This window comes from Eriocheir sinensis, chromosome 51 (genome assembly GCF_024679095.1).
Source record: "Eriocheir sinensis breed Jianghai 21 chromosome 51, ASM2467909v1, whole genome shotgun sequence".
NCBI lineage: Eukaryota > Metazoa > Arthropoda > Malacostraca > Decapoda > Varunidae > Eriocheir > Eriocheir sinensis.
In genome coordinates, this window is record NC_066559.1 from 12,680,451 (window position 1) to 12,824,629 (window position 144,179).

Below are 144,179 nucleotides of genomic sequence, written 5' to 3' on the forward strand. Positions count from 1 at the left end.
TTTGCATCATGGGAGATCAAACAATAAAAACTTTTGTGTCGCTGAGGGGTTAATACCAAAGCTGTAGGGCCTATGCATATTTTAGATGATAAACGAAGAAGAGCGTCAAGTCAGCAACTGATGTAACAGAAAAAACCTGACAACTTGCAGATAATACATAGGGTGTAACCCTTTCGTTGCTAAACACTCGCAGTGAGCTCCAGTCGTACTCAAATTTCCCACATATGAGAGTGTTCCAACACTATTCCTCACCCCACAGCTTTGCTAATTCAGTGGGTTTTCCACTAAATTTGGTGGAATTTGACATCAACCTAGCGCGGGAAATCTTTGGACGAGTAACTGGTGGATGTTGTTGACCAATATAGTGGCATTTTTGCATAGCTTCACCGATCACATGACTGATATTTTGACCAAATACAGGTAACTCTCGATTTACACGAGTTAGTTTTACGCGTTTTTTAAATAACGCGGGGTCCAAAATCCAAATAAATGTTTGATTTAAATGTTTTTTCCACTTCTACACGATATTTTATGGAGTGGCCACCATATGTCTCACGCAACTGGACTCACACGGTGCCGCGGCCACACAGCTGAGCTCAGTTCTTCCTGCGCGCCACTTGAACAACAATACAGTACCCACGCTGCCACGCTACTCAACGATAGGGGTGGGCAGGTAATGGTACCAGTACCGGTACTAACGGTACCAGCTATACGGTACGGTACCAGTACCAGACTGCTCGGTACCGGTACCAATACTAGCCAGGCGCTCATGCTGTCCCTCATTTCTTTCTCAGACGAGTAAGGCTGAGACTGAGTGCCTGAGTGGATATCTCGGTGATATGGATATTCTCTCTCTCTCTCTCTCTCTCTCTCTCTCTCTCTCTCTCTCTCTCTCTCTCCACTGAATGTATAGCGCGCACCTTTTTCACATAAAAAATGCCTGAAAGTTTAGCCCTGCGCGTTATATGCCGAATGTACAAATTTTTAATGATTTTTTTCTTCTTTGGAGTGTTTTAAGGGTCTGTGTTTCGTCTTATCCAATAACAACTGCAAACTTACCTTTATTATTGTTAATGATCCTTCATAGTCCATAGCTGTCTTATAATATGTTACCATAGAATGCAGGGTGATCAAATAACTACTATACAAAAATTAAATCGGTGAAGGATCGCCCATGCCCTGCTGTTATACCGTTTTCCCGTCGGGCGCCATTTGTATGATCTTGATCTTGATGTCACAGCTGGCTTAGGATTGTATGACTAAGGAGCAGTACAAGGTACATAAAAGAATCATTTTGGAAAAAAATATCCATGTGTTCATTATTAATCATTAATAATAGTGAGAATAATGGGGTAAATATATCAGAAACTGTACATCATGAGTCTTGTACGAGGAGTTATTTCACGCCCGGCCGCCATTTACATTGTTTACAAACCACACAACCACACCCACACAACAAACAGCTGCATGCCGCGTGTCACCAGAACCGTGTGAATTGTGTCTTGCCTAGTTGTCTGTCATAACCTACGAGTGATGGTGAGAATAATATGCATTATGATATCAGAAGCTGTGCATCATCAGTATGCTTACGGGGATGTATTTCTCACAACATCAGCCCGGCCGCCATTTTCATTGCTTTACTCAAGGACACTTGTCAATTCAAGCAGTAAAGATTACACAAAAATATATGAATTTCGGGAAACTGTACATTGTCAATGTTCTTTAACCCGTACATATTTCTGAGCATTTTAAGAACTTTTTTTTTTTCAAAATTGTTGTCTTAAAGTTTGGGGTGTGCGTTATACACCGCAAAATACGGTATTTATTTTTCGACAGAAACCTACCTCTTGTTTGATTTACATTGTTTTTGATTTACGCGACCTCTTCAAGGACGCAATACTCGCGTAAATCGAGAGTTACCTGTATTTGTATATTTTTCAGTTGGCAATACTGCCCTGCAAGCACTCCATCAAGATTCAAGAGATCTACTCAGTAGTTGCCTTACGGCTGACCATCGTGCACGTATAAATGTACGTCTTCACAGGCAACACCCCCTGAACGGGCCTACACATTCGCAGGAGAGGTTTACATAACCGAATCTTATAGATCTTGGCCTCCTCTTTCCAATGGTGTTTCTTTTTTAGCTGTTACGAATAGTTTTTGAGATACAGAGGTCAAAAGAGCGAGTACCATCACTTGCTGGTGGTGCTAAAAGCTCGCTGCGAGCGCCAGTCGCACTCACAGCAAAAAACATCCCCAGAAAGTGCCTGTACGTACACAGGAGAGGCTTATATAACCGAATCTTATAGATCTTTGTCTCTTCTTTCCAATGGTGTTTTTGTTTGTAGCTGCGATGAATAGTTTTCGAGACACAGCCTCACCCCACTGGGCTGCCCGAGCGTGCCTGGGGGAGATCGTCTTGTTGCAAGCGCTTAGCAATGAAAGGGTTAAAAAGCTACTCAAGAATTGACAAACATGTGAGAGAATCGGAGCATTTTCCCGGCCTGAAGGAGCAGTACATACTACCCTGGCAACACTATAATAGCCTAGCAATAGTGCACACATCATCCCTCACCCCAGCTCCCGTCGGCGCACACGAGGGATGAGGTGAAATGTTTTTTATACAGTTCCATGCTTCACTTATTTGGCGTTTTAAGAAAAATCTGTCTACACCAACGTGTTCAGGAGGCTTTTCTCTATAAGATGGAATTGTTTATTTTAGTACTCATTTCATAGGCGCTGCAAATGGTAGTTATATGCAAAATGTGTTATAAACATTAGAGTGATTATTTAACTTCAACTCATCACTATTTATTTAGTTTTTGTTTTATTGAGTTTTTACAAACATATTCGAGTTCTGTAATCACTGCTGCATTTAATGGTGTTAACTAAAATGCCCTATCTTGTGTATGAGGTGAGTTACAGCAAATAATATAGAAGCATGTGTGTGATGTCACTCCTTTTGACTGAGTGATCTCGCGCGATAAAAGTTAATCGTCAACTCTTCTCGCTTTCTCGCCTACCAGCTCGCTTTCTCCCCATTACCTGCTCGCTGCCAGTGTAGCCACCTCCATTTCTTATAATGTATTAAAGTTTCACGCTCTCGCTCTCGTTCACTTTCTCGCTCCCTGTGTGGCCGCGGCCTTACACTGGTAAACTCTGGAACAGCCTTCCTTCGACTGCATTTCCTCCTGCCTATGACTTGACCTCTTTCAAGAAGAGTATATCAAGACACCTCTCCACCCGAAATTGACCTCTCTTTACCTTTGTCTGTTGTGGTAGCGGTGAGTAGCGTTTTTTTTTCTACACTCTTTTTGTTGCCCTTGAGCCGTCTTTGTTGTAAATAAAAAAAAAAAAAAAAAAACGTAAAGATCAGAGATTCCTGGCATTGTTTTGCCTCCTGTATGTTTTCCATCCATTATGTAATCCAGCAAAAATAGGCAGAAACACAAGGATGTAGGTGAAATTTCAGGCTAAATTGTTCAAGGCCATACAAACTGTCAACCTTCACGGGAGAGAGGGAGACCCTCCTTCCCTAACACCAGTGAGTGGAAAAAAAGATGTACGTCACTGCTGAACACACGATTAATGCCTCTTGCAATTTGATGATTGTATGGGAGGCAAATATGAAGTTGCACGGCAAATCTCGATGTGCAGACTCTGGCGCAAGAATCATCTGCACAAACTGTAAACATAAACAAACCGGCCTTGTCAGTTGTTGGGCTGGGCAGGTACTGGTACCAATACTAGTATTAACAGTACAGGCTATAAAGCATGATAATGGTACCAGGCTGATTAATATCGGTACAAATGGGTATTGCCAGTGAAATATGCAGTATTCTTGATCCTGAGCAGTCTGGTACTGTTACAATGTCATATAGCCAGTGCTGTTAATACCATTACCATTACTGGTAGCCCTACTGTCAACAGGGCCACTCAGGCCAGTTTGTTTATGTTTATCAACTGAACAGCTGCCTGCTGTTATTATCCAGTGTTTATACCATTTCATACTTTTATCACTTGATTGTTATAGAGAGAAGCATTCTTTAGTAAATATTTTGCAGGATATGATATGCTGAAGCACCTGAATCTGAAAAAAATAAATGGTGGAGACCGTGGTGAGGACCTAACAGTTAAGTGAGATTTCAATGACTTAAGTATTTGCAAGAAGTTACACGTGAATTACAGTGCTGTTTACAGCACATACAGCTAGTGAATAATTTTACTATGATATTTTATCCTAATCTCAGGTAATGGAAATGCTTTGTTCAGTACGTTTGTTGTAAAATTGCTCCCAGTATTTTTTTGGGGGGGTTCTAGTGGCTTTTTTGGGGGAGCGAGCCAAACATTCGCACAAATACCCTATTCACAGAGGTTCATGTTTTTAACCCTTGTGAATAAGGGGGGACAGATGTACATTATTCCCTATTCATGTAATTTAGCAAATAAAACTTTTCAGACATATCTCCACCAAATACATAGTGTACCCAACTTATCATGAAATTGATTATTCAAAGTTTCATAATACATATCATCAAAACTGACATCTTGATTCATCAAGCAATGTGATTCTGAATTAAAAGCCAAGACCCTTGTAATAAGGACCTGAATAAGACTTAAGGTCATGGTGCACAAGTCCTTATCCATGGTTCTGAAATTGAGTTATTCAAAGTTTCATAATACATCTCAAGTCAAAACTGACATCTTGATTCATCAAGTAATGTGATTCTAAATAAAGAACCAAGACCCTTGTAAAAGGACCTGAAGAAGATTTAAGGTCATGGTGCTCCACAGTTCTGAAGTCTGGACAAAGCAGTTTCAGTATAACAACGTGGCTATCATACTCAATCATAGCCATGTGGATATGTCACGATAAATTAATTCACATTATTAACCATTTTGTGGCTCTTGTGCCAACACTGCATATAACTGAGGTTCAGCTATGTGCAGTTACTGTACATGTACTTGAATAAAGCTAGCCTGGTTACTGCTTCTCCTGATGATAAAATTAATATTGACAAGCTAACATCCTTGAAAAATTTAACACACAGACTAAAAAACTTGTGGACCTGAGTTCATCACACCTGAGGTACAACCAACTTTACTGAGTAACCAGAGCTATGCACATCATATTCTGATGTAAAATGTCAATGATGCCTTTTAATTGCCAATTAACAATGCATCACTGATGATATATAATGATTATCACATCATTATTTAATCTGATGCAAGGGTAGCCAAAGTTTACAATCTTTAGTGGAAAGAAGGGGATTATGAAAGGGACTCATGACTGACTATTAAATTGGGTCTGAAAACAAAATGTTAAAATATAAAGGAAGATACCTGGATTGACCCCCAAACCTGGAGGGTCTTCTCTCCAGCCGATGGGAGCTGTCATGCAGCATAGAGAAATGGGGAGGGAGAATTAGAGAGAGGGGATTTCAAGCTCAGTACAGGGATGGTTTCTGTTGGAGGGAATGGAACAAAAATTTATCTAGGTACTTGCTCTGGTAATCATTATTAGGAAAAATAGGAGTAGGGCAATGAGAATTATTTTTTGTATGGGGTGGCAGATCAACTATGAAGAGGCATAATATAATAAATATGCCATTTGCACTAAACAACAGTTTCTTTTAATCATTATTAGGAAAATAGGAGTAAGGAAGTGAAAACTATTTTTTGTATGGGGTGGCAGATCAACTATGAAGAGGCATAATATAATAAATATACCATTTGCACTAAAGTTTCTTTTAACTGGCCCAAATTACAGCATCCCATGTATGAAACTGGACAATATATGTATGCAACTTTGAGCTTTATTTGTTTCCCTATGAATAAAGAACACTTGCCATGACAGGACAGAGTGATGTTGGAGGTCAGGGAGGATATCATACCCTGCAGGAAATGGCTTGATGGCTGTTTACACAAGATAGCATCCTGACACAATATCATAAGTCTCCTGTATATCTCTGTCTGCCTATCTGCCTAATCACTTGCAAAAACAAGAAAAAGACAATTCATGGGTCGTGAAAGAAATATCTGACCAAACTTAACTACCAATGAGCTGGCTGGGTTAGGAGAGCATCGGGTGAGATATTAACCTCTTAGTTCAGATGGCATCACAATTTTGGTAGTTTCATTTGTTCCCCAAAAGTTTGACACTAGGGGCTGCTTTCACAGTTGTTTTGTTTGTTTTGATCGTTACTAAAGGCGGCGATCGTCGCTATAGAATTTCCACTTAAAATTGGCTGATGGGGTAGTGGCGGCTGCGGGGTTAGCCTAGCCCCACACCTTACCACACACTCTCGACACCTCTCGCTTCCTCTGCAGCCGCCACTACCCCATAGGCCAGTTTCACATGGAAAACTATAGCGTCGATCGGCATCATTGGTAACGATCAAAACAAACAAAACGACTGTGAAAGCGGCCCTAAAACTCACACAGATAGAAGCTTATAACAGCTACATGTATCAAATGCACGTGACAACTGAGCTCATGAAGCAAACCACAAGTCATTGTGTTGCATTATATAAAAGTCTTGTGTTGCCAAGTATAAAACATTTTGTCACTTATGAATACATCCAAATTCACTGGAGAGTAGAAAAAAAATGTCTACCCTATTGTTATCTACTAAATCATAATTTTTCAGGAAGAATCTTAATGTATTAATTGCATTATTTTACATATAACTAAGAAACATAAAGTCAATAGAAAAACAAAAATTACATGTAAAGAAACTGCGTGGATGCATAAAAAAAAAAAAAAAAAAAAAAAAAAAAAAAAGACAATTGGGTTGATGATTGGTAGAGGAAGGAAAGGAATAGGATTATGCAAAGAATGGTAGAGAGAGAGAGAGAGAGAGAGAGAGAGAGAGAGAGAGAGAGAGAGAGAGAGAGAGAGAGAGAGAGAGAGAGAGAGAGAGAGAAATTTACATAGATTTTCAGTCAGACCACAGAGACCCTATAGTCCAGACCAGGCAGGGGCCTTGAGTAGGGTTCCGCTCACCCTGAGGTGAAGCTGAGCGGTTCGGAGCAAAAGCAGTCACTGCCCACCCAATCAAAGAAAATTGTTAGGGGGGGGGAGAGAGAGAGAGAGAGAGAGAGAGAGAGAGAGAGAGAGAGAGAGAGAGAGAGAGAGAGAGAGAGAGAGAGAGAGAGAGAGAGAGAGAGAGAGAGAGAGAGAGAGAGAGAGAGAGAGAGAGAGAGCAACTGACAATATTCAGTTCTGTAACCCTGAACTTAACCACCCTTTGGCCACCACATTTAAAAATCCCATCTAAGAGATAAACCAAACTAAGTTATTTGAAAACTTGCATCAGCAACATTCACAAATTGTTTGCTTGATTGGACAACACTCTCTGATATAGAAGCCGAGTCATATAGAATGCTTGAATATTTAACCCTTACATGGCTAAACGCTCGCAGTGAGTGTTAGGCGTATTTGCTGGTGGTGCTAAACGCTCGCTGCGAGCTCCAACCGCACTCAAATCTCCCACGTATGAGAGTGTTCCAACAATATTTCTCACAACACAGGATTGCCAATTGAGTGGGTTCTCCACTGAATTTGGTGGAAAATCATGTCAACCCAGTGCGGAAAATCTACGGACAAGCAGCTGGTGGATATTGTTGTCCAATATAGTGACATTTTTGCATAGCTTCACCTATCACATGACTGATATTTTGACCAAATAGTTGTAAATTTTGCAGTTGGCAATACTGCCCTGCCAGCACCCCATCATCAAGAGATCTACAGTAGTTGCCTTACGGCTGACCGTCGCGCATGTATAAATGTACGTCTTCACAGGCAACACCCCCTGAACGTGCCTGTACCTTTGCAGGAGAGGCTTACATCAACGAATTGTATAGATCTTGGCCTCCTCTTTCCAATGGTGTTTTTGTTTTTTAGCTGTGATGAATAGTTTTTGAGATACAGAGGTTAAAAGAGCAAGCACTAGCGTCACTTGCTGGTGGTGCTAAAAGCTCGCTGCGAGCGCCAGTCGCACTCACAGCAAAAAACACCCCCTGAACATGCCTATACGTTCACAGGAGAGGCTTATGTGACCGAAACTTATAGATCTTGGCCTCCTCTTTCCAATGGTGTTTTTGTTTTGTAGCTGTGATGAATAGTTTTTGAGATATAGCAGTTAAAAGAGATCCCCTTTCCCCGCTGGGGTGACCAAGCGAGCGAGCGCTTAGCAATGAAAGGGTTAAAGGTTAATTGCCTAAAAAAACAGTTACTGAACCAACTTGACTAAATAATACATTGGACCCTGTTATAGTAGCCCGAGATATTCAAGAGTCCAACCAAATTGTCAAGTCCGTTTGGGCGGAGGCTCCCGCGGGTCCATTTCTCCCCTTTGCTCTGCCACACAGTCCCACCACCTATTTTTTCCTCTCATATGGAAAACATGGAAAACATGGACTAGCAGGCAGCAGAAAGCCTGTTGGCTCATTACTAGACTGCCTGCGTTCAGTGATTTAATCAATCCGTTTGCCACAGGAGTGGCTTGCAGGGAAGGATTAAAGCACTTGTGTACCTACTCTTGGGAACGTTCAGTTCACTCCCATTGCAGCAAAGTGGCGATCAATGCGTTTCTTGAAGGAGTTGATGGTCTCTGCGCTAACCACTTCTGCAGGAAGGCTGTTCCAGTGGCAAACAACTCTATTCGAGAAATAACTCCTGCCGATGTCGGTATTGCATCGCTTTGCTTGAATTGTTTTTCCGTTGTTTCTTGTTCTCAGGTTAGTTTGTAGCGTGAAGAGTTTGGAGTGATCAACGTTGCTGAGCTTGTTCAGGTACTTAAAGACTTGTATCATGTCTCCTCGCAGTCGTCTCTTTTCCAACGTGAAGAGGTTGAGTCGCTCGAGTCGTTCTTCATAGGGTTTCGTCCTCAGTGATGGTATCATCTTCGTGGCGAGGCGCTGTACTCTCTCAAGTAATTCAATGTCTTTCCTGTAATTAGGAGACCAGAATTGCACGGCGTATTCCAGGTGGGGCCTTACCAGCGAATTATACAAGGATAACATAACTCCCGGCGTTTTGTATTCGAAGTTCCTCGATATGAACCCAAGCATTGTATTGGCTTTCTTACAGGCGGACTTGCAGTGTTTTGTTTGTTTCAAGTCACTGCTGATGGTGACCCCGAGGTCTCTTTCCTCTTGCACAACATGTAGTGGTTCGCCACCCATGTGGTATATGTGGTTGCTGTTTCTGGATCCGATATGCATTACTTTACATTTGGTAGTGTTGAAGGACATCTGCCATTTTTCTGACCAACGAGTGATCTGGTCCAGGTCTCTCTGGATAATTTCGCAGTCTGCCGTCGTGAGGGCCTTCCCACCCACCTTTGTGTCGTCGGCAAATTTTGAAAGATTGGATTTTTAATCCTAGTTCTAGGTCGTTGATATATATGATGAAAAGTATGGGTCCCAGCACTGACCCCTGTGGCACTCCACTTGTGACCGGGAGCCACTCGGAGGCCTGTCCGTTGAGTACAACTCGTTGTTTTCTTTCAGTGAGCCAGTCTTTGATCCACGCTGTCAGATCGCCGCCTAATCCCGCCGACTTAAGTTTCTTGAGGAGTCTTTCATGTGGCACTTTGTCAAAGGCTTTCTGAAAGTCTAGATATATAACATCACTGGGGATATGATTATCCCAGTTTTCATAGATACCTTGGAAGAAGTCCAATAAATTGGTTAAGCATGAGCGCTTGTTCCTGAAACCGTGCTGAGCATCGGAAATGATGTTGTTGTCTTCAAGGAACCTAACGAGTTTGTCTCTGATGATCTTCTCGAGGATTTTCCCGCCACTGAGGTCAAGCTGATTGGTCTGTAGTTTAGGGCCACACTTTTGTCTCCCTTTTGTAGATCGGTGTTACGGTCGCTTGTTTCCAGTCTTTCGGGACTTTGTTTTGTTGTAGTGACAGATTGTAGATGGCGGTGAGTGGCTTGAGGATTTGCTGCTTGAGTTCCTTGAGCAGCCTGGGTGACAAGTCGTCGGGTCCGGTAGACTTGTTTGTCTCAAGTTTGTCTGGGTACTTTTTCACATCCCGTTCGTCGATTGTACCAATTTCTAGGGGTGATTCCCATCAGTGGGAAGGGCTCTCGGCACGGACTGGGTATTCTCGACCGAACACAGACGCGAAGTTCCTGTTTAGGATTTCGACCATTTGTCTACTGTCCTGTGTTAGTACGTCACTTTCATCTTTTAGGGGACCGATATTGCTCTTTGTCTTCTTTTTGGTCCTTATATACGTGAAGAACTTTTTCGGGTTGGACTTGGCTTCGTGTGCAATTTGCTTTTCATAGTCGCGTTTACTCTGGCGAATGAGTGTTCTGCAAGCTCTGAGGCTTTGATGGTACTGTTCGCGTGCCTCGTCAGTGCTGTTTTCCTTTAGCAAGTTGTATTTTCTCTTCTTCAAATTAATTGCCCGTCGAACTTGGGTAGTCATCCATGGTGTGCTTGTGGCATTATTTGTTCTCCTTGTCTTCATGGGAACAGTCGTTCTCTCTACCTCCAGGAGTTTGTTCTTAAAGCCGTTCCACGCGCCGTCCACCGGAGTGAGGTTCATGGGTTCCCAAGTTGTCTGGGTTAGCAGCTCACTAGCGAAGTTAAAATTGGCTTTTTTGTAGTCTGGAATCTTGGACATGTTTTCGGTGAGTTCATGGTCTGTTCTGATTTTTAAGCGAATTAGGTGATGGTCGCAACCATCCAGTTTTTCGCCGACTTGACATTCACGTGTGAGATCTGAATCACTCACGAGTACTAGGTCTAATAAGTTATTTTCCCTCGTCGGTTGGGTAACAATCTGAGTAAGAAAATTGTCCTCTAACATTTCGAGCAATCTGTTACCCTCCCGATCTCCAATCATCGTGGTCCAGTCAATGTTGGCACAGTTAAAGTCTCCGATAATGACTGACTGTTTGTTTTGTGTTGTGGTGTGAATTTCCTCAAACAGCGCTTCGTCGTCCGCTGCTTGTTGCTTTGGAGGTCTGTAAACGGTTCCAATCGTTATTTTTTTGTGCTTGCTAGTCTCCAGTTCAACATATACAGTGTCATATTTCTCTGAGTCTTCTTTGGTTATTTCCACGGCAGGGTATTTGTTCTTGACGTAACAGATAACACCTCCTCCTTTCTTGTGAAGTCTGTTTTTGTAGAAGCTCTCGTATCCCGGAATTGAGAATTCGGTCATTAGGTGGTCAGAGGTGGCCCACGTTTCGGTGATGGCAATCACGTCCGGACTTTCTACGTCAACATAGGCAAGTAACTCATCCCGTTTGGGTATTAAGCTCCATGCGTTGGTGTATAGGACAGAAATGTCCTTGACTTCAACGCTTCGCGGCACAGTAGTCTGGTGTCTGCTTGTGTTCACTGTTGGGGGCCTTTTACCTTTAGCTTACATATGAGAGGAAGAGATAGGTTTTGGGACTGTGTGGCAGAGCAGAGGGGAGAAATGGACCCGCGGGAGCCTCTGCCCAAACGGACTCGACAATTTGGTTGGACTATAGTCAGTAATATTACAGTAAGAGAACATCTCGGTTCTTGCAATCACAAATTTGTGAGCGTCGACATTAATGCTCAAACAACAGTGATTGAAAAGAAAACAATGGTGCCAAATTTCAGAAGGGCAAATTTCGCAAAAAATCCAACGTAAATTGACAGAAATGCAACTGTCAGATGATTCCAATGTAGAAGAAGCGTGGCTAAACTTTAAAAATCAATTACTCACTCAGCAGAATACACATGTTCTGTTTTGCGAGAAGCAACTTAACACTAAAAAAAAAGTCAACCATGTTATAACAACGAACTCAAACATTCTATTAAGAGAAATTTCCTCTATGGGTTGAAGAAAGTGCAAAACACACGACGAGTGAAAGGATTAACAAGTCAAGCAAAGTGCAGGAATAATGAAAACATTTCTGCCACTGTAAAACTAATCTGAAGTCTTTCTTCAATTATATATAACAACAAGAGGTCAATCAGAAGTGGGATAGAACCCTTAATTGACAGTGATGATAAATTACTAACTGAGAGCCAGTGCATTGCAAACTTACTGAATGATTATTTTCCTCCGTATTCAATAATAATAATCAATACTATCAGTCTTACCACCAATATCAGCGATGACAAGAGTATTATCGACAATTCCAAGCAGACCTTGCCCAACTTTGTAATAACTACCGATGAAGTCCTAAATGCTCTCCAATCTCTTAAAAGCAAATAAGAGTCCAGAACCTGACAATGTATATCCTATTTTACTTAACCCCTAATGGGCAGGTGACGGATTTTTTAGGTTGCCAGATAATGTGCAGGTGACGGATTTTTTAGGTTGCCAGATAATGTGCAGGTGACGGATTTTTTAGGTTGCCAGATAATGTGCAGGTGACGGGTTTTCCGGTCTGCCTTTTTCCACAATTTTGCAGTTTGCGTGGGGATTTATGGGCCAGTGTGACTCCTAGGCAGCCACACAACACCTCTGTGCCATTTTCAGTGTTTCTGTGACTATAACAGTGACAGGAGAGTTATTTGGATCTTCCTCATCTGATTCCATAGGACAAACTGCAAGTCAAATCCAAGAAGTTCAGGTCTCTACAAAGGTTGGTCTAGGGGCCGTACTGCAAGTCCATTCTGAGAAGTTTCGGGTCCCTACAGAGATTGGGATGAATAACTCTGTAGGGACCTGAAACTTCTTGGGTTTGACTTGTAATACGACCCCATGTCCGAGTATCCACAACCAGTGACCGACTCCATAAGTCTTCTCTTGCTCCCAAAAGAGCTCTCAATGTAAGCGCACTTGGGGCAGAACTGAAAGTGACTCTCAATCCTTGAAAGTGGTGTTAGTGGTGAAGACAGTGACAGCAGAAGCGTTGAACTCCAACTCCTTGTAAGAGGATTAATCCTCTTCTAAACATTTCAATCCTCCTCTAAATTCCTCTTAATCCTCTTCCATTTCCTCTTAAGAGGTTTAAAAGAGGATTAAGAGGAAATGGAAGAGGATTAAAAGGTTTAGAAGAGGACTAACCCTTTCGATACGGTGACGCTGTCAGACACCGATGTCGGCGTCGCCGGAGTGAAGGGGTTAAGCTGGACACTGCAGAGCATGTAACCTCAGATTTAGCTATTATTTCTGAATGGGGCAGGAAGAACTTGAATTGTTTTATGCTCATGAGATGACTCCCTTGCTAATAAAAAAATAAAAAATAAAAAACCTAAAGAGATGCCTAAATTGCAGAATAAATAATTGCAAAAAACGAGTTATATTCTTTTTTGAAGAAATAAAAAATGCGATATATCTTTGTTAAGCAAGAGACAGTTTTGATGAAAAAAATACCAAATAAACTTTGTACAATTCTCAAAAGATTGTCAGACAGATTTATAAACTTCCTTTATAGTTTAGCGTATTGTGGTTTTTATTTATGTTCTAGTTCAAAATATATTGCTAATTTATGTAGATACGATGTCTTGACTGAAGAAATCTTCCTTATAAAAAATAAATAAATAAATAAATAAATAAATAAAATCATTTATCCCTCTTTCAAATGCAAAAAATTACATCAATATCGGTGAAATGGTCAAGGGGACCGTCTGCTGGAAAAAAAAAAGACAAAACATTCCAAAATATTCTCACATGTTCATTTATTTTTCAACCTCCTTGTAATGAAGTTTTACTGCAAAACTTGCAAAAATACAAAACTTAGGGCACTTTCCCCTCCCTCCTCCCCTATCCAGTGACCTATCATGCTTTGCGTTGGCATACGCTCACACATTGGATTTTGTTTTCGCGAAAAAAACACTGAAATATTCCCTCATATGGTATTCACTGTCATACAGAAACATCTGGTAACCCTGCTGTCGTGCACATAAGGCCACTGAGTGACTCGGCGGAGAGCAGTCAACGTATGTTTGGAACAGATTCAGACATCATACAGTCCATGGAGGTAGGATTTTTTTTTTTTTTTTACACTTTAGCCTGTGGCACCGGTAGGCTTCCATAGTAAAACCTGATGGTTGGCCCCAGCCCATTGTGGCGCAGAAGGAAATGGAGCAAGTTGTTTACAAAAGAAGAAAACCTAGAAGAAACTAAAGTTCAGCAAGGAGGCGGTGGCTGAGTGGTAGCATGCTGGGCCTACATTCACCGCGTGATGGACGATGTGGGTTCGAATCCCCATGCTACCACCTCGCATTTTTTAGTCACTGACGAGTGGCTTAAAACTACCCACATGCTGTCCTGAAGACCACCCATCAACCCGGACTCTAGAAGAAACCGTCCAAGTGAATCAAGAAAGAGTTCTGGGTGGCAGCATGAGCCAAGAGAAGATGGCGCCACTAGAAACACTTGCCTGCGCCATGACGGGCTGGGGCCGAACACCATCCAGGTCCCTCAAGCAAGCCTACCGGCGCAATAGGCATAGACGTAAAAAAAAAAAAAAAAAAAAAAAAAAGTATGAGCCAGGAGGACATTAGCAAACCTGGTGACAGTGAGTGTCTCCTGGCTGCCTTGCCTTTCAGCAAATAATACCTTGCAAAACAGGGACCAGGTACAAGCTAAATCTCTAAAATGCCATGTGAATACCATATATTACTCCACAATGACTCCAAGGATGATATAGACATTCACTAGAGCCCCATTTAGCGCGAGAATTAGGTGGATGAACGCGGTCGCACTAACTGAATTCGCGCTAATTGAATAAAGTAACCAATATGAAAAAAATTACTTGGTGCACACATGGGTCTGACATTTGGGTTTGATAATTACTCAAAATAATCACTCGCATTAAAAAAAAAAAAAAAAAAAAAAAAAATATTGGCTGAGCTCTGAAAACACGCTTGTGATTCACTGGGAGTCCGATGACGTCATCGCCGGTGCTCACCCGGTCAGCGGCCTCGCTGCCTTAAGGCAGTATCACACTGGCCATTTTCTTCTAACTGTTGTGGCTACTGGCAATGCCTGTGCGCCCATCGCGAGTTGTCGGTTCGCCGTAACCTGGTGTCACACTGAGCCCTTTTCTTCCCATCGCGTTGGCGGCAGCTTGGACAACCAGCAAATCCAAATTTTCCAGGTGTGCGTCACACATGGCCAAGGTTAGTTGCCCGAATCCACATCCACAACGTAAACAAAACACTTGCCCTGTATCAACATGGCATCATCTGCTAAAGTAAGGGCTCTCATGGCTTGTGCCGCGCATTATGGCGGCTTGGCGTAATTTTCAAAATTCAGTCGTGGTGGCTGCTCGCGCTAACTGAGGCTTTCACGCTAATTAATTTTTTTCTTGGTAGATGGTGGCTCGTGCTAATTGCGGTTCGTGCAAATTGATCTCGCGCTAAGTGGAGCTCTACTGTACATGATTGAAGCAAAATGCTCGCTGGAGTGGAAGGGGAAGTAGTCATCTGTTTTCTTGCCAATATCTTGGTTCTGCCTCTTTTGTTATTCTTTTTTATATAACTGTGTAATCATTTAACCCTTTCCATCCATGACACAGACGTCGGCATCACAGTATGGAAAGGGTCAAGAGGAAATGGAAGAGGATTAATCCTCTTCTCAACTTCTCAATCCTCCTCTAAATTCCTCTTAATCCTCTTCCATTTCCTCTTAAGAGGTTTAGAAGAGGATTAAGAGGAAATGGAAGAGGATTAAGAGGTTTAGAAGAGGACTAACCCTTTCCATACAGTGATGCCGTCGGACGCCGATGTCGGCGTCGCCGGAGTGAAGGGGTCAACTGATTCTGATGGAGTTTTTGCATTTGAATGAGGGATAAATATGATTTTTTTGGTTATGAAAATTTTAAATCAAGAGAACATATCTTCATAAATTAGCAATATATTTCAAACAACAAAAACAAAACAAAAAAACACTAAACTATAAAGAAAATTTATAAATCTGTCGTGCAAAATTAAAAGGATGAACCAAGATATTGGCAAGAAAACACAGACGACTATTTCCCTTTCGCTCCAGTAAGTTTTTAGTTCACCTGAGAGAGACTTGGAGCGGAGCTTCTTCAAGGCTTGGTATGCAGGTAAAAGGTCATTTGCATTTACATGTCCCTCGACTTCCGCAGTGAGACCACCTGACATACCTAAGGACAGCTCTAGTCCTACGTGACAGAGGCCTGTATTGGTCCCAATTCCCAGCAAGCCTGGCAGCACGATTCTCCTCAATATTCTCCAGTCTCTCCGTCAAGGCAACTCCACTCCTAGATCTCGGGCACTCTCCAATGCACTCCCGGCAGTTCGAAGAATCTGACGTTTGAAGGTATCTCACAGTTCTAAAGGGTCCTCAAGGGTACTGTGCACATAGAGCCAATTTGAGACTGTCATTGCATACTCCTGAGCACATGCCAGTTCTTTCAGCCTCTTGAGATGGATTACAGTATTGTTGCATCTCGAGATTCTTCTTGACCTGATATGAAGTCTGAGTGTTGCAACAACAAGCCTATGATCATTTCCAAAAAACTCAGCACTCCGAAAAACCCTGTGGTTCTGAAGAATCCTCCAACGAGTACTTACGAGGATGTGGTCAATCTCCTTAGCTACCCGTGGCATTCCTATACCAAGTTTAGCAGTGCAGCTCTGGTCTCTGGTACCAGGAACCAAAAATTCTCAACCTCCTGGATCTTGCAAAATTCAGGAGAGCGAGCGAGCTGTTAATGTTCCTGGTACCAGAACCACAGGGACCAACAAATAGCTCGTAGCCAGCCCCATTAGTGACAGTAATATTTGAAGTCATCAAGGAAAATGAGTGTGTCCCAGGGAGGGGACAGGTCTAATATGCTGTCGAGTTTGGTGTTGAACATCTCTTCAGTTTCACACATATCAGTAGGAGCGTACACTGCAACAAGACACATGAAGCCCAGTGTGAGCTTCAGCCACACTTGCATTATACGCTCATCAACCGGAGCAACCTCAACCACAAATGGTTGCAGCTGGCTGGAGATGCCCATAGATACCCCAAGAAAGATGATGCCACTATAAACACTTGTCTATGTCATTAACAGACTAGGGATGATCATCATGCCCCACCAAGAAAGCCTACCGGCACCACAGGAAGAATGTAAAAATAAATATATAAATAAATAAATAAATAAATAAATAAAATAAAAATAATGAAGTTTATTCACGATATTAGCTAAAAGGTGAGGCACGGGAGTACAAGAGTGGAGGTGTTTACAGTCGGGCAGACAAAGACAGACTGGCTAGATGTGCACTGCCTTGTAACTTTGTTTCCACCGCCACCAACCGACGTGTGTGAACATGTTCAGTCAGCCCACACCAAACTGAACCCCACTCTTACCAAACTTGTTTGGTAACTCCCCGCATATACCAGACTGGCCAAAAGAGTTCGTCAAGTTGATATTTGTTATATCAAGGTCTGTAAAAGCAAGGGTTTACTGAACTGTATTATTTAAGAATGCCAAGTCACAGTGCACCTGCTTAACAGCACAAGACAACAATGAACAAATATGTCCAGAGCATATGCAGTCACCTTGCAGGTGTTGCAAACACCCTTGACTTTACTGGCCATGTATGTTTGGCAATTGCTGGACCACAGATTTTTTGGCCTGAACTTCGATTTCAGCTCCCGGACTTGTCTGGGCATATGTCTGTCAATTGCTGGACCCCAGATTTAGTCTGGGGAGTCCAATATCTGGGGAACTGAAGGTGAAATGTGTAACAGGCTTCAGCATTAATAGGGAAGTTGTTCACAACAATTTCCTGATGATGGCAAACCACAGAAAACAGCTACAAGCCTGTATACTTTTATGGTAGACTAATTATAGTACAACATATAGATATGTTACCAGATTGAAGAGGTTAATAAGTAACATCACAAATTGTGTTGGTTTGTCTTGTCTTCCACCCTGTCAGCTGGGTGAGACAGATCGCTTTGCAAAGTCATACGTGGAAGATCCAGGAGTCTTGGTCTATCTTGCACTCAAAAACACACATTAGCTACTAGCAGCACTAGTTGGTGGTTACAACCCACACATAACATTCCCGAGATGGCAATAATGAATTTGATTTCATCCAAACTAGACACGATATATGAGGCGTGCCGTGCCAGAACCTCGTAACCCTGAAATTTGAGAAATTGAGATAATGGCTGCCCCAGAGAGCAGAGAGGTGGAATTGTCATATACCGTGGTCGGACAGAGGAAATCCGACCTTCCAGCCACCTAAAACAGGGTGCTAAGACAGTTAGTCTGGTCTCGACACGCAAAAAAAAGTCGCGACTAACTCCCTGAGGCGTAATAAAACCACGTAACCAAGACGCACGTGTAGGATGAGCCAGCTATCATCATGAAATCTTCACATATTCCATTTTACAACACGTACTTAATAATTTTGAACATAGGAGGAAGTCAATGTAATGGATAGGAGTATTAAAGTTCCGGTACGGATTAAAAAAAAAATTTCGCTCGGTAAAAAAATCATAACATTTTCATTTTCACAGCTATCATCATGAAACCTTCACATATTCCTAATAAAAACAAGTACTTTTATAATAAAATTGTAAAAAAATTCCAGCAAATTTTTTTTTTCCGCCACTGAGTAGGGGTTTCATTAATTTATTTCAATAAACCAAAAATTTTCTGATTTCCTATCAGAACCTAATTAACAAAACAGAACTCTTCAAAACCTTTCATTTGATGTATAGTTATTACATATTCTGATCATTCTTAGGTGCATTGTCAGTGTTTAACTTTATGCGCGATTTTCTCAAAACTACGATTTTTCGGTTACGAGGTTCTGGCGCGGCACGCCTCATATGTAACACACCAGTTAAGACGGTGACAAAGTGACACTTAGAATGGTTTAGCCCAATACTGTCTTATGATTATTTATTGCCTAAAACATACATAAGACATTTACATTGTCATTTAAATTTACATTATCAGCAAGAGGTGATTTAAAGTAAACAGGATGATTATGTAGATTATCTGCAAATACAATGCCCTGTATGGTCAATCGATCATTTGAAAATACCTTGTGTTTTTTTTTTTGTTTGTTTTGGGGAAGAAAAAATGATGAAAAAGAAGACAAAGAAGAAGAGGAAAAAGAAGAGGAAGAAGATGAAGAAAAAAGAAGATGAAAAAGGAGGAAGAGGAGGAGGAGGAAGAAGAGGAAGAGGAGGAAGAGGAGGAAAAGGAATAGGAGGAAGAGGAAGAAGACAAAGGGCCGTATTACAAGTCGAATCCAAGAAGTTTCTGGTCCCTACAAAGGTCGTTCTAAGGGCTGTATTACAAGTACAATCCAAGAAGTTTCTGGTCCCTACAAAGGTCGTTCTAAGGGCTGTATTACAAGTACAATCCAAGAAGTTTCTGGTCCCTACAAAGGTCGTTCTAAGGGCTGTATTACAAGTACAATCCAAGAAGTTTCGGGTCCCTACAAAGGTCGTTCTAAGGGCTGTATTACAAGTACAATCCAAGAAGTTTCTGGTCCCTACAAAGGTCGTTCTAAGGGCTGTATTACAAGTACAATCCAAGAAGTTTCGGGTCCCTACAAAGGTCGTTCTAAGGGCTGTATTACAAGTACAATCCAAGAAGTTTCGGGTCCCTACAAAGGTCGTTCTAAGGGCCATATTACAAGTACAATCCAAGAAGTTTCGGGTCCCTACAAAGGTCGTTCTAAGGGCCATATTACAAGTACAATCCAAGAAGTTTCTGGTCCCTACAAAGGTCGTTCTAAGGGCCATATTACAAGTACAATCCAAGAAGTTTCTGGTCCCTACAAAGGTCGTTCTAAGGGCTGTATTACAAGTACAATCCAAGTTTCGGTCCCTACAAAGGTCGTTCTAAGGGCAGTATTACAAGTACAATCCAAGAAGTTTGGTCCCTACAAAGGTCGTTCTAATGGCCATATTACAAGTACAATCCAAGAAGTTTCTGGTCCCTACAAAGGTCGTTCTAAGGGCCATATTACAAGTACAATCCAAGAAGTTTCTGGTCCCTACAAAGGTCGTTCTAAGGGCTGTATTACAAGTACAATCCAAGAAGTTTCTGGTCCCTACAAAGGTCGTTCTAAGGGCCATATTACAAGTACAATCCGAGAAGTTTCTGGTCCCTACAAAGGTCATTCTAAGGGCCATATTACAAGTACAATCCAAGAAGTTTCTGGTCCCTACAAAGGTCGTTCTAAGGGCTGTATTACAAGTACAATCCAAGAAGTTTCTGGTCCCTACAAAGGTCATTCTAAGGGCTGTATTACAAGTACAATCCAAGAAGTTTCTGGTCCCTACAAAGGTCGTTCTAAGGGCTGTATTACAAGTACAATCCAAGAAGTTTCGGGTCCCTACAAAGGTCGTTCTAAGGGCTGTATTACAAGTACAATCCAAGAAGTTTCTGGTCCCTACAAAGGTCGTTCTAAGGGCTGTATTACAAGTACAATCCAAGAAGTTTCGGGTCCCTACAAAGGTCGTTCTAAGGGCCATATTACAAGTCCAATACAAGGAGTTTCTGGTCCCTACAGAGTTATTCATCCCGAACTCTGTAGGGACCCGAAAATTCTCGGACTGGACTTGTAGTACGGCCCCTAAACCGACCTTCATAGGGATCCGAAGCTTCTCGGGTTTGACTTGTAATACGGCCCAAAGAAGAGGAAGAAGAGGAGGAGGAGGAAATGAAGAAGGAAAAGGTGGAAAGAAAAGTCGGAAACTTTCGTTTAGTCGGCGCAACATCTGTGGTCATATGCCGGAGAGAGACAAAAGGGGAAGGAATTATAGAAGGGAACAGATCCCAGGAGACAGGACACAACCCCCGATTAATACCTGGTACCCATTCACTGCTGGGTAGACAGGGGCGTAGGGTATCGGAAAAGCCGCCAAATTTTTCCACTCCGCCCAGGAATCGAACCCAGGCTCTCTCGGTTGTGAGCCGAGTGTGCTAACCACTGCACCACGAAGCCCCCAGGAAAAGGAGGAGGAGGAGGAGGAGGAAAAGGAGCAGGAAGAGGAGGAAAAACTCACTTAAAATAGCATAAACTGGCATATGCATCCAATGTGGCATTAACCCCTTCAACACGAGGACGCGTATACTGCGTCCTTGCGTGCCCCGTACCATATCCGAGGACGCGCATACTGCGTCCTGGCTCGCTTTAGCCAATATACGAGTTATTTTATCTCTATATTTATGAATACATCTCAAAATTATCAATTAATTCATGTTTCTTAAAGTGCACCATTTAATTCTGCATGTTTTTATATATAATACATGATGATTGTGTTGAGTTTGTGGCTGAAAACTTATTATATTCAATAGTGACATTTGAAATTTGGCGCACCTGGTGATCCCGGATACAGAGTGGGGCGCTGTTTGGGCCCGGCCGTAGTGAAGGGGTTAATAAGTGTACAGAGCAAAACAAATGTATTCAAGGAGGGAGAATAACCAACCTGGAACGGGGCTTATCAGAAGCAGGAGTGCTAGCTGAAGAGGAGGCTGAAGGGGTGGTGGAGCCTTCCTCTTCAGTGTCATCTCCCCCACTCAGCACCACCAGCTGACTTGTCCGTACAAAGATGCCACATCCATCATCACACTGTCAAGAAACATACTGTTACCTCTCCCTCCTAATTTTTATAACATCTTCCAGCTTGTTTCACATTACACTGTTCCCATTTATTTGTAAATTTTATCCTAAGATTAGATTATTCATGAGTTATTCTAGAAAAAATATATGAGTGAAACATTCTTTAACCCGGTAGCAGCGACAAGCCAAATTTGTGGCTTTACCGTGTAACAGCGACAGACCAAATTTTTTGCCACGATTTAAACCGCCCAAAATAGATGATACATAAACTGATCACAAATGCTGCGATATATATTATGAAATGGTTTGTGTGAGTGATGATTTTTTCTCATTTTTCTCGCTTAGAGGGACCATTAAGAAACATGATCCCTGCTGCTACCAGGTTAATGTTATGGATAAACTTTAAATTTCAGACACATGTATGGCAACAATGTGAACTAACAATGTAAACACTTATAATATTTGAGCAAAAAGTTAGTCTGGGGACATACATGAAGTGATCTACTGCCTCTCACTTCCAAGCTGACCCTGCTCCACCAAAATCATGTGCAAACAAAGCTATTGTCACTCTTGCAACTTGCTTTTCTTGGTTAACCCGGTAGCAGCAGGGATCATGTTTCTTAATGGTCCCTCCAAGCGAGAAAAATGAGAAAAAATCACCCCTCACACAAACCATTTCATAATATATATAAAAGCATTTCTGATTAGATTATGTATCATCTATTTTGGGGGGTTTATGTCATGGCACAAATTTGGCCCATCGCTGCTACACGGTAAAGCCACAAATTTGGCCCGTCGCTGCTACATGGTAAAGCCAAAAATTTGGCCCGTTGCTGCTACACGGTAAAGCCACAAATTTGGCCCGTCGCTGCTACATGGTAAAGCCAAAAATTTGGCCCGTTGCTGCTACACGGTAAAGCCACAAATTTGGCCCGTCGCTGGTACCGGGTTAAAGATGTATGAAGACTTAGGTGACATTCTTAGGAAATAGGCTTTTGTCAACATTGTATAATGGCTGCCAAATGTTATGGGTGATTGTGGTGGATTGTTATATATCAGGCCACAATACTATAGCCCATATATACAGTAGAGCCCCACTTAGCGCGAACCGCAATTTGCGTGAGCCCCATCTACCAAGAAAATAATTAATTAGCACGAAAGCCTCAGTTAATGCGAGCAGCCACCACGACTGAATTTTGAAAATTGCACCAAGATGCGCGGCACAAGCCGCCATGATGCACGGCACAAGCCGCCATGATGCACAGCACAAGCCGCCATGATGCGCAGCACAAGCCGCCATGATGCGCAGCACAAGCCGCCATGATGCACGGCACAAGCCGCCATGATGCACGGCACAAGCCGCCATGATGCGCAGCACAAGCCGCCATGATGCGCAGCACAAGCTGCCATGATGCACGGCACAAGCCGCCATGATGCACGGCACAAGCCGCCATGATGCACGGCACAAGCCGCCATGATGCGCTGCACAAGCCGCCATGATGCACGGCACAAGCCGCCATGATGCACGGCACAAGCCGCCATGATGCACAGCACAAGCCGCCATGATGCACGGCACAAGCCGCCATGATGCACGGCACAAGCCGCCATGATGCACAGCACAAGCCGCCATGATGCACGGCACAAGCCGCCATGATGCACGGCACAAGCCGCCATGATGCACGGCACAAGCCGCCATGATGTGCAGCACAAGCCGCCATGATGCACGGCACAAGCCGCCATGATGCACGGCACAAGCCGCCATGATGCACGGCACAAGCCGCCATGATGCACGGCACAAGCCGCCATGATGCACGGCACAAGCCGCCATGATGCACGGCACAAGCCGCCATGATGCACGGCACAAGCCGCCATGATGCACGGCACAAGCCGCCATGATGCACGGCACAAGCCGCAATGATGCACGGCACAAGCCGCCATGATGCACGGCACAAGCCGCCATGATGCACGGCACAAGCCGCCATGATGCACGGCACAAGCCGCCATGATGCACGGCACAAGCCGCCATGATGCACGGCACAAGCCGCCATGATGCACGGCACAAGCCGCCATGATGCACGGCACAAGCCGCCATGATGCACGGCACAAGCCGCAATGATGCACGGCACAAGCCGCAATGATGCACGGCACAAGCCGCCATGATGCACGGCACAAGCCGCCATGATACACGGCACAAGCCGCCATGATGCGCAGCACAAGCCGCCATGATGCACGGCACAAGCCGCCATGATGCACGGTACAAGCCGCCATGATGCACGGAACAAGCCCTTACTTTAGCAGACAACGCCATGTTGATACAGGGAAAGTGCTTTGTTTACGTTGTGGATGTGGATACGAACAACTGACCTTGGCCGTGTGTGACACACACCTGGAAAATTTGAAGTTGCTGGTTGTTCAAGTGTGATACTGCCTTAAGGCAGCGAGGCCACTGACCTGATGAGTGCCAGCGATGACGTCATCGGACTCCCAGCGAATCACAAGCGTGTTTTCAGAGCTCAGCCAACCGTAGGTTTTTGTTTTTTTTAATGCGAGTGATTATCAAACCCAAAAGTCTGACCCACGTGTGCACCAAATAATTTTTTTTCATATTGGTTACTTTATTCAATTAGCGCGAATTCAGTTAGCGCGACCACGTTCATCCACCTAATTCTCGCGCTAAATGGGGCTCAAGTGTACTCTGTACATATAGCTGGTTTTGGTGCAATGGCATGCCTCTCCTTGATTCTCCTCAGAAGGCTCTAGTCCTACTTAACCCGTGGGCTTCGGCTATGGGAAAGCCGAGAAGTGGCCGAGAAACGACAAAATTACACTGCATTTTGAGACTAAGAAAAGAGCAAGGAACGTACATCAGAGTACTCCTCTTATAACCATAAAGCCGTTGAAAATATTTACTTTTACTCAAACTCCATTCTTTTTGGGTGGTGTTTGTTACAAAATAAACAGTCTCGTGACGCGTGGCATCTAGCCGAGAGTCGCTTGTTGTCTACAATAGAGAATTTGACATGTGGATAGCTAATTCAGTATGCCATGACCTTACAGCACCACCTATGACAAAAAAAGCCCACCTCAAGATCACTCACCCACCAAAATGACCTAGGGCATTCATGGTGTGTTGCGCTATGCCACCACCGCCTACAATTAGCTCGAATTAGGTGTTTTATGGCGAGCCCTTTTTGGGTCCACCGTACCACAGCCATGACTCGTGAAAGCCATGAAAAGGGTCTGCCGACATTCTCAGGTTAAGGACAGGAGTTTGGGGAAAAAAAAAAAAAAAAAAAAAAAAACTTTTCAAAATCCTGATAGAAGTCTTCTTTAACCATTAGAAATCCAGTAACACACTGCAAATGCCTCCCCCCAAAAATATAAGGGCTGGTGATGACACTAAAGTTCCATAGCAGGCTCACGGTCCACTCCTGTAAAGTAAACTCTGTTACGCTTTTGCTATGGGTTATTATCATGCGTTTTCGTCTCTGCTTTCATTTGAAATACACAGAGCATGCATATGGCAACACTCAGAGAGAGAGAGAGAGAGAGAGAGAGAGAGAGAGAAAAGAGATAGCCAAGCGGGGGAGGGAAAGGCAGACAGTTACTCAGCGGAGTCGGCGAGGGATTGTCATATGGGAAAGGGAAGGCACCCACTGCTGGTAAAGCAAAACCCCTTTCCAATGAAATGGCATTCCTGATGACCCCCAGCAGTGAGGTGTACTTAAACACAATGGCAAAGGTGCAAGGGTGTGGACCTAAGTCAAAGTGGTTGCGCACATCAGGAGGGTATTTATTATTTATATATTTTTTTTTTGCAGGTTGGTCAACCATTTTTGCTGTACATTATCACATTGAGGACAATGGCCTCCACAAAAATCATGGATCTGAGACCAAGAATACGGGAGATATGATTGCGCAAAACTTTGAATGTCCGTATCTCAAAACTATGTTTTTCCTAACAAAATATTGCCAAGAAGCTTCCATTACTCATTTTATCTTGAAATCTTGGCAACATGTTGGTGATATGGAGGTGAATGGAATTCCCAGTTTGTGAAGAACAAAAGAAATATGAAGGCAAAAAGTGCAGGAAGCGGGCGAAATTCTGGCGCCGTGACAACAAGATGAAAAGACAGAACAACATTACTTAACGAAAAGGCGGTTTGGAAAAACTGAGGGTGATCGTCAATTTATATATCTTCAAACTATTTACAACCCATTATTGAAATGGCTCAAGCTAATAATGTAGCCGTTACAAGCCTTAGAGTAATGGTAACAATGAATGATGTCATACATCATGACGTCATGATGCAGAACGTTCGTGGTCATACGAAATAAGGAGAAAGTTACTAGGTATGTAACTGTAGCGTTTCAGCCTAAAATTCGCGATACTTTATTTTTATAATTTTTTTTCCTTTTTACCGGAGTATCACCTTAAGCCCCAAATACACTGCCGAATTTTGCCTCACGAATGTGCGCGAAAATGCAAGTCATCCTGTGTCACGAACAAGTTCGGCATCTTTCTTGCCTGTTCTTGGCCGTTCTGGGACATGTCTGCGTCCACCACGCGACTTTTGACAGTTGGTCACGACCGCCACGAAAGTTTCATGTTGCATGAAAAATTTCCGGCCGTTCGCCGAATGTGCACAAATGCAAAATTGTCGCCGTAATGTCGCAGACAATACAGTGTTAGTGCCAGATTTCAGAAGAGCAAATTACGAGGGGCTTCGAAGACATCTTGAAGGGCTAAGCTGGGATAATTTAGGGATTCATGAGGACCAGAACTGCGGATTGGAGAGCCAGGAGAACCAGGTAGAAATGTCTTACAATAATTTAGTTAGAGTAATAGTAGAGGGGCAAGGACAGCATATACCACACTGAACATTTAGAAAAGAAAACAATGATCCTAAGTGGATGACTCGTGGACTAAAACACGAGATTGGGTTAAAGAAGGGAATTTATCAGAAAATAAAGAATGGTGAAACACATCTCAGGGGCTGGTACGTCGAACTATCTAGATTAGTTAAGAAAAACACCAGGATAGCAAAAAGGAACTATGAGATCAAAGTAGCAAATGAGGCAAAAAGTAATCCTAAGGGCTTCTTTCAGATGTATAGAACAAAAACACGGGAGAAAATTGGACCGCTGAAAACAAACACAGGGGAGCTAGTAGAAAATTACGAAAATATGAGCACATTGTTGAATGACTACTTCCTTTCAGTATTCACACAGGAGGATCGAACGACTATACCGGAAAGAGTTCAGGTGTACGAGGGCGGGGATGGCGATAAATTGAGGGATATAATCATTACCAGGCAAGTAGTTCAGGATGAGATAGATAAGCTTAAGAAGAACAAGTCGCCAGGTCCTGACGGGATATTTCCGAGGGTATTAAAGGAATTAGGTAATGTACTCAGTGACCCACTAACCGACATCTTTAAGATGTCGGTAAATACTGGCTATGTGCCGAGCCTATGGAAAGTAGCTAATGTGACGCCGATTTTTAAAAAGGGGGACAGGTCGGTTGCTTCAAACTATCGCCCAATTAGCTTAACATCGGTTATAGGCAAGATGCTGGAGTCCATAATAGCCAGGAACATTCGGGAGCATTTAGAGAAACATAGCTTAATTCACGACTCGCAGCATGGGTTCACAAAAGGTAGGTCATGCCTCACCAATCTCTTGTCCTTCCACAATAAAGTATTTGAGGCTGTTGACAGAGATGAAAATTATGATGTAATCTATCTTGATTTTAGTAAAGCGTTTGACAAAGTTCCTCACCAACGACTGTTGCTTAAATTACAGGCTCACGGAGTAGAGTGTAAAGTTTTGAACTGGGTCAAGGCGTGGCTTAGCAATAGGAAGCAAAGAGTGCAAATCAATGGTAAAAGATCTGACTGGGGATGTGTTACGAGTGGGGTCCCACAAGGTTCGGTATTAGGTCCACTTTTGTTTATTATTTATATCAATGACTTAGATACAGGAATTAGTAGTGATGTTAGTAAATTTGCAGATGATACCAAGATCGGTAGAGTAATTGAGTCGGATCAGGACGCTAGTATTCTCCAAGGTGAACTCAACAGATTGTATGACTGGGCGGATAAATGGCAGATGGAGTTCAATGTAGGGAAGTGCGGTATTCTGAGTGTAGGTAGGAACAACCCCTCACATAACTATTGCTTAAATGACACTCTCATAAGCAGGTCTGGGTGCGAGAGGGATTTAGGGTTCTTAGTGAGCTCTGATCTCCGTCCAAGGGCACAATGCATTCAAGCTAGAAATCGAGCTAATAGGGTACTGGGATTTATTTCAAGGAGCGTAAGCAACAGAAGCCCCGAAGTCTTTCTCAAACTATATTTAGCATTAGTTAGACCTCATCTTGACTATGCAGTTCAGTTCTGGTCACCTTACTATAGAATGGATATCAAAATGTTAGAATCGGTGCAGAGGAGGATGACTAAGATGATTCAGGAGTTGAGAAACTTGCCATACGAGGAAAGACTCAAACAGTTAAACTTGCATTCTCAAGAAAGGCGAAGGGTGCATGGAGACATGATCGAGGTTTATAAATGGATGAAGGGCTTTAATAAGGGAGACATTCATAAGGTTTTGTTGGTAAGAGAACCGGGTTGGACACGTAGTAATGGGTTTAAACTGGATAAATTCAGATTCAACAGGGACATAGGCAAAAATTGGTTTACTAACAGGGTGGTGGATGAGTGGAATAGGTTTAGCAGTCATGTGGTGAGTGCCAATACAATTGTCACATTCAAAAATAGACTAGATAAATTCATGGACAGCGATATTAGGTGGGGTTAGATACACGGGAGCTTAGGGTCAAAGGAGCTGCCTCGTACAGGCCTACCGGCCTCTTGTAGACTCCTGCGTGCTTATGTTCTTATGACAATTCGGAGTCCGATTAGCAGTGTTCGGCGAATTGTCGATGAATTTTGACCGTTGAAATTTAAATTTTATTGGCAAATTTGTCGCCGACATGTCGCTGACTATTCGGGGACATGTCTCCGACATGTCGCCGAATGGCCAAGACTATTCGGGGACATGTCCCCGAATATTCGGCAAATTAATCACGACACGGCAAACGGGTACCGGTGGGAGGTGTACACGGGGGTCTGTCTATCTATCTATCTATCTATTTATGTATTATCTTTCTATCTATCTATCTATCTATCTATCTCTCTCTATCTATCTATCTATCTATCTATCTATCTATCTATCTATCTCTATCTATCTATCTATCTATCTATCTATCTATCTATATATATATCTATATATATATCTATATCTATATATATATATATATATATATATATACACACGGAATAAAATAATACTATAATAATAAATAGTAAACAAGAAAATATGAAAAACAAGAAGAATCATGAATATATAAAATAGGTATGGAACTAACATTTTCATTTATTTCATAATTAATTTACTATTTATTACTTTACTTATTTCTTAATATCATTATTCTGCCATTATTTAACCTTTGTTTCATTTTCAGTTATTTAGATTTATTTCTTCTTTCAGTTACTGGTTTATTTACTGATATTACGTAAACATTCATTCATTCTAAAATATTTGTAGGAGCAAAACAAAAACAAGTCATATTTATACATTTTATTACACATACTATCATACATATACTAACCACACATATTACCACACATGGTATTTACTCGCCCACAGTTCTGTCCTGCCAGGCCACTGCTCCCTGGGTGTTGTAGTAGTCCATGAGGTAGGCGCGGATTCCCGTGCTTTTATATGCCACATGGGCATCAGATGATCAGCTGTCAGAAATCTTCGCACAGTCAGAGAATTGTCCCCGACATGTCGCCGACACTTCGGGGACATGCGAAGACAATTCGGAGACTTGTTGCCAGTTATTCCGCGACAAAAAAAAAAAAAATGTTAAAATTTCAGATTTTGAGCTTGGCGACATGGACGCCAAATAGTCGGTGACATGTCTCCGAACTGTCCCCGAATTGTTTTGAGCATTCGCCAACATGTCGCCGAATGGTCACGAACTGTAAGAATCTTGGTCATGTCGGTGAACCGGTCGCCGAATTTTTTCACGAACTGATTCGGCATCAAGTTTGTGGCCAAAATTCGGCAGTGTATTTGGGGCTTTAACCCCCAAAGGACCAGGGGTGTCTGTATTTTCGGTACCGCTGGGACCAGCCTTCACGAGCTAAACCCTGAAAATTGCCTGTATTCACAAACACTCTATGCTTAACCTACATTGCATGAGTGAATAAGAGATTTCGTACTAACCAGCAAGTCTTCCTCTTTCTAATGACGCCATCCAGAAGTCTCTACGTGCCATGGTTACGGAAAAACAGCGAGTTGAATAGGAGAGACTTTTGGGGTGAGCGCGCCATGTGTCCGATTTGCCTCCCTGGCTATGTCTAGTGAGTAAATAAAACAGGTGCCCTGCGCTCTCTTTACGCAAGATATACCATAATATACGCTCCTTCCACGCTATACAGCCCTTCTTGTGTGTGGCTAGCAGATCTTTCCATCTTGTTTATGCCATAGTGAAGTGTGAGAGCCATTATAGCCTAGTTTGTGCAGTAGATATGGTAAAAATAATAATCACAATTATTACAATCTACAGTACTCTCTCGAGTTTCACGTTCGCTTCGTTCCGAAGGTATAGCGCTAAACTCGGGGATCGCGAAACTTGAGGTAATGAAAACACTGAAAAAGTGCTTGTTTGTTCCGACCCGTGGAGATTTTTATTTTTTTTATTTTTTTTACATGTGGCCTACGGCACTGGTAGACTATCCATCTGGGCCTGATCAAACATTATTTTCTCTCCTCTATATGTCCGTTATTTTTCAAAAATTTTCAAAAGTTCTCACATACAAATATCGACCATTGTTTGTACTCCTTACTGATGCAAAACAATAGACAATCAGATTTATAGTAAAGTCTGTGAGGCTTTTCAAAACCGGAAGGTATACTTTTCGAGAAAACGGCTCTCAAAGAATTTTTTCCATGTCCTTTGTGTTTTGCCACTTGTTTTTGTTTGATTGGCATGAAATCTTCACATATCATTGCCTATACCTTCTACTTTGTAGAGAATTGGAATAGGCATCTGCTCCCCCCTTCAAAAAGGTAGTCACTCAATGGTGAGGGTGTCAGAAGGCGCCACCTTCCTCACTGTTGCCAGATTTATTCCTAGAACTCTCCTGCTTGATATTCTTGGTCCATCTTCTTAGTTTTCCTTTTCTTGGCCTTTGGTGTTATATGCCGGCTTCTCTCTAGGTCTTTCCATTAATGATACTTCTTCAAAGTTGCATTAGAACCTGTAATATGTTCTATAATGTTTGTTCATTTGTAGCCTTCGTTGTGTTCTAAGGCTGTGTGCCTGACCAGGAACGTGACCCTGAAGAGACCATAAAACCTTATTTTAGGGCACTTATTCCACACCTTTGAGTGCAAAGACTCATTAGGGGAAGCAGTGGTAGTTGTGTTAGTGGGGGTGATATTCGGGCCCCAGTAGGTTGATCTTCACCTTCATGTGAAGCTTGCTGGCTCCATCTCTTCATACAAGCCTTCTTCAGGAAGCCCGTTCTCGCTTTCTGTATGCGTCTCTTGCAAGTCATCGTAAGAAGTTGCTTGCGAAAGAAGTCAGGAGGCCTGCAGCGCGACAGTACTCACCCTTTGACGCTTGGTGAGGCACTGGCGAGTGGCCACCGCCCCGCACCCAGCTCACTCCTCACAACACACAGCAGAGAGAGGAGGAATGACAAGTGGCAAAATTCGGAAAAAGAAAATAATTTATAACATGATTTATGCGAAAAATACCTGGGTCACCATCATACCACGCAGCGAGCCACGTGTGAGGCAGTGACGCAACACCACGGGACATTGCTGGTTTTTAAATTTTGCGGGAAAAAATGTCTCCGCCTGATATTTCACACCCTTCCCCAAACAATGACAGCGAAAAGTAATTTTCGTGTATTTAAAAACATTCGTCAAAAAATACACCCGGCCACGCCCCTCAAGGAGAGTGTAGGAGCTGCAGAAACACCACTCTTTCTGTGGCAGGACATTTGAAAAATATATTTTATTTGATTTCTTTATATCAATAAAACCAACCTGTTGCTCCCTAACCCCATTGTAACTTAAGGACTACTACTTGCATTATGAACCACCTATGTCTCAGACAATGATATATTACATGGTAAACTTTTGATATTTAGTTACAAACTCACCTGAAAGTAAGTCTTTCCCTGCACTGAGCCATTGTTCTTGCCTTTCTTCTCATCCAAAACAACGCCAACCCACTTGCCTTGTGAGAAGTGTGTTGTGCCGACAAAGGCTACAGTCCCCTGGGTGTCTGTTAATATAGGATTGGGCATTACCAACATTGCTTAATATTTGATGCATCAGATCTCTTGATTTTTGCATCAGGTAATAATCCTACATGACAACCAGGAATAAAAATTAATGTAAAGATAAAAATAACTAAGTGATATGGAGGAAGGAAGGATTATTACATTCACAAAACAGAAGAACTATAATACAATTGTAAGCATAATCATATTAAACTAGTAACAAGCTGCCACTTAGGGGACATTTATATGGTAAACAAGCAGGGATCTTTATTCTTATTTTTTAAGTTTTCAGGAAATAATTTATACATTTTTGGGGGGCTAGGGCACACTCAACCCTTCATGCAATGAAGAAAAATGCACAACATAGTTATTTTATTGCAGCTACTTTTCTCTTTCCAACTTTTGTCCCCCAAAATAATCAAAAGAAAAGCATTACACTGCATGGTAAAAAGGAAAACTGTGCCAAACTCTACTGCCACTATCAACACCACCACTCCAGTTATGAGTCCTTACCTTTGCCAATGACCTCCACCCGCTGACCAACACGTACAGGTTTTTCTGACATGCTGGGTTACACCAACAAATTCTGTAGAAAATTTTAGGATTCATTAAATGAGCTAGCATCAAAGTTGTCTCTTACTACACACGGGGTCCTAACTCCTAATTCTCATTTCAATGAGTGACTGACAAAATTCTTTGAATTTTATCTACTGTACATATGTCTAGTAATAAGAACTGAGCATAAATGATGACAGGATCAGATAGGGCAAACTTTGAATGTCCTATAGTCACACCGAGCTTGAGTGGCAAGAGGGGGCTCCCTCACTCCCCCAGAACGCATGGGATTGGCTATGGGTGGGTGCGACCTCGCCAATGGGAAAGCATGAGAAAGAAAGTCATTTTTCCTACTCTGGCTTTTGTTTATAATTCCTATTCCTGCTGGTATTGTGGTTTCTTTGCTCATCCCTGTTACTCTGATCTCTCTCTCTCTCTCTCTCTCTCTCTCTTGCTGGCTGGCTGTCTGGCTGTCTCTCTCTCTCTCTCTCTCTCTCTCTCTCTCTCTCTCTCTCTCTCTCTCTCTCATACACACACACACACACACACGGTCCGGTAGCTCAGAGGATAGAGCATCTGGCTCACAACCAGAAGGACCGGGGTTCGATTCCCTGGCTGGGTGAAGATAAGTTGGGTTTATCTTCTTTCACGTGTAGCCCCTGTTCACCTAGCAGTGAGTAGGTACGCGACGTCAGGCAAGGAGTTGTGACCTCGTTGTCGCGGTGTGTTCTGTGTGAGTGGTCTCAGTCCTACCCAAAGATCGGTACTATGAGCTCTGTGCTTCTCCATAGGGGAACGGCTGGCTGTCTCGAGAGAGACCCGCAGCAGACCAAGAGGTGAATTACACAAACACACACGTACATGCACACGGCTCGAAAATTGTCATGAAGAGAAGCTAAATTATGTAAAGGTTGAGAAAGGGGAACTGTTGCAGCTGATGTAAACTTTAAATGGAAGGAAAGCTATGGGACCGGATGAAATCTCCGGTCAAGTGCTAAAAGTGTAGAAATGAATTATTGGAACCACTTTATGACATAATAACATGCTCTATAAATACAGGAAAAATGTCCTTAGAGTGGAAGAGAGCAAACATTGTGCCAATTTATAAAAGTGGACATAAAACGAACCATAAAATTATAGGCCAGTCTCTTTAACAAGTGTAATGTGCAAGATCTGTGAAAGTATAATAAAAAATAATGGGCTGAACATTTAGAAAAAGGAAACATGATAAATGAAGGACAGTTTGGATTTAGAAAAGGGAAATCGTGTGTCACCAACTTTCTATGTTTCTACTCAAGAGCAATAGACATGGTGCAAGAAAGAGAAGGATGGGCTGATTGTGTATATCTTGATCTGAAAAATGCTTTTGACAAGGTTCCGCACAAGAGGTTAATCTGGAAACTACAGAAATGGAGAGGAATGGGCGGAAAGGTCATCGAGTGGATGAAGGATTACTTAACGGGAAGAGAAATGAGAGCAGTGATTAGAGAAGAGAAATCAAATTGGAGGAGAGTAGAGATTGGAGTTCCTCAAGGCTTAGTTCTGGCACCAATAATGTTCATAATATATATAAATGATATGCCGATGGGTATAAAAAGTTATATGAGTCTTTTTGCAGATGATGCAAAGTTAATAAGAAAAGTGAAGACGGAGGAAGACTGTGAAGAACTGCAAAAGACCTGGATAGTGTATAGATGGAGCCGGTTATGGGAGATGGAATTTAATGCAAACAAATGTCATGTTATGGAAATGGGGAAAAGTAAAAAAAAGACTGAAGAAAACATACAGGATGGGAGAAGAAAACTTAAAGGTGGTACATGAAGAAAAAGATTTGGGAGTAACGAAGCAAGACACACTACCCCAGAGAAGCATATAAACAAGTTATTTGGAGAAACCTACAGGATGATGCAAAATATAAGGGTATCATTCCATTATATGGACAAGGAAATGATGAAGAAAATTATAACAACACTGATAAGACCAAAGCTTGAATATGCTGCAGTTGTGTGGTCGCCTCACAAAAAGAAGAATATCAGAAAGTTGGAAAAAATACAGAGAATTGCAACTAAAATGGTCCCAGAACTCTCGAATATGACATATGAAGACAGATTGAAGGAGATGGACTTGATGACACTGGAACAAAGAAGGGAGAGAGGAGATCTGATCACATTGTACAAGTTGGTAAATAAGTTTGATGAGGTGGATAGAGATGATCTCTTCTCTACTGCGAGAATGCAGGGGCTGAGAGGACATGGAAAGAAACTTAATAAAGGAACCTGTTGGAGTGACTTAAAAAAGTAGAGTTTTCCACATAGAAGTGTTGACACATGGAACAGCTTGTGAGAAGTGGTGGAGGAGAGCAGTGTCCACCAAATGAAGGAAAGGTTGATGCTTACATTAGCAAGTCAACAAGATGCCACCAAGGGGCCATCCTTGGCTGTTAGGCCACAAAACATTGCACTGCATGAAACTGCCAACATGGCATTCATTGTTTACATGATGTTCATTGCTCAGATAGGACGGACATAGCAGTTGGCTTAGCTCAATGGATACTTTGCATTGTTTCCAGGAGCCTATAGTGAAACCAAATTGTCAAGTCCGTTTGGGCATTGGCTCCCGCGGATCCTTTCCTCCCCTCTGCTCTGCCACAGTCCCAACACCTATCTCTTCCTCTTATATGTAAGGTATAGGTAACACATGAGAGGAAAAAATAGGTGTTGGGACTGTGTGGCAGAGCAAAGGGGGAAAATGGACCCGTGGGAGCCAACACCCAAACGGACTCGACAATTTGGTTTCACTATAGTGTAGTACAAGGAGGATTGAGCTGATGATAAGGAAAAGTAATAAAGTAATAATAGTGGGAAATTTTAACTGTAAAGTGAACTGGGAGATATTTGAGTGAGAAGGAAATGAAAATACTTGGGGCAATAGATTATTCAAGAGATCCTAAATAACAATTAGATGATGCAATAGTTGAAGGATACATGACAAAGCATGAAGACTAGACCTTGTCTTCACCAAGGAATGGATTTGAATAGATTAATAAGACACTTCTGTTTGATTCAGGGACTTAGGAACATACTGTATAGAGAAAGACTAAAGCAACTCAATTTGCATTCCTGGGAGAGATGTAGGCTGCTTGGGGATTTAAATGAGGTGTTCAAATAGGTTAAGGGGGAAATGCAAGGGTGATCTAAATGAAGTGATTATACAAAGAAATTATGTGAGAACACAAAGTAATAGATATAGGTTGGATAAATTCAAGTTCAGGAAAAAAATGAGCAAAAACTGGTTCATGAACAGAGTGGTAGATGAGAGGAACAAACTGAGTAGGTATGAAGTTGAGGCAAACAGCAATTTGAACCTTTAAACAGAGACTAGATGCATTTATGGATGGGAAGGGAAGTAGGTGAGCAACCCCTCCTCGGGAACTGCCTTGTGTAGGACATCTGGCCTTTCGTATTCTCCTTATATCCATATGTCCTCATGTCCTTGTCCCTTAACACGTTAACAGCACTTGGCAACTCAGCGCACTCGCATGCCCAGTGGTACCTTCTCTTTACCACACTGACAGTGTCCACTGGACTATTGTAGAGAGAAGAGGTATGGTTCACTCTTAGAGGGTTGCCTGTCGTATAGAAGGGTAAAATCCATGGAACAAATATATACCAAGACCAGCCAAAACAATAACATCGGCACACCCGTCACCCAATGCCACAAGGCCTAAAGGTTGTTTGTAGTAACTGTATCTCCAACAAAACACACACACACACACACACACACCAGAAGGACTGGGGTTCAATTCCCCGGCCGGGTGAAGATAAGTTGGGTTTATCTTCTTTCACGTGTAGCCCCTGTTCACCTAGCAGTGAGTAGGTACGCGACGTCAGGCAAGGAGTTGTGACCTCATTGTCGCGGTGTGTTCTGTGTGAGTGCTCTCAGCCCTACCCAAAGATCGGTACTACGAGCTCTGTGCTCTTCCGTAGGGGAACGGCTGGCTGTCTCGAGAGAGACCCGCAACAGACCAAGAGGTGAATTTACACACACGCACACACACAATTTCACTCTGATTTTGTTCAATAATGCGCACGACACCAGTACAAAACACTTAAATATGTGAAAAAGTGTTTAATTTACGCAAAATTTAAGGGATGCAAACTTACTTTCGAGACTAGGGAATTTTCCCTAATTTAGGGATTTTTCTAGGGAAATTTTGGAAGCCCATTTTTCAGTGATTTTGCCTTCCCCCCAAAACCCTGGTTCCCCACAGGTCCCCAGGCTTGTGTTAGGGGGTGGGGGCTGGGGGGGGGGAGGGGGTGAAGTGGTAATTCTGAAGATTTAGCTACCCTGAAATAAAACAGTTCACATCATGTTGCTGAGGTATAATTATTCATACCATTTTTAGTTTGATAAAAGTAAAATATTACCTTTGATTTACCATAACGTTCAAAGCAAATTACTTGTATTAGGCTATGAGTGGCGGCAATGTATATGCGTGTTATGCACCTATACAGGTGCCCTGCGCATAATACTTCAAGATCAAGATCAAGAATGACTGGGGAGAACTGTCAACTCGGGACAAAGTTGGTGAAAGACTGAAGTTTCTGGTGTAAATCTGGATGTTTTTAGCTATTATATGATACCGTTTACCGTTGAGGTTTCAGGCCCTGCTCCGCCGCTGATGCAGTGCTCTTGAGAGCTGTCAACAATTACAACATTAGCCTCAATAATAGTCTTCGATGCACTTATTCTCAAACATCGTAGTGAGTGAGTATCTAAATTTCTTTCACGAATAATATCACATATAACCATTACTTCAGTTTTCATGTCTAATATTTTCATAATAATCACAATTAATTATCCAACGGCTATTTCCCACACACTGAACATCCATCACACACAATTTATCGTTGAGTACAGACACTAATTAATAGCCATGATCGGTCATGTTACGAATTCTCTAAATTTCAGTCTGGAGAATTACACAACACTGGTCATTCGCTGAGTGGTTGATTTCAGGCTTCTTGTACCTCACACAGTTTATGCATTTCTTCTCAGCCATGGTGCACTCCTGTGATTTATGATTGGCAGTGAATTTGAAACAATTTGGGGCATCTCCATTGGTCTTGGCAGTACAGTTGGCCTCAAGATGGCTGTATCTCTGACAATGATAGCATATAATTGCATGGTATTTGTCTCTCACTGTGCATATTCCCCATTCTAATTTTAACTTGTTGTGATTCTTGTGAATCAGCTCTCTTACAGTTGGATTACACCTCAGAATGTAGTGCATCGTGCCACCAGCCGAAGACTAACTAAAAACCAGCTCAATCTTATCCTCAACACCCTCAATTGCGTGTAAGAACTCGTTGCGGTCCAAGACGGTCTCCTTTATCTTTTCCTTGGTCTCCTCTTTATGCACATTGCATATCATGATCTTTGGTTTCATCTTTCCAATACGTACTCTTGGTACTAATTTGATCAACAGACTTCAATTTTTTAGCAGCCTCAGCCCTTGTGTTCTCATTATCAAAGTTCACGACAATATTACCTCCATTACAGAATCTTGAATCAGTTTTTTGAATGCCATTCAATGCCAATCCTTCATTTACCTGATGATAAATCTTAAGAATAATGGCTCCTAGCGGGTACGCACTTAGGGCACGGTGTGGTGGTAATCACAACATTTCTAGCACGTATGACGGGGTTTCGACAAGTGGACAGGCGTGTTTATGTCACAAGGGGTCAATTTTTCCACGCTGGCCTCACGATTTCTTCTAAGTCGATGGGCAATGAGACTGCAAGCCGAAGAAAGGGAAGTGCCCGCGTGGACAAATACACCCCTTGTGACATAAACACGCCTGTCTTGTCAAAAGAGCCGCTATTCTCAAGATTTACCAACCTGACTTCACAGAATATAGTAGCATTAAGGGATTATTAACGAAAGGGTAGCCTACTAATTTTGAGATGCCGACTGCTTATTTCCGGGCAAAATATGATGCTGTTTATTAAGATATTTTTTTCCAGAAATCACTAAATGACCTCTTCAGTGCCTGTTGTGCACCTGCCACCACCCGCTCAAACCCATTACCACTGGCCTACGTAGTGGACCACCCCCAGCTGCCACCTTGTCCCGCCCCACACTGCACATATCCATCACCCCACACCGAGTGCCAAATAAATTTAAACAAACCTAACGTAACCTACGTGACAGGGGAGCTTCGCCCCCCTTGACCCCTTTAATGGGGGAAGGGGCTTTGCCTCCCTCGACCCCCTTCTAATTTCCACAAGTCATTTGTTACCGCACTGGGTTAAGATTCGTTTTAGTACCGTGCCAGTATTTCATTGCCTACCTTATGAAACATCACTAGCTCTTCATATATCTTTTCTACAAACATTCAACAATCATAGAAACACTTTCAAAATCCTATTCAAGGACTATTTATTGTTGAAAATAGGGGATAATATTCATGAACGCGCAGCCGCCTTTGGCAACGGCTGCGGCAGCGGTGCAGCCAGTGTTGCGAGAAATACTTCCTCGCAGAAATAAGGCATATAGCTACATGTAGGGGGGGTCAAGGGGGGCAAAGCCCCCCGTTAGCAGGTCGTTAAGTTTGAATGGAGTAGTTTAAATATGCTCCCCCTCCCTAAACCCTCTGCGAGCTATTTTGCGGCTGCGATGGCTGCACCATCGCCGCGGCCGCTGCCAAAGGAGGCTGCGCTTTCATGAATATTATCCCCTATTTTCAACAATAAATACTCCTTGAATTGAATTTTGAAAGCGTTTCCATGATTGTTGGATGTTTGTAGAAAAGATATATGAAGAGCTAGTGATGTTTCATAAGGTAGGTAATGAAAGGTAAAATTCTAGTGTTTGCCCATACTCCCCCCTCCCCCCAATACAAGCCTGGGGACCTGGTGGGAACACGGGGTTTCGGGTGGGGGACACGAAATCCGTCACAATCGCATATTTTTTTTAGTGTGTGTGGGGGGGGGGGGGGATAAAAACTCCCTAGATCTAGGGAAATACCCCCCCCCCCCTGGAGCCCCCCTCCTCTTAACCCTTTCTTGGTTACCTATGTTACAAAGTGTGTACTCCCCTTGGTCACGAAAAAAAAAAAAATAAATAAATAATAAATAAAAAATGGCCTAAAGAACCCAAAAATATCTCCACATAAAGAAAATAACATGGAAATTTCCTCCTTACCTTTTTTTAACTGCCCCGCCGGCATTTAACTGGCACCTGTGGCGCGGCACTGCCAGACGTATTCTCACAACTGAGATATTATTTTCAACTCTTCCTCTAACAATTGTTTTTCTTTTGCACAACACTACATTCTTATGATACTGTATCACTATAAGAACACAATTAGTCTCAAAATAGTAATTATGAACGGGAAACATAAAAGGAAAAGTGGCATAACAATTGTTTCCTTTTGTACAACACTACATTCTTATGATAGTGTATGACTAAGCTATAAGAACACAATTTGTCTAAAAATAGGCTAGTAATTCTGAACAGGAAACATAAATGTGGCATAACACGTGAGCTACAGGATCGGCGGGAAGCCATCTGTCTGGCTGGAGTGAGACCACGGGCAGGTGGGGGAGTCACTCTTGGACGAGACGCATTGCTTTCATCTTCGCTTGATGAACTCCGACGTCTTGCCATCTTCGTTCTGCCACCACGTGGTGGATATAAACACCTAGAGGTGGAAGGAGGTGAAGATAGTTGAGTAGGTGATGGTCCAGAGCATGTGTTTGAGGAGTAGTCAGCTGCTGCTGTGTCTGCTTGATAGTATTCAGATCCACTTGCTGATTGGCTTTCTTCACTTTTTTGAAAAACATAATCTTCATCTTTATCACTATCATCTATTGTAGATTCACTGTCAGTATCACGCTCCTCTTCACTGAAATGAAGCTGAATATGCTCATCAGTGAGAGCGCCGAGTGGATGTCTACGTGCCACATATACTGTATAAGCATGCTCTGAACCAATAAAACTGCCTCGCATAAAGTCATCACTTGAGAAAATATGCCTGACACTTCAATAAACGTAATTAAAACTGCTAGAGGCATTTCATTCACGTGGGAAAAAAAAATAATAAAACGTCATATGACGTGGTTGACCAGAGGGAGTAACAACATTAACACGTCAGCTGACGTGGTTGACCACGAACGGGTTAAAGTACCCCAACCGAACTTTAAGACCTAACAGCTAACTGAGGGACATTGCACACAAGTAACCTGCGTTTGAACCTGCTTCACGCGTTCATACGTGATGCCAAACCTGCTTCACGCGTTCGTACGTGCTACCAGTAAGTGAATACATAGTCGTATATGACAGTTGCAAGATTCCTATGACAAATTACTTACCGTTTAGATGCTTCATTATGACCTTAATTCCGTAACGGGGGGCTTCAACCACCTCGAACCCCCCTTTGGTATGGAGAGTGAGTGAAATTGCGTGGTTTCCGTACATTGTAAAAAAAAACAGAATGTATGAAATTTCCCTACATCTAAGTAATTGTAAGGAATTTCCCTACATCTAGGGTATTTTTCAACCCCCCATAACTCAAAAACTATGCTTTTGCGACACATTTCATGTTTACCATCGCATTCCCCAAAGTCTCAATGGCCCCCTAGCCAATTTTGGTTGCGAGGGGTGTGTATGGGCAAACACTAGAATAATACCAAATGAAATACTGGCACAGTACTAAAACGAATCTTTACCCCGCACTGCATTCAGGGACTAAAAAGGAATCCCTATTGTAAATATTAACTTTGCAAGAGGTGGCTACCCTCTCGTTAATATTATCCTTGCAGCATTATCCCACTATGAGTGAAGGAACCTCATCAAATGGCAGAACCAAACTCTGCCAAATTCCCTAATACAAATTGGCTTGATCGAAAAATCGAATAGCTTATTCTAACTGAAAATATACTACGGTAGGTGAGCACTACCGAAACACATCAGCAGTTTTTTGGCCCACCCAACTTTATGCTAAATTTCCTTGCAGTGCTATAAATACTGGCTTGACTAACCAGATGAGTGAACCAGTTGAGTAATGTAAGCACTATGAACTAACAAAATACGTTCCAACATACTGGAAGGCTCCACCCTGTATTGTCAACACATACAACGATTACTATATCCCTGTAAGGAACAATCTATCGTCTGCACAGTCCTCAGACACCTTCACATCGTTCTGTAATAATGACATCTAAGTGGAAAATATATCTTGCCTTATATTATGGAAGATCGATGCAGGACCGATCGCAGCCACAACAGTGATCCTCCCAGCGGCGGCTGTTGCTCCTCCCTGACAGGTGTTGACTCAGACAGTAGATCGTTTCACGCCAGTGTTGCCAGCTGGAATTTACGAAATTTCAGTAGATTCAAACAATTATTTCGGTACCTATTTTTAGTAGCATTCGGTAATTTCTCATTTTAGGGAAAATTTCGGTAGATGTCGGCATATTCTATGAATAAATCAGCATTTCTTGAGGTTTTCCAAATTTTCCGTAGATCTACCGATATTTTGTCATATCTGGCACCACTGTTTCACAGTTCTGCCAGGTATCGCGGAACCACACCAAGACTCTCGTACGCCTTTGCCAGTTTTCACCTACGTAGGTGGGGCTTCGGCGGCAGCCTAAATAAAATAGACTGTAGGACTTTGGATGAACTGGCCACACTCATGGCCGCCGATCCAGTTCCAGCGGCGACAGGCGCGACCTCGGCCGAGATTCGAACCTAAGCCCGCAGATTCTGGGTTGCTAACCACTTCACCGCGGGGGATATTGTTATGTCGGACGTGTTACTTGGGTTCCGTGTCGCCGTCAGGAGACTCCGTGGGAGGGAGATATGTAAACACTTTGCACAGCTTCTGTAGTTTAATTAATATTCTTCCTTAGTAGTACACTTCACTCTGACTCTTCACTTACCACTAGCTTACTATGACTGGGGCTGGGCCTCTCTCGCCCTCTTCTCATATATATATATATATATATATATATATATATATATATATATATATATATATATATATATATATATATATATATATATATATATATATATATATATATATATATATATATATATATATATATATATATATATATATATATATATATATATATATATATATATATGTATATATATATATATATATATATATATATATATATATATCCAGAACAGTACAGTCTAGAATGTTACAGTATATTTTAGATCATACAAGAACATGTAGCAAAAATATATGCGAGTTGGCACCACTTCCCGCCTGGCGCCTGGCCGCGAGCCCCGCGGGGCGCGGGGCTCCTCGCCCCCTTGCTCGCTCCTCCCGGAGCTTTCTAGAGGCCTAAGGACGCCGGGGGAAGCTTCCAGCACAACAATATAATATGTCTTTATAACTACATTTACATCATACATTTTGACAAGACCTTCCAGGCCGCCAAAATTTCATACAAATCATACAAAAATAGGAAAATTATTGCACACAAGTGCAAAATTTTCGAACAATATGTAGGACAGGATGTCGTATTTTTCTTATTTGTTTGATAATTGCCATACTACGTATCGGTAGCTGTTGAGTCGAATATAATTTATACTACCACCATCTCGATCAACCGTGACACCAACAGAACATTCCATACAGCTAGAACGATAAAGTAGCAAAATATACTGATAATTTTAAAATTTACTGTTGTACATAAAATTATATTATTTATTTGTTGATATGAAAGGGGCGGACGGAGAAAGGCGTGAACGACCGTGACGTCACAGGAGCGGTGACGTGCTGGTCGCACCACACGTAAACATATTGGCTCCGCTGTAGCCTGTGTATGTGAGCTAACTAGCCCCATAAAACATCCACGAAGAAGAAGAAGTCTCCTAGTGCGAGCCCCATAGATATTTGTGGCTGCCTTCGTGTTATCATGAATGCGTACCTGAAAACCTTCTTAGTGGCATCAATAGGTGTCGCCCTCGTGAGTGTGGCAATACAAGTGGTCACCATCCAATACAGTTCAGAGATATCGAAAGTTTTACACGCGTATCCCAGTCTGAATATGACTTCAGAGACTTTGAAGAGCGCTTTTCCCATACAGAAGCTATTGCTGTCCCTTAACAAGTACTTTCCGTCTATCCGTAATCTGCCATTCCTTCAGCCTGTGCCCGAGTCTTCTGCATCCACTAAGTCAAAAAAGGTGAAGGAAAAGCTCTTTACTTCGGAGCAACTGAAGAAGTTTGACGGGAAGGATGAGAGCAAGGGGCCCTATCTCTCCATCCTGGGTCGTGTTTATAATGTGAGGAAGGGCAAGAAGCACTACGGCCCTGGTGGAGGATACGAATTCTTCTCAGGTGTGTCTTATGTTTGTATGGTAGTGTTATTGTTAAAAGTACGACATCTTAATGACTATCTGTACGGTTGACACATTACTCTGTTGGTTTACTTACCTGGTTGGCTACCCTTGGTTTCAACAGCCAGGGTTCTGCTACTAGGGTTTGCATGCAGCACTTAAAACACATAAACTGAGAAACAACTGTACACATGTAGTAGGCAGAGATGTATGCCATATGTGGGTATTGGTTAAAATTGGCTCTATCAATGCTGTCTGGACAAAAAAAAATTCGGTAATACTTTATAAGAAGTCCGCCTCCCCCTTCACCACTCCAGCCCCCCCTACCCCCCAAGACAAGCCTGGGGAACTGTGGGGAACCAGGATTTGGGGGGGAAGCCAAAATCACTGAAAAATGGGCTTCCAAAATTTCCCTACAAAAATCCCTAAATGAAGGAAAATTCCCTAGGCTAAAGTAAGGAAAGTCCCAACTTTATAACCTAACAGCCCCCCTCGTCCCCCTGCTAACCAAGTGGGGCACGGCCCCCCCCCTTATATATGATGCGCTGGAAAATAGTTTTTTTTTTTTCTTACTTTCGGTGGGTGAGCATATTTAAACTACTCCAACCGAACTTTACAACCTGCTAACGAGGAGGCTTCGACCCCCTCGACCCCCCTCCTAACCAAGGGGGGCTGTGCCCCCCCTGGACCCCCCCTGCTTCCAAAATTTCCCTAGAAAAATCCCTAAATTAAGGAAAACTCCCTACATGGGGGGGTCCAGGGGGGCACAGCCCCCCTTGGTTAGGAGGGGGGTTAGCAGGGGGGCGAGGGGGGCTGTTAGATTATAAAGTTGGGACTTTCCTTACTTTTGACTAGGGAATTTTCCTTCATTTAGGGATTTTTCTAGTGAAATTTTGGAAGCCCATTTTTCAGTGATTTTGGCTTCCCCCTCAAACCCCGGTTCCCCACAGTTCCCCAGGCTTGTCTTGGGGGGTAGGGGGGGGCTGGAGTGGCGAAGGGGGAGGCGGACTTCTTATAAAGTATTACCGAATTGGTTAGCAGGTCATAAAGTTTGGTTGGAGTAGTTTAAATATGCTCCCCACTCAAAAAAAAAAAAAAAAAAAAAATATTTTCCGGCGCATCATGCATGTGGGGGGGGTCCAGAGGGGGGCGCAGCCCCACTTGGTTAGCAGGGGGGCGAGGGGAGCTGTTAGGTTATAAAGTTAGTACTTTCCTTACTTTTGAGACGAGGGAATTTTCCTTCATTTAGGTATTTTTCTAAGGAAAGTTTGGAAGCCCATTTTTCAGTGATTTTGGCTTCCCCCCCAAACCCCGGTTCCCCGCATTTCCCCAGGCTTGTCTTGGGGGGTAGGGGGGGCTGGAGTGGCGGAGGGGGAGGTGGACTTCTTAGAAAGTTTTACCAAAAATTCTGACAGTTTTTTATGTGTTTTAAATGAGTGACATTTTATTCCCTGGAAATCACTAGTTTTTAGTTCCCCCTCCCACAGATGTTTGCAGTTTGAGAAAAACAGATGTCAGTTTAATCTAAAACACATCAAAAACTATTGGCAAAAATTGTTTTGTCTACTGTAATAACAATGATATACATATCTGTCCCACCTTATTTGCAGGGGTTAGGGGACATGGATCCCTGCAAATAGTAAATTTCTGTTAACCACTTAACCCCTGGCATATTTCAGCAGTCTTGTGCTGCAGCCTGGAATAATTGGGCAAAAGTTGCCCTTGGGAAAATATTCGCCAAAAAAAAAAAATAAATAACCTAGATCAATAAATCAAACGGCATATGAAAGTACATTCCTTGGACTTCAAGATGGCGGTCTTGTTTGACCAGTACGCAGACAATGAAGAAGACTGGGGTGGGGGGTGGGGGGCAAACAAGGGTAGTTTGCCCCCAATTTATTGGCACTTCCAAGCACGTCAGAATGTACCACACACTCACAAAGCTGTTTCTATAACACTGGGCTCATATATATGCAGTATCACTTTATTTACATAAGGAATTTTGGTTGTTTGCACCAACAAGTGGGGCACGTATTTTTTTTTTTTTTTTTTTTTTACATCAAATGATGCGGCTCAAGGGCAACAAAAAGAGTACAAAAAAAAAAGCCTGCTACTCGCCGCTCCCACAAAAGTAAAAAGTAAAGAGTAGCCAAAAGACAGGTCAATTTTGTGTGGAGAGGTGTCTTGATACACTTTTCTTGAAAGAGGTCAAGTCATAGGCAGGAGGAAATACAGACAGTAAAACAGTGAAACCTCACCATTTGTGCCCTCTCCATTTGCACGACCTTAATTTGCGGCCATCGTCCCACCATTTGCGCAGGTGGTCTTGCCATTTGCGCACCTCGCCCCCCCACCACTGACTAAGGGTCGGTTCCCCCTAGTGCCGTCTCCCGCGTTAATTTAAATTTCTAAGTAGTATTGGTAAACGTGTCCATGGTGGTGATGAAGGTGGTGGTGGTGACGAAGGTGTTGGTGGTGATAAAGGTGGTGGTAGTGGAGATGAAGGTGATGGCAGTGATAAAGGTGGTGGGGGTTATGAATGTGGTGGTGGTGATGAAGGTGATGGTGGTGGTGATGAAGGTTGTGGTGGTGATGAAAGAAGTGTTGGTGGTTGTTATAGTAGGATATCAATGTATTATTATTATTATTATTATTTAATATCACCATGAATTAGGCATACAATTGTCAATGGAAAAAACCCACGACAGATAGATCATGCCACCTTTAGAAATGTCGTCCATCAGTGTTTACCATCTCAGTTTGTATACAAAGCATTTCATCGTGCGTGGAGGTCACCTTGACATACGTGACCAATTGTAACTTCATTATTTTCCAATCTGTAACTCGTCACTCCTTTATGAGAGTCCGACTGACACACAACGGCAGTCGCTCTCGCTCCGACGCTCCTTGTACATTGTATAGGCTAAGAATATATTCGCCTTAAGGAAGCTGAAGTCTTAATCAGCGCCTTTAAACGCCCCCAGTACACCGTTACATGGTGAAGGTGATGGTTGTGGCCACAACAGCCCTCCGTGCCACAAACTAGCACCCCCCCCCCCACACACACACAAATAACACAAATACACATCAAATAACACATACAAATATACCCCCTGGCGTAACAACTACCCCACATTCTTCACCACCACTTCTTCCATCACCACCACTTCTTCCATCACCACCACAAGTTTCATCACTACCCCACATTCATCACCACCACAACTTTCATCACTACTCCACATTCATCATCACCACAACTTTCATCACTACCCCACATTCATCACCACCACTTCTGTCATCACCACCACAACTTTCATCACTACCTCACATTCATCATCACCACCACAACTTTCATCACTACCCCACATTCATCACCACCACTTCTGTCATCACCACCACAACTTTCATCACTACCCCACATTCATCATCACCACCACAACTTTCATCACTACCCCACATTCATCACCACCACAACTTTCATCACTACCCCACATTCATCACCACCACAACTTTCATCACTACCCCACATTCATCACCACCACAACTTTCATCACTACCCCACATTCATCATCATCACCACAACTTTCATCACTACCCCGCATTCATCACCACCACTTCTTTCATCACCACCACAACTTTCATCACTACCCCACATTCATCATCACCACTTCTTTCATCACCACCCAACTTTCATCACTACCCCACATTCATCATCACTACCACAACTTCCATCACTACCCCACATTCATCACTACCACAACTTTCATCACTACCCCACATTCATCATCATCACCACAACTTTCATCACTACCCCACATTCATCATCACCACAACTTCCATCACTACCCCACATTCATCATCATCACCACAACTTTCATCACTACCCCACATTCATCATCACCACAACTTTCATCACTACCCCACATTCATCACCACCACAACTTTCATCACTACCCCACATTCATCACTACCACAACTTTCATCACTACCCCACATTCATCATCATCACCACAACTTTCATCACTACCCCACATTCATCATCACTACCACAACTTCCATCACTACCCCACATTCATCACTACCACAACTTTCATCACTACCCCACATTCATCATCATCACCACAACTTTCATCACTACCCCACATTCATCACTACCACAACTTTCATCACTACCCCACATTCATCATCATCACCACAACTTTCATCACTACCCCACATTCATCATCACCACCACAACTTTCATCACTACCCCACATTCATCACCACCACCACAACTTTCATCACTACCCCACATTCATCACCACCACTTCTGTCATCACCACCACAACTTTCATCACCACCCCACCCATATATGTGCGCAAATGGTGAGGTTTTACTGTACATGTTTTTCGAAAAATATTCGCACTCGGAAAGGCAACACTCACACCATGTACGTATCTGGTGGCTGCCATTGATTTGATTTTTAGACACAAACACACTCTCTCTCTCTCTCTCTCTCTCTCTCTCTCTCTCTCTCTCTCTGTGTGTGAGTGCTCTCAGCCATACCCAAAGATCGGTACTACGAGCTCTGTGCTCTTCTGTAGGGGAACGGCTGGCTGTCTTGAGAGAGACCCGCAGCAGACCAAGAGGTGAATTACTCACACGCACACACACATGCCCACACATTCTCCACCCACTCAAAAACAATTATTCAAAACCAGTCACACGGGAAAGGGCTTTTTCATCACTGTATAAATTCTTGAAGCTAAAATATGACATATTGTTTTCCTCTCAACACAGTAATGATGTTATGCATGTCCCCAACTCATTGCTCGAAGTGTGAGAAAAAGAGGAAGTGAAAAATCCATATACATAAGGTTTCACTAAGCTGCTAACTTTAGCGCGGAATATCTTGTGCCCTATAATAACCACTTCCAGTCAGTTCTGGGTGCAATGACATTCGTTTCCATTCCTTTCACGTCATTTAAGACTGGTTTCGCCAAGAAAAAAAATCCAAGGTGTGGCCAGCACTGGCGAAATCACAAGGTGTCATATCTGCTGACATTTTACGGGTTAACTTGTACAGCCCCGCTGACGTCTATAGCCATCACCGCATTTGTACGCCAAGGGCCCGCTGCTGTCTATAGCTGACACCAAGCTCCTCACTTTTCCATGGCCAAACCATTCACTCTGTGAACTTTGGGTCTTTTGCATATTCAAGAGGAGGGATTGGTGAGTCTATTGCTGTAAAGTTCTACCTGATGGGTGCATGTATAGCTGCACAATTAGGAAGTAAAAATGAACAATTTTGGGCAAAAATGAGAAGTTGGAATTCATACACTCTTCCCAGGTGCCGCAGTGACACAGAACCTTGTCCATAGTCAAGACTGTTTATGTCATATCTGACTGCCACCGCTCCACTCTTTCCGCCCAAGAGGCTCTGAATATGCTTCTGGACTCTGATTGTGAGTTCAATGAGTCTGAGTCATCTGGGGATGAGTACGAGCCAACTCAGGATGAACTGGCTGAGGTTGAAACCCCCATCATACCATCATGATGAGGGCAGTCACACATGGTGACTTTTTTTTATTTATTTATTTATTTTATTTTTTTCATGTCGTGGCCTATTGCACCGGTAGTCTTCTTCCTGGTGGGGCCTGATGGTTGGCCCAAGGCTTCTTCCCGGTGGGACCTGATGGTCGGCCCAGCCCATTCTGGCGCAGGCGTGTGTTTATAGTGGCGCCATCTTGTGTTGGCTCATGCTGCCCCCCGGAACTCATCTTTGAGCCTCTCTTTGGAGAGGTTATCTAGAGCTCAGGTTGATGGGTGGTCTTCAGGCCAGCATGTGGGTAGTCTTAGGCCACTCGGCGGTGACTGAAAAACCTCAGCTGTGCGGCGGCCAGGATTCGAACCCGCGTCCCTCCTGGAGCTCCTGAAGGCGGGGCCGTCACGCTAACCACTCAGCCACTGCCTCCCCAAACCAGTGGCTTTGTGGAATTACCGTCATCCTGCCACGCTACAGAGGAGGGTACGGTGTCTACTGACGATGAGTCAATGGAGGAGGAAATAGCCAAAATGCGACCTGTCCTGTGTAGCCCCTTGTTTTGAAATGTACCACACCCAAGTGCAGTTCTAAATGAGCGAAAAAAAGGACGCTAACTAGGCTATATCAAAAACATTTTGTGTTTCTTACATAGCATTACCAAGACCAAAATGAGTGACAGAAAGATCAACAGACACAACAATAAAGGTGAATGTATGGTATAATTTGACCCACAGAAATAGTATATATTTAGTTATCACTAAATTTTACACATCTGTGCATGTACGTAGTTAAAGAGACAATCATACTGCTTACAAACATCACTAAAGCAAGAACTATACAGCGTCAGAGTAGAGCAAGATGAGGGAGGTTGGCGGCCGGACAGGAGGACGCACCGAAACGCACTCAATAACCATCCCGCAGAGCAAAAAATAATCTGATATGAGTGTTATTATACCTTTTCCTCTTAATTTTAGATCACTTCCAATTGATTTATGCAATAAAAAATAAAATTCGATAGTGGCTCGGGACTGAGGTGAAAAAAAGCTCAAAATAGTGCAGGTTAAGGAGGTTCTGAATCTTTTTTATTTATTTTTTATTTTTTTACAACAAAGGAGACAGCTCAAGGACACAAAAAAGGAAATGATAATAAAAAAAAAAGCCCGCTACTCGCTGCTCCTACAAAAAAAAATCAAAAGAGGTGGCCAAAAGAGAGGTCAATTTCAGGAGGAGAGGTGTCTATATGTAGGAAGAAAATGTCTTCACCTGTTTGTAATTTCAAACTGAGATCGGGAACAACCTGAGCAGGCTGTGGTGCATGAAGATCTTGAAATGATCAACTGTCATTGGCTGAAGACAATCATGTGACAAGTGAGATATTAATTTCATCGGGTAGTGTGCTTTTGCTTGCATAATTTGCCACGGGTAGTGAGCATTGTCACCTAGGCGGCCAAATGGGGAGATTCACTTGATAGCTATGGTGGTGAGCAGACAGAGAATATCATATTTTAGTCTATTTTTTACTAATCTACTCAGTGCAGCATTTCCATCAGAGTACACCAGGTATTCGTTATATGCGAGGGTTACGTTCTGCAAAAAGCTCGCATGGTGTGAATTCGCATATATTGAACCTATCATCCCATTAATTATAGGGGGCTATGTTCCACGACACGTTTTCAAACCCTCTAAATATTTATTCCGGCACCGTTTCACAATAATAAAGCAATAATAAAGCACATTGCTTGCTTCTGGGGAGACACACCCAAAGTCTACAATTTAAGTTGATAATTAGCTACCTGACGATTAACTTTAGGATCAGAGGGAGGAAAAGGTTAATTATAGGCGAGGAAAGTGCAGGGAAACATTTGCACCCGCCGCCCTCTAGTGTGAATCGGCCACCATACCTCACCAACCAGTCGCACCAGTGCCGCTGCTCGCATAATAGCGAATTTTTCTCGCATAAAACGAATACTTGGCACATTTAGGTTAGTCTCATATGAGCGAATTAGCATATTTTGAACTCGCATATATCGAATAGTACCCGGTGTAATCACTTTCTAAGAGGTTTGAAGGCATTTACGGCATTGAAGAGTATTTCATAAGGTGGGACACAAGATATGGACTCATTGATGAAACCAATCTATCTTAACTGTGGAAAATATTCCAGTTTGTAAAAAACTATGTATTATTATTATCATTAATCTGGTAATGTTCAATCATTATTAACAAGGGAAATGGTAGTGGTAATTCAGTACCACAGACTTTGGGTTAGAAGCGCAGTGAATAGGGTTTCGATCATCTGTCGAATCTCGATGATGTCAAATCATGTATTAAAGATTTTAGAGTAACCCTTAATTGTACTTTAAGGGCATAGCTAATATTACTTCTCATGTCAAGAGATAGAAGAGTGTTTAATGAGTATCTGTAAACATCTGCAGAGGTCTAACCCTAAAATGTTACCCTCCAGAAAGAAATCACAGACAATTATTAAATATGACAAGCCAGTGTCTAACCAAAATCAAAGGGGGTCTACACTAAAGGTCCTGAGAAATAGGAGATAGGCACATACACTGTCTCAAAATCCTCCCACAGTAAGCCCATTAATTCAGTTAGGCCAAGACGAGCTGATCCTCCAATAAAATCTCGTAATGCAGGTGCAAAGCTCCTTAATAGAAACAGTAATCAGCCATCATGACTGCATCCCAGTATCCCTAATACCTGGTCTCCATCTCTTTCATATCCTGATGGAATCTTTCCCCTTGCTCGTTGCTCATTGATCCCAGATTCTCAGGAAACCGGTCCACATGTGAGAATAAGTAATGCATTTTGATGCTCATGTTGCATCTTGTTGCCAATAAAGTTCTTAACGACAAGAACAAAACCCTTCCACACTTCCAGTTCCACTTTATTCATTGAGTTTTCAAACTCTGGATCTGTGATGATCTGATGGAGTTGAGGACCGTCAAAGATGCCAGCTTTCAACTTCTCCATGGTTAGTCCTGGAAAAGCGTGGCACAAGTAAGTGAAGCAGCCGCCATCCTTGTCCAGAGCTTTGGTGAACTGTTTGATCAAGCCGAGCTTGATGTGCAGCGGTGGGAAGAGTCTCCTGTCTCTGTCCACCAGAGGGTTGTTTATGACGTTCCTTGCTCTGCAAGGCACCAGTTCCTCCCGTACAGGCCAGTCCTTCTTCGTGTAATGCTGAGCTTTGTCCCTACTATCCAACATGCACACCTGGTGAACCCAGACGGTTGTCCCAACAAAAAGTTCAACATAAAAAATTGGCGCATGTAAACTCTTCAGAATTCGTTTATTTAAAGAAATAAGAAAGAATTTTGCCTCATATGAATAGAAAATACCCGTACGTGTAAAAAAAACATAAAAAACATCATGTGGCGATTGATAAAAAAAAGTTGACCTGATTGAGCAAAATCAATGTGATTTTTTGATTCAGCACATCAAAATTGTCCTACATCAGCTCAAAAAAAATTTAACAATAAATTTGTTGTTGGCCAGTGTTATTGTTCCTGTAACTTAATTTTGGCACACTTTTACTTCTTCAACTGGGTCTTTTACTTAATGCTCTTTCATCTAAATATGTATCTCCTATTACTGTCTCTAGTTTTTAGCATTTTTATTTATTACCATATATTGAAGATGAATAACATCGACACTATATTTGTGAAACCTGCAGTTACGTTTATATTAGTTTTGCGATTACTTTTTCAATATTTTGGACTGCAGTTCATATAATCTTTCACTGTCATTAATTCACCTGAAAGTTTCAGGTTAGGTGTTTTATCTTTAGCATTACTTCATGGAGCTACATGAAGTGCAGCCAGTTTTTTCTACTTCTTATACATAGCTTATACTGAAAATTCATTTTATATTTCAGGTCGGGATGCAAGTCGATCGTTTGTTAGTGGGGACTTCTCTGAGGCTGGCCTTGTTGATGATGTCTCAGGGCTATCTGGAAGTGACTACATTGGTCTGGATGAGTGGGTGAAGTTCTATGACTCAGACTACAAGTATATTGGTAAGTATGCATGAAGAATGAAAAACTGCTGTTGATAACTTGGCGTACACCTAACAATCACCAAATGGGGAGGTACAAACTTGGCGGAGGGACTTTTTTGGCAGCCATAGCCGGTAACAGGCTAAAGAGTAGCCTATCCAGACATTCAGTTTTAATTTATTAATGATCCACGAGACATCCTAGAGTTAAATCAAAGTATGTGTTTATCTTTGTATTCATTCATACACACACTGGTAGTATTTCTGTGGTGTCTGATTCACTTGTTTGAGTGAAATTCTGTTGTGATAAACAGGCACCAATTCGGATCATGAGTAAAAATGAAACGGGTAATATAAGTTTTGCCTCCATGAAATATACACAAATAGATAAATATGAAAGTTCATGAAGTCACAATAAGTGACATCACCTGCTCTGCGCAGTAAAAATATGCTATTTCAGGTATCTGACACCCGTAAAAAGGCGTGGGCGCTGCCCCTGGGCTCAGAGCTACAGCCTAAACGTTGCCAGATTGTCGTACTCAGCCGATTATATTCCCCAACTTCCTACCCCCAAACTGTCTTCTGGGCTCCAATAACGAAACTAATTTATTGTTATCATTAAAAGAGTTAGATTCTGATGTTTCTTGGGAATAGTTAGTCGTCAGAAACAGGTAAATACTATGGTCTGAGTACAGGTAACTCTCGATTTACGTGAGTTTTATGTCCTTGAGGAGGTCACGTAAATCAAAAACAATGTAAATCAAATAAGAGGTAGGTTTGTATCGAAAAATAAATATTCACTTCATTCAGTGGAAAGAGAGAGAGAGAGAGAGAGAGAGAGAGAGAATATCCATATCACCGAGATATCCACTCAGGCACTCAGTCTCAGCCTCACTCGGTACCGGTACCGAGCAGTCTGGTAACGGTACCGTACCGTATAGCTAGTACCGGTACTGGTACTGGTACCTGCCCACCCCTATTGTTCAGTAGCATGGCAGCGTGGGTACTGTATTGTTGTTCAAGTGGTGCACGGGAAGAACTGAGCTCAGCTTTGTGGCCGCGGCGCCGTGTGAGTCCAGTTGCGTGAGACATCTGGTGGCCACTCCATAAAATATCGCGTATAAGTGAAAAAACGTGTAAATTAAACCAAACGCGCGTAAATCGAGAGTTACCTGTACGACGATCTGGCAACGGTGCTATATGTGTTTTCATATTATTGTTCTGTTGTTTATGCAATGTTGTGTTCAAGAAAAAGAATACTCATAATTTTAGTTAGTTTTTGGTTATAAGGATTCTTTTTCGAAATACAATTATAACACTACCTCCTCTACCTTAGCAAATGTCCTGAATCCTGGATCGGCTATGGTGATGATAGGTGCGCCTATTCGAGCAGTACAAGCTACATAAAAAATCATATTGGAAAAATAATATTCATGTGTTCATTATTATTTTTTAATATTAGTTATAATAATGGGGTAAATATGATATCAGAAACTGTTCATCATCAGTATGTACGAGGAGATATTTCGCGCAACACCGGCCCGGCCGCCATTTGCATTGTTTGAAAACCACACAATCACCCACACAACAAACAGCTGCATGCCGCGTGTCACCAGAACCGTGTGAATTGTGTCTTGCCAAGTTGTCTGTCATAACCTACGAGTGTTGGTGAGAATAATATGCTAATGATGATATCAGAAGCTGTGCATCATCAGTTTGTATGGGGATGTATTTCTCACAACATCAGCCCGGCTGCCATTTTCATTGCTTTACTCAAGGACACTTGTCAATTCAAGCAGTACAGATTACTCCAAAAATATATAAATTTCGGGAAACTGTACATCGTCAATGTTCTTTAACCCTTTCTTTGCGCGTGGTGCGAGATGCGACTATCCCCTCAGGTGCAGTCAGGCAGGCCAATGGGGGTCTCTTTTAACCTCTGTATCTCAAAAACTATTCATCACAACTAAAAACCAAAAACACCATTGGAAAGAGGAGGTCCAGATCTATAGGAGTCAGTTATGTATGCCTCTCTTGCGAACGTACATGTCTCCCTCGACCCCCCCACTGCTAAGGAGACAAGGGAATTTTCCCTATCTTTGGGAAATTTTTTGGGAAATTTTGGAGGTCCATTTTTCAGTCAGTTTCAGTCCCCCCCCAAAAAAAACCGATTTCATACAGGTCCCCAGGCTAGTCTGGGGGGGTAGGGAGATACAAGTGAGCATGCGCCATACCATGCTGGAAACCAACATATGAGCACACGCACTACTGATTGCGCCAGTGGGGCGTTCAGAGAGAGAAAATTGAGGTAGGTTTTTAAAATTCATTGCGAGTTGTTTATTATTTGTGCCACATGGTGTAACCATTAGAAATGCTCCAAATTATTTGATCTACAACTTGAGTGTGATCTTAAGTACCTTGGGTGTATTGTGACAAACTGCAATAGAACCAAGAGTAAAGGTAAAGGTAAAATTGGGTGCTGAGTGGTAGCGTGCTGGGCCCACATTCACCACGTGATGGACGACGCGAGTTCGAATCCCCACGCTACCACCTCGGATTTTTAAGTCACTGCCGAGTGGCTTAAAACTACCCACATGCTGTCCTGAAGACCACCCATCAACCTGGACTTTAGAGGAAACCGTCCAAGTGAATCAAGAACGAATTCCGGGGGGCAGCATGAGCCAAGAGAAGATGGCACCACTATAAACACTTGCCTGCGCCATGACGGGCTGGGGCTGAACACCATCCAGGCCCCTCAAGCAAGCCTACTGGCGCTATAGGCGTAGACATTAAAAAAAAAAAAAAAAAAAATGCTATAGCTGAGCGTGGCTGCAGTGCTCATTTCCGTACCATTGGCCCTTTGAGCCTGTGGCAAGGTAAGACATTACCTCAGGACATTGGTCAATGTGGGTTCAGAATTGCCACAGTTTACCTTCCCTGGGTTTCCCCAAGTAAATACCTAGTTATTCGACCGATCTGAAAGGGAGGATGAACAGCTGGGTGGGTTGCACATCTATTGCCCGGGCCAGGAGTTGAACCAGGGCCTGCGGATTTGTGACCAGGCACACCAACCACTACTTCATGGAGGTTCACCATATTATAGATGTAAAGGTGACTGAGAAGGAACTGGCCACCTTACTCCATATGCTGATAGTCCTGCACATGTGTGATGCAGCTCACCAATGTTATACATTCCTCCAAGAAGTATGGGACCCCTTTACTTACTCTATCGTCTTCATAGGGGAGATTTGACTGTGCATAGTAAGGATGTAGCTTTCATAACCCTGAATCTTTACATTATTCATGTAGTGGGCGAAGTGGTGGCTTAGGGCCGCTTTCACAGTCATTTTGTTTGTTTTGATTGTTACTAATGGTGGCGATCGATGCTATAGTTTTCCACGTGAAACTGGCCTATGGGGTAGTGGTGGCTGCAGAGGAAGCGAGAGGTGTTGAGAGTGTGTGTCAAGGTGCGGGGCTAGGCTAACCCTGCAGCGGCCAGCCAGCCAGTTTTACGTGGAAATACTATAGTGGCGATCGCCGCCATTGGTAACGATCAAAACAAACAAAGTGACTGTGAAAGTGGCCCTTAGTGGTCAGTGTGCGGGTGTGGTGTCATGGAGGACTAGGGTTCAAGTCCTTGCCTGCCGCTACATGATGACAGTATTCAATAATTGCCGAGTGGCCAAAGACTATCCACGTGCAACCTGGCTCTAGCAAAACTCTAAAGAGGATTAACCCGGTAGCAGTGACGTGCCAAATTTGTGGCTTTACCGTGTAGCGGCGACGGGCCACATTTGTGGCTTTACTGTGTAGCAGCGATGGGCCAAATTTGTTCCATGAGATAAACCCCCCAAAATAGATGATACATAATCTGATCACAAATGCTTTGATATATATTATTGTGTGAGGGGTGATTTTTTCTCATTTTTCTCACTTGGAGGGACCATTAAGAAACATGATCCCCACTGCTACAGGGTTAAGTGAAGCTTCAGGGGACAGCATGAGCCAAGCAGGATGGTGTCTATAAAAACACACTTGCCTGCACCACTAATGCACAATGGATGACCAGCAGGTCCCATCAAGACAGCCTACTGGTGGTATGGCCCAAAACATAATGAAGAGAAACACAAAGGTAATTATGTTTTATCCAGCCTATATTAGTAATTTTTTCCATTGTTTAGCTGGTTGTTTAGATTGTTTAGACGGTTTCATGTGTGATCCCTTTCCTTAACCCGGTAGCAGCGGGGATCATGTTCCTTAATGGTCCCTCCAAGCAAGAAAAATGAAAAAAATCACTCCTCACACAAACCATTTCATAATATATATCAAAGCATTTGTGATCAGATTTATGTATCATCTATTTTGGGGGGTTTATATCATGGCGCAAATTTGGCCCGTTGCTGCTACTCGGTAAAGCCACAAATTTGGCCCGTCGCTGCTACACGGTAAAGCCACAAATTTGGCCCGTTGCTGCTACTCGGTAAAGCCACAAATTTGGCCCGTCTCTGCTACCGGGTTAACTACTGTATGCACAAGCCAAGTACAAGGCTCACTTCATTTCTCTTGACTGGGATGCACTATCTCACCGTGTGCAGGTTTTTACAGTGCAATATTAGGCTCTAACTGTGACATATAGCAAATTATGGCACTAATTTCCATGTTATTTATTCTTCATCATCATCATCATCGTTTAACGTCCATTTATTCCCGATGGTGGGGTTGGACGGGATATGAGCCTCCTCCACTGTTGCTGGTCCATAGCCATTTCTTCTGTGATGTTCAGCCTCCTCATATCTTCCTCCACCACCTTTCTCCACATCTACCTTGGCCTTCCTGGTGGTCTTCTGCCCTCTACCTCAAAGTTCAGTGCACATCTTAGGATGTGTTCTTCTCCTCTTCTCCTCACATGTCCAAACCACCTTAATCTCTATATTAATTACTCTTGCACTCTATTTCAGGAAAGTTGATAGGCCGGTATTATGATAAAAATGGTGAACCAACACCCTTTTATTATGAGACACAGAAGTGGATCTCAGAAGCCTATGCCAAAAAGGAGAAGGATAACGTGGAAAAGAAAATTTTTCCTCCTTGCAACTCAGAATGGAATCCTGAATCCGGATCAAGACTTTGGTGCACAAAACGAAGGTGAGGCCAAAATAGAAAAAATAGATTTAGTATTAGCTGCCAAAACTACATAGTTAATAAAGTTATTTTCATGCTGACTGCTCTTCTTAACTTGCTAACTGCATGTCTCCCCCCTCCTGCGGCCTCGCCTCACACGACTTTCTGATCAAGCTCATCCCTATACTGTCCAAACCCCTTATGCAAGAGTTAACCAGCATCTTCACTCTTTCGTCCCTCACGCTGGTAAACTCTGGAACAATCTTCCCTCATCTGTATTTCCTCCTGCCTACGACTTGAACTCTTTCAAGAGGAGGGCATCAGGACACCTCTTGATTTCTCTTTTTGGCCACTCTACTCTATTTAGGAGCAGTAAGTACCGGGCTTTTTTTTTTTCATATTGTTTTCTTTTCTTTTCTTTTTTACGCCCTTGCACTGTCTGTGCTGTAAAAAAAAAAAAAAAAGCTTCATATTTTTCATGTAGTATTTATACATTTACTATTTTCTTATATTTTTATTCTAGTTTTTGTTACCAACCTTTTCCCTGTCCTTGACTTACTTTTAGTACTAGAAACTGTTTGTCTATATGTTCTTCAAATTTATTAAAGATGTTTCCTCAAAATCATTGCAAAAGAAGTAAAAAAAATGAAAAAAATGTACTGCTTATATATTGTGCTCAGATGTTAGGTTTAACCCAGTAGCAGCGGGGATCATGTTTCTTAATGGTCCCTCCAAGCGAGAAAAATGAGAAAAAATCACCCCTCACACAAACCATTCCATAATATATATCAAAGCATTTGTGATCAGATTATGTATCATCTATTTTGGGGAGTTTATATCATGGCACAAATTTGGCCCATCGCTGCTACACGGTAAAGCCACAAATTTGGCCCGTCGCTGCTACCGGGTTAAGAGAACGTTAGGACATTGATTTAGCATAAGATACATACCGGTGAAACTCATGCTAAATCAATTTTGTGGTCTACTGAAGTATTATTTCAGTGGAGTTTATTAGTTTAGTACCAGAGATAGGGAGCAGGTTGGTATCATTAATTTTAGAGTATGCATCTTGTATGTGGGAGGGGTTTCACACACACCTCCATTAGACAGAATAGAATCAAAGGCCTTTAGTCTCATCACCTCCCCGCATCTTTCTGACATTCTCCTACCTCTTAAATTCTGTTGTAATGTATCCTCTTTTTTAAAAATCTTCTATCACTGTTTCAAGCTGAGTGCTCTTTTGGAGCTGTATTAATAAAGACTTCTAGAACACCCCCACCCCCTCCCCCTATAAAAAAAAGCCTTGACCCTGATCTGGTCTTGCTGGGGGGCCCTAGCGTGCGGCAGGCTTCCCCAATGCATCAGCACCCTGGGAGCCTGCCATCAGTGATGGGTGCAGGGCAAAGCCTACAGGACCCCTGCACCTTGAAGGAAGAAGGGCCCCCTAGCCCCTTTTTTTGTGTTCGGGGTGGCTGGGGTACGTCCGCAGAACCAAACCCGGGGTTAACCTTCGGAGGGCTCCGTGTGTGGGCTCCTGGAACGTCCGGAGCCTCTCGAAGGATGATTGACTGTCCTTCCTATCAGATGAGCTCAAAAGGCTGAGGTGGACATAATGGGACTCTCTCAGATGATGAGGCTTGGCAGTGGTTATATCACCTACTACAGTCTGCGTCAATTGACTTTTCGTACCGCTTTTTTCACATGTAAATATGCATTCATTGTATGCAAATCTTGTTATAACAGTAAATTAAACAAACATTTTATTTTTCACAAAAATACTCACCAATTATGTAACCAATAGTTGGTTGGATTGCCCTTCCTCTTGAGAACTTCCTCTAGGCGTTAGGGAAGAGATTCTGCGAGGCTCTTCAGATTGTCGGAGTCAAGCAGCTCCCAGGCACTGCGCAGCTCAGCCTCCAGCTTGGGCGAAGATGACGTGTCTTTTTCTCTCAACCTGGCTTTGATTATGGCCCAAAGGTTTTCGATGGGTGAAAGATCAGGAGAGATCGCTGGCCAGTCCGTGATATAATTAATACCACAGTCAGATAGCCAGGCTTTTATCAGTTTTGCCGTGTGTGGTGGTGCGCCGTCCTGCTGGAAAATGTCTGTGTCACTCTTCTCAATAGACGTCTCCAAGTGCTCATTCAGAATTATATATATATATATATATATATATATATATATATATATATATATATATATATATATATATATATATATATATATATATATATATATATACAGTAAAACCCCAATTATCCGAAATGGAAGGGGGGAAGCCTCTTTCAGATAAGCCGATTTTTCGGATAATCCGGATTTATGGCCGCCATTTTGATTTTTGAAAGAAGTGAGGTTGAAGCACAGGTAGAACGCGATGCGACTGCCCAGTGTGAAGTGTGTGACGCGACTGCCGCCGACTGACGATGTAAACAATGAAACCAAACAAACACACGCTACACTAAACAAAGTAGTACGCTTAAAACATGTGATGTAAATGTTTTATTGTATGTTTGTCTGTGTGTCTCCTTGTCTGGACCAGTGTATGTTGATACTTATGAGCGTTGCAGATCTGAATTGTGAATGTTGCAGAGTGCGATTGTGAATGGTTGTGCAAGCTTGCAAGTGTGACCTTGATGCATCGTGCAGGTGGAGACACAGTATGATGACTCATATTATCGCGAACTCGTATGTTGGAAGGGAATGTGGCATGGAGTGGAGAGGGAGTCGTGTTTGTGTCGTTGTCTTGAGAGTACGGTGTGAGTAGTCGTGCAGTAGTTTGTTCGTTTCGCCGCACCTACGCCCTTGCTGGGGCGCAGGTGCGGACGTGGTGTTGTTGAGCGTTTGTTTAATGTTTTTGGTCGAATACATTGATCTATTCGTTACAAGCTATTTCGCAATACGTATTAGAAAGCATATTCATTTTAACTGTTCTTATCAATTTTAAATGTGTTAATATAGTACATATGTAGTTACTTTTATTTATTTTGATGTTTTATAACATTTTAGTATAGAAAAAAAATTTAATTGAAATATCCAGATCAATGTCGGATACTCCTGTTTTTCGGATAATCCGCTTTCAGATACTCGGGGTTTTTCTGTATATATATATATATCTATATATAGATATATATATTTATATATATATATATATATATATATATATATATATATATATATATTTTTTACGTCTCCGCCTATTGCGCCAGTAGGCTTGCTTGAGGGGCTGGATGGTATTCGGCCCCAGCCCGTCATGGCGCAGGCAAATGTTTATAGTGGCGCCATCTTCTCTTGGCTCATGCTGCCCCCCGGAACTCGTTCTTGATTCTTGGACGGTTTCCTCTAGAGTCCGGGTTGATGGGTGGTCTTTATGACAGCATGTGGGTAGTTTTAAGCCACTTGGCGGTGACTGAAAAATCCGAGGTGGTGGCGTGGGGATTTGAGCTCGTGTTGTCCATCACGTGGTGAATGTGGGCCCAGCATGCTACCACTTCAGCCACTGCCTACCCTAAGTAATAATAGGATTCTTTAGTCACAGTCTCATTTTGCGGTAATATCACTGTCACCCAAGCCACCATACCCAAAGCTGCTCCACACCATTAAATGCTGAGGGTGTTTTACAGCAGCAGCGGCGCGATTCTTTGCAAAGGGGTTCAAGTCACGCGTCCACCACACTGTCTGTCCTGATGTGGCTTCAACAGACCACAGCACCCTCTTCCATCTCTCTAAGTTTCAGTCTTTATGTTCCTTGGCGAACAAAACCTTCCTTTTCCTCTGTACGTCACTAATCAGGGGCTTTCTCCACGCCCTCACTTTTCTGTATTCAAGGTCATTGTGCAGCACACGCCACCGAGGAGGTTTGGATGTTGCTCCTTAAGTTTTCTTGCCGTAAGAGTCGGGTTACATTCAAACTCCCTCTTTATCAGTTTCAAAGTCCGAGGGGCAGTGCTGCGGGGCCTGCCTCCTCCGTGTCCATGTGCCGGCGCCTTCACGCCTCTGCGATCCTTGAATCTCCTCACAATGTTCTGGACGGTCCTCGGCAGCACACCAGTATTCCGACTGATTTCACATGTTTTCAAGCCTAATTTATGGCACTGCCTGGAGGAGTTGCTGAGTAAGACCAGATTAACACTTAAAGCGCGGGCTAGATTTTGCTGTGACTGGCCTGCCACGCGGGCATATTCACTCAAAAACACACCTCACTTCAACCTCAAGTATCTTCTCTCTTACTGAGCTAACGTTGCTGAATGAGGTATCATTGTAAAGTCCTTTTCCTTAGCTGTCCTTTGATGTTAATTTGAACACCATATAAGCATTGGTAGAACGAATACAGAGTTATGAAGTAGGAACTATGAAAACATATTATTATAGACAGATACCCACCTCTATTGTTCTTATTTTCTATTTAGCAAGCTTCTGTGTACCATACCCATATAAAGCTCAATAACGGCATGTTTACTGTACTTGACAACACACTAATTAAATCTGGCGGTGCGTTCATTAAAAAAATTCCATGTCCACTATTGTGGACACCCGCGCTTTAAGGGCCCTTAAAGTGCGGGTGTCCACAATAGTGGACAGCCGGAGCGTGGGCTCGTAGTGCGGGTGTCCACAATAGTGGACATGGCATTTTTTTAATGAACGCACCGCCAGATTTAATTAGTTTGTCGTCAAGTACAGTAAACATGCCGTTTTTTAGCTTTATATGGGTATGGTACACAGAAGCTGTAAAAAAGTGATGCTTTTTATTGCTAAATAATAGTTTGGACATGTGAGAAGAGGAGAAGAACGCATCCTGAGACATGCACTGAACTTTGAGGTAGAGGGCAGAAGACCACCAGGAAGGCCAAGGAAGACATGGAGAAAGGTGGTGGAGGAAGATATGAGGAAGCTGAACATCACAGAAGAAATGGCTATGGACCAGCAACAGTGGAGGCGGCTCATATCCCGTCCAACCCCACCATAGGGAATAAATGGACGTTAAACGATGATGATGATGATGATTAATTTATGGCAGTATCACACACATGATATTGTTATGAGACATGTACTTTCTAGACATAATGATAAGGAAACAATGAACACAAAATGTCTCACGAGTACAAGCGAAAAAATAACAAAGCCCGCGGTGAAAGAAAACATTGACAGCACCTAAAAAACGTTACATAAGTGACTGACGTCTCCAAGTGCTCGTTCAGAATTATATACAGTCGTCCCTCAAATAGTACGGTTTCAGTTTTATACGGATTGTCATGGAAATTTTTTTTTAGGATTTTTAAATTTCCCGCTTGTCACACCAAGTAGCCATGGCATGAGTGGCAATGCTGTTCTACCAAAACACCTGCTGAAAGCTCCCCATATGATGGAAGCACTGACATGAGTTGCCAGCTCATCGATTTCTCTCAGCCTATTTTTCGTGGTTGTGTTGGAGGGTTTCTCCGATTCGCTCCAATCGAGTTTCGTACTTGCAGACACGAAAAGTCAATTGACGCAGACTGTACAGTAGAGCCTCGTTTATCCGGCATCCAAAACTATGGCACCCTCAAAACAATGGCACGGATCTGATCTGCCATTATGAACCCTCTCGCGCACTGTAAGTTTCCATTAAGTTTCTGTTCCACTCATCTTAAATTTCTCAGGCCCGACCGGCCTTTTTTTGCCGCTGCAGTACTCTACATTCCCGGATGTATTTTACCCTCACAGATATATTGTACCCCAATAAATTTGGTATCAATGGCTTCATAAAGACTTGTACTAGAACATGCACAAATAAAAATAGAGGAAAATATATATATAAACAATACAAACTTGTTTCAAGTCTCTATTGAGTATTGCAAACAATAAATCCAAAGTACTAACTCTTCCCCACTCGCTAGCTTGAAATTTTGTGGGCCAACTTTTTTAGCTGAATATATGTTTCGACGCGGAATTTAGTGAGGATTCTTATGGCATCCTCAAATTCCTCATACGCCTATCAGTTCCTGAGTTACACCGAGAAAACTGTACTTTTTCCCTCTCCCGTCAGAGTAGGCTAACATAAAAATCGCTCAAAGCTCCTCATCTACGCTCCTTAGAAAGGTTGCCATATGTTACCATTAAGAAACTTATCCCAACAAATGACGCTTCCAAATTTGACGCACTTTCACTGAAAACTTAATTTTTAATAAATTTTTTAAAGTTTTATGACGCGTTTCGCGTCATCGTGCACCAGGACCTTTTACCCTTGATGATGTGAAACGCGTCATCGTGCGCGAGAGGGTTAACAGTGTTGCTATAGAAAAATTGCAAAAAAAGCAACAGAAACAACACAACACAGCGTCTAAGGAACCCAAACGGCGTACCAGCGGAATGTAAACAACGTGCCAGCCTCAGTGCAATGCTTGGTGACGAAGTATTCTTCTGCCACGTGAAGTTTGTATTTATGACGCAAATGTCAAAAGTCAAAACAAGAATTATTTAATCATTTATGGGGACCACGTCGTAGGTCGAGACCGTCGTAACACGAGGATTGCCTGTACTGGTACTGACAGAGTTGGGTATGAGCCCTGTGTTGGTCCCCATGGTTCTGGTACCAGGAAAATCAGCTCTCCTGAATTTTGCAAGATCCAGGAGGTTGAGAATTGCGGGTTCTTGATACCAGAGACCAGAGCTGCACCGCTGGACTTGGTATAGCAATGCTGGAAGGGTAGCTAAGGAGATTGACCACATCCTCATAAGTAGGTACTTGTTGGAGGATCCTTCAGAACTGCGGGGTTTTCTGGAGTGCTGTGTTCTTTGCAACTGACCATAGGCTTGTTGTTGCAACACTCAAGCTTCATGTCAGGTCAAGAAGAATCTCAAGATGCAACAATACTGTTTTCCTCATCAAGAGGCTGAAGGACCTGGCATGTTTTAGGAGTATTCAATGAAAGTCTCAAATTTATTCAATATGCTCAGCACCTTTGAGGACCCTGTTGAACTGGGAGATACCTTCAAACGTGAGACTTTTCGAGCCGCCAAGGAGTGCACTAGAGAGCGCCCGAGATCTAGGAGTGGATTTGCCTTGGCAGAGACGCTGGAGAATATTGAGAGTCACACTGCTAGACTTGCTGGGAATTGGGACCAGTATAGGGCTCAGTCAAGTAGGACTAGAGCTCTCCTGAGGAGAGACAAGGAGAGGTATGTCAGGAGTCTTGTTGAGGAAGTTGAGGGACATTTAAATGCAAATGACCTCCGACATGCTTACTGAGCTGTGAAAAAGCTCCGCTCCAAGCCTCCCTCTCAGGTGAGCGCTATCCGAACAGCTGATGGCTGTCTCGTGTTAGACATGGATGGGCAGAGGGCTTTTTGGGCTGAGTACTTTGAGCAGTTGTACACAGCAGAACCTCCAAGTGGGCAGCTTCCAGTTGCTGGGTTGTGGGTGGCGGATGCTGATCCACCCATCAGTGAAAGCCCACCCTCTCTTGACGAGGTCATAGAGGCTGTGGCAAAAGTTGAGGTGGGGGTGGAAAAGCACCTGGTATCTAACATCAATGCAGAGCTGCTCAAAGCTGGAGGTGAGGCCATGATCTGCAGGCTGTATGTGGTCTTGCATGCCATATAGCAGTCTGGTACCATTCCTCCTGACTGGAAGAGGGGGTTGATTGTCCCTGTCTGGAAAGGGAAAGAAGAATGACAGAACTACTGAGGTATTATGCTGCTCAGTGTGCCAGGCAAGGTGCTTACCCGTCCATTACTTTTATAGTACACTTTGAGAACTTGAATCTTCACTAGCCACAGGAACGAATTTATCCCCAGTGTCAGGTACTTCTGTACCGCGAGATCATAAACATAGTTATAGTCCCCTCCTTAGTGACATATACGTTTATACCCTATGCTTTGATCGGTTTGTTATAAAAAGTACTAGTGCACCTGATAAGGACGCACAGGCAGAGAGGCGCGTGTCAAGCATGGGAGAGGCGTCATCCTCATCAAGTTCCTCTTTTGAGCTGCCTGCCAAGAAGAAAGATAACTCATGGACAAGGCAGTACAGTGATGAATTTCTGAAGAATTGCTTTGTCAGGAGTGAACAGGAGAAAGGAGAACCAAAGCCACAGTGTTTGCAGTGAATTCTTGCAAATGAAAGTTTGAAGCCATCAAAATTGAAGAGACATCTTGAGACAAAGCTTGCTAGCCTCACTGGAAATGTGTACCTCGCAGTGATATACAACAGTGTCACAGCAGATAAGTGATAATACAAAAATATTAGAATTTCAGCTGAATTTCTAAATTTTCCATGATTCTCTCTCTCTCTCTCTCTCTCTCTCTCTCTTTAGCTTTATCTAGATATATATTCACTTTTTCACAGTTTCTGGTATGTCACTTTTTTCTGTTTTATTTTCTCTCTATTTTCCTTTGGTTTTCGTGTTTTTACTTTAGTCTTTCCTCGAAGTTGTGTCCGGCTTAGTGGGGAGGCCTTCTAAGGGGGCTCTTTAGGGGGAGATCTGTTTGAAAAAGTATAGTTTGGGGTGCTCTCTCTCTCTCTCTCTCTCATATTTATGATGTGAATTATGCTCAGCAAATGACTCACTAAGACCAGGAATGAACCATGACCTACATCAGACAATGTTTACTCTCAAAGACCAAAATGAAAGACCACTTTTTTATTTTTTTATTTATTTCTTTTTCTTTTTCTTTTTTTTCTTTTACGTGTACGCCTATAGCGCCGTAAGCTCTCTTGAGGGGCCTGGACAGTAGTCGGCCCCAGCCCATCATGGCGCAGGCAAGTGTTTATAGTGGCGCCATCTTCTCTTGGCTCATGGTGCCTCCCTTCTTGATTCACTTGGACGGTTTCTTCTAGAGTCCGGGTTGATGGGTGGTCTTCAGGACAGCATGTGGGTAGTTTTAAGCCACTCGGCGGTGACTGAAAAATCCGAGGTGGTAGCGTGGGGATTCAAACCCACGTCGTCCATCATGCTGTGAATGTGGGCCCATCACGCTACCACTCAGCCACCGCCTACCCTACATTTAAGACAAAAGTTTGGTTTCACAGATTACACTACTGACACTGCACAAATTTTACATACATACAGTTTACATACATACATTTACTAACTGACCTTTTAACCTCTTCTTCACTTGCTAACAAGTGTCATTTGTTTTCAGTGGTGGCATTGAGAGGGATTGGGTTGGGGTGCCCAGGAAACTCTTCATACCAGGCCAGAGCAATTCAAGGTGTGCTTGTGTCAAGAATTTTGGGCCTCCCTCCCATGATCCAAAAAGGGTCACCCACAATGACAGAGGTGACCTAGACCACCCCAACTTACAGGAATATGCAAATTGTGCCCCTCACCAGCCAGAGTGTTTTGTGAAGACTGACTAAATGTTATAGAACAATGGATCTATGTGCTTATACCATCTGTTCACTCTAGCATACATTGAAAATCATGTATTTGTAGGTTATTCATTCCAGTTCCACATGGTAAAGTTTGTTTTTATTAATGCACCCATATCTTGTTTCCTACCTTATGAACTATTCTGCTTTTTCCAAGTATGCTGTTTTACTATCATTGAAACATCTTTGAAAACTGTAGGAAGTGGCTGAGGGACCAAAAAAACAGAGTGTTTATTGAAGGAGTTAGACATGGGTACGGTGAATTCCTGATAAAAAAGAATAACATACAAAAGTGATGGACATCAAAGTAAAATGATGAATTCCTGAAAACAATAAACAAAAGTGCTGGAAAGGATAATTCACAACACAACAATTTTTTACTTTTTTTCTGCTGACCTAAGTTTGAGACCTGTTGGGTAATTTGGGGTCACTGAGTTTAAAAATGACAATAGTCTTTTTTCTATCATGTCAAGTTTTTTTTACCTATGGGCTGCATATTGGCCCCACCTATAGCTATAAGAGATATCATAGGTAATCTTATATGTTGATATTTATTTTATCTATGTATTTTGACAGTTATTTATCTATCTAGGCACACACAAATATATAAATATATATCTGTTAAAAGCGATGGGTGCTCTAAAGTATGATCCTCATGAATGGAGACTTTTTAATGAGTTAAAAAGTCTAAAATGTGTATTACTCCTATTGGTCACTCTGTGCATTTAACCCCTTCAACACGAGGACGCTTATACTGCGTCCTTGCGTGCCACGTACCATATCCGAGGATGTGCATACTGCGTCCTAGCTTGCTTTAGCCAGCTATACGAGTTATTTTATCTCTTTATTTATGCTTACATCTCAACATTATCAATTAATTTATGTTTCTTTATGTACACCATTTAATCCTGCATGTTTTCATTTATAATACATAATGATTATGTTGAGTTTATGGCTGAAAACTTGTTATATTCAATAGCGACATTTGAAATTTGGTGCGCGCGGTGATCTCAGATACGGCACGGGGCACTGTTTTGGCCCGGCCGTAGTGAAGGGGTTAAAAGAGAATCATGAAGACATTAAAACTGTATTAGATTTACTCAAGTATGATGAACACAAAAGGGTCATATGTGTGAATCTGAAAATGGTCAACTTTTTACTTAGCCAACAAGGAGGGTATACAAAATATCCGTGTTTCCTGCGTTTATAGGATTGCCGAGCTTTTTTTTTTATTTATTTATTTATTTTTTTTTTTTTTTTACGTCGCAGCCTATTGCGCCGGTAGGCTCCCCGGTGGGGCCTGATGGTTGGCCCAAGGCATCTTCCCGGTTGGGCCTGATGGTCGGCCCAGCCTGTTCTGGTGCAGGCGAGTGTTTATATTGGTGCCATTTTGTGTTGGTTCATGCTGCCCCCCGGAACTCATCCTTGAGCCTCTCTTTGGAGCGGTTATCTAGAGCCCGGGTTGATGGGTGGTCTTCAGGCCAGCATGTGGGTAGTCTTAGGCCACTCGGTGGTGACTGAAAAACCTCAGCTATGCGGTGGCCAGGATTCGAACCCGCTAAAGACAAACATTGGGAACAGAAACTCTGGCCAGTTAAAGAAAGTTTAACTGTTGGGGGAGAAGAACATCATGCACCAACCCCTAGTTGAAAGAGAAAAAAATTATCTTCCCACCACTTCATAATAAACTAGGACTAATGAAGTAGTATGTCAAAGCTCTTAAGGGGAGCGTCCGGTTTTGAACGGGGTTGCCATATCTCTGGTAATTATGCATGAATCACTCTGATTTTTATGCTGTGAAGTATTGACAACCTGTACATCAATTTTAGACATTCAGTCCCATTCTAGTCTCCAGCCCCGCCAGCCCCCAACAGCCCCTTCTGAAATTTACGAGTGCTATTCTGGCGTTATTATTGGCCCCACAGCCTTTATTTTTTTGTGGCTAAGACACGTTATTATATAGTGTGTTTCTACACTTTTAGATTTTTAAATTTTGCTTTTGTTTGTTTTATGAATTTTTTCATGTTTTTCTTTTTTTTTTTACTTTTTTTGCCAAAAAAATATTAATATAAAATGACAGCTCACTTATATATAAAAAAAACGAAGCGTACTTTTGATTAAGAAACATTCCTCTGCCATTTAGTTTTTGTTTCATTGAAATCAAGCTAAAACTGGCCCCAAAATAGATTTTAGAAGGGTAATAACTTATGTTTTGAGATACGGGCCGATAAAGTTTATTCATTGATCTCACACCTGTCATTACATACTAGGAAGATTTTCAGGTACGATATGTTTTATTATGATTATATGCAAGCTAATAGTACAATCAGGTGTGTTTTTAAGCGTATCAGGCTCCTTCTCCCACCCCTGCCCTTCCTAAAGGCAAGGTGTTATCTTGTCAAGCGCGGGGTACCAATGTTGCCCATACTCCTCATGGTTGTTCAGCTTGATGTTTTCAGTTAGAAGCCACCAGATACATAGTCTGCTGATGCTTCTTCTTTCTTCTCTGGCTTTGGCTTCCGCTGGGCTTGGCTGTGCCTCCTCCTGTCTTTATCTTGTGCTGTGAGGGATCTTCTTAGTGCCTTCGACTTGATATTGAAGGCTGTCAGCAAACATGCCTTCTGGTACCCGAAGTTGTGGTCTAACATTCCTAGGGCACCCATCATTCTTCTCATGCCTGCAAATCCAACATCATCTATCACAGACAGGTATGTCAATGATATGTTGGTCCTCAAGATCTTGGATGTCTTACGTCCAGCTATCACTGCTTCCGGTTTCGAAGTGTTCTTGAAGTTACAGCTTGTGCAGTGCATGTCTATGGTGTTTTCGTATGCATCAGGCTTGAAACTATAATCATAGGCAGGATCTGGGCATGAACAACGAGAGGAAAGTAGGCTTTTCAGCCTCCTTTTCGTCAGCATGACAATCTCGTCGTCACTTTCCACATCTTCATCTCTAGTCTCCATGTCTAGAAGATTTTCTCTAGCAGAGAGTAACAAGGTATCTTCTGTGTCCTTTCCTTGACTCTCCTTTGCGTGGGATGTGCTGGGCTGTGATGTGCTTGCTGTGGGAGTGACGAGTGTGGCGGAGAGTGGTGGTGGCGAGTGCTTGGGCGGCACGGGTTCATCTGACGCGGTGGTGGTGTCAGGTTCAGCATGCTGTATTTTTCTCTGTTTCACATCGATGCTCTTCATCCAGGCATGCTTACTCTGCTTCTTCCTCTTAGATACCCGTCCCATGGCTGTGAGCAGGCAAAAAGCAGGAAACAGCGGGAAAATAAGCAGCGATCTTGAGTCTACGCGAGGACAGATGGCGTGCGCCTTCTCTCCTTCACAGCTTGGCAGGCACAAGCATCTCGGGCTTCTCGGCTGACAGTCCTAGATCCCACACACACTAGCTTTTAGTGTTCCCATATCATGTTCACCAAAAAATATAAAGATTTTGCCGTTCTTTCCACAGTTTTGGGGGAAAGAACCCGACACTATCGATGTAAACAAACAAACGTGGTTGAGTACCGGACCTTTAAATGAGATTTAAACCAAAAGTATCGCGTGTTTTACCATAAATCTTTGTGAAATGACAGCCAATGTGTAACCCAACCACATATTTTTTTTTCACAAAAAGTAATATTTTTCATATTTTTTCGGTCTTCAAACCGGACGCTCCCCTTAATGTGGAAGGTGACTGTTTCAAATTCATATGTACAACATTTCCTGGCTTAAGTTATGATAAAATAAAGGCTGATGTGTTTTTATGGGACACAAAATTTTGGAAAATTTTGTTTAGTTGGTGCAACATCTGTGGTCATATGCCGGAGAGAGACAGAAGGGGAAGGAATTATAGAAGGGAACAGATCCCAGGAGACGGGACACAACCCCCAATTAATACCTGGTACCCATTCACTGCTGGGTGGACAGGGGCGTAGGGTATCGGAAAAGCCGCCCAAATTTTTCCACTCTGCCCGGGAATCGAACCCGGGCTCTCTCGGTTGCGTGTCGAGTGTTTATGGGACTCAAATCAATAAGTTAATGAAATGCCAAAACTTTTTGAGCTCGAAGACTAACAGAAAAAAGAGCATGGGATTTATTTGTGGCTGTTGTGAAAGGATTTTTTGGGGAGCAAAAAGGCAGCAAATTACAATGATTTGGTGAAGACATTGCTTGATAGCTGTCATCTTTTAGGCTGCAACATGAGCATAAAGATTCATTTCCTCAAGAGCCACCTCAATGAATTTCCTGCTACTCTTGGAGACGTGGGTGATGACCATGGCGAGCGCTTTCATCAAGATATCAAGGTAGATGGGACACACACATGATGGCAGACTACTGTTGTAGTATTCAAAGAAACTGTATAAACATGAAACACTCATGGTGCTCCTACACTTCACTGTGTTCCCTGCTCTAACTCTGTACAGCTTTGCAAAATGAATGATCTGCTGCTCTCTCACCCTCTCAAATACCATAACCTTATTCTTTCCAACATTCACTCTCAGCTTTCACCTCTTACACAGGAATTCACCATTTAACTTTGCTTTTCAGCACTTTTGTATGTATCTTTTTTTTATCAGGAATTCACCATTTAACTATCCTTTCCAGCACTTTTGTAAGTATTTTTTATCAGAAATTCACCAATAATTTATCCTTTCCATCACCTTTTTAATCTGGAATTCTCCATTTAATTACACTGGTCAACACACTTTTAGCTGACAGGTTTTGTGGTTGTTTTTAGCTAATTTTGAGGTGCTGATATCAATATATGGCATCCATTTTTTGCTAACACATCAGGTTTTCATTCTATAGTACATCCCTATTTTATAATGTACTGTATGAATAATTTATTTGGTCAGGTGAGTTTACTAAGTCTCATATCTTAAATCCATAAGTTATAATGTCAACAGAATCTGAAATAATCAGTAAAATACAAGATAACATCACCTTTTATTGAATACATCTGGTTAATTCTCAAATATAATGGATAAGGCACAAACAATTGTACAAAAACCAACATATTCGTGGAAGGCATAAACAATTGTACAAAAAACAACATATTCGTGGAACTAATTTACGCATTTGATACAATTTAAAAATCTGCTATAAGTGAATCACGATATGGCAAGGGATTACTGTATCCCTGAAAAGTAAACAGTGGGTGAATATTATATTCAAAAGGATTAAGTTAAAATGTTCAAAAGTATATTAAAAAATTATTAACCCATAAAGTACCGTTGATGCGGCTCACACGTTAAAAGCGATTTACAATTATATACAGTAGAGCCCCACTTAGCGCGAGATCAATTAGCATGAACCGCAATTAGCGCGAGCCGCCATCTACCAAGAAAAAAATTAATTAGCGCGAAAGCCTCAGTAGCACCACAACTGAATTTTTAAAATTGCGCCAAGCCGCCATGATGCGTGGCACAAGCCGCGAGAGCCCTTACTTTAGCAGACAACGCCATGTTGATACAGGGCAAGTGCTTTGTTTACGTTGTGGATGTGGATACGGGCAACTGACCTTGGCCGTGTGTGACGCACACCTGGAAAATTTGGATTTGCCGGTTGTCCAAGCTGCCGCCAACGCGGTGGGAAGAAAAGGGCCCAGTGTGATACCAGGTTACGGTGAACCGACAACTTGCTCCCGGATGGATGCACGGGCGTTGCCAGTAGCCACAACGGTTAGAAGAAAACGGCCAGTGTGATACTGCCTTAAGGCAGCGAGGCCGCTGACTGGGTGAGCGCCGGCAATGACGTCATCGGACTCCCAGCGAATCACAAGCGTGTTTTCAGAGCTCAGCCAATCGTAGTTTTTTTTTTTTTATGCGAGTGATTATTTTGAGTAATTATCAAACCCAAATATGTGCACCAAATATTTTTTTTCATAATGGTTATTTTATTCAATTAGCGCGAATTCAGTTAGCGCGACCACGTTCATCCACCTAATTCTCACGCTAAATGGGGCTCTACTGTACCACTGATGCGTCTCCAAGAACGTAACCCTTGCGTTAATCGAGAGGTGACTGTAATTGATGGTATGTATTTGTTATTGCTGCCAGCATATTATTGATACTGACAACTGTTCACTATGCACAGGCTAGCACATAGTATCCACGAAATAGGACAAGCCGTGTGGCTGCAGGTTGCCTGTGCATGATCTTGCTCACTTCAGACTTGGCTGAACCAACTATAGGAATCACTTATTACAGAAACCTTCTGGAACATTTCTTACATAGGAAATGAGACTTAGTTACACACTGGGTGTGAAACTTATCCCTGCAAAGTAAGCAATGGTTGAATGCCAGATTATCACAGGGCATACAGCACAGACAAAACAATGATACTTTCTTTGTTCTGTTACATGCAGGTTTTCCTGAAAAGGTGGAGGGAAACATGGTTATATTCCCTTCCTTAAAGCATTTTACCAAGTGGCTTCACAACTGCTCTTGAGGAAAGTTATACGAACCTGGGTTATACCCATGATATAATACAGTTGCAAATGCAATTGCATACACTCCACAGTCTGCTCCTCCAGTCTGCTTTGTACACGCCTTCCAGTTGATTACCATCTCTGGCTCCTCAGTGTGAAGCATCCTTGCTAACTCACTGAGGAGATGTGGGGCTGTAACACCTATAAAAAGGGAATCAAAAAGATTCACTACCCCAGGATCACAGCCCACAGTGCTGGCACACAGCCATTGGTTGTCATTCAAATTCAAAATCTGAACCCAACCACCAGCTGGAGCAGCAACACGTGGAACATGAAGAGGCCTGAACAGCATTCGATTCTGTAAACCAGGCATCTCGGGGAACTTGTGCAAAAGGAGACCTTGTGCATGATCAATGGCATTGTCTGCCAACCATGCACCACTCTGTATGGTTTGCATTGCACATGCAATTTGAGTCCAGGTCTGGAGAGGTTGGGATTGCCTGGTGACAGGGAGTGGCTCGGGAGATCTTTTTGGTGCGGGGGTACATCCCGTAATCATAACTTCCTCACATCTGGAGGTTTTGCAGGGTGGTAGTTCATCAGAAGCAGCTTCATACTACTTCCACTTCCCCAAACCAGACTGCTTCTGCCATAATACAGGAATGGGTGTAGTGGTGGTGTGTGCTGCCTTGCCCTCAGTGTCAGGAGCTTCAACAGAAAGGGGAGCAGTAACAGGCCCTAATATCTCTTCCTGCAGAGCCTGACTTGAAGGATCCAAGGCTGTCGCATCATCCTTACGCTTGATGTATGGCTTGAGTTGATCATAAGGACACCACTCCTGCAGAGGCTTCATTTTTCCAATAGGCTGCAAAAGCACTCGCTGGCTGTCATCAATCGCAGCGATACTGAAAAAAGAGGATTATTAACTTTCTTTCAAATGATTTAACTATTCTAAACCCCTTTTCAAAAGTCGACAGCATCATACTCCTGTCTCTCAAATACCAAATAACTTTGTGGTTTTCCCTTCATCTTCTTTCCTTCCTACATCCTGACTTTGACACTACTCTTTGCTGGTCCTCCTCAATCACTGTCTGTCAATAATATGACGTGAGCAGCATACAAACATCTTAAAACATTCCAACTTTCTCCATTCAACATCTTTTATTACTCTTGTTCTCACATCTCTAATTACTCCATCCATTTACACACTGAACAAGCAGGGGGATATTTACAACTTTACCTCACTCCTACCTCCATTTTCAAACTATCACATTCATACCCTTCAACCTTAACCACTGCTGTTGCACCACTGTAAATAAGACTTCATTGCACTGAACAGTTTATGATCTCCCACCCTAGTATATACTTTTGTCATCTCCCACAAATCCTCCCACTCATCTAGATCATAAACCATTTCCAGATCCATAAAGGTAGCATATACTATAGTTACTACGTATCTTTTTCCTAGGTAGTATTTTCTACCAAAAACATCAATGTTTCTATCTGGTTCAAACATCCTCTCCTTTTTCTAAAAGCTCTCTGTTCCTCTTCAATTCTTAGTTTTTTTTTTACAGTTAATGAAGCTGTTCAAGGGCAACAAAAAGAAAGTTTAGAAAAAAAGCCTGTTAATTGCTGCTCCCACAAAAGAAAAAAGTGAAGAGTGGCCAAAATAGAGGCCAATTTTGGGTGGAGGCATCTTGATACACTCCTCCAGAAAGAGGACAAGTCATAGGCAGGAGGAAATACAGATGAAGGAAGGCTGTTCCAAAGTATACCATGGGATGGATGAGTGAAGATGCTGGTTAACTCTTGCATAAGGAATTTGGACAGTACGGGGATAAGCAAGGGTAGAAAGTCATGTGCAGTGGCCATGGGAGGGGGGGAGGTATGCAGTTAGCAAGTTGAGAAGAGCAGTCAGTGTGAAAATATCGAGAGGACAGAAAGAGAGGCAACATGGCAGCAGAATTTAAGAGGTAGAAGACTGTCAGTAAGAGGAGAGCTGATGAGATGAGGAGCCTTGGACTCTGGTCTGTCCAAGAGAGCTCTTTGCTTTCTAAACTGCACTCTTTCGGATTCTATCCCTCTCTCTGTTCCTTTATCTCCAGTATCCTTTGCGTCAATTCTGTCTCTGCTGTGGTAGACGGCCATTATCGTGTGTTGGCAACCTGTTGCCCCAGGTGTATCCAAGTGTGTGGATAATATATCAGCCTACGCATAGTAATTAGTCATCAGTGTCAATAATATGCAGGCAACAGTAACTAATACTGTCAATTATAGCCAATTTTGAGTAAAAATTATTAGTATTCTCCCAAACACCTGTTGCTGATTATAATTCTTAACCCGGTAGCAGCGGGGATCATGTTTCTTAATGGTCCCTCTTAGCGAGAAAAATGAGAAAAAATCACCCCTCACACAAACCATTTCATAATATATATCCAAGCATTTGTGATCAGTTTATGTATCATCTATTTTTTGGGGGTTTAAATCATGGCACAAATTTGCCCCGTCGCTGCTACACGGTAAAGCCACAAATTTGGCCCGTCGCTGCTACACGGTAAAGCCACAAATTTGGCCCGTCGCTGCTACCAGGTTAAACAACCTTGGCGCTGTCCACCACCGAGAAAATTAGCAAGATTTATATTAACCCGGTAGCAGCGATGGGCCAAATTTGTGGCTTTACCATGTAGCAGCGACGGGTCAAATATGTGCCATGATATAAACCCCCAAAAAATAGATGATACATAATCTGATCACAAATGCTTTGATATGTATTATGAAATGGTTTGTGTGAGGGATGATTTTTTCTCATTTTTCTCGCTTAGAGGGACCATTAAGAAACATGATCCCTGCTGCTACCAGGTTAACAAAACAGGTGTTTGGGACATTATGAATAACTTTTAACTCAAAATCAAATATAACTGATGGTATTTGTTATATTGACTGCATATTATTGACACTGACGACTGTTTGCTATGTGTAGGATATGATATATTATCCACACAATCAAACACACCATGGGCAACAGGTTGCCAGCGCATGATGATGCTCACTTCAGACTTGGCCGAACCCACTGTAGTTTTATTCTTGCCCCCCCCACCGTCCTTTATAAACTTATGCTTTGCAAGGAAAAAGAAGTAACAGATTAATACAAAACACATCAAAACTTATCAGAAAAAGTAGTTTCATCCTTGTAAATGAAGGAGTCACAAAAATGAAGAGACTTTAGGAGGTGGGGGGGTGGGGGGGTGGGGGGGGGGACCGACCCACTCCCTATCCTGCTGAAAATGTGTAGCCACTGTACGTCCGAAAATAAAATTTTCACCTCCATATTATAGTTAATGGACTAAATAAATGTCCCTCAACTATAATATGCAGCAGCAAATTTCTTAAAATTATCTAACCCCACATTAATCTCTAAACCTTATCTCTTGGACTTATACAGTCCTTCCCTTAAAAGAAAACAGTGAATCCCATTTGTGCATTTAGCACTTTTGCTACTAATCCCTCTGAACCCTTCCTGATACTCTTTACGGCAATAAAACCAAAAAAATCAGTACTCACGTAACGACAGACATCATCTTTCATGCCATGCCAGATATGTGTCACAGCCACCTATTCCAGTGTGGCATTAATACCAGCATGTGCCGCAAGATTTGCAGTGTGACAGTGCCACAACAGCAACCGGCAGCTTCCTATTCTGTTTTTTGTTGTCTTGACCCACATGGGTATTGTAGTGCAAATTTTCTCCTGTAAAAGACACTCACACATACAGTGATAATGCATAAATCTTCTTACCAATGAATACATCATTTATATCTGCTGACATTGGGCAAAGCTGTGCTGTAGCTACAAGTAAGGATATATTCATATTGTACTTACCCTGTGGTTCATATTGTCCCTTTTGGAGGCACTTTCTGATGATTTGTTTCTGATTTTTGGTGTATTCAGGAGGATAGGTTCTAAATTTTAAGTAAGTTTTGATTACCTCCATTTGCTGTTCATCTGATGATGTGATCACATCAACTCCAGAGGCATCCATATCCATTTCCTAGCTATTTGGAGTAAGCAACAGGAGAAAAGAAATTAGCAAAAAACTATAGACCCTTTTCATTAACACCTGTTATTGTGAAGATCATGAAAAAATTGTGAGACATTCTATAAGGGTAGGCGGTGGCTGAGTGGTTAGCGTGCTGGGCTCACATTCACCACGCCATGGACAATGTCGGTTCGAATCCCCCACGCTACCACCTGGGATTTTTCAGTCACCGTCGAGTGGCCTAAGACTACCCACATGCTGTCCAGAAGACCACCCATCAACCCGGACTCTAGAAGAAACCGTCCAGTGAATCAAGAATGAGTTCTGGGGGGCAGCATGAGCCAAGCATAACTGCCGCCACTATAAAAAAAATTGCCTAAGAGGCCTACGACTGCCCACATGATGTCCTGAAGACCACCCATCAACCCGGACTGTAGAGGAAACCATCCAAGTGAATCAAGAACCAGCTCCAGGGGGCAGCATGAACCAAGAAAAGATGGCGCCACTATAAAACACTAAAACACTTGTCTGCGCCATGACAGGCTGGGGCCAACTACCATCCAGGCCCCTCAAGAAAGCCTACAGGCACTATAAACTGAAACATGAAAAATAAAAAAATAAATCAAATAAGAACAAATTGATAACTTCATGCCAGCATAGATTTGTAAGTGGAAGGTTATACTTATGCACATAAAGTTTATAATAACTAGTTAACATTCTGCAAGGTTAGTTTACTTACAAAAGTTAGAGTTAAAAAGGTATAAAGAATGTAAGTGCTCAGGGTAAAAAGAATTCTTTCAGCAATGAAAGGACTTGCGAACAATGTTACCAGCACTGGGTCTGGGTGTTGGGCCTGGCGGGTTACTGTGTCAGGTGTAGCTTATATACTTTCTTGCTAAAAATATTGACTTAATTCAAAGGTTATGACCTAAAGTATTAATAATGCTGTACCACTTAAAGAATGATCACTGCACACAACGATAGGTTTCCTTCATACCTCGGACAAGTCACTCGACAGGTTGGTTAGCCACTGCCCTCAGTGTTTTTGTGTATATACTCTCCTTACAGTTCCTGTATCTTGTCCAGTGATGGTAGTATCACTAGTATGTAGAATTGTTATGCCGTTCATGGGCACGCATTAATATTTGTCATTATAACTCAAATTCAAATAAATTCTTGATCAGTTGAACCAGAGATTAAAAATAGTGGTTTATTCACTAAGTTTTATAAGGCACTGTTATCACACCCATTATTAGGGAAAAATAATATGGGTAGTGTGACTTAAAGAACATTTCTTGAGGTAAATATATATGTTATAGAGATTCTGATGGTGAACCAAGGGTCAAGGGACAGGGTCCAACCATTTGAGATTAAATTTCATCACTTATCACTTAGAGCTTAGTTTAACTATGTACTTGTAAAGTACTTTAATCATAGATTATCAGACATGATGAAAATAATTAGCACCAATATATCCCTATGGTCCTCCTAGTTGTGAAAGCTTCTACCCAGGAAAAGAAGACAACTGTTATGAAGGATGAAGTCTCCAAGGCATTGAATGGCATACAGATAACTGATTCAAGATTCACAAATGGAGGCAAAATTGTTATGAACTTTGACAATGAGAACAGAAGGAATGAGGCTGCTCAAAAACTGGAGTCTGTTGAGCAAATTATTGCCAAGTGTTGGAAAGATTAAACCAAAGATAACAATGTTCAATGTACATAGAAAGGAAACCAAGGAAAAAATAAGGGAGACCATCTTGGACCGCAATGAGTTCTTATGCACAATTCAAGTTGTTAATAATAAAATTGAGCTGATTGATGTACAGTAGGGCCCCACTTAGCGCGAGATCAATTAGCACGAACCGCAATTAGCGCGAGCCACCATCTACCAAGAAAAAAATTAATTAGCACGAAAGCCTCAGTTAGCGCGAGCAGCCACCACGACTGAATTTTTAAAATTGCGCCAAGCCACCATGATGCACGGCACAAGCCGCGAGAGCCCTTACTTTAGCAGACAACGCCATGTTGATACAGGGCAAGTGCTTTGTTTACGTTGTGGATATGGCTACGGGCAACTGACCTTGGATGTGTGTGACGCACACCCGGAAAATTTGGATTTGATGGTTGTCCAAGCTGCTGCCAACGCGGTGGGAAGAAAAGGGCTCAGTGTGACACCAGGTTACAGTGAACCGACAACTCGCTCCCGGATGGGCGCACAGGCGTTGCCAGTAGCCACAACGGTTAGAAGAAAACGGCCAGTGTGATACTGCCTTGAGGCAGCAAGGCCGCTGACCGGGTGAGCGCCGGCGATGACGTCATCAGACTCCCAGCGAATCACAAGCGTGTTTTCAGAGCTCAGCCAATCGTAGGGTTGTTTTTTTAATGTGAGTGATTATTTTGAGTAATTATCAAACCCAAGTCAGACCCACGTGTGCACCAAATAATTTTATTCATATTGGTTACTTTATTCAATTAGCGCGAATTCAGTTAGCGCGACCACCTAATTCTCGCGCTAAATAGGGCTCTACTGTAGAAGGCGGTACGATGAACTATATTTTGAGGTGCAACCCAACTGTGAGAGAGCTGATTTATAAGAATCATGAGAAGTTAAAATAAGAATGGGGAATATAGACAGTGAGACAGGTACCATGCAATTGTATGCTGTCATTGCCAGAGATATAGCCATCTTGAGGCCAACTGTACTGCCAAGAATAATAGAGAAGCCCAAAAATGTTACAAGTGTGCTGGTGATCATAAATCAAAGGAGTGCGCCATGGCTGAGTAGAAAGACACAAATTGTGTGAGGTACAAGAAGCCTGAAATCAACCACTCATCAAATAACCAGAATTGTGTTGGTCTTCAGACTGAAATTGAGAGAATTCATAACATAACCAATCATGGCTATTAATTGGTGTATGAGACTCGAAGATAGATTGTGTGGTAATGTAACACCCTGAATTTCCTCTTTCCTATGCTCCAACACGACCACAGCATGTAACGAAACACACGAGAAATTAATCCAAAGGAAAGGTTTGCTGGCGCTGGGGATTGAACCCGTGACCAGCAGGAAGGGAGAGCCAATCCTTAATCAGTCTGCCAAAGAGGTACCCCCCTTGCAGTGAGTTATGGGAGGCTTGCCCATCAGGCAAGTCAGCTGCACTACAGTAAATGTTCAGCGAGTTAGAAATAACCATTGGATATTGAATTTTGATACTTTAAAAAGATCAGACATATGAAAAATGAAACAAACTCTTTCATCCCTCACGCTGGTAAACTCTGGAACAATCTTCCTCCATTTGTATTTCCTCCTGCCTACGACTTGAACTCTTTCAAGAGGAGGGTATCGGGACACCTCTCCTCCCGAAATTGACCTCTCTTTTTGGACACTCCTTTGACCTCTATTCAGGAGCAGTAAGTAGCGGTCTTTTTTTTATATATTTTTCTTTACGCCCTTGAACTGTTTCCTTAGCTCGCGTTTCAAATGGGAGTTTGCGTTTCATTTACCTTTCAATTGTTAACTGTGCGTTCAGTGGGGAGTTCATTGTTCATTTACTATGTTTTGTAATCGGTCATGGCCATAAAATTTAATTAGTTCCTGGCGAGATGGGAGGTCATCATATCAACTGCTGAAAGCTTAAATTATAATTGCATTCGTCTCAATGGCCCAGTGTGCAGCTGAATCTTACATGTACGTATTTTTTAGTAAAGGTTATTTAAGTAGGTTTTAATTCTATATTTATATTCAGCACATGGATTTAGTAAACTTACATATAACTTTTCTTTTTTAATTCTTTATTTACCACTCGATAAAAGCTCCAACAGGCACTCTACTGCTGCACTACCCTGGTGGTGGCCTCTCAAACTACACACCACTTGCCTGGTATTATGAGTACTCCAGCAATGTGGACGTGACATGGAACGTGTGGCCGAATTGACTCTTACATGTGGGCGAACTGACTCTTACATGTGGACGGATTGACTCTTACATGTGGGCGAACTGTCTCTTACATGTGGACGGATTGACTCTTACATGTGGACGAACTGACTCTTACATGTGGACGGATTGACTCTTACATGTGGGCGAACTGACTCTTACATGTGGACGGATTGACTCTTACATGTGGACGAACTGACTCTTACATGTGGGCAGAAAGTCTTGAGGGCGAAATGACCGTAAGCCAGCCCATGACCTGTAAGGCCCATTCCCCGCCTTGAGCAGCACACCGGACAGGATGAACTTTCTGCCACTCTCCCTCCTAAGCAGCTCCTCTGACCTCACCCTGCCCACGTCGTTCACCCCAACATGAGCCACCACCACCGCATCTTCGCCAGACCCTGCCATTATCCTTTCCAGTCAGTCGGAGACATCCCTCACCCCAGCCCCCAGCAGACACACCCTCAGTTTCCTGTCTCTTTCTCTCTCACAGAAGGTGTGGTCCAGGTACCGTACTGCACCTATGAGTCCCATACCACCAGCGCCTCCAGCCCTCTCCTCTCTCACTTCTCCAGCTGCATCATCCATTACTCCTGACCCTCACTCCCCTGGGCTGCTACCTTCTCCCTCCCCTGAGCTGCTGCCTCCTCACTACCCTAGGCTGCTACTTCCTCACTCCCCTGGGTAAAATTCTAGTGGTTGCCCATACTCCCCCCTCCCCCCCATACAAGCCTGGGGACCTGGTGGGAATGCGGGGTTTCGGGTGGGGGACACGAAATCCGTCGCATTCGCGTATTTTTTTAGTGTGTGTGTGGGGGGGGATAAAAACTCCCTAGATCTAGGGAAATTCCCTAAATTTAGGGAATTTTTCCTCCCACCACCACTAAAATAAGCGTTAGCGACGAATTTAGTGTTCCCCATACGAAAACCACGCACTCAGTGGATCCCCAAGCTTGTTTTGGGAGAGAAGCGTAGTGAACCCACCAAACGATGCTCACCTCACCATCTGGCGTGGCACCGGCGGCCATCTGTGCTCACATAAACCACCTTCACCACACTCATGCCCTCTCACTAGTAGGTTGTCACCTCATCGCAAGGTTTCTGTCCTCCAAGTAGAGTCCGTGGCACCAAACACAGTGTATCTTCATTGTTTATCACTGACACAAGTAAAACCACCGGCTAGCCGGGATCCATCCAACACCGCGCCTTTAACACTACTGCGGCTTGTGCAGGAAGTGCAGGCTCTCGAACCTCTTGCCCGAGCTGTTCGAACACGTGAATCCTTACTGACCGGATTTTGAATATGCTTCACGGGCTCGTATTCCCAGTATACAAGGTGATTGTGGATATTGACTCCGCGCCTCCAGAATACGATAATACGCCTCCATATATCATAGTAAAAAAAAAAAAGTACTTAGAAGTGAAGAAGCCGAATTAATCCCCTTCCCCCAATGATCTTGGGGGACCTGCGTGAACTCGGGGTATTTGGGTGGGGGAGCATATTTAAACTACTCCAACCGAACTTTACTACCTGCTAACGAGGGGGCTTCGCCCCCGTCGACCCCCCTGCTAGCCAAGGGGGGGCTGCGCCCCCCCTGGACCCCCCCCTCTTACAGGTGCGTGTTCTAAAAAAAAATAACCACGCGTGGTGGACCTGGTCTCATATGCGTGGGCTAATGGCTAACTAAGCGTACCATCGCTAACCTAGCGTACCATCGGAAATAGTATTAGGTAAAGGTGCGTGTTCAAAAAAAAAAAAAATAATAACCACGTGTGATGGACCTGGTCTCACCTAGCGTATCATTGTCAACCGGATCGTTGGCAACGCTGCTCATATTGCAATGGCGTCGCTATGTAAACACATCGTCCGTATGTATAATATGCCCTTAAGTACAATATGGAGGAGTCTCAATGGCCCCCTTGCCAATTTTGGTTGCGAGGGGTGAGTATGGGCAAACACTAGAATAATACCCTCCCCTGGGCTGCTGCCTCCCCACTCCCCTGGGCTGCTGCCTCCCCACTACCCTGGGCTGCTGCCTCCCCACTCCCCTGGGCTGCTGCCTCCCCACTCCCCTGGGCTGCTGCCTCCCCACTCCCCTGGGCTGCTGCCTCCCCACTCCCCTGGGCTGCTACTTCCTCACCCTCCTGGGCTGCTATATACCTTCTCCCTCCCCTGGGCTGCTGCCTCCTCACTACCCTGGGCTGCTACTTCCTCACCCTCCTGGGCTGCTATATACCTTCTCCCTCCCCTGGGCTGCTGCCTCCTCACTACCCTGGGCTGCTACTTCTCCTGGGCTGCTACATTCTCCCTCCCCGCCCTGCCCAGCCAAGACCTCAAACCTTACCTAGATTTCTTTCCTAGATGGGGAGAACCCCATCTAGAATCAAGTGACGCCTCCAACCAAGACAGCAAGTAGAGAGTCCTTTAGATGATCTGATGGTTGGCCAATGTGGCATCACCAAGACCACACAAACCACTGCCATACCACTCTTGAGCAAGTGGCAAGACAATGCAGTCAGATTGGCAATCCCGAGTGGAGACCACAGCACTGGACACGTACAATCCTACAATTCAAAGTGATACTGAACAACCCAAAGTCAATCAAAATCATACAAAATTTGACCAAGAGAAGTGTCAAGATGCCGTTTAAAAGCATTAACAGAATTCACTATGACAACTGATTCAGGTAAATTATTCCAAATGCTAAGGAGTGGCCTCTTGTCTCTTATGATTTCTAAGTAAGAGGTGACCAAGATTAGGACAAAACCCTTTCAGAATGTTGAACACCATAATAAGATCAGCTCTGATCAACCTTCCTTTAATGGAGTAAAGGCTCAATCTAGCGAGAAATAACCTCTTATATATAAAAAATAAAGTGGGAAGAGGCAAAACGGAACTAATGAGCATAACAAAGATGGAAAAGTAAAGAAATCAACAGAGGGGAGGAAAACAACTAAAAAAACGGAGAAAGGAAATAAAACAGTGATCAGAACGCGAAGATGGAAGGAAAAAAGTTGAAAGTGAAGAGAAGCAAAACGAAACCAATGAACATAACGAAGATGGAAAGTGAAAGAAGTTAATAGCGGGGGGAAAGTACATCTAAAAAAAACTGAGAAAGGAAATAAAACAGTGATCAGAACGCGAAGATGGAAGGAAAAAAGTTGAAAGTGAAGAGAGGAAAAAAGGAACCAATGCGCATAACAAAGATGGAAAAGGAAAGAAAGGGAGGGAAAACAACAACAACAAAAAACGGAGAGAAAAAAAACAGGGAACAGAAAAAGCGAAGATGGAGGGAGAAGAGTGGAAAGTGAGGAGAAGCGAAACGGAACCAATGAGCATAAAGAAGATAAGAGGGAAAGGGAGAGAAATCAATAGAGGAAAAAAATAAACTGGAGAGAGGAAAGAAAGACAGCGAAGATGGATGGAGAGGAGTGTAATGGGACTCATGGCAATAACTTCAAACACAAGAAAAGGGGAAGGAAAGGAGAGACAGAAAAAAAATGAGACAGGGAGGGGATAAGGGTCACGAAGAAGGGGAGATAAGGAGCACCAAACGAAAGAAACAGAGAAAGTGAGAACAATGAATACGAGAAGAATAAAGGAAAATACAGACAAAGAATAGTCGAGGAAGGATATAAATTGAGGCAGGAAAAAGATAGGAGCAAGCAAACCTATCCACGGAAACAAGGAAAGTGAGGAAAGTGAAGGAGATAAGAGGAGAGAAACTGACACAATGGGGCTTAAAACAATGAAAATGAGAAGAATAAACGAAAATACAGACAAAGAATACCCGAGGAAGAATATAAACTGAGGCAGAAAAAAGATCGGAAAAGCAAACCTATCTACGGAAACAAGGAAAGTGAAGGAGATAAGAGGAGAGAAACTGACACAATGGGGCTTAAAACAATGAAAATGAGAAGAATAAACGAAAATACAGACAAAGAATACCCGAGGAAGAATATAAATTGAGGCAGAAAAAAGATAGGAAAAGCAAACCTATCCACGGAAACAAGGAAAGTGAAGGAGATAAGAGGAGAGAAACTGACACAATGGGGCTTAAAACAATGAAAATGAGAAGAATAAACGAAAATACAGACAAAGAATACCCGAGGAAGAATATAAACTGAGGCAGAAAAAAGATAGGAAAAGCAAACGTACCTATCCACGGAAACAAGGAAAGTGAAGGAGATAAGAGGAGAGAAACTGACACAATGGGGCTTAAAACAATGAAAATGAGAAGAATAAACGAAAATACAGACAAAGAATACCCGAGGAAGAATATAAACTGAGGCAGAAAAAAGATCGGAAAAGCAAACCTATCCACGGAAACAAGGAAAGGGAGGAATACAGAGGAAGCGAACACGGTGAATAAATAAATGAACAGAGTAAAAGAAAATACAGACAAAGCATAATCGAGGAAGGATATAAATCGAGGGAGAAAAAGATAGGAACAAGCAAACCTATCCACGGAAACAGGGAAAGCGAGGAAGAGAAACAGAGGAAGCGAACACGATGAGCAGGTCGCTAAGGAGATACAAGATGGGTACAATAGGGCGTATAGGAGGAATAAACTTGAAACAGAGGACGGGATGGAAAGGACGGGGAAACTAATGAGAAAAAAAATACATAAAGTGCAGAAGAAGTAGGTACAAGATATAAGTGGAAAGGAAGATACAGAGAAGAAACGAACGTGGGCATTTTTTATTTTTTTTACAACAAAGGAGACAGCTCAAGGGCATAAAAAAAAAGGAAACAATAATAAAAAAAGCCCGCTACTCGCTGATCCTAAAAAAAAAAGAATCAAAAGAGGTGGGCGAAAGAGAGGTCAATTTCGGGTGGAGAGGCGTCCTGATCAGAAGAACGTAAATTTAAACATACGAAAAGGGGAAGGAGAGGAAAAGAAAGTAAGGAAGGAAACAAGGAAGAAAAAGAAGGTAGAATCATTAACAGGAAACCAAAATTCAGAGAACAGCGTAGGAGAAGGAAGCATAGGAAAAAAAGAGAGAAACAAAGATCGGGAAAGAAGCGATAGCGGGAGGAGAGGAAGGAGAGGAAAAGAAAGTGAAAGAAAAAAAAGGTAGAATCTTTTACACCAAACCAAAAGAACTTGCGTAGGAGGAGAAGGAGACAAAGAAAAGAAAGCGAGGCACAAAGATAGGAAAAGAAGGAAAAGGGGAAGAGAGAGGGAAGGAAAGGGAACAGAAAAAGCATAAGAGGAAGCAAGGAGGCAAAGAAAGTAGAATCTTGAACACCAAAACGAGAAAACAGCGTAAGAGAAGAAGGAGAGAACGCGAAAAAAGCGAGGCACAAAGATAGGAAAAGAAGGAAAAGGGGAAGAGAGAGGGAAGGAAAGGAAACAGGTGAGGCATAAGAAGGAAGCAAGGAGGCAAAAGAGAGTAGAATCTTGAACACCAAAACGAGAAAACAGTGTAAGAGAAGAAGGAGAGAACGCGAAAAAAGCAAGAAATAAAGATGGGGAAGAAGGGAAAAGGGAAGAGAGAGGGAAGGAAAGGGAACAGGAGAGTCATAAGAAGGAAGCAAGGAGGCAAAAGAAAGTAGAATCTTGAACACCAAAACGAGAAAACAGCGTAAGAGAAGGAGAGAACGCGAAAAAAGCGAGGCACAAAGATAGGAAAAGAAGGAAAAGGGGAAGAGAGAGGGAAGGAAAGGGAACAGAAAAGGCATAAGAAGGAAGCAAGGAGGCAAAGAAAGTAGAATCTTGAACACCAAAACGAGAAAACAGCGTAAGAGAAGGAGAGAACGCGAAAAAAGCGAGGCACAAAGATAGGAAAGGAAGGAAAGGGAACAGGAGAGGCATAAAAAAGGAAACAAGGAGACAAATGAACGAACAAAGAGCGCAGCGTAAGAAAAGGAGACAAAGAGAAGATAGCGAGGAACAAACATGGGAAAAGAAGGAAAAGGGGAAGAGAGAGGGAAGGAAAGGGAACAGGAGAGGCATAATAAAGAAACAAGGAGACAAATGAACGAACAAAGAGCGCAGCGTAAGGAGACAAAGAGAAGATAGCGAGGAACAAACATGGGAAAAGAAGGAAAAGGGGAAGAGAGAGGGAACAGGAGAAGGAACATGAGAAGCATAAGTTAAGAAGGAGACAATGAGGTTAAAGAGGGCAGAATCTTGGATACCAAATCAATAAAATAACGTAAGGGAAGAAGGAGGCAAGATAAAGGAAAAAAAAACAAGAAAAAAAGATGTGTAAAGAAGGGAAAGGGGGAAGGAAAGTGTACGAGAGAGGCTTTTAAGGTCTGCAGCCGCTGTACCGTCACGCGGCCGCAGCAAAATATTACTAAACTCATGAAAAATGCTTTGCGAGTTAGCTGCGGTAATTTGATACAGGGTTTGCATATACGCCGGCTGCTCCCGCCTCTCAATTACATGCCTCTGATTACATATGGCGAGAAGTATTGGAATGTAAGGAGCCCGTGATTACGTTATTAATCTTCGCGTATCAAAAGCTGCTTGGCGCGAAGACTGATTCCCGGGCTTGTCGGGGGAAGATGCCTCAGAAAACACGACGGTAATGGAAGTAAGTAGTAGTTCATAGCAGAAGTTGTAGTAGTAGTAGTAGTAGTAGTAGTAGTAGTAGTAGTAGTAGTAGTAGCTAGCATTATTAGTATTAGTATTAGTATTAGTATTAGTATTAGTAGTATTAGTCAGGGGTGGATCAAATACAATTGTATTTGTATTTGAATTGTATTTAAATACAATTCTAATGTATTTGTATTTGTATTTGTATTTGTATTTTGGTACCCAGAAAAAAAGTATTTTGTATTTATATTTGTATTTTGGCACCCAGAAAAAAAGTATTTTGTATTTGTATTTATATTTCGAGTCAAAACCATTTAAGGAGGATAAATACTGTTAAGGAAATAGAAAAAGAAGTAATGTTAAGCCGCGTTAAGGCGGAGGTGGAATTAAACAAATTAAGGTTGAATGCGAAGGAGGAAAGGATTAACGTCAGATCACGGGGAAAGCGGAGTAAGGAGAACATTAAGGTTGAAGGCGGAGGAGGAAAAAAATTGAGGGTGGGGAGTAAGGAGGAAATTAACCTCAGGTCACATGGAGGAGGAGTAGGAGAGGATTTAGGGAGTTACTGAGGGATGGGTGGCTCGGAAGAAGGATCCGCCCGCAAAAATGTGTGACGTCACGGAAATGGGAGGCATAGGGGATGAGGTGTGAGTGAAGACGACGAGAGAGACAGTAAACCGATCTACTGCTTTAACTTGGCAAATGTACTAGTCACCTATCAAAAAGAGGTTGCATCCATTTCTTGAGCGGACTGATGTCATTGCCGCAGCTGTCATGGACCCCAGGTTTAAGCTGGCATGGATGCCATTTAGAAAATGCAAAAGGAAAAGGTTTCCAAAATTGTGGACCTAATTATTTCCGAGTCAATTCAGTCGACCTTGAAGGAGAAAACATTTCAAGAGAGTAAGCCTTTCGTCTTTTCGGCTGGCATGAGTACAACACGAGCACGACCTCGTCTTTTTGCCTACATGCCTCCAGCTGGGCAAAGGATGGCAAGTGCATCGACAAATGACACTACAGTGGTGAAGGCAGAACTTGAAACGTACCTAGAAGAAGGTGTTTTGCCTTTTGATGTCAATCCACTGAGGTACTGGCGTGATGCAAAAAAGCTTCAAAATTTTGAAGCACTTTGCCAAGAATATTCTAGGGTGCTGTGCAACGTCGGCACCATATGAGAGGGTGTTTAGTAAGGCCGGCAATTTTTACACTCCTGAGCGAACAAAACTCGGCCCGGAAACCTTCCGGGCATTAATGATGAAAAAATGCAATTATGATGTGAAGTGTAAACTTGTGAAAAAAGTATCTTTATATTTTTTTGCATAATTTCAGGAGTATTTTTATTTGTATCTTTGAAATCTGGAATAGGAGTATTTGTATTTTTATTTGTATTTTTAGATTCAGGAATAGAAGTATTTGTATTTGTATTTGTATTTTTAGATTCAGGAATAAAAGTATTTGTATTTGTATTTGTATTTTTGGAATCTCGAACAAAAGTATTTGTATTTGTATTTGTATTTTTGGAATCCCGAACAAAAGTATTTGTATTTGTATTTGACTTATAAAAAAATCAGTATTTGATCCAACCCTGGTATTAGTATTAGTATTATTGGTATTAGTATTAGTATTATTAGTATTAGTATTAGTATTAGTAGTAGCAATATTATTAGTAGTAACAATAGTATTAGTAGTAGCAATATTATTATTATTATTATTATTATTATTATTATTATTATTATTATTATTATTATTAGTAGTAGTAGTAGTAGTAGTAGTAATGACAGTGGTAGTAGTAGTAGTAATGACAGTGGTAGTAGAAGTAGTAGTAGTAGTAGTAGTAGTGACAATGGTGGTAGTAGTAGTAGTAGTAGTAGTGACAGTGGTGGTAGTAGTAGTAGTAGTAGTAGTAGTAGTAGTAGTAGTAGTAGTATAGTGCGCGCCAGCTATTTTGGCCCGTGAAGGAGGAGCTTCACGGGAAAGCCTAGGTCATTAAGCTCTTAAAGCGTTGCCACATATCTGTCGCTCCGCCTCCAACAGGGTCTAGCTCCCACCCATCTCTCTCTGTCCCTAATTTTAACAGATTTGGAAACGTTTTCTCTAGGTCCTCCGTAGTCCTTCTCTTTCTGGAAATACTCGTGGACGTTGAAAACAATGTCCTTTGCCTGACTACGTAAGTGAGACGAGTGATGGTTTGGATGAGCTGCCATGCTTCCTCTGTGGTGGATCATGCAGTGTTGCCAACTCAAAATTTATAAATCCGCTAGGATGGCCTAAAAAATCCGCCAGATGATAGGTGAAGCTATAAAAATTTGCCGCCAGATTTGTCTTGAAAATCCGCCAATTACTCTTGTCAATTCTAAGATTTTTCCCGCTAGATTAACTGCAATTCCGCCAGATCTAGCGGAAAATCCGCTAAAATGGCATCACTGGGTGGATGGAAGTGGAATGCCGGGCTGGGCCGAGGGAACAGGGAGTGGCCAGAGGAGGAGTCAGTGAGGTCGTGACCCGACAACACTGTTGAACACTGTTGTCACGTTTTCTCCACCGTTTTATAATAACCTAAATATATAAGTAACAGTACACTGTGTAGCTCATTGCAGTTTGAATTAAAATAATATTAGTGTGTGTTTATATCTTTTGAAAAGTTTTTTTTTTTTAAATGACGCACATTAATTAAAGCCAAATACGTTCACTTGACATATTATGAGCATTTTTCACGGCCCTCCCTCTCACGGGCCAAATTAGCTGGCGCGCACTATATAGTCAGGATGAAAAATCTCAAAAGGCCCTTCAATAAAGTGTTTGAGGCATTTCTTGTTAAAAGTTGGTAACAAGTGTTTTTAACCTAATTTGGGTATGCTGAATCCAAATCTGCTTGTTACCAAGCTGGTAAATGCTTTATAAGGGTTCAAAATCGCAATTCATAATGGCCACCAAAATCATGCTAATTTGAGGTTCTCATTTTTTAAATTTTATTCTTAGACTGAAACCACGTTAACAGATGAGGCAATTAATGTATCCAAAAGAACTTCCACATGCCTGAGACCAACTGAGTTGATATCAAGCAAAACAAACATAGCAGCACCCCACCAGAGGCCAAAATCCAAGATGGCCGCCATCAAACTTAAACAAGGCATATCTCTTGTACTATATGCGCTACAAACTTGTTCTTGGTGTCTATATGTAGGTTTCTAATAGCAAGGAATCCAACTAGATGGTCTTACATAACTTATATCCAAAACAAAACATACTTGGGGTCAAATGGGAGGAACACATCCAAGATGGTTACCACTAACATTAAACCGTAAATTGCCTTTTCCAACATCAGGTAAGCCAAAACTATATGACTATGGCTACTTGTTGACAACAACAAAGCTAGTTGTCTTTATTAAAATAAAAACACCACCATGCCAAGTACATTCAGAATAACATTTTTATGAATGAAATATATTGATTTAGTCATAGGTTTGCAAATTAGAGAAACACGTAATTGAAATGAAAGTAAACTGGAGGCTGGTATTCTATACTAGTCTTGTATGTTCATGCAAGAATCCAGAGTGTGTACGCATTTGCAGGCTCCAGTGCACAACAGTTTTGATTTGCGACACTTGCATCTTAATGTTTGGCAACGTGTGGTACATGAACATGACACCACTTCTAAGCAGCTCTCGGGAACTGCTGGAAGAGATGTCAGTGTTGGAATGAGCTTTCCATCCACCAGGTTCCAGCCATGTGCTGTAGGTTCAGGTAAGTTTGGATGTGGGCAGTGTGCTTGTCGCCAAACCGAAGCTTGGTAGTGGACTCTGTGAACATGCAATCGTAGAGCATCGCTGCTGGGCGGGAGTACTTGCATGGAGCGTGATCCTGTGAATGATATGACTCTGGCTTTATCAATGTCATCCTCTTCACTGCCATATATGCGGCAAACGAATTTCTCAGCTGACTTAATCTTGTCATCATTGAGTTCACCATTGCCAAGACCCACCAACAGATGGTGTTGTTCCTTGAACACTTTCCATGCTGTTTTTTTACTGTGTCCTGCCAGAAATGACACGGTGTCACATCCTGTGAGCGCATGGAAAGGAAGCAATGCCAGTGAGACAGACTGAGAAAACGATAGTTCACTGCATACAGTGTGGACTGGAACGTATTTCTGTTTCTTTGATGTGCCTGCTTTCATCCACAAATAAGAACAGTCAAACTTATGAAAATGTGCCACCAGGAGGACAAATACGTCGGTGTCGCGAGCAGACACAACAATAGTTTGTGATTCAGCATGCAGGCAGTGGAGTATAACCCGTGTGTCGGCCTCTTCGTGTTTGGCTCTCAAACTACCCAGCTCTTTCGTTTGGTCAGAACATTGCACTTCTTCTTCATTTTCAAAGCTTAATTAAAGCCACAGATAATCCAACAATTTTATGGATGACCTGAAAGAAAACTCATGGAAAGCAGTAACATCAAATCATATCTAATTCTGGTATCACCCAATATGTTTGCCGTGCTAGAAATAGTTAATATCAGTACTATCTGTTTTTTATCATGTTTAATATGAAATTAAATCTACATTTATTGTGAAAACAAATGTTTGCCGCTTTCAAACTTGGTAGGGGTAATTGTTGATTAGATTCCAATTGTACAGGATTATATGTTTTACTACATTTTATGAGATAAAGACTATACTACATTATGTTGCGACTTGGTACCCTTTAATAAAGAAGATACATTTAGACACCAAGATAAAGTGCCTGGGTAGTGTTGAACCACATATACAAATTGGAGTTTTAGTGGTGGCCATCTTGGATTTGTTCATCCTGTTTGACCTCAAGTATGTTTTGTATTGGATAGGACCATCTAGTTGGATTCCTTGCTATTAGAAACATGCATATAGACATCAAGAACGTGTTTGTAGCGCATATAGGACAAGAGATATGCCTTGTTTAAGTTTGATGGCGGCCATCTTGGATTTTGGCCTCTGGTGGGGTGCTGCTATGTTTGTTTTGCTTGATATCAACTCAGTTGGTCTTAGGCATGTGGAAGTTCTTTTGAATACATTAATTGCCTTATCTGTTAACATATTTTCAGTCTAAGAATGAAATTTCAAAAATGCGAACCTCAAATTAGCATGATTTTGGTGGCCATTTTGAATTGCAATTTTGAGCCCTTATAAAGCATTTACCAGCGTGGTAACAAGCAGATTCGGATTCAGCATACCCAAATTAGGTTAAAAACACTTGTTACCAACTTTTAACAAGAAATGCCTCAATGAGTTTTAAATACTGACTTTTCCTCTTGTCTAATAGTAGTGTTGGCAGTCGACCCGCAGACAACTGCATACGGTGCGGTGGGGCGGTGTTGTTGTTGGTTATGGTCGAATCAGTGTTATCAATATTTTCATTTATATTTCATATCCACCAGAAAACAGCAAATATATACTTAGCGTAATTAAATGATTGATATGGAAACATATGTTAATGTAAAGGAAAAAAACGGAGCCAGCCACAGCGCCTTTGCAGTTTAAATTTTGTTATACTATAAATCAATTAATCATTTCATACACCTTGATATAGGCTACAACGTTTATTTAGTGACACTATTATTATTATTGTTATAATTATTATTATTATTTTTTGTCATTGTTACTATTATTAGCGTTGCCATTGTTGTTATTGCCATTATTATTAGTATTACTATAATATTCTTGTCATTATTATTATTATTCATATTACTTGTGTTCATACTATCACTACTATCAAAACTACTGCTTACATTATTATCGACGTTAGTGTCATTAATATAATTTTAATACTTTGTTTACTTCTGTTCTGATGTAATTACAATTATTACTCTCTCTCTCTCTCTCTCTCTCTCTCTCCTTCACACCGACCTCTCCTGTCTCTTCCCCACCCACCCTCTCTTCACACTATACCCCCATACCCCCGGCCCCCTCGCTCCCCACACCGCACCAACCGCCCCTTGGTTACGCTAACCTCTGTAACCTCGATGCCATACTGACACTAACAAATTTCTTCACATCGCACTGATAATATCTCCATCCCAACTCTCTCTCTCTCTCTCTCTCTCTCTCTCTCTCTCTCTCTCAAACACCCTTAGAAAACAATGTGTCAGCCTATTATATTAATTATAATCCTATCTATATATCTGTCAATGTCGCTAAACTAATAGGAATATTAATATTAGTGTCATTCCACAGTAGATATCACTACTACTTTCAATCATAATCAATAATCAGTCATTATTACTACATGTACTACCAATATTCCTGTTGTCATTAATATCAATATCTATAATTTTATAAATGCATGACCCTCCAAGCCAAAGAAGATGCTGCGTTTGTACAAAAGAAGATCACAGATGTATAAATTATGCATGTGTTAAGGAGAAAAGACGCTGTACGAACTGTAAGAAGAGCGACAGGTGCCAAAATCCCCTGGGCAGGGATCAGAGCAGGGAGGATAACGATGAAGCGCGACACCGCGGGGACAATGAGGACTGCCGGGGAAGGAGTGAGCGGGGGGAGGGGGTGTCGGAGGGAGCTGCTGCACAACCGCCACCTCTATATCCCTCTCAACCGGTACCACCCCTTCCATTGGCACCTCCAATGTTGCCACTACCAACACCACTACCACCACCCCCTCATCACTCTTCCTCTTCGACTGGACAGGGCGGGGCGGAGGTTGGGGGAAGCTTTGCTTGGAAGGGGCTAGCGGAGGGGGAAGCAACGAGGTGGGTGGATGACACATACCTTGAAGTTGTTGGGTGGTCTGCAAGAAATCTTTTTGAACCACCCAGATGTGGAGCCACGACATTTATCATCAAAGAAATTGTCACCCTGTTAAATAACTACATCCAGAACACACCACTGGCGCCCTTATCCCTGAAAACTGTATTCACTCTCCCCCATCTCTTCCTCCAAAAAGCACACCCAAAAACCAAACAAGCCGAAAATATCGAGGCATTAAGAAGGCGAGTTGCCTTGTGGCAAACTAACGAGTAGATGCCCTCCTTGGAGAAGCCAGAGCCGTACAGGAGAGGCTCCCCGGACCCTAACAAAACAACACCTCCACAGAAGACAGGGCTCGGAAGTTTGCAGACAAAATGCGACAAGGCAACGTTGCGTCTGCAACACGAGCCTTGTCAGAAAACTCCACACGGGGTGTGCTTCAACTCACCAGGGACACGATCAATCAACTCAAGGAAAAACATCCTCCACCGAGTGACCTGAAGGGACTGAGACTGGCAGGATGTCACCAACCACCGAATCCAGTTATATACGAAAGGATAACAGGAGAGATGGTGTGGAAGAAGGCCCTCCAGACTCGTGGCAGCGCGGGGCCCTCAGGACTTGATGCACGGGGATGGCGAAGCTTGCTGAGCAGCGCCAACTTTGGCAATGCAGCTGGTGACTTGCGCAACACCATTGCAGCACTGGCAAGAAAATTCGCCTCCTCCAGCTGCCACTATGTGGACGCCCTGACTGCATGCCGCCTCATTCCCCTGGACAAGAGGCCGGGATGCAGGCCTATAGGAGTCGGATAAGTCCTGTGGCGCATCGTAGGCAAATGCATCATGGCTGTCGTCAAAGAAGATGTGAGAATGGCAGCAGGGAACCTCCAAGTTTGTGGGGGCAGCAGGCAGGAGGAGAAGCAGCAGTCCATGCCATGCGGGAGATATTCGACCACGTGGAGTGCGAAGCAGTGCTTCTTGTTGACGCCAAAAATGCCTTCAACACAATACATAGAAAGACTATGATACACAACATTAAAACCAAGTGCCCTAGCTTAGCTATGTATGTCGAAAATACCTATACATACCCGACCGACTTATACATAAATAGCCAAAGTGGAAAAGTGAAAGTGTTAAAATCATCTGAGGGAACAACACAAGGTGACCCAATAGCCATGGCTATGTACGCCCTGGGCCTATCAGTCCTCCAAAATGAAATCGCGTTCGCAGAAACACGGTTGAAACAGGTGGCTTATGCGGATGACCTCTCAGGTGCTGGTAAAATCTCAGACTTAAAAGGGTGGTGGGACACAAGTGAACACCGCCGGCCTTGAGATAGGATACATCCCTAACGTCACCAAGTCTGTCCTTATTGTCAAACCTGAACATTATGACCATGCCGCAGAAACTTTTAGAGGAAGTGGCGTCATTGTGACAAAAGACGGACAACGACACTTAGGTGCAGTGATCGGGACAGAGGTATATAAGAAGGAGTACGTGGGAGACAAAGTAGCTGAATGGGTGAAGGAAATAGAAGCTTTGTCTGCCATTGCCAAGACTGAGCCACACGCTGCCTATTCAGCGTACACTCACGGCATCCAACGTCGGTGGACGTTCCTGATGCGCACCATCCCCGGCATCAGTCCACTCCTCCGACCACTGGAAAATGCCGTCAAGAATGTATTCTTGCCGGCGCTGGTGAAATCTCATGCTTTGGGGGAGGAGGAGAGGGATATGCTAGCACTTCCCCCAAGACTGGGTGGGATGGGGATCACCAACCCTGAGAAACTGGCAGATAAGGAGAACCAAAACTCCATCAGCCTTACCAGGTTACTCATCAACAGGATCATCGTTCAGGAGGCAGAGGGCGAGATAGACCAAACAGAAATAAGAGATATTAAAAGAAAAATCTCAGAAGAAAGGCAACAGGCCCAAAAAGACGACCTGGACCGTCTTACACACCACCTGTCCACAGAAATGGGTATAAAAATACGCACAGCACAGGAGGCAGGCACCTCTAACTGGCTAACGTCATTACCAATCAGAGCAAAGGGCTTCAGCCTCAACAAACAAGAATTTGTCGACGCCATTGCTCTGAGATATGGCTGGCCGATTGAGGGACTGCCTGATCTCTGTGCATGTGGATCACCAAATGATGTCACCCACACCATGACATGTAAAAAAGGAGGCTTCGTCTGTATTCGACACGATGAAGTGAGGGATCTGACAGCCAGCATGCTCGGGGAGGTATGCCAAGACGTCACTACCGAGCCCGCACCGCTTCCCCTGGACGGCGAACACCTTCAGTATAGGACAGCCAATACCTCACAGGAGGCACGGGTTGATGTAAGTGCCCGCGGATTCTGGGTGCGCGGACAGCGGGCGTTCATGGACATCCGCATATTCGACCCGATGGCTGCCTGTCACCGTGAGCTGCCCTTGCAAGCCGCCCACCACAGGAACGAGCAGGAGAAGACAAGGGCATACGGTGAAAGAATCCAACATGTGAATCAGGGCAGCTTCACCCCCCTCGTCTTCACCACATCCGGCGGGATGGGTCCCAGGGCCCAATGCTTCTACGCAAGCCTCGCGGAACTAATCTCAGAAAAGAAGCATTAGCCAAGGAGTCACGTTGTCGCCTGGATGAGGTGTCGCCTCTCGTTCTCCCTGCTCAGGTCGGCCATCCTATGTCTCAGGGGCACCAGACACTCTGGCCCAAAAGCCACCAACATCTCCAATATGGACTATGAAGCCACAGTGGTGGAGAGTGACATTAGGGTGGGTCGGGAGTGACTTGAGTAGGGAAGGAAAGGGGGATCTAGACGTAATAGATGATAGGTGATTTAGTGTCAGGTAGTATTAGTGATATGGTTGGATGCCACAGTCATTAGCGAGCAGAGTTGGGGCTAATGACCTCCAAGCTATGGAGCCCTCCATGATTATGTGTCGGGAAAATAAACATGGGTGGAGGTATCATTTATGTAGTAGTAAAAAAAAAAAAAAAAAGTAGTAGTAGTAGTAGTAGTAGTAGTAGTAGTAGTAGTAGTAGTAGTAGTAGTAGCAGTAGTAGTAGTAGTAGTGGTAGTAATAGTAGTAGTAGTCGTGGAAACAGCAGCACCAGCAGGATTATTATTATTATTATTATTATTTTTTTTTTTTTACGTCGTTGCCTGTTGCGCCGGTAGGCATCTTTCTGGTGGGGCCTGATGGTCGGCCCAAGGCTTCTTCCAGGTGGGGCCTGATGGTCGGCCCAGCCCGTTCTGGCGCAGGTGAGTGTTTATAGTGGCGCCATCTTGCATTGGCTCATGCTGCCCCCCGGAACTCGTTCTTGATTCGCTTGGACGGCTTCCTCTAGAGTCCGGGTTGATGGGTGGTCTTCAGGACAGCATGTGGGTAGTTTTAAGCCACTCGGCGGTAACTGAAAAATCCGAGTGGTAGCGTGGGGATTCGAACCCGCGTCGTCCATCACGCGGTGAATGTGGGCCCAGTACGCTACCATTTCGGCCACCGCCTACCCAAATGTTATGATTTAACCCAAATAAAGAAAAGCAGTTTATTATGAAAGTTAACGAAGCAGGGCCCATAAACTCCGGACTTTGAGGCATAAATAACGATCTTACTACTGGGGCAGCCCGGAATTGGGGGAGGGGGGAGGGGGTGATTCTCTTTCTCCTCCCTCCCTTCCTCCTTATCCTCATTCTCTTTCTTTTACTCTCCTCCACTTATTTCTTCATTACCTCCTCTCTCCTTCTCCACCTCTATCTTTACCTTCTCTCTTTCTCCTCTTCTACCTTCTCTTCTTTTCTTTATTTAATTCTCCTCTACTCTCTTCCTTATCATCATCCTCTCTCCTTCTCTTCCACCTCCTTTCCTTCGTAGGTTTTTTTTTCCTCCTCCACCTCCTCCTCCTCCTTCACCTTCTCCTCGGCCTTTTCGTCATTCTACTCGTCCTCTTCCTCGTCCTCCTCCTCTTCTTCTTTCTTTATCTTACACATCATTTCTCTTTCTTTAAACGTCTTCCTCCTCCTCTTTTTAATCCTCCATCTCTTCTTTCTCCTCCTCGTTTCCTGACCCTCCTCCTCGTTTCCTGACCCTCCTAGGCTAAGGTCACGACCCCCGCTCGCTCCGGCTAGAGTGTTCACCGTGATTCCGTGATTCAGTGTTCATCGTGATTCCGTGATTTAGTGTTAACCGTGATTCCGTGATTTAGTGTTAACCGTGATTCCGTGCTTTAGTGTTAACCGTGATTTAGTGTTAACCGCGATTCCGTGATTCAGTGTTCATCGTGATTCCGTGATTTAGTGTTAACCGTGATTCCGTGATTTAGTGTTAACCGTGATTCAGTGTTCATCGTGATTCCGTGATTTAGTGTTAACCGTGATTCCGTGATTTAGTGTTAACCGTGATTCCGTGATTTAGTGTTAACCGTGATTCCGTGATTTAGTGTTAACCGTGATTCCGTGATTTAGTGTTAACCGTGATTCCGTGATTTAGTGTTAACCGTGATTCCGTGATTTAGTGTTAACCGTGATTCCGTGATTCAGTGTTCATCGTGATTCCGTGATTTAGTGTTAACCGTGATTCCGTGATTTAGTGTTAACCGTGATTCCGTGATTTAGTGTTAACCGTGATTCCGTGATTCAGTGTTAACCGTGATTCCGTGATTTAGTGTTAACCGTGATTCCGTGATTTAGTGTTAACCGTGATTCCGTGATTTAGTGTTAACCGTGATTCCTTGATTTAGTGTTAACCGTGATCCGTGATTTAGTGTTAACCGTGATTCCGTGATTCAGTGCACGCAGTGATTCCGTGATTTAGTGTTAACCGTGATTCCTTGATTTAGTGTTAACCGTGATTCCGTGATTCAGTGTTATCCGTGATTCCTTGATTTAGTGTTGACCGTGATTCCTTGATTTAGTGTTAACCGTGATTCCTTGATTTAGTGTTAACCGTGATTCCTTGATTTAGTGTTAACCGTGATTCCTTGATTTAGTGTTAACCGTGATTCCGTGATTTAGTGTTAACCGTGATTCCGTGATTCAGTGTTAACCGTGATTCCTTGATTTAGTGTTAACCGTGATTCAGTGTTAACCGTGATTCCTTGATTTAGTGTTAACCGTGATTCCGTGATTCAGTGTTAACCGTGATTCCTTGATTTAGTGTTAACCGTGATTCCGTGATTCAGTGTTAACCGTGATTCCGTGATTCAGTGTTAACCGTGATTCCGTGATTCAGTGTTAGCCGTGATTCCTCGATTTAGTGTTAACCGTGATTCCTTGATTTAGTGTTAACCGCGATTCCGTGATTCAGTGTTAACCGTGATTCCGTGATTCAGTGTTAACCGCGATTCCGTAATTCAGTGCTCACCGTGATTCCTTGATTTAGTGTTAACCGTGATTCCGTGAGTTAGTGTTCACCAAGTGTGTTGTGCAATCTTTATACGCCATCGAGGACTTTAACTGATATTACTTGAAGAGGTTGTACATCGCTCATCGGTAACTTCATCGTCGCTTCACTGCTTAGCAGACATCACCGCCGCTGTGGAACGCTAAGTGTCATAATTCTACTGCTTCCCGTACCTGTCAGCTGTCACAGGGTAACAAAGTAAAATATTTCAACAACAGCACACACATTGTTTAAACATAAACCCGAGTGATACATTTATACACTTATTATAGCGAGTATTTTAATTATTTTATTACTATAGTAAACGGTCAGATCACAACTCACTGTATTTTCTTGTTCGTTGCCAATCGTTCCTGAACCCCGCCCTATTTATTCCCAGGGGTATAATTACTCCCGGTACCGCCCGTTAAGTCTGAAATTTTCCGGGATTAGTGAGGTCGGCTAATCTTTTCACCGGCACTCCCTCACCAAGACAGTCAGGTGTTCAGACACCAAGACCCAGGTGTTCACACACCCGCCCATATCCCACAGCCACCGAGGGCTTAACGAAGGAAACCACCCGGCACTCCTTAAATAATCCTAATCAACACAGGTGTTTCTATTTTAATCACCTTCCCTACTCCTCTTTCTCCGCCCAAACCCATATTTCCTCCTCCGCCTCCTCCTTTAACTATTTCCTCCTCCTCCTCCTCTAACTATTTCCTCCTCCTCCTCCTCCTCCTCCTTTGTGTTCCTTTGTGTTCCTTTAACTAAACAAGCCTCTCTACCGTCCAACTAATTACCCCCGCGGGACTCGACCCGACCCTTACCTAACTCCTTCCAGGTGTTCAGTTGAACTCCTTCCTGGTATTCAGCAAGCCATCCACGCGGTTTCTAAATATATCTTGACTAAAGTTTCTTGCTACAGAAAAAAAAGAAAAAAGGAATTGTAACCATGCCCAAATATTTCACTTGCGGTAATTGTTCGCAGAAATTTGCCACGATCCACTTTCAGCTCAGCGAGTCTAAATGTAAATATTGTTTCTTGGACTCGCGTATCCAAGCACTTAGCTCGATAAACGATGAGCTGAAACGCTCAAACGTACTGATATGGGAAGTTTTGACATCTTTCCCCGCCCTTCCTACTTCAGCTTCCTCCTCCTCTGCCTCGCCTGAACCCGCCTCCATCCTTACTATTCCTTCCGCCCCATCCATCTCCCTTGCTACTTCATCCACTCCCACTCCCTCTTCTCCCTTGACTCCTCCCCTATCCTCATCACCACTCCATCTTCCCCTTCCACCTCCAACACGATCTCCTCTGCCTCGCCTCAACCACCCCACTCCTCTGCAACGCCTGAACCCGCCGCCACCCCTACCATTCCTTCTACCCCATCCACCTCCCTTGTTACCTCATCCACTCCCACTCCCTCTTCTCCCTCCAACACCCTTGACTCCTCCCCTATCCTCATCACCACTCCATCTTCCCCTTCCACCTTCAACACGATCTCCTCTGCCACGCCTGAACCCGCCGCCACCCTTACCATTCCTTCTACTCCATCCACCTCCCTTCCTACCTCATCCACCTCCATCCACAGTACCACTCCCCTTTCTCCCGCTCTCCCTTCCTCTCCCTCCAACACCCTTGACTCTTCCCCTATCCTCATCACCACTCCATCCTCCACTTCCACCTCCAACACGAACTCAACCTCCGCCTCCTCCTCCACTTCTGATACCACATCTCCCTCCATCCACACCTCACCCTCCAGCCTTCCCCTGCCACCCACTACTATCACCACCTCCACTTCCAAACCCACCTTCGCCCGCGCTCCCTCTTGTACCTCGCGCCCTTCCAGAAGAAATCACAAGACCATTCTACCAGCTGTCACTTGTACGAACCAGACGCCGTTTCCTGGCATGGGCAAACTAACAACTAGAGTCAATTTAGTTGGCGACAGTGTGGTGAGAGGCCAACTTACGGAGTTTTGCGGTCGGAATACGTTGACACGGCAGCGTTTCTGTATCCCCGGAGCCAAAGTGGACGATATTGAATCAGCTGTCGATGCAGTTTCAGTAAATGCGAAGGACGACACAGTGTATCTGATCCATGCGGGAACCAACGACCTTCAGTCAACTCAATCTCAGGACCTGTTATCAAAATACCGTCAAGTCATTCGGAAATACAAGACCAAGTCCCCTCACATCATCGTCTCTGGAATTCTACCGAGAGTCAATACGTTCGCCGGATACAACAACAATAAAGCGCACGGCGTCAACACTAGTCTAAAGCAGTTATGTAACGATGAAGGCGAAGGGTTCACGAACGCATGGCATCACTTCAACCAGCGCCCAGATTTGTTTTGGGAGGACGGACTCCACTTGAACGAGGTTGGTTCGGGGTGGCTAGGAAGGCTCCTGAACGATGCAGTTGAAAGCTTCTCGAAAAGCTATTAAAAAAACTGGAGGCGAGGGCAAGGCAAAGGCAACCCTTGATCAACCGAACCGTAGCGTCGATGCGGCTTGCAAGAAACCGTGTAACCAACGACGCCTCCGACAAGCAAACTCATTCAACACGACGCGGCCAAACCAGGAGTCACATTTCCATTTTGTACACAAATGCACGCAGTCTATTACCCAAAAAGGACGAAATTAGGGCGTATATTGCAACTGAGAAACCAGATGTGGTAGCCATCACAGAGACTTGGGCCAACTCTGCACATCTAGTATCTGAACTGTCATTTCCCGGGTACGAAAGCTTCCAAAAAAATCGAATGCACAAGAAAGGAGGAGGAGTAATTTGCTACGTAAAAAGTACGCTCCCTGCCATAAAAATAGACAAACAGGACGCAGAGAATTACGGCTCCGTCTATGTGGAAATAACTGCGAATAATAAGAAACTAACACTTGCGACCGTATACAGGCCTCCAAAACAACAGGCAGCCGATGACACTGCCCTGTACGAAGAGCTTCACTCTTTAACACAAAGTAAAGAACCAATAATAATTGGGGACTTTAATTGCCTTAACATTGACTGGTGACAACTGATTGGAGATCAAGACGGTAACAGGCTTATAGAAATGGTGGAGGATTCGTTCCTCACTCAAGTTGTAACTCAACCAACAAGAGAAAACAATCTGCTGGATCTGGTATTGGTAAGCGACCCCGACCTCATTCGCGACTGTGAAGTTGGTGAAAAATTTAACGGTTGCGATCACCACTTAATCCGTTTCAATGTCAACATAAGTCACAAACTCGTAGACAATCCGTCAGTGATACCAGACTACAAAAAAGCAAATTTCAACCTAGCCCGTGAGCTGCTTCCCTCTGCGACCTGGGACCAACTTCACCTAACCGACAATACAATCGACAACGTGTGGAACAACTTCAAAGATAAGCTTTTGGGAGTAGAAAAGGCTACAGTGCCTACGAAACCCAGGCGAGTAAATGGTGCCGTAGATCCACCGTGGATGACCAGAGAAATAAAAAGGGCGGTAAACTTAAAAAAAAGGAATTATAACCTAATGAAAGAGATTGACACGGCCGAAACCCGTACTCAGTACCACAACAGCCTCAGAGCTTGTCGCACCCTTATTCGGAGTAGTAAACGCAACTACGAAAAATAAATAGCGCGTGACATCAAGACAACTCAAAAAAATTCTTCACATACATCAGATCGAAAAAGAAAGTAAAATCTAATATTGGTCCCCTGACAGACGAGACTGGAGCTGCAACTCAGGACAGTAAACAAATGGCCAGAATCCTTAACAGTAACTTCGCATCCGTATTCACAGTCGAGGACATCGAAACCATGCCCGAGAGCCCTGACCCACCGAGGGGAATCACGCCCCTGAAAACTGACTCAATATGCGACCAAGAAGTGAAAGAGTATTTGGATAAACTCAACACGAACAAGTCAACAGGACCTGACGGTTTGTCCCCGAGGTTATTAAAAGAGCTTAAACAACAAATACTTCAGCCACTCACTAACATATTCAACCAGTCTGTTCAATTGAAAAAGGTCCCGGAAGACTGGAAGATGGCGAACTTAACACCGATTTTCAAAAAAGGAGACAAAAGCGTTGCATTAAACTACAGGGCCATAAGCTTGACATCAGTGGCAGGAAAAATACTCGAAAAGATTATTAGACAAACTCGTTAAGTTTCTAGAAGACAATAATGTAATCTCCGACACCCAGCATGGCTTCAGAAACAAGCGCTCCTGCCAAACGAATTTATTAGACTTCTTCCAAGGTATATATAAGAACTGGGATGCCCACATCCCCAGTGATGTTATGTACCTGGACTTTCAGAAAGCCTTCGACAAGGTACCGCACGAGCGACTCCTTAAGAAACTGCACTCGGCGGGCATTGGAGCCAATCTGATCGCGTGGATAAGAGATTGGCTCACCGACAGAAAACAACGAGTACTACTCAACGGACAGCCTTCCGATTGGCTTCCAGTCACTAGTGGAGTGCCTCAAGGGTCAGTGCTGGGACCCATTCTCTTCATCATATATATCAACGACCTCGAATCAGGACTGAAATCCACAATATCGAAATTTGCTGATGACACTAAGGTGGGGGGAAAGGCCCTCACAAAGACCGACTGCGAAATCATTCAGAAAGACCTCAATCACATTATCGAATGGTCGGAAAAATGGCAAATGTCCTTTAATGTTGACAAATGCAAAGTCATGCACATTGGGTCCAGAAATAGTAACCACACATACATCATGAATGGGAGACCTCTGCAAGCGATGCAGGAGGAAAAGGATCTTGGAGTCACTATCAGCAGTGACCTGAAACACGCGAATCACTGTAAAAAAGCATACAACAAAGCCAACACTATGCTCGGGTTCATAGCGAGGAACTTCGAGTGTAAAGCGCCAGACGTGATGCTATCCTTGTATAATTCCATGGTAAGACCGCACCTCGAGTATGCAGTACAGTTCTGGTCTCCTAATTACAGAAAGGACATTGATTTACTGGAAAGGATTCAACGACGAGCCACGAAAATGATACCAATCTTAAGGGCTCAACCGCACGAGGAACGACTCAAGCGACTCAATCTCTTTACATTGGAGAAAAGACGCCTACGAGGGGATATGATTCAAGTCTACAAGTATCTGAAAAAATTCAATAACGTCGATTACTCCAATTTCTTTGAATTGCAAACCAACTCAAGAACTAGAAATAACGGTTTACCCATTCAGTCTAGTCGATGTAACACAGACATCGGAAGGAGTTTCTTTTCAAACCGAGTCATCCGTCACTGGAACAATCTTCCTTCAGAAGTAGTAAATGCGAATACTATCAACTCCTTCAAATATAGAATCGACCGTCACTTCGCTGCGTCGTGAGTAAACTGAATATTGAGTTGCTTTCATCTGCTCCTCAATATCGAGGTGCTTTCATCTGCTCCTCAATGTCGAGGTGCTTTCATCTGCACCCCAGGCCCCAGGCTGTCGAGCAGATTAAATCGCCAAAGCGGGCAACCTCGTAATGAGCCAATAGGCTTTCTGTTGCCTGCATTTCCATGTTTTCATGTTTCCATTTTTCCTTCTCCTCCTCCTCCTCTTTTTTCTTTATCTTACACTTTCTTTCTCTTTCTTTAAACGTCTTCCTCCTCCTCTTCCTCATTCCTCAACTCTTCTCCACCTCTTTCCTACTCCTCTTTCTCCTCCTCCCCTCAACATCTTTACAGTCATCATCATCATCATCATCATCGCCTTAACATAATTTTCTTCTCATTCTTTTTTTCCGACACGTTTCACTTTTTTGCTCCGCCTCTTTTTTGTTTCATCGGTGTTGGCTCGTCTAACTTTCATTTGACGACCCTCTCTCTCTTTTTTTATTACTCTCTCTCTCTCTCTCTCTCTCTCTCTCTCTCTCTCTCTCTCTCTCTCTCTCTCTCTCTCTCTCTCTCTCTCTCCATAGTGGGCCACTGAAGGATATAAATCTACTAGTGAAAAAAGTTGAAACCACCCTAAGCAAAGCCATGGTGTACTTTAATAAAAATGGTCTAATGTTAAACACCCAGAAAACCCAATGTATATTTATAGGAAGCAGACAACTAATATCAAGAATACCTGATAACACAACCATTCTCTTCCAGGATAGTAAGATCGAACCCTCAAACAATGTAAAGAATTTAGGATTGTATATAGACCAATATTTAGTGTTTGATCACCATATAACCGAAATCAGTAAGAAAATCCTAGGAACACTTATGTATGCAAATAGAATAAAACAATGTTTTGATAAACCCACAAGGCAGCTTATGGTAGAGTCACTAGTATTAAGTATACTAAACTATTGTAATACTATATGGGGGACAACTAACAATACGCTGCTAACTAAAGTACAGAAACTACAGAACTTCGCTGCCAAAATCGTAGAAGGGAAGGCCCAGAAATATGATCATGTAACTCCGATAATTAAGGAACTCAATTGGCTCAATGCTTCACAACAAATAACTTTTGACACAGCAGTGAATATATATAAACATCTACACGGTCACTACCCTGAATATCTAATGCCTCTCCCCTCTGTAAACAGCATCACCAACAGCACAACACGACAGCAGGGTAATCTGTATGTACCAAGAACACACACAGACACAGGAGCCAGACAACTTTCTGTACACGGGCCTACACTTTGGAACTCCCTGCCAACACATATAAGCACTGCCCACACCTTGCATAAATTCAAATATATTCTGAAAGAGTTCTTACTTAATCGAAACCGAAACAACTGATGAATAACTAATTATTTAATTGCAATAACCTATGTACTTTTTATGTATTTGGATGTAAGAATAACCACTTCTAGTGGAAATAAACTTATTATTATTATTATTACTCTGTGTGTGTGTGTGTGTGTGTGTGTGTGTGTGTGTGTGTGTGTGAGAGAGAGAGAGAGAGAGAGAGAGAGAGAGAGAGAGAGAGAGAGAGAGAGAGAGAGAGAGTTTCTGGAATCAAGGAATGGAAGCGAACAAACTGAACGAACGCATCTTGGTGATTGCTTAGTTGCTTAGGCCTATACACACCCTACACCTGAATAGAACATCACCTGTGCCTGGGTGGAGGAGGAGGAGGAGGAGGGAGAGAGAGGGAGAGGAAGGTAGAAGAATGAGACGGGGAGATGGGGAAGAGAGGAGAGAGGAGAGGGAGAGATCGATGGTAAAGGTTGTGGTGGTTTAATATTGCAAGCTTAACCTCTTCCCTTCTCTGTCTCCTGCAAGGATTAAGGATATTAAACACAATGCCGAACCAGTAACATAAGCAAGCAGTAATAAGAGTCGAGAGTAGGTATGGATGGGAGACCGCTTGACCTCATACCTCGCCTGACCTCTCCTTCAATCGCTAAGTTTCCTTCTCGTTTCTCTCATTTTTCTCTTTTTTCCTCTCTTTCGTGTAGGCCTACCTTGTCCCCCTCCTGAACGCTCCATAAACCCTTCATACCTCTTCCTCCCTGCCACCCCAGCCACCATATCTCCTCCCTCTTCCTCCTCCTCCTTCTCTTTATTTAATTCTCCTCTACTCTCTTCATTCGCCTTCGCCTTTGCTGTCCTTCATCTTCCAAATTTGATTAGATAGTTAGTGTAGCTTGTCACAAACAACCTCGTAAGGACCAGCAGGTCTGCTGTTGTTTGTTCTTCCTTTGTGTTCCTCTTCCTCTCTTCCTCCTCAGCTTCGACATTTCTGTTCTCTCTCTAGCCTTCCCCTGTAACATTCTTTTCAACACCTCCACCTCCCTGTCTCCCTCCCTCTTCCTCCTCCTCTCTTCTTTACTCAGCTCCGACCTTTCTCTTCCCTCTGTTGCCTTCCCCTGTAACCCCTCTTCTATTCCTGCGCTTCTGTACGCTACCTAATTTAAACCCTCCATTCCCCTTCCTCTTTGCCACTCCGTCCAACCTCACTTCTCCCTCCTTGCTTCTCCCTTTCCTCTCTTTTCTTTTCAGCTTCGACCCTCCTGTTAACTTTCCCCTGTAATCACCTTCCACACCCTTCCATCTGAGTCCTCCATACGCCCTTCTCTCTCCCTCCTTTCCAGCTGAAACCATCACTTCCTGCTAGTTTCCCCTTCAAATCTGTCCACTCTCCTTTCTCTGTACCCTTTTCCTGAAACATCCCACATCCCCTGCTTCAACCCCCTTCCTTTGCACGTTCCCGTATCCACAAACTCTTGCCTCTCCTTCCCTTCCAGCTCAAACCATAACTCTCTTTTTGTTCGTGTCCCCTTCAAACCTGACCCCTCTCGCCTCTCTGTAACCTTTTCCTATAGCTCCCCCCTTTCAACCCCCTTCCTCTGCACATTCCCTTATCTACAAACCCTTTCCTTTTCCTCCCTTCCACCTCATACCATCACTCTCCTTTCTCCTTGCTCGTGTTCCCTTCAAACCTGACCCCTCTCGCCTCTCTGAACCCTTTTCCTGTAGCTCCCCCCTTTCAACCCCCTTCCTCTGCACATTCCCTTATACTCAAACCCTTTCCTCTTCCTCCCTTCCAGCTCATACCATCACTTTCCTCTCTCCTCGCTCATGTTCCCTTCAAACCTGTCCCTTCTCCTCTTTCTATAATCTATTCCTGTTACTCCCTCTCCCCCTTCCCCCGCGCCACGAAGATGATACCATCACTGAGGACGAAGCCCTATGAAGAGCGACTCGAGCGACTCAACCTCTTCACGTTGGAAAAGAGACGCCTGCGGGGAGACATGATACAAGTCTTTAAGTACCTGAACAAGCTCAGCAACGTTGATCACTCCAAACTCTTCACGCTACAAACCAACCTGAGAACAAGAAACAACGGAAAAACAATTCGAGCAAAGCGATGCAATACCGACATCGGCAGGAGTTATTTCTCGATTAGAGTTGTTCGCCACTGGAACAGCCCTCCTGCAGAAGTGGTTAGCGCCGAGACCATCAACTTCTTCAAGAAACGCATTGATCGCCACTTTGCTGCATCGGGAGTGAACTGAACGTTCCCAAGAGTAGATACACAAGTGCTTTAATCCTTCCCTGCAAGCCACTTCTATGGCAAACGGATTGATTGAATCACTGAACGCAGGCAGCCTAGTGTTATGCCGGACGTGTTACTTGGGTTCCGTGTCGCCGTCAGGAGACTCCGTGGGAGGGAGATATGTAAACACTTTGCACAGCTTCTGTAGTTTAATATTCTTCCTTAGTAGTACACTTCACTCTGACTCTTCACTTACCACTAGCTTACTATGACTGGGACTCTCTCGCCCTCTTCTCCTAATATATCCAGAACAGTACAGTCTAGAATGTTACAGTATATTTTAGATCACACAAGAACATGTAGCAAAAATATATGCGAGTTGGCAACACTTCCCGCCTGGCGCCTGGCCGCGCCCCGCGGGGAGCGGACGGCTCGCCTTGCTCCCCGCCCCCTTGCTCGTTTCTCCGGGAGCTTTCTAGAGGCCTGTGGTCGCCGGGGGAAGCTTCCAGCACAACACTAGTAATGAGCCAACAGGCTTTCTGCTGCCTGCTAGTCCATGTTTGTTTCCATGTTTCCTCTGCACGTTCCCATAAGCCCCTTCCTCGACATGCTTCTTTCTCCCTTCTTTACGATATTCAGGTGTCTCTCCTTTCCTGCATATTCCCCTCTCAACACCCTCCCTCTCTTCACTTTCTACTTTTACCCCCTCTTACTTTGTAGCAGTCACCGCTGAAAGCCGTGTGCTCTTCTTCCCCGGTGATCCCCAAAAATGTGTCGCTGCAGCACAGACTCATTAAGTGTATTCGTGTCAACGTTTTCGTCGCTCCTCGTCTTGTGTCTTCTGTGCCGTCTAAGTATTTTCATTGTCTGGTCTCCCTGTTGTCCGTGTTGCGTCATCAATGTTAACTTCTCTTGTTACTCGTTTATCTTCCACTGTCTATCCTCGTCTTGCCACAGTTCTCTTGTACATATTGTTCCACATTCACACCAACACTTATATGTCGTCCACACAAACAACATTCACATACACGCACATACACTTTAACAACGTCTCGTTTGTGTTGTGTCTGCGCTAATGACCTGTGTGATTTTTATCAATAAAGCAACCCTGACGGATATTGCCTTTCTCTACCCGTGAACCAATTAGCGCTTAGAACACTCACTACCGCCAACAACTTCCCACCTCCTTCTGCATGCTACAGTCTGCTCAACGTCAAAATTCCTTCCTACTTCTCCATGTCCTCCTTCCTCCTACACCTTGCTCCTCCTTCCTACTCCTTTCTCTCCCGCCTGCTCTGTCTCAAAATCCCTTCCTCCTTTCCTCTTCTACTTTTTCCAACCCCTTTGTCCTTCTCCTTTCCTCCTCCATCTTCCCGTCTACTCTGTGTCGAAACCCATTCCCCCCTTCCCTTTCTGTTTTCTTTCCTAGCCCAGTCCGCCTCCCCTGTCCTCCTCCTCCATCTACTCGCCTGTTCTATGTCGAAATCCTTTCCTCCCTTCCCTTTTTATTTTTTTTCTTCCCCGTTTTCCCTCACCTTTTCTCCTTCCCCAACCTCCCGCCTGCTGTGTCGAAACTCCTTTCCTTTCTTTGCTTCTTTTTTTCCTACCCTTTTTGCCTTCGTTCTTCTCCTTCTATCCTACCCTATGCTCTGTGTCAAAAGCCCTTCCTCCCTTCCCATTCTACTTTTTTCCAACCCCTTTATCTCTCCCCTCTCCTCCTTCCCATCCTCCCCTGCCTGCTGAGTCGAGACTTCTTCCACTCCTCCCTGTACTTTTTCTTACCTCCTTGTCCCTCCCTTCTCCTCCTTCCCTATCCTACCCTATGCTCTGTGTCAAAAGCCCTTCCTCCTTTCCTGTCTACTTTTTCTTACCCCCTTTGGTCCTTCTCCTCTCCTCCTTCCCCATCCCCCTGCCTGCTCTGTGACCCGACAACCAGCCAACAGCCTCCTGTCGCCGCTGCCGTCACCACTCTGCCGGGAATCAATGTAATGGAGACGTATATGTCTTTCCCGGTAATTACCCGCATCGTGTGTCCGCCAGCTGGGATGCCTCCGCCTCCGCCCGCCCACGGCTGCCTATATGTAGTTGTTTCTTCGTGTGTCTGTTGATTTTGTTTTACTTTTTATTTAACTTTTTGTTTTGAATATCAGATGTGTTTACTTTTTTATCTCTCTCTCCGCGCGCGCGCGCGCGCGTGTGTGTGTGTGTGTGTGTGTGTGTGTAATTCACCACGGCCTAATCACGTGTTGGACTCGTAATCGCCAGCAGGTGCCCTCCCGACATGAGCAAGTGCTCTTTATCGTCGATCTATGAGTACTGCCAGGACCTCACACACCACACAGCCCATCCCCCTTACTCAAGTGGGGATAGTAACCACTCCTAGTCAACGGAAAGAATCCGGCCTGAGCGGGCTCGAACCGCCGCCATGTCAGACCGTGAAGCCTGGCAGCGCAGCGCTCTAACCAGTTGCGCCACGGTGTGTGTGTGTGTGTGTGTGTATACTCGATGGACAAGAGAGCAACAATGAAGAGAATGTGCATCCAACTCCACTTCGCCTGGACTCGAACTCAGGACCTCTTGAGTGTGAGGTGAACATGCTAACCACTGCAAAATGAACCTACTAGTACGTGCATGTGTGTGTGTGTGTGTGTGTGTGATCACTCACCACACACTCAGGGGAGTGAAGGGACCAACAGAACTCTTCATCCTTATATAATTCTACATTCGATAATCTTCTCATTATTTCATTCGTGAGTTGATTTCGGCAGTTTTCACATAAAATATTAGTAAACTATTCCTTCTTTAATCAGTAGTTCACAATCTAACATGAAGAGACTATTTTTTTTCAGTTGTTAGTGCAAGTTTCCTCTTTTCTGGATTTAAATTAGAATAGTATAGATTTAGGAGAGATATAGGCAAGCACTGGTTTAGTAATAGGGTGGTGGGGGAATGGAATAGACTTAGCAATCACATAGTTAGTGCAGGGACGATAGCTTGTTTTAGGAGTAGACTGGATAGCTACGAGGATCAAGCCTCTACCTGTAACCCCTGAAACTACACCTCACCCATTGTGAGTAGTGGGGGGGATTCTAGAGCTGCCCTGTGTAGGCCACTCGGACTCTTGCAGTTTCCCTATGTTCTTATGTTCTTATGATACGGCGTACGGTGTGAGGCTGGCGTCAGGTGTGAGCTAGGAGGTTGCGTGTCCGGCTCCCTTCCCGTTAATTCATGAGTGGGCAGGGGTGCGTCCCTCATCATTATCGTCAATTGAGGCCATGTACCAGGGGGTCCATCTTTCTACCTACCCGCCGGCGCCCCTCCTGAACATTAGATCTGAGTGGCTAGTCATGCGCGTTCCCTTCCCACTATAAACAATTCTAGGTGATTCGTCTAAGTTGGTAGAAAGGGTTACACATGAACTACGCAAGGTTTGGGGCTCAGGTAGGGAGCTAAAGACCGAGAAATATAACTAAGCAAAAGAGCTTACTGATTTGAGATTCCAAGTGTCCGAGAAAAAGTGATAAAATTGAGTCTAGGGCCTCTTTCACAGTCACTTTGTTTGTTTTGATCGTTACCAATGGCGGCGATCGACGCTATAGTTTTCTATGTGAAACTGGCCGATGGAATAGTGGCGGCTGCAGAGGAAGGGAGAGGTGTTGAGAGTGTGTGGTAATGTGCGGGGCTAGGCTAACCACGCAGCCGCCACTACCCCATCGGCCAGTTTTATGTGGAAATACTATAGCTGCGATCGCCGCCATTGGTAACGATCAAAACAAACAAAGTGACTGTGAAAGCGGCACTAAGAAATGATTCAGCCACCTATGAATATAAAATCAAAGAAAAATATCGTCTGGAAGAGGAGAGGCACAAATAAGCCTGACAACTACGGGAAAACATTACTAAAATGGCAGGAAACACCAGAGATGGAAAGAAATTTTTGATGAAGTAGGATCTGTAAACTTAGATGTTAAACCAACAAAGGAATGAAAACCAGAAAAAAAGTAAAGAGGGAAGTGATCAAGGTGCTAAAAACAAGAGACACCATTGAGAGATGCAACAGATAAGAAATGTGTGATAATTAATTACTGGGCTGGTGGAAGAAAAAATGTCGATAGAAATGACAATATAGAGATAAGAAGTGAGGGCATCAGACATACAGTACCACTACCACCATCCTCGCTGTTTCTAGAACGACAATCTGTACGAGTTGTATTTATATGTACAGAGTGTCGTTCTAGAAACAGCGAGGATGGTGGTACTGTTTGTCTGATTCAGCCTTCCAGCAACTCTTAATGTGTTAAAAAGCTTTGTGAGACTGTATAGGTCCACGCTTACTGGTCTGAGCATGCGCAGTTCACGAGACCAGTGTTTATAAACAAAAGTGCCAGCTTTTAACGATGGGACAATAAACAACACAACACTGGGTGCCTTCAGTACCATGGCATGCTTACAAATGACTATGGAATATCAGTATCTTCATCTATTCAAAAGCCACTTGGTGCTCTTGCTCACCTTCAACTCTGTGGTCTTGGAGAGGCAGGGCAAGCAATCGAAGACGTAGCTGTTAACAACCATCTTCTTACATTGAACCCACTGGTCAAGGAATGGCCAGGGTGACCGAAACTCAGGCTCACTATAGTGACTACACCCCACTGACTCTCCTCGTGACGACGGCGACGCGGCCGCCGTCACTACTTATTAAGTTATTCTTACTTATCACCATTAACACTTTAACAGTCACTTCAGTAAAGAAGCACTGAAGCACTGGGAACCGGAACACTGGCACTCACTCCGTCACTCGAGACGCAGCTGAGAGGCCACGCGCCACGCCGCCACGTAATTGATAACACAAGCCGCTGGTCTCTGTTTGCGCTCTTTACTACGGGATCACAAATTTCAGGCAGTGAATAATAATTTTGGGGGCAAAGTTAAATGATTTTTCTCTTTGCTATAGTGATTTTTGAGTCTAACATAAAAAAAAAATAACCTAGTGTTTTAATGTTTATGATATAAGTATAAAATCTCTTCACCGAAGATATTTCATACCCCGAAGTTTTTCATACAACACAGCAGGGCACCCGGGCCACGCGTGCGCAGCAGGGAGGAGACTACGCTTTTTTTTTTTTCCTGAGAGGCGGAAAAAAGTAGCGATTATCGCTAGTTTGGTTACAAAAGTAACGAAGATACCGATAAATATATAAACAAGTAGCGGATGGCCGATAACCCGATTTTGTTATTAGCGATAAAGTATCGCGATAACTTATCGCGATAACGCCCAGCTACGAATTGTGAGGCTCACTAAAGTGATTTTATCTGTTGTCCTAGAGGGCGATCAGGAAGTCGAGGGTGAGACTGATGATGTTTGCAAGGTTGGGAAAGTATGTGGAGGGAGGCTCAAGGCCTCTGAATCTTAAGTTAAAAATAGATGGCGTGTTAGGAATTAAGGGTTGTTCAGGAAATGAAGGTAATCCAATAGCGAAACGGAGCATTCGAAATTAGCAGTTGCGATTCGAATGCTCCCGAACCAAGGTTCTAGAGTGTTCCGAGGGGGATGACGCCAAGGCAAGTATAGAGAGGTATCGTCACTCTCATAGAACGTGAAGAACCAAATTTTGAAATGAGCTTTTTTATTAGGACCTCTCGGATGTTTTTTATGTTATAAACTACTACAATAAAATAAAATAAGATGTGGATTTTTCGTTATATACCCTATGAAGCAATTGTCGGTGAATAAAAAATATAAATAGAAATGTTCACGGCATCTCATCCTGGACGATGATTGGCTGGCGTCTCGATAAGCTCCGCCCCTTCCTCGAGCCTAATTAAGCCCCGCCCCATCCTCGTTGTCTGCCCAAACCGACGGCTTCACACACCTCACTCCCGCCCTGTTTCCTGACCCCAACATTCATTTTTACGAAAAACTGAGACCACCATCATCTTCCTGAGAAAATTCTGCATCACACTAGCATAAAATTGTAACCATAATGTAAAATTACACATACGAAAATCAGAGTTAAGTGAAGGATGGAGTAAACATTTTCTTGCACTTATTTCCCTTCAACTCCTTAGTACTCAGCTGGTTTTCGTCGCATCACTTTAAGCACAGATCCTAAGTCTGCATGCTTTTCTGCTTCTGATGATATGTGGTACGTCCCGAGGTAAAAATATACATAGGGTCAAAATCGCCTCTGAACCTAAGCCGCGCCGTGACAACGTTCATGCGCATCGGCAATTGTTTACTCAAGTCAGACTCGCCGCTCACGCACAGCCCCAAAGCCACGGCTTGAGGTGAACGGCGAGCCAGACTTGAGTAATCAATTGCCGATGCGAATGAAAGCCGTCACGGCGCGGCTTATGTTCGGAGGCGATATTTTATCATGTATATTTTTTCCTCAGGACGTACCCTAGTGATGAACATAAAGAAAAATATGAAGAAAAATATTCATGGAAAAGTGATGCTCTGATTTTCTAGTGTGTAGCCAGGGGTTGAAAGGTAAAGGTCAATAAATGAAATGAAATTCGTACCCTTTATTTCACATGAGCTGATTTTTGCCAACAGGGTGATGGAGAATTTGATGGATGACGATGCCTTTGACGACGCCACTTTCAGGCCGGGTAACCAATGCAAGGGTTACGAAAACTCGTCGGTTTGGGCAGACAACGAAAAATATACTCAGAAAGGAATATGTAAAGAGGATACCAACTTTATATTCTTCCCAAAATGCATTATGACATAATGTTTTTACGAAATGTGTTTTTTAAAATATATATATAGTTTAAATATGAATATCTGTTTTATAAATATTATACATATTAATATATTTATATTTTTTATAATAAGATATTTAAATAGGAATATATATATATATATATATATATATATATATATATAAAATCAATACTAAATTTATATATATTAATTATATATATAATAAAATAATCCATTAAATAATATATATATATATATATATATATATATATATATATATATATATATATAAATAAAAAATAAATACTCATTTACAAAACAATATACATTAACTTTTTAAATTAATAAAACAAATATAATCATAAATGCAATAATATCAATAATATCATCAGTGAATCATATATAATGAAACATAGTGAATAGAACAAAAATATATTTAGTGAAATCTTGTTATTACATATAATTAAAAGAAAATCATATAATAATTATTTTAAAATTATATAGGAATTTTACAATCTATCTATTATAATCACATTCACATTCGTCACCTACAATACTCAAAAAATAATTAAAAGTGTCTGTTTCTTGCAGCAAACTTACCTACTACACCCGGTACCTGAGTCAGCTGGCCAATGTTTACAAAGTTACCTGCGAGCCACCCTCAGGAGTGAAAGAAAATTGACTTTTAAAGGGTACTAAAATGTAGCTGAATTAAATGCTTCATTTGAATCAGAGATCCCATCTCATTCTATAAATAATCGTGTTACCGATAAGTCTTTTAAATAAAGCAATGATTTATCAAGAAAAATGCCAATTTCTGAAAAAATGCCAACCAGCAGATTTTTCTGCCAAACACATAAAAAAATGCCAAAAAAGACGTTTTTGGCATAAAAAACGCCAACCTGGCAACCCTCCCAGCTCGTCACGCGTCAGTCAGCTTTTAGACGCTGAGTATGCAAGACCTCAGTGCATTATACTCAGTGGCTGAAGTTTCACACGAGCAACGGGCAACTACGTCTCTACATTACCTCAACTTTAACTACTAGTCCGGCACACTCAGCCGACCCACCCTCAGACAAACTGTTCTGCAAACGAGAACGGAGGAACGGAGGAAAAGACAAGGTTCTGCGCCACTATAAACACTTGCCTGCGCCATGACGGGTCGGAGCCAACTACCATCTAGGCCCCTCAAGCCTATAGCGCAGGCGTACACGTAAAAAAAAAAAAAAAAAAAAAAAGTCTTGAATCCTAGGTAAGGCTATGGTCTCAACAGAAAAAGGAAGGCGAAGGAGTAAAATAGTCAACTGCAGAAAAAAAAATATGAAAAGGGCCTATGCTAATGGAAACGGCCCCAGACTTGAGATGTTTGACTTCATAAGGGAAAAAAGATTGATATATATAGTGGATGAGTGATGATGGGAGTGGAGAACAATATTCATGTGGAGAATGGGGAACTGGGAGAAAAAATGGCAGAGGAAATAAACATTCGCGAAAAGGAAAGGAGGCGAGAGATAGCACAGTAGCGCATGTATGTTATTGCTGCCTAAAAAAAAAAAAAAAAAAAAAATCTTTCGAATTCCTGTGCCCGAAAGGGAAAAGCGATTTTGTGGTGTTAGCATTTCACACGTTAGAAGGGGATGTAGAGCCAAGGGAAGAGTGACACAGGTATGGCAGATATCAATTAACTAATCAGTCACTAGTGGCATAAGCCGGGAGGGGGGGTGAAACAAGAAACTCCCGACCAAGACGAGTTACAGATCCACGACTGGTCCTGGTAACAGACCAAATATCTAGCAAGGGCAATGAAACCATTACAGATATTACCAAAAAAGAAGTTGGGTTGAGTGAAAAGATAGTTAACATTATTAGAAGGATGTATGTTGATTCAAGACCAATACAGACTTGGGACTCTGGAATAGGATTGGATGAAATCTGGGAGAGGAGTTAGGCAAGGATGCACTATGTCACCAATCCTATATATTTAAACCGTGCACAAGGATAGTTGTCAGGATAAAGGAATGAATGCAAATGAGAAATGGAAAGAATAAGATATGTTTACCGTATGCAGATAATTTAACAGTTATGAGTAAATCGACAGCGGAGCCTCAAAGTTTGTTAGATCTGGTAGGTTAATTGATATGGAGGAGCTGGAGTCAAATTTAATAGAGAAAAGAGGATGATAATACGCCTATTCCATGGGTTTATGTAATAGTCAGAATTCACTGTTCTCATCATCACCCTTCTTCTGAGGGTGGACATGGTGGCACTCTCTGAGACAAGGAGGCATGGCAGTGGCGAGATCAGTGAGGGGGGGTACACCTTTTACTGGTCCGGCACGAGTAATGACTTCCATGTCAGGGGGGTAGCTATGGGCATCTCCAGTCGACTGCTCCATTTGTGGTTGAGGTTGCTCCGGTTGATGAGTGTATAATGCGAGTGAGGCTGAAGCACACACTGGGCTTCACATCTCTTGTTGCTGTGTACGCACCCACCGAGATGTGTAGAACGGAAGAGAAGGATATGTTCTACGCCAAACACGACTCCGTAATAGACCAGTGCCCTCCCCGGGACACACTAGTTGTCTTGGGCGACTTAAATGCTACTACTGGCACTGACAGGGTTGGCTATGAGCTATGTGTTGGTCCCCATGGTCTAGTACCAGGAACATCAACAACTCTATCCTCTTGAATTTTGCAAAATCCAGAAGGTTGAGAATTGCGGGTTCCAGGTACTGCTGGACTTGGTATAGCAATACCGGAGGGGTAGCTAAGGAGACTGACCACATCCTCGTAAGAACTCGTTGAAGGATCCTTCAGATCTGCAGGATTTACCGGAGTGCTGAGTTCTTTGCAACTGACCACAGGTTTGTTGTTGCAACACTCCAGCTTCATGCCAGGTCAAGAAGAATCTCGAGATGCAATAATTCTGTGTTCCATCTCGGGAGGCTGAAGGACTGACCTTGTTTTTGACGATGATGCAATAATCCTTGCGGAGTCGCTGGAGATTTTGGTGATGGCTCTCGAGGCACTGCATGAGAAGGCGAAGCCCTTGGGACTTCAGGTCTCCTGGGTCAAGGAGTATGCAGTAACAGTCTCAAATCGGTTCGATGTGCTCAGCACCCGTGATGACCCTGTAAAACTGAGGGATACCTTCAAACGTGAGACTCTTAGAGCTGCTAAGGAGTGAATTGGAGAGCGCCCAAGATCTAGGAGTCTCGGCGGAGACGCTGGAGAATATTGAGGAGAGTCGTGCTTCTAGACATACTGGGAATCAGGACCAATATTTGACTCTTGCGTAGGACTAGAGCTTTCCTGAGGAGACAAAGAAAGGTATGTCAGAGGTTTCGCTGAGGAAGTTGAGGGTTATTTAAATGCGAATGACTTCCGATCTGCCTGCCGAGCCCTGAAGCAGCTCCGCTCCAAGTCCCCCTCTCAGGTGAATGTTATCCGAACAGCTGATGGATGCCTCGTGTTGGAGATGGATGGGCAGAGGGCTCGTTGGGCTGAGTCCTTTGAGCAATTGTTCACGGCGAACCCTCCAAGTGGGCAGCTTCCAGTTGCTGGGTTGCAGGTGACGGATGCCGATCCACCCATCGACGAAATCCCACCCTCTCTTGCCGAGGTCAGAGAGGCTGTGACAAAGTTAAGGAGTGGAAAGGCACCTGGCACCTGTAGCATAGGTGCAGAGCTGCTCAAAGCTGGAGGTGAGGCCATGATCCACGAGTTGCATGCAGTCTTGACTACCGTATTTTTTTTTTTTTTTTTTTATATTCCAGCCAGCGCTTCTTTTGCTCTGGTGGATGGATCCTGATGGTGTCTTTCCGCTTCTTTCCGGTAGGTCTGATGAATCCCCATCTGGCTGGCAGGCGCGTGTTTATAGAGTAGTGGCGCCATCTTGCATGCATCGCTCTGCCGCTGCCCTCCATCTTTGAGTCTTTGATGATAGAAGTCCTGTCCGGTGGTGGTGGTCTTCAGCATGTGGTGTGTTTAGCGGCCTTCTCGGCGGCGGGCTGAAAATCCCAGCTTGGGGCACCCGCGGGATTGAAACTGTCCTCCTGAACACAGGGCCGGCTTTTGAGCCACCAGCTCCCGCTAATGGCAATCTGGTACCATTCCTCCTGCCAGGGAGAGGGGATTGGTCGTCCCTGTCTGGAAAGGGAAAGGGGACCGCCAAGACAGCAACAACTACCGTGGTGTTACACTGCTCAGTGTGCCAGGCAAGGGGCTTACCCACCTATTGCTGATGGGAGTTCGCAGCCAGCTGCTGAAGCTACGGAGATCTGAACAGTCTGCGCTAACGCCTGGTAAGTCAACAACTGACCGTATCCTAGCGCTTCGCGTACTGGTGGAGCGCCGACGTGAGTTTCAACCAGGGATGCGTGCATCTCAAGAAGGCGTTTGACTCGTTTGACCCCTAAGGAGCAGTACTATGTTTGTGGGTGACGGTCGTGACCCCCAGCTCTAGTACACACAAACCTCAGTATTCACGGTAGTTCACTGAAAAGCATCATTAAGATTTTCACTTTAAATTATGAAAACATGGGTTCTTGAGTTTGAGCTGTTCAAGTTTAATTAAAAAAAACAGCAAAACTGAGACAAACAAGATTAGTTTTGGGCACAGACCTGAATCGTTAGTTTATTATTTTTTGTGAGGTAAAATAGACTCGTGCATTTAGAAGTTTCTGAGTGACATTCCTGTCAGCGAAAGTGCCTGTAGTGTGGAAAGGAGAAAATTTCTGGGATTGAAAATGTCAGCTGAGAGAGCCAGTCAGGCGAGTTGTAAACAGGCGTCAGAACCGTGAATAGTAAGGTTTTCCTGTATGAGTCACAGTATATCTGATTTAGGGTAGGCGGTGGCTGAGTGGTAGCGTGCTGGGCCCACATTCACTGCGTGATGGACGACGAGAGTTCGAATCCCCACGCTACCACCTCGGATTTTTCAGTCACCGCCGAGTGGCTTAAAACTACCCACATGATGTCCTGAAGACCACCCATCAACCCGGACTCTAGAGGAAACCGTTCAAGTGAATCAAGAACGAGTTCCGGGGGGCAGCATGAGCCAAGAGAAGACGGCGCCTATATAAACACTTGCCTGCGCCATGACGGGCTGGGGACGACTACCATCCAGGCCCCTCAAGCAAGTCTACCGGCGCAGTAGGCGTAGACGTAAAAAAAACACACAGATATGTTTAGTAATGGTGTTTATTTCCATAGAAAGGATTATATAATGTAATGCTGTAAATCTTGACCACTTTTGGCCAGGCCTCCACAGCTAAGGAGGCTACAAGCTTTACGTAATAGTTGTGTTGTGAAGGGTTCAGACACTAGTAATGGAGGACTTACTGTATTATAAAATTACATTTTTTCTTGACATCAATTTTAAGGAAACTGAGCTCTAAATTTGTATGAAGCTATTTTTTTTCTTTTACAGCAAAGGAGACAGCACAAGGGCACACACAAAAAATAAAACAATATAAAAAGCCCGCTACTCGCTGCTCCTGTAAAGAATCCGAAGAGGTGGCCGAAAGAGCAGTCAATCACGTGATAAAAGGTGTCCTGATACCTTCCTCTTGAATGAGTTCAAGTCGTAGGCAGGAGGAGATACAGTTGAAGGAAGATCGTTCCAGAGATTAACAGCGTGAGGGATGAAAGAGTGAAGATGTTGGTTGATTCGTGCGTAAGGGATTTGGATAGTAAAGGGATGTGCTTGAGTAGAAAGTCGTGTGCGGCGGGATCGCATGACGGGGGGAGGCATGCAGTTAGCAAGTTCAGAAGAGCAGTCAGCGTGAAAATATTGATAGGAGATAGAAAGGGAGGCAACATGGCGGCGGAATTTGAGAGGTGGAAAACTATCAGAAAGAGGAGGAGAGCTGATGAGACGAAGAGCCTTAGACTCCACTCTGTCCAAAAGAGCTGTGTGAGTGGAGCCACCCCACACGTGAGATGCATACTCCATACGAGGGCGGACAAGGCCCCTGTATATGGAGAGCAACTGTGCGGGGGAGAAGAACTGGCGGAGACGATGCAGAAGGCCCAACCTCGAGGAAGCTGATTTAGTAAGAGAGGAGATGTGAAGTTTCCAGTTAAGATTTTGAGTTAAGGATAGACCGAGGATATTTAGTGTTGAAGAAGGTGACAGCTGGGTGTTGTCGAAGAATAGGGGATAGGTGTTTGGAAGATTGTGTCGAGTTGATAGGTGGAGAAATTGAGTTTTTGAGGCATTGAAGGACACAAGGTTCCTTCTACCCCAATCGGAAATGATAGCAAGGTCTGAGGTTAAGTGTTCTGCAGCCTCCAGCTTTGAGTCATGTAATACCTGTTGAGAGGGTCTTCTGTTGCAAGAAGTTGAATAATGCAGAGTGGAGTCATCAGCGTATGAATGGATAGGACAGTTTGTTATAGAAAGATCATTGATGAATAACAGGAAGAAAGTGGGTGATAGGACAGAGCCCTGTGGAACACCACTGGTGATAGGTTTAAGGGAAAAACAGTGACCGTCTACCACCGCAGAGATAGAACGACCGGAGAGGAAACTGGAGATAAAGAAACAGAGAGGGGGATAGAATCCGAAAGAGGGTAGTTTAGAAAGCAAAGACTTGTGCCAGACTCTATCGAAAGCTTTCGTTATGTCTAGCGCAACTGAGAAAGTTTCACCGAAACGGCTAAGAGAGGATGACCAAGAATCAGTTAAGAGAGCAAGAAGATCACCAGAAGAACGCCCATTGCGGAACCCATACTGTCGATCAGATAGAAGGTTAGAAGTGGAAAGATGCTTTTGAATCTTCCGGTTAAGGATTGATTCAAAAGCTTTAGATAGACAGGGAAGTAAAGCTATAGGGCGGTAGTTTGAGGGATTGGAACGGTCACCCTTCTTAGGCACAGGCTGTACGAAGGCGTACTTCCAGCAGGAAGAAAAGGTAGATGTTGATAGGCAGAGGCGAAAGAGTTTGACCAGGCAGGGTGTCAGCACGGAGGCACAGTTTTTAAGGACAATAGGAAGCACTCCATCAGGTCCATAAACCTTCTGAGAGTTGAGGCCAGAGAGGGCATAGAAAACATCCTTCTTAAGAATCTTAATAACAGGCATGAAAGAATCAGAGGGGGATGAGTAGGAGGAATATACCCAGAATCGTCCAGAGTGGAGTTGTTACAGAAAGTTTGAGTGAAGAGTTCAGCCTTAGAGACAGATGAGACGGCAGTGCTGCCGTCAGGGTTAAGGAGAGGAGGGAAAGAGGAAGAAGTGAAATTGGAGGAGATATTTTTGGCTAGATGCCAGAAGTCTCTGGAAGAATTAGATAAAACAAGGTGTTGACATTTTCTATGGATGAAGGAGTTTTTGGTATGTCAGAGAATAGATTTGGCACGATTCCGGGCGGAAATGTACATATCATGGTTAGTGGAAGTTCGCTATAATTTTTATTGGTGAACTTTCTTTCATTTTTTGGAGATTTTAACGTTTTTGTTACAAAGAACTGATCCTCCCTTTTATGTAAAATGTTATAATGCGTTCTGTTTGGGAAAAGCTCAGTCTGATATATTATATTATCTGTTGTGATAAAAACTATTAACGGATACTTCTTTTGACTATAGTGAAAAGCATTTTTGATTCAGGTTGTAGTAAACGGTTTCATTTCACAGGAGGTGATTCTCCCTCCCTCTCGTGGGCCTCGGCCAAGCTTGCCTGAGCACTCACAAAACACTACTCCATTTCACTGGTTTTGCAAATGTCTATAAGTACTACTTCTTGTGTACATATTATTTATGAAGATTTTTCACTTCAATAAAATTTTATGGAGAGGAATCTACACTGAAATCCTGGTTTATAAATCCTGTACAGTGTTGGACTCAATGTGTATAATATGTCATTAGTTTTCTTCCTCATGTAGAAGTGAATATTTTCTATGTTCAAAAACTGACTGGCTATTCACTTTTACAGTGTAGCATTAATTCAAAGGAACATAGAAAGCAAAAGCTGTACAGACTGTCTTTAGATGCACATATTTTTCAAAGTTAATATTCAAATTATGAAGTTTTACAACGAGAAGTTTAGCATAAATTACTTGAAATACAACTTGAATACTCTGTACACCAGGGGTTCCTAACCTAGGGTACATGTACCCCCAGTGGTACATTTGGGGGGTACATTGGGTCCGAGAGAATACCCACTACTGTACAATACATGGTGTTGTAATCTGCATTCAAATTGCACAATGTCTTTTTTTTTTTCAATTTCCTCATTTTAGTTAGCAAAACTGTTTTTTTGTTGTTGTTTTTTTACGTCTATGCCCATAGCGCCGGTAGGCTTGAGGGGCCTGGATGGTATTCGGCCCCAGCCCGTCATGGCGCAAGCAAGTGTTTATAGTGGCGCCATCTTCTCTTGGCTCATGCTGCCCCGCGGAACTCGTTCTTGATTCACTTGAACGGTTTCCTCTAGAGTCCGGGTTGATGGACGGTCTTCAGGACATCATGTGGGTAGTTTTAAGCCACTCGGCGGTGATTGAAAAATCCGAGGTGGTGGCGTGGGTTTTCGAACTCGTGTCGTCCATCACGCGGTGAATGTGGGCCCAGCACGCTACCACTCAGCCACCGCCTACCCTATACTGTTATTTAAATTATATCATCAATCTACACATACAGATTTCAGTATCAAATAGTATCAAAATATTACAATTTCATCGGTTTTTGTTTTATCCTAATTTTTTAGGGGTACACGGGAACCTATAAAGATGCCCAAGGGGTACAGAGGAACAAAAAGGCTGGGAACCCCTGCTGTAGAGTATCATTCTTATAGTAAATCAGTTTTTTTGACCTGTATATTATTTATAAGTTTAGCAGATAAGGTGTGACCTGCACCTGACCTTCACTTCTTGCATGTGTGTTCATAGGCGATGATTACCAGCATGTAGTTACCATGACGATTCATATCAGGGAAGAATCTGACTTGGGAAAATGTGGTTAATGTGTACACAAAGGAACACAAAGGAAGAACAAACAACAGCAGACCTGCTGGTCCTTACGAGGTTGTTTGTGACAAGCTACACTAACTATCTAATCAAAGGTGGAAGATGAAGGACAGCAAAGGCGAAGGATCCTCCCCACCCCCCCATCCCTCCAGCCAAAGCTGGCAGGAAAGGAAAAAGAACCATGCAGCATGGAAAAACTGCATGGAAATTATGTAGGAAAGAGGAAAGAACTACCATTACTGCTACCACTAACCGGGCGATAAAAGCGGACAAGGACACCAGTATTCGAAAAACTTAACGTTATTACGACAATGAGTAATATCTTAGTTGCTGGTTGGATTCAAAACACTTGTCTAATTTATTCTTGAAGGCCGTAACTGTTGTACTATCAACGACATCACAAGGTAGAGAGTTCCAAACATTAACAACTCGATTGAAGAAGAAGTGTTTAGCTTCGTGCGACGAGAATCTTTTACCACTTATCTTCAAATTGTGATTTCTTCTTGCTCTATTTGATCGATCAATTGTAAAGTAATCTTCTGCATTAATATCATTGAATCCTTTAAACATTTTAAACACTTCTATTAGATCGCCTCGCATTCTTCGTTTTGATAGGCTGAATAAATTTACTTCTTTAAGCCTTTGTTCATATGACAAATTTCTCAACCTAGGAATCATCTTTGTTACTCTTCGTTGGACCCGTTCCAACTTTTCTATGTCTTTTCTGTAGTAGGGAGACCAAAACTGTACACAGTATTCTAGACGGGGTCGAACCAACGAATTATACAGTTTTAATATTACTTTTTCCGATTTATTATTAAGGACTCGTCCGATGAAGCCAACCAATTTGTTTACAGTTTTAACTACCTCTGAACAATGCTGACCGGGCTTTAAATCGCTTGATATAGTGATTCCAAGATCCTTTTCTTTACTTACTGCAGAAAGTTGTTGGCCATTCATTACGTACCGAACGCGATTGTTATTTTTTCCGATGTGCAACACTTTACATTTGTCAACGTTAAATTTCATTTGCCATTGAGTGGCCCAACGTGCAAGTCGATCTAGATCTGATTGTAAAGCTTCTTCGTCGAGCGTCGCAGTTACTTTACTTGCAATTTTTGTGTCATCAGCAAATTTTGATACTTTGCAAGTGAGCCAATCATCGATATCGTTAACATAAATTAAGAAGAGCATGGGGCCAAGCACTGATCCTTGAGGTACGCCGCTTTTGACATCGAGCCAGTTAGATGTAACACCGTTTAGAACCTACTTTCTGTTTCCACTCAGAGAACCAGTCCGAAATAAAGGAAAATAGGAAAATAAAGATCAAATTGAAGTTTAACATTCAAGCATTATTTTGGCTTATTTTCTACTTCAACTCAATTTTTCAGAGTAGCTTCCTTGATATGAGTGCAGATAAGATTCGTTCACACACAATGGCAACAACAACAGGGCCAGATGAGGACCTGCCTGACAAGGTTCCCATGATAAGCATCCCTGTTCCCTCCCTACCCCCTCCCTTCCCCTCCTTAGTTCTCCCAGTTCCTTTATGCAGTTCCCTGACCCCCCTTTCCTCCATCCCTGTATGTCCCACCCTACCCCTTGCCAGGACCTCTCAAAACCAACTGGCTTTCCATTCTCCTTCCCACCGAAAGCACAAGCAAAGCGATATATAAGTCTGTGCTCTCAAGCGTCGTTTCCTCTTGCGTTTTGAAGCTGATAGGTGAGACAGTGTTTTGCCCTATTCCTGATCCTTATAGTAGGTCTCTTGTGTCTCTATTAATAAGGTCCAGATGGTAAGAGAGCCGGGTAGAACACGTAGTAATGGGTTAAACTGGATAAGTTCAGATTCAACACGGACATAGAAGAAAATTGGTTTACTAACAGAGTGGTAGATGAGTGGAACCTGCTGGGCAGTCATGTTGTGAGTGCCAATACAATAGTCACATTTAAAACACAGATTAGATAAATTCATGGACATTGATGTCAGCTGGGGTTACGTTCACAGGAGCTTAGGTACACTGAAACTGCTTTGTATAGGTCTATACCAGTCTCTTGCAGACTCCTTATGTTCTTACGGTCATTTGATTGAATGTAGATCTGGATTTCCTTCTGTTTTTGGTGTCAGTGCTTGGGCATGAAATTAATGTCAGTATTCTTTTAGACGCTTCCGGTTCACATCACTGATTCTAAATGCCAAAAAAGGGGTTAAACACGTTCCCATGGGTGTTTATACACGTTCATGGTACAGAAGAAGGGTCATACTACCACCAAGGTCATAAAACTACCCCTGGGAATCCCCATAACTCTTATGAAAGCCTTGATAACTGGGTGTTCTTGTTTAGAAATATGACCCTAAATCCTGCCAAGACTAGAAGTATCATTTTTCGCTGTGCCTGACTGGTTTTCACACTGAACTAACTGCTTCAGCTGCTTCATGAGACCCGCATTGTAGGTGTTCGACTGTTTATTTACAGTGTGTGCAGGTGTGTTTCTGGGTGACTGCATGAATATTGATTACTAAGAGGGAGGGGGAGATATTGATAAGGAGAGGAGAGGGGAGGAAACGTAAGTCAGAGGAAAGATAGGAGAGATGAAGGAGGGAGGGAAGATGAAAAGAGGGAAAGAGGAGGTGAAAGAAGGGAAGAAGGGAAAAAGATGAGAGATAAAACAAGCCATTCAATAATAATAATAATAATAATAAGGATAATAATAATTAGATTTTTTTTTTAACCAAGTACACATATAGCAGTGTTGCAGGTATGTTGTGTCCCTGCTGTACTGTGACACTTGTGGCAGTGTTGAGAGCACCTGATGACGGGTTGCTGTGTGGATGTGCAGTGCTGTGACAGGGGCTTCGTGGTGCAGTGGTTAGCACACTTGGCTCACAACCGAGAGAGCCCGGGTTCGATTCCCGTGCGGAGTGGAAAGATTTGGGCGGCTTTTCCGATAGCCTACGCCCCTGTCCACCCAGCAGTGAATGGGTACCAGATGTTAATCGGGGGTTGTGTCCCGTCTTCTGGGATCTGTTCCCTTCTCTAATTCCTTCCCCTTCTGTCTCTCTCCGGCATATGACCACAGACGTTGCGCCGACTAAACGAAACTTTCCAACTTTTCCAGTGCTGTGACAACTATATGGTGGTGGTGGTGGAAGGTGACTGTGTGAGACATATTCTGCAAGTCGTTAGCTTGGAAGCAGCTCAAGGGTAAAAGAAAAAAATAACAGAAAAAAGTCTGCTAATCACTGCTTGTTACCCAGTTGAAGTACATTCTTTTTAATTAATTCATTTATTTTCTTATTCCCGAGGATGCTTGGTGTGAAAAGTGCATTACTATAAATCAGTCTGAATAGTATTATGTAAAAAAGTTGTATCGAAATCAACCTTTCCTTTGTTTTTTTTATTAAGGGGACCCTCCGCCTGTAAAATCCGGAAACTTCGAAGAAATCACTTTTTGACAAAAAATTACCTGACTTCTCTATCATTTCTCCGTCTTATCAATTTCTGCAACATTCGCTGTCTTCGTTCTTATTTTCATTCTGTGGAGCACCATCTCTCTTCCTCTAAACCTATTCCCAAAATTTAAAATTCAAAATAGCACGTAAACGAACTGCCCCAGGGAGGACTCCCCTTCTGGCTGCCGACTTGAGAGGTGTCTTGATAACTCCTCGAACCTCCTCCTTATCAATTTCTGCAACATTCGCGGTCTACGTTCTAATTTCCATTCTGTGGAACACCATCTCTCCTCCTCTAAACCACACCTTCTCTCCCTCACCGAAACGCAGGTTTCTGAGTTTACTGACAGCTGTCTCTACTCTGTTCCCTCCTACTATCTCTGTCCTAAATTTCAAACCAAAGCTGGATGTTGCGTCTATGTATGCAACGACATCACTTGCTCTCGGGCCCACGACATTGACTCTTCTGAATTTTCCACCATCTGGCTTAGACTTCATTGTCATTCTATTACTAAATACATCTGTGCTGTTTCTCTCTCACCTACTGTGGATTTCAAAGGCTGTGAGTTTTCGTTTTTTGGGAATAACTTTGTAACCAACACTCGTATCAGCACAAGATTTTGTTACAGTGTATTTCGCACACTGCCCTAATTTTTATGGGTATCGTGAATCACCAAAAGTAGATAATAAAGGCACTTCTCCGTAAAGCAAAAGGAGAAAGTCGGACTGGCCACTCAAAGAAACGAACACAGGTAGTGACGTAGTACTATGACGTATCAGAAGCTCCGCCCTCTCTGTCCCTCTTCCCTCCCTCCACTTCTTCCCCTGCCCCCCCTCCCCCCCCCCCTCTCTCTCTCTCCATGGAAAATATATAAGTATTTTTGAAAGTGCAATTAAGGCATGAATGATGTGGTAATGGGACTATTTTTTTTTCTTATTATGGTGACACATGCCTGAACATCGTGACATATGTGATAGAAGGATGGGAGTAAAGGTTAACCACCATAATTGATGGTAGAACGATTGTTCGGTTGTATTCCTTTATTTTTTTGTTCCTATATTTCTTCGTCACATGACTTGGACTCTCGACATCAGTTGTGTACTTCTATCAAGAAACTCAACAAAGTATGGTTAAGATTCGTTTTAGGTCCGTGCCAGTATCTCATTACCTACCTTATGAAACATCAGTATCTCTTCATATATCTTTTCTACAAACCTTCAGCAGTCATGGAAACGCTTTGAAAATCCAATTCAAGGACTTTTCTTTTACTCTTGAAAATATGGGATAATGTTTACGAAAGCGCGTCGCTTCCTCTGCTGGCCGCGGCGACACTGCAGCGGGTGTTGCGAGAAATACCTCCTCGCTGAAATAAGTCACATATACATGAGGGGGGTCGGTTGGAGTAGTTTAAATATGCTCCCCGACCCTAAGCCCTCTGCGAGCTATTTTGCGGCTGCGGCGGCTGCAGTGTCGCCGCGGCCAGCAGAGGAGGCGACGCGCTTTCGTAAACATTATCCCCTATTTTCAAGAGTAAAAAAAAAATCCTTGAATTGGATTTTCAAAGCGTTTCCATAACTGTTGAAGGTTTGTAGAAAAGATATATGAAGAGATACTGATGTTTCATAAAGTAGATTATGAGATACTGGCACGGACCTAATACGAATCTTTACCCAAAGTATGGTCTTCAAGGTTCAGCATTGTCGGCATGGCTGTAAGAATGCGTTTGTCACGCGACTTTTCAACTTTTTTAACAAAGAGAAAGCCACCAATCGCATGAAGATTGCTTTGAATAGGTAAGTGGTTAATATGCTTATTTGATGTGTAACCTATAATAGATATGAGACTTTGTGCCGCCCCGTCATTAGAATTACAGCCTTACTCAAGCCGAAACCCCTATTTTTACTCACTCAAGAGGCATGGGAAAGTGCAGTTCGTCGATCACGAACCTTCGAGGACAATTATTGTTTAGCAGACAATATTCATGAAAGTGTCGATCCTGTCATTATTAACCTTGACAGTGACAGTGATGATGAGGGAGATTTATACTTAAGTTGTGATGAAAATTAAAAGTTATAAATATTTTGTTCGTATCATTAGTCAACCAATCGTGTCTCGGTTTCAATTTATTATATGTAATCCTATAATAATAAACGTACAACACCACATAACCGCCAAACCACTACGCTACCAACAATCACGGCGTTTACCACTAACACGTTATCCACTCACTTTTACTCAATAAAGGGTGTCTGTCAGTATAAAAGGGAAAAAAAATATACAAGGCCACTACCAAATACTTCATGTCTTGATAGTTATGAAGCCTGCGTCAGTGGCCACATTTTGAGAGAGAGAGAGAGAGAGAGAGAGAGAGAGAGAGAGAGAGAGAGAGAGAGAGAGAGAGAGAGAGAGTGAGGGGGGGGGCATGGAACGAAGTGGAGGGAGGGAAAAGGGAGAGAGTGGGCGGAGCTTCTGATAATGTCATAGTACTACGTCACTACCTGTGTTCGTTTCTTTGAGTGGCCAGTCCGACTTTCTCCTTTTGCTTCACGGAGAAGTGCCTTTATTATCTATTTTTGGTGATTCACGATACCCATAAAAATTAGGGCAGTGTGCGAAATACACTGTAACAAAATCTTGTGCTGATACGAGTGTTGGTTACAAAGTTATTCCCAAAAAACGACAACTCACAGCCTTTGAAATCCACAGTAACTCTACTAACTATGTTAAATTCTTCGACTATTTCAACTCTAAAGTGGAGCACATCTTGACCCACTCTCCCTTCGCTGAAATCTCTATCCTAGGAGATTTTAATGTTCACCACCAACTTTGGCTTTCATCCTCTTTCACTGACCAGCCTGGTGAACAAGCCTACACCTTTACTCTCCTCAACGATCTAGAGCAGTTGGTTCAGCACCCTACACGTATTCTCGACCGTCTTGGAGACAGGCCCAACATACTAGACCTCTTTCGTACCTCTAACCCTTCTACTTACTCTGTCGAACTGTTCTCTCCGTTGGGCTCCTCCGATCACAATCTTATTTCTGTATCCTGTCCTATCTCTCCAGTACATCCTCTGGACCCACCGCAGAGGCGATGCTTCTGGCATTTTGCTTCAGCTCGGTGGGACGACCTGAGGATGTACTCTTCCGATTTCCCGTGGAATGATTATTGCTTCCAGGAGAGAGACCCCTCTGTGTGTGCCCAGCGCATCACAGAGGTGATTGCCTCTGGAATGGAGGCATACATTCCACGTACTTTCTCTACTCCTCATGTTAAAAAGCCTTGGTTTAATCACGCTTGTTCCCGTGCTGTCAAGGATAGAGAGGCAGCTCACAAAAGGTACGAATATAAGAACGTAAGAACGTAGGAATCTGCAAGAGTCCGGTAGGCCTGTACAAGGCAGCTCCTTTGAACCTAAGCTCCCGTGAATCTAACCCCACCTAATATCGCTGTCCATGAATTTATCTAATCTATTTTTGAACGTGACAATTGTATTGGCACTCACCACATGGCTGCTCAGCCTATTCCACTCATCCACCACTGTTAGTAAATCAATTTTTGCCTCTGTCCCTGTTGAATCTGTATTTATTCAGTTTAAACCCATTACTACGTGTCCAACCCGGTTCTCTTACCAACAAAACCTTATGAATATCTCCCTTATTAAAGTCCTTCATCCATTTATAAACATCGATCATGTCTCCACGCACCCTTCGCCTTTCTAGAGAATGCAAGTTTAACTGTTTTAGTCGTTCCTCGTATGGCAAGTTTCTTAACCTCTGAATCATATTAGTCATCCTCCTCTGCACCGATTCTGACATTTTTATATCCATTCTATAGTAAGGTGACCAGAACTGAACCGCATAATCAAGATGAGGTCTAACTAATGCTAAATATAGTTTGAGGAAGACTTCGGCGCTTCTGTTGCTTACGCTCCTTGAAATAAAACCCAGTACACTGTTTGCTCGATTTCTAGCTTGAATGCATTGTGCCCTTGGACGGAGATCAGAGCTCACTAAGACCCCTAAATCCCTCTCGCACCCAGACCTGTTTATGAGAGTGTCATTTAAGCAATACTTATGTGAAGGGTTGTTCCTACCTACACTCAGAATACTGCACATCCCTACATTGAACTCCATCTGCCATTTATCCGCCCAGTCATACAATCTGTTTAGTTCATCCTGGAGAATACTAGCGTCCTGATCCGACTCAATTACTCTACCGATCTTGGTATCATCTGCAAACTTATTGACATCACTACTAATTCTTGTATCAAAGTCATTGATATAAATAATAAACAAAAGTGGACCTAAAACCGAACCTTGTGGGACCCCACTCGTAACACATCCCCAGTCAGATCTTTTACCATTGATTTGCAATCTTTGCTTCCTATTGCTAAGCCACGCCTTGACCCAGATCAAAACTTTACCCTCTACTCCGTGAGACTGTAATTTAAGCAACAGTCGTTGGTGAGGAACTTCGTCAAACGCTTTACTAAAATCAAGATAGATTACATCATAATTTTCATCTCTGTCTACCGCCTCAAATACTTTATTGTGGAAGGACAAGAGATTTTTTTTTTTTTTTTTTTTTTTTTTTTACAGCAAAGGAGACAGCTCAAGGGCACAAAAAAGTAAACATTAATAAAAAAAAGCCCGCTACTCGCTGCTCCTAAAAAGAATCCAAAGAGGTGGCCGAAAGATAGGTCAGTTTCGGGAGGAGAGGTGTCCTGATACCCTCCTCTTGAAAGAGTTCAAGTCGTAGGCAGGAGGAAATACAGATGAAGGAAGATTGTTCCAGAGTTTACCAGCGTGAGGGATGAAAGAGTGAAGATGCTGGTTAACTCTTGCATAAGGGGTTTGGACAGTATAGGGATGAGCATGAGTAGAAAGTCGAGTGCAGCGGGGCCGCGGGAGGGGAGAAGGCATTCAGTTAGCAAGTTCAGAAGAGCAGTCAGCGTGGAAATATCGATAGAAGATAGAAAGAGAGGCAACATTGCGGCGGAATTTAAGGTGAAGACTATCAGTATGAGGAGGAGAGCTGATGAGACGAAGAGCCTTTGCCTCCACTCTGTCCAGAAGAGCTATGTGGTGGAGCCCCCACACATGAGATGCATACTCCATACGAGGGCGGACAAGGCCCTGTATATGGACAGCAACTGTGCAGGGAGAAGAACTGGCGGAGACGGTACAGAACGCCCAGCCTCGAGGAAGCTGATTTAGTAAGAGATGAGATATGAAGTTTCCAGTTGAGATTTTGAGTTAAGGATAGACCGAGGATGTTTAGTGTTGAGGAAGGTGATAGCTGGGTGTTGTCAAAGAATAGGGATAGTTGTTTGGAAGATTGTGTCGAGTGGATAGGTGGAGAAACTGTGTTTTTGAGGCGTTGAAGGACACCAGGTTCTTCTTGCCCCAATCGGAAATAATAGTAAGGTCTGAGGCTAAGCGTTCTGCAGCCTCCAGCCTTGAGTCGTTAAGTTCCTGAAGGGTGGGTCTTCTATTAAAAGAAGTTGAATAATGCAGAGTGGAATCATCGGCGTAGGAATGGATAGGACAGTTCGTTTTGGAAAGAAGATCATCAATGAACAACAGAAAAAGAGTGGGAGATAGGACAGAACCCTGTGGGACACCACTGTTAATAGATTTAGGGGAAGAACAGTGACCGTCTACCACGGCAGAAATAGAACGGTCAGAAAGGAAACTGGAGATAAAGGTACAGAGAGAAGGATAGAAACCGTAGGAGGGTAGTTTAGAAAGCAAAGATTTGTGCCAGACCCTATCAAAAGCTTTTGATATGTCCAGCGCAATAGCAAAAGTTTCACCGAAACGGCTAAGAGAGGATGACCAAGAGTCAGTTAAGAAGGCTAGGAGATCACCAGTAGAACGCCCCTTGCGGAACCCATACTGGCGATCAGATAGAAGGTCAGAAGTGGAAAGGTGCTTTTGAATCTTCCGGTTAAGGATTGATTCAAAAGCTTTAGATAGACAAGAAAGTAAAGCAATAGGACGGTAGTTTGAGGGATTGGTGAGGCATGACCTACCTTTCGTGAACCCTTGCTGCGAATCGTGAATTAAGCTATGTTTCTCTAGATCCTCCCGATTGTTCCTGGCTATTATGGACTCCAGCATCTTGCCTATAACCGATGTTAAGCTAATTGGGCGATAGTTTAAAGCAACTGACCTGTCCCCCTTTTTGAAAATCGGCGTCACATTAGCTAATTTCTATAGGCTGGGCACATAACCAGTATTTACCGACATTTTAAAGATGTCGGTTAGTGGGTCACTGAGTACATCCTTGCATTTCTTTAATACCCTCGGAAATATCCCGTCAGGACCTGGCGACTTATTCTTCTTAAGCTTATCTATCTCATCCTGGACCACTTGCCTGGTAATGATTATATCCCTCAATTTATCGCCATCCCCGCCCTCGTACACCTGAACCCTCTCCGGAATAGTCGTTCGATCCTCCTGTGTGAATACTGAAAGGAAGTAGTCGTTCAACAATGTGCTCATATTTTCGTAATTTTCCACTAGCTCGCCTGTATTTGTTTTCAGCGGTCCAATTGTCTCCCCTGTTTTTGTCTATACATCTGAAAAGAAACCCTTAGGATTACTTTTCGCCTCATTTGCTACTTTAATCTCATAGTTCCTTTTTGCTACCCTGGAGTTTTTCTTCACTAATCTAGATAGTTCGACATACCGGACCCTGAGATGTGTTTCACCATTCTTTATTTTCTGAGAAATTCCCTTCTTTAACTCTATCTCGTGTTTTAGTCCACGAGTCATTCCCTTAGGGTCATTGTTTTCTTTTCTAAATGCTCGCTGGGGTATATGCTATCCTTGCCCCTCTACTATTACTCTAACTAAATTATTGTAAAACATTTCTACCTGGTTCTCCTGGCTCTCCAACCCACAGTTCTGGCTCTCATGAATCCCTAGATTTTCCCAGTTTACCCCTTCAAGATGTCTTCGAAGCCCCTTGTAATTTGCTCTTTTAAAATCTGGCACTAACACCGGATTTGGTTCGCGGGTTACCGCTCAGTCTAAGCTAAAACGAACCGTTCTGTGGTCACTATTTCCTAACTCTCCTCCCGCCTCCAACTCACGTAGCAAGTTTCCATTATTAGTTAGGACTAAGTCTTATATGTTATCTCCTCTGGTAGGCTCAGTAACTACCTGCTTAAGGAAATTATCTTGTATAACTTCAAGAAAATCCTCGGCTTCCAGGTCACCCACTAGGTCTTCCCAGTCTATATTCCTATAATTAAAGTCCCCCATTACGCAGACAATTTTACTTCTACTCGTGCCCTGCCTATTTAGGTTGGGTGGCCTATACAGAACGCCTAAAGTTAGTTTTTCTTTCCCTCTGTAAACATCCACCCAAACTGATTCTGAATCCATGTTAGTTTTGACTGAATTGTTAACTGAACATTTAACTGAGTCTTTAACATATAGCGCAACTCCACCACCCTTTCTGCCCCTTCTGTCTTTGTGAAACATCTGATAACCCGTTATTTCAAATTCCGATCTAAAATTTATATTGGCAGTGTCTATCCATGTCTCAGTGATCGTTATTATGTCAAAATGTTCTACACAAGCTTCACCCCTTAGTATGTCTATCTTGTTTCTGAGGCTTCTGCCCACCCTCTGTTACTCCCCTATAATTACTACTAAGCTGCCTGCTTGTATTTTGACCTAGATGTCCTCTCCCATTACTCCTCCCACCCTCGTCTATACTAAAAAATCCCTCAGGGTACTAAGTGCTCGCTCATGGGAGTCTGAGAGAGCCTCAACACCCTTGAACGTCAAGTGTATCCCGTCCCGTGCGTAGAGGGCGTCGTTGCTAAAGAAGAGGTCCCAATTGTCAACGAAGAGCCACCCATTCCGCTCGCAGTGAGCTGCTAGTCTGCTGTTCACTGCTATCGCCCTGAACAGCCATCCATCGCCAACGATCCTTCTCGGCAGGACGTCACACACTACTGGCGACCTACCAGCGTCCCGTATCCTACCTAACAATTCTCTAAAACGCCGGAAAAGGCCCTCGCTTGGCACACGGGAAACGTCGTTCCCGCCACAGCTGAGGAAGACAATGGGGCTCGATCCCTCGCTTGCCATACACGTCTCAATCCTGTCTGATACTTGGCCCACCCCTGCCCCTGGGAAACACACCCTCGTCCTGTTCTTATCCTTGGAGCAATAATACCTGTCAACATAACGCACCTGACTATCACCTACGACCAGCACCCGGCGGTCGGGAGAGGGACCAGAAGGAGGGGTGAGTGAAGGGGGGAGGGGAGAGCGGGAAGGGTGGGGAGGGACCTGCTGTGAAAAACGAGGAGAAACTGTGGAGGAGGTGGAAGGTGGAGAGGAGGAGGAAAAGGAAGAGGAAGAGGAAAAGGAGGAGGTTGGGGAGGAGGAGGAGGAGGGGGTGGAGGAGGAGGAAGGGGAGGAAAAGGAAGAGGAAGGGTGATCAGGAGAAAGGAAGGGTGAGGGGGGAAAGGCTGAGGTGTGGATGGGAGGAACGGACGAGGAGGCGGAGGACGAGGAGGAGGAGGAAGAGGGGAAAAGGGAAGGTGAGGGACAGGTGACCGAGGGCTGAGAAGGGGGCAGAGGGGAAGGGGAGAGTAGGAGGGAGGAGGCTGAGGTGAGGGAGGGAAGGACGGACGAGGAGGCGGAGGATGAGGAGGAGAAAGAGGGAGAGGAGGAAGAGGAGGAGGTAGGGGGGTGGGAAGAGGGGGAGAGGGGGGACGGAAGAGGAAAGGGGGAGGATAAAATAGGCAATAATCCCCGGACCGGCGGCTTACCGCCGGTCTGCCCGCGGTAGACCGGCAGCTTACCGCCGGTAAGCCGGCGGTTTACCGGCGACCATATACGATTTTCGATTTCTCCGACCGGCGACTGCAGCAGGTCAGTCGGCGGTAGACCGCCGGCCTACCGGTGGCAGACCTACGGCACATCGACGAGCAAACAGTTTCTTTGCATTTTCATATATTTATAATTACCTCCTAAACAGCTTCATACCTAAATTCATTCGTGTGCATAAAACTCTCTCTCTCTCTCTCTCTCTCTCTCTCTCTCTCTCTCTCTCTCTCTCTCTCTCTCTCTCTCTCTCTCTCTCTCTCTCTCTCTCTCTCTCTCTCTCTCTCTCTCTCTCTCTCTCTCTCTCTCTCTCTCTCTCTCTCTCTCTCTCTCTCTCACTCTCTCTCTCTCTCTCTCTCTCTCTCTCTCTCTCTCTCTCTCTCTCTCTCTCTCTCTCTCTCTATATATATATATATATATATATATATATATATATATATATATATATATATATATCTCTCTCTCTCTCTCTCTCTCTCAATCTCTCTCTCTCTCTCTCTCTCTCTCTCTCTCTCTCTCTCTCTCTATATATATATATATATATATATATATATATATATATATATATATATATATATATATATTCCTCCTTTATCTCATCTCTCTCTCTTCATCCCTGGCTCCTACCTGTTCCTCCTCGTTTTCCTCCTTCCTCCCTCGCTAATCCCCAGGTCAGACACAGGTGTTCACTCGCGGTCTACCGCCGGTCTACCGCCGGTCTGCCGTGGGTGTCGGCGGCTGACCGCCGGTCGACCGGCGACATTTTTCGACACCGCCGGTCGACCGGGCGCATCGCCGATATCTTTGAAAATTTTAAAGTTGACCGGCGGTGGTCGGCTGCGTCTATGGTACTCAGGGTCGACCGGCGGTAGACCGGCGGTCTGCCGCCGACAATGCCCGATCTTACAGCCGGTCGACCGGCGACCGGCTTATCGGGAGTCATCGGGGACGGTCGCGACCGGGACCGGGAATGTGTGAGAGCCCCTTTAGACTCCACTCTGTCCAGGAGAGCTGTATGAGTGGAGCCCCCCCACGCGTGAGATGCATACTCCATACGAGAGCGGACAAGGCCCCTGTATATAGATAGTAACTGTGCGGGGGAGAGGAACTGGCGGAGACGATACAGAACGCCCAACCTCGAGGAAGCTGATTTAGTGAGAGAGGAGATGTGAAGTTTCCGGTTAAGATTATGAGTTAAGGATAGACTGAAGATGTTTAGTGTTGAAGAAGGTGACAGCTGAGTGTTGTCGAAGAATAGGGAATAGGTGTTTGGAAGATTGTGTCGAGTTGATAGGTGAAGAAATTGGGTTTTTGAGGCACTGCAGGACACGAGGTGCTGCTGTCAGGGTTAAGAAGAGGAGGGAAAGATGAAGAAGTGAAATTGGAGGAGATATTTTTGGCTAGGTGACAGAAGTCCCTGGAAGAATTAGAAACAGCAAGGTTTTGACATTTTCTATGGATGAAAGAGTATTTGGTAAGTCGAAGAATAGATTTGGCACGATTCCGGGCGGATATGTAAAGATCATGGTTACCAGGAGTTCGAAGGCTCTGTATGTGATTTCTCAGTATAATAATATAGGCACGTGTTTCGTCTTGGTAGGTAGGAAAAACCGCGCCTTTTTTCCCACACACCTTTTTTCCCCAGGGATCTGACCTGACTGTGACCTGACGATCTGACAGTAGCTGCTGATTTTGTTATTGTTTTGTTTCGTCTCAGCAGGTAGAAAAAAGCGCCCCCTTTTTCCTAGATACACATTTTTCCCCAGAGATTTGACCTGACGACCTCACCGCAGCTGTGGACTTTGTTATTGTCTTGTCGCGCCAGTTTTTTTCGTCTTGCCTCGCCCATATCTTCACCATGCTGTCCCGGGTGTGACCCTCGCATGGTCAAGCAGTACTTTATTTCCAAGGACGTTTGTAGGTTCTGCGTTAAGACTCAAAAGGACGATCAGAGGATCATAGAGTTACAGAAAAGGGTTGCGACTCTCGCCGCCCAGGTAGACTCTTTACTTAGTGCACCAGCAGCAACTAGCCCCGCCTCCTCCTCTTCCTCTTCCTCTTCCTCTTCCTCTCCGTCACCAGCTTTGGTATTCTGTCCTCCTCCCACACAGCAGCCCCTCTCGTCCTCCTCCTCCTCCTCGACCGTCTCCACTCCCGGTCGCGACCGGGACCGGGAATGTGTGAAAGCCCCTTAAGGCTCTTCGTCTCATCAGCTCTCCTCCTCTTACTGATAGTCTTCTATCTCTTAAATTCCGCCGCAAAGTTGCCTCTCTTTCTATCTTCTGTCGATATTTTCACGCTGACTGCTCTTCTGAACTTGCTAACTGCATGCCTTCCCCCCTCCCGCGGCCTCGCCACACACGACTTTCTACTCAAGCTCATCCCTTTACTGTCCAAATCCCTTACGCACGAGTTAACCAGCATCTGCACTCTTTCATCCCTCACGCTGGTAAACTCTGGAACAATCTTCCTTCATCTGTATTTCTTCCTGCTTACGACTTGAACTCTTTCAAGAGGAGGGCATCAGGACACCTCTCCTCCCGAAATTGACCTTTCTTTCGGCCACTCCTCGTGACTCTTTGTTGCAGCAGTGAGTAGCGGGCTTTTTTTTCATTATTGTTTTCTTTTTTTCTTCTTTTTTTTTGCCCTTGAACTGCTTCCTCTACTGTAAAAAAAAACAAAAAAACTGTGAAAGCTTCAGGTTTCTAAGACGAATTTTTCCTGTCCCCCCCCAAAAAAAAGTATCAAGGGTAACTAGTCGAGTAGTCCTCCCTCTTCATATCCCAATAGTTTTCTACTTAACGGCTTTGTTTATAGCATTACACACTACATAAGCTTTTGTTTGCTTCATTTTTGTGATGTTTCTCTAAAAATATATCGCTACTCCTGATTTATGGCATCCCTTGACGAGAGCGCTTACTTGCGTGCTGCTCCCCCCCGTTGAGCTTTTCTAACCTATTATAAAAATAATGGTATCACATGAAAACAAAGGAAAAGACATTTTTTTCGTCCGTAAAACATTTATGATATCTCTTATAGTCATGATTTTATATATTTTTTTCTCCGTAACGAGGCGAAAAAAAATCTTTGAGGTATAATTTTTTTTCATGAAAATTATGATACATAGTCCAAATGTTTTACGGACGAATTGTAGCTATGGGTATAAATATTTTGTGGACCAGCAGTCAAAAGCATACTACCGAAAATAAAAGAGAAGTGTTTCATAGAATTATGACGTTTTTCGAAAGAAAATAAATGTTCTCAAAAACCCTTCTTCCAAATTTCATTAAACATTCAGATTCTTAAAATTTCAATATAACAATGATAGGTATAGGCAAAACATTCTGAGGGGGCTTCGTGGTGCAGTGGTTAGCACATTCGGCTCACAATCGAGAGAGCCCGGGTTCGATTCCCGGGCGGAGTGGAAAAAATTGGGAGGCTTTCCTACGCCCCTGCCCACCCAGCAGTGAATGGGTACCAGGTATTAATCGGGGGTTGTGTCCCGTCTCCTGGGATCTGTTCCCTTCTCCTATAATTCTTTTCCCCTCCTGTCTCTCTCCGGCATATGACCACAGATGTTGCGCCGACTAAACGAAACTTTCCAACTTTTTGTCTGTGTATAGCAAAGACAGTATTAATGCAGGCGACAGCTGACTGTGGAACTGAATCGCCTTATCAATCCCTTTACCAGCAAGAGGACAATGGGAGTAATGATGAGGGTGCTGCTGTGTGTGGTGTGCTGTTTGGTGATGTTCTCTGAGTGTGAGGTCATGAAAAGTGAGACTAGCAGAAGCAGAAAGGCAGTTAAGCAGGCGGCCGATGTGGGAAGCTTGAAGGATGAGGAAAGTCGGAATCTGATGGAAACTGAGAAACATAAAGAAGATAAGATGGTGAAGGGGGAGCTCGGTAAAGGAAAGATTAAGAAAGAGGACAAGGCAGAATCAGCACCCAACATTGTGCTTCTTCTGGCTGATGACCTCGGTTACGGTGACCTCAGCTACTCGGGTCATCCAACCACCAGGTAAGACAAGATTATCACCAAATTATTGACCAAGACTATAATAAACTTGAGGCACTTGAAGAATAGTGACAAGGTGATGTGAAAGTGTGGAAGTACTTACTGAAAAAGGAAATTTATGATCATGTTTAAAGTCTACTTTCATAACAGTGATTTTATAGAGCTCAGAACTTTTTGTGTCTGATTGGTGTCTCAAGATGGTTAAGGCTCTCCTATGTATATGAGGCTCTCCTCTTTCCTTTTCCTTTTCTCTTCTCTCTCCCTTCCCTCTCTGCCTTACATTCTCTTTTCTCTCTTCCCCTTTTCACCCCCTTGTTCTCCTCCGTATCTCTCATTCCTTATCTTCTCTTCCTTCCCCTCACACCCTTTCTGCTTCCCCCCCACTACATATTGTGGTTAATATTTGTGAAGAAGTCAACATTTTCAACAATTTTCTCAAGGTCAAGATTTGGGGTTTAATTTTTACATTGGCTTAAATTCATCCTCTATTAAAAAACATCATATACTGATGGGTCCAGCATTTACCTGAGATCAAATTTGAGACAAGGTATGCATTAGAGTTCCAGATGTTTTTATTTTTTTATTTTTTTTATTGAAAGTTAAGTATTTCAGGTGGTTAAGAATGTTATCAACTTTGAGACAAGATATGCATTAGAGTTCCAGATGTTTTTTTTTTTTATTGAAAGTTAAGTATTTCAGGTGGTTAAGGACGTCAGAGTTTAGGTGTTTGAAGACCCTTATGGTTCCTCTTTGTGTTCATGTTCCCAGGACGCCACACATTGACAAACTGGCCCAGGAGAGTCGCTTTTTCACGCACCACTACGTCACCAGTCCAGTGTGTAGTCCCTCACGGTAAGTCCATTAAAACCTCTCTTGTGGCTTTTGTTTTATTCATCATATTAATTTTTGTAAGTGCAACCTTGATGTCATTGTCCTATCCCCAATAGTTGAAGGAGTCCAGAAATCATGCATAACACAGGACTTCATTGTGTCCGTCACTGATCTTATCAAGCAATGAAAGCATATGTATTTTCCAGTATAAAATGCTTGCTTGCTTCACTGTGGCCGACCAGAAAGAATGCCTACCAATGCCATGGGTAAAAAACAATGATGAGGGTTTAGTTCCGCTTTCACAGTCACTATGTTTGTTTTGATCGTTACCAATGGCGGCGACCGACGCTATAGTTTTCCTCGTGAAACTGGCCTATGGGGTAGTGGCGGCCTTAGAGGAAGCGAGAGGTAATGAGTGTGTGGTAAGGTGCGGTGCTAGGCTAACCCCGCAGCCGCCACTACCCCATCGGCCAGTTTTACGTGGAAATACTATAGCGTCGATCGCCGCCATTGGTAACGATCAAAACAAACAAAATGACTGTGAAAGCGGCCCTTAATCTTTAATGGGACATTTGCTACGTTTCCCTCACCAAGGTTTAAGTGGTTTCAAAATGGTCTGCAAAACTAGATTCTCTTGGCTACTATTTTATTTTGTGATTGCTTCTGTAAATATGTGTTTGATGCTGTGTGGCTCCCAAGCTTACTTGTACTTTGGAGAATCATGCAGCACTCACCAATCATAGTGGAGGCCAAGTAGTCTCTCGAACTACCTGGTCCACTTCTGTCCCTGTACAAACCCTCAGGCACGCACTTATCTCCTCCCCAGGGCCTCCCTCCTGACCGGCAGGATGCAAGTACGCAGTGGGGTGTATCCCTCGGTATTTAATCCTGAAAACCCCCTTGGTATGTCTCGGAATGAGACCACCATTGCTGCTCTCCTGAAAACCAAGGTGAGGTGCATGGCTACAGTCACTAGTGTATCCCTTCCTTATGGCAACCCTCCTGACAGGATGAATGCTGGTACGCAATGGAGTCTATGCCAGTTATTTTGTTCCTGAAAATCCCTTTGGTCTGCCTCGTAATGAGACCACCATTGCTGACCTCTTGAAGGCCAAGTTGAGGCTCCAGTCTTTACCGTTACCAATATTTATTACCTACAGGGTGTTGCCTTTTTTTTTTTTTTTTTTTGCTGCTGTGACATGGTCTTCAGTTGTGCATCACTAAAAGCATCAAGAAACACCCAACTGCAACTTTTTTTTTTAGCAGGGGAACAATTTTTGATGCCTAAGAAAAGGCAAGGGTTGTATTTTTGTGAGAAGACTTGGATGATATTCAGACACATGAAATTTATTAAGTGTTACCTCAAACCAGTGGGTGATGGCAGGCTGAGGGTTTCAAGATTCACCAATCCATACATTTGGAGATAAACTGTATGCCCCTAACATTACCTTTATACACTCCCTTACCTAAATCAACAATTTTGGCCACATCCTCACTGCCTCCCCTAGGGTTACCG

General features: G+C 43.2%; 5 protein-coding genes across 9 annotated transcripts in view; 3 read left to right on the forward strand and 2 right to left on the reverse strand.

Moving 5' to 3' along the window:
• Positions 1 to 5,282: 5,282 nt before the first annotated feature.
• Positions 5,283 to 41,812, reverse strand: LOC126982758 (dynactin subunit 1-like). The gene is made up of 5 exons (XM_050835089.1): positions 41,685 to 41,812; positions 32,397 to 32,469; positions 31,761 to 31,885; positions 21,383 to 21,525; positions 5,283 to 5,391 (listed from the first exon to the last, which is right to left on the reverse strand). The coding sequence occupies exons 2-5, from the start codon at positions 32,446 to 32,448 to the stop codon at positions 5,298 to 5,300; spliced, it is 414 nt and encodes a 137-aa protein (XP_050691046.1). The 5' UTR covers positions 32,449 to 32,469; positions 41,685 to 41,812; the 3' UTR covers positions 5,283 to 5,297.
• Positions 18,256 to 21,374, forward strand: LOC126982755 (uncharacterized). 4 transcript variants are annotated; one of them, XM_050835085.1, is made up of 3 exons: positions 18,256 to 19,388; positions 19,446 to 19,559; positions 20,238 to 21,374. In XM_050835085.1, the coding sequence occupies exons 1-3, from the start codon at positions 19,020 to 19,022 to the stop codon at positions 20,784 to 20,786; spliced, it is 1,032 nt and encodes a 343-aa protein (XP_050691042.1). In that variant the 5' UTR covers positions 18,256 to 19,019; the 3' UTR covers positions 20,787 to 21,374. The 4 variants fall into 4 exon arrangements, with proteins under 4 accessions (XP_050691042.1, XP_050691041.1, XP_050691040.1 ...); XM_050835084.1 differs by having other exon boundaries at positions 18,256 to 19,331; positions 19,389 to 19,559; XM_050835083.1 differs by having other exon boundaries at positions 18,256 to 19,559.
• Positions 41,813 to 43,216: 1,404 nt separating the features above from the next.
• On the forward strand, positions 43,217 to 68,438 carry LOC126982757 (neuferricin-like). Its single transcript, XM_050835087.1, has 4 exons — positions 43,217 to 43,806; positions 53,219 to 53,359; positions 58,296 to 58,482; positions 67,579 to 68,438. The coding sequence occupies exons 1-4, from the start codon at positions 43,383 to 43,385 to the stop codon at positions 67,793 to 67,795; spliced, it is 969 nt and encodes a 322-aa protein (XP_050691044.1). The 5' UTR covers positions 43,217 to 43,382; the 3' UTR covers positions 67,796 to 68,438.
• A 15,551-nt stretch (positions 68,439 to 83,989) lies between these two features.
• On the reverse strand, positions 83,990 to 88,954 carry LOC126982759 (uncharacterized). Of its 2 annotated transcripts, none has more exons than XR_007735338.1 (2): positions 86,200 to 86,327; positions 83,990 to 86,041 (listed from the first exon to the last, which is right to left on the reverse strand). XR_007735338.1 is itself a non-coding variant. In XM_050835090.1 (2 exons), exon 1 carries the CDS (start codon positions 88,297 to 88,299, stop codon positions 87,004 to 87,006), a length of 1,296 nt encoding a protein of 431 aa, XP_050691047.1. In that variant the 5' UTR covers positions 88,300 to 88,954; the 3' UTR covers positions 83,990 to 86,041; positions 86,362 to 87,003. The 2 variants fall into 2 exon arrangements, 1 of the variants encoding a protein (XP_050691047.1); XM_050835090.1 differs by lacking the exon at positions 86,200 to 86,327 and adding an exon at positions 86,362 to 88,954.
• A 51,374-nt stretch (positions 88,955 to 140,328) lies between these two features.
• The window catches only part of LOC126982760 (arylsulfatase A-like), a 34,113-nt gene continuing 30,262 nt past the window's right edge, over positions 140,329 to 144,179 (forward strand). The window contains exons 1-4 of the mRNA XM_050835091.1: positions 140,329 to 141,835; positions 142,601 to 142,684; positions 143,490 to 143,613; positions 144,172 to 144,179. The exon at positions 144,172 to 144,179 is cut by the window's right edge and continues 192 nt beyond it. Of these exons, the coding sequence (XP_050691048.1) occupies positions 141,516 to 141,835; positions 142,601 to 142,684; positions 143,490 to 143,613; positions 144,172 to 144,179 (536 nt within the window). The 5' untranslated portion in view covers positions 140,329 to 141,515. The remainder of the gene's footprint in view (positions 141,836 to 142,600; positions 142,685 to 143,489; positions 143,614 to 144,171) is intronic.

Excerpts from the sequence above, each read along its gene's own strand:
- LOC126982757 (XM_050835087.1), top strand. The coding sequence starts at position 43,383 with ATGAATGCGTACCTGAAAACCTTCTTAGTGGCATCAATAGGTGTCGCC. Across the intron at positions 43,807-53,218 it reads AGGATACGAATTCTTCTCAG|GTCGGGATGCAAGTCGATCG; the intron begins GTGTGTCTTATG and ends TTTATATTTCAG. Across the intron at positions 53,360-58,295 it reads CTCAGACTACAAGTATATTG|GAAAGTTGATAGGCCGGTAT; the intron begins GTAAGTATGCAT and ends ACTCTATTTCAG.
- LOC126982759 (XM_050835090.1), bottom strand. The coding sequence starts at position 88,299 with ATGCTTCTCATGTTCCTTCTCCTGTTCCCTCTCTCTTCCCCTTTTCCT.
- LOC126982758 (XM_050835089.1), bottom strand. The coding sequence starts at position 32,448 with ATGTCAGAAAAACCTGTACGTGTTGGTCAGCGGGTGGAGGTCATTGGC. Across the intron at positions 21,526-31,760 it reads AGGGAAAGACTTACTTTCAG|TGTGATGATGGATGTGGCAT; the intron begins GTGAGTTTGTAA and ends GTTTCTTGACAG. Across the intron at positions 5,392-21,382 it reads TCTGATAAGCCCCGTTCCAG|CTCCCATCGGCTGGAGAGAA; the intron begins GTTGGTTATTCT and ends GCTGCATGACAG.
- LOC126982755 (XM_050835083.1), top strand. The coding sequence starts at position 19,020 with ATGATGAAAAAGAAGACAAAGAAGAAGAGGAAAAAGAAGAGGAAGAAG. Across the intron at positions 19,560-20,237 it reads AGTTTCGGGTCCCTACAAAG|GTCGTTCTAAGGGCTGTATT; the intron begins GTCGTTCTAAGG and ends GTCCCTACAAAG.